Genomic DNA, 128,877 nt, shown 5'->3' with positions numbered 1-128,877 from the left:
GCAACGTCTTGGATCGGGACACCTTTTCACACTGATTGTAGTAGGGAGACACTGTATCTCCTTTCCAGCATTCCCCTTGCCCCCCACATCCACCCCCCCCCCCCCCCCCCCTTCCCCTCCTCCACACTGCAATCAGTCTGAAGAAGGGTCCTAATCCGAAACTTCACCTGCCCATTCCCTCCACAGATGCTGCCTGACTTGCTGAGTTACTCAAGCACTGTGTTTCACTGATTGCAAAACAGTTCAGGGTATCACAGAAGTGATTTTTTTTTTTTAAAGTCGTGTATCAATCTAAGCCTTTCCCATTCAGGATCTTGTGTGCCATTGTGTAGACATTTTGTGCTGTGGAGATGGGAAATAACAAATACACACAACTCTTGATCAGATACTCAACTAATTTTAATTTGTATTGGTTATAATTATAATGCAGAATCCTCCATTAATTTAAATATTGGTTCCATTGCCAACCTGTGAGCTTAGATATAATGTATAGGAAAGAACTGCCGTTGCTAGTTTAAATCGAAGGTAGACATAGAATGCTGGAGTAACTCAGCGGGTCAGGCAGCATCTCTGGAGAGAAGGAACGGGTGACGTTTTGGGTTGAGACCCTTCTTCAGTCTGAATTTTGAGACATAAAATGCTCCAATTTAGTGTCTCGCTTCGATATACTCTTCTGCAGCAGAACAATGTTGCAAGAGTTAAGCTTCAATCTGACGAAGGGTCCCGACCCTAAACGTCACTTATTCATTTGCTCCAAAAATGCTGAGTTACTGACCCGCTGAGTTACTCCAGCATTTTGTGTCTGTCTTTGATATCAACCAGCATCTGCAGTTCCTTGTTAAGGCAACGTTTTTGCGCTACGGCTTGCTGATCTGATTCAGCTCTCCATTTAATGTTCTGTTTTACCATCTAGCTAACTCAATTTGTATTTAAAAACATTGTCAAGCTGATGATTATTTGAAAGATTTACGTCAACCATTTTGATTTTGGAGAAGGTTGATAATGGGAGCAGCAGGCGAGTGTTTGAGTCCATTTTGTTCGTATTTGACTTTACATTTTCTGTTTGGCACTTTCCTGCAGATTAAACCTCTTAATTCAATATAATTGCATGAAGGATCTTCAGTGATGATGGTTCTAAAAAAGAACAAAATCTTTAACCTTCAGGACATTCCTTTAAAAAAAAATTCATCTGAATTTTGTAAATGCTGAGGTATTGTACAGTTACATAACTTGACTTTGATATGGTTTCTGGTTGAAGTTGAATACATGACACTTTGGCCTATTGTCCTGTGGTTTTTATGTATATATTACTGTGGCAAAAGCCAAGCCTGTTTGCAAATAATCATTCTTGTAGAAGCTAAATAGTTGACTCGTGTCAAAGTACTTTGTTCCAATTTTTTTAAAGAAAGCCTTATATATTCTTCTAGTGTTTCTGTACCATTCATATCTTTTAAAATCTGTATTTGTATGTAATCGCTCAATAAATTTTTCAATTCCGTTTCTAAAAAATAATAGTAGTGTTGGTTGTGTGCTGTGTTTGTGAGTCCTTGTTGTGTTTTGGAGGTGGGGTGGTGGAGGGAATGTTGTGCCACTTGGATTGCAAACAACAGTCATGTTTCCAATGGTAATAGTCCACAATGGAAGTAGGTGGATAGGTGACGTTTCAAGTCGAGACCTTTCTTCCGTCTGAAGAAGGGTCTGACCCTTTGATTCTTGATTAGTACAGGTGTCTGAGGTTATGGGGAGAAAGCAAGAGAATGGGGTTAGGAGAGATAGATCAGCCATGATTGAGTAGGCTTGATGGGCCGAATGGCCTGATTCCACTCCAATCACTTGTGATCCTAAATGTCACATGCTCCTTCCGCAGATGCTGCCTGACCCGCTGAGTTCCTCCAGCACTTGGGATTTCGCTCAAGATTCCAGCATCTGCATTTCCCTGCATCTCTAAGTTCTCCATGTTTGTCTTAATCGAAAATAGTTTTTCCAAGGAGTACGTTTCCATATTTTATCAATTAGCCCAACAAATTCAAATCCTGATAACATTGGGCCAAGCATGATTTTAGCAGGTGAAGCCGGCAGAACATAAGAATAAGGGGTAAGCTATTTAGAACGGAGATGAGGAAACACTTTTTCTCACAGAGAGCTGTGTCTGTGGAATTCTCTGCCTCAGAGGGCGGTGGAGGCCGGTTCTTTGGATAGTTTCAAGAGAGAGCTAGATAGGGCTCTTAAAGATAGCGGAGTCGGGGGATATGGGAAGAAGGCAGGAACGGGGTACTGATTGAGCATGATCACATTGAATGGCGGTGCAGCCTCGAAGGGCTGAATGGCCTACTCCTGCCCCTATTGTCTAAAACTTAAACCATGTAACATGGAATCACATTTATGGTGAAGAAGGATTTAATTTCTGGTCAATATTAGGAATATTTTGGTCGACAAAAATGCTGGTGAAACTCATCGGGTGAGGCAGCATCTATGGTGCGAAGGAAATGGGCAACGTTTCGGGTCAAAACCATTCTTCAGACTGAAGAAGGGTTTCGACCTGAAACGTTGCCTATTTCCTTCGCTCTATAGATGCTGCCTCATCCGCTGAGTTTCTCCAGCATTTTTGTTTACCTTCGATTTTCTAGCATCTGCAGTTCCTTCTTAAACATCAGTAATATGTTCATGTTTTAAAACTTGTTCCTCCAATTCCAAGGTGAAAAGGATGTCAGGCAATTAATTTGCATTCCAAATGATACTTCCAAGACCATATCTTCAATCAAAACTCCAGAGCATTGTGGTTTGTTTATTTGAAACTACAAATTTGCTTAAAGCAGCTTGAAGCTTGCATATTATCTTCATTTGCATTATTTAAAGCATTGTCCTTTTACGTGATTTAAAGCGTGCAATATATTTGCTGAATCTAGCACATTTTTAGCCTTTCGCCCTCCGAGAGCAATGTTTGTTTAAACTGCACACAAAAAGAAATCGGAGTAATATACAAGAGCGGCACGGTGGCGCAGCGGTAGAGTTACTGCCTTGCAGCACCAGAGACCCGGGTTCGATCCTGTCTGCACGGAGCTTGTACGTTCTCCCTGTGACTGCGTGAGTCTTCTCAGTTCTTCAGTTTACTCCCACACAGGTTTGTAGGTTAATTGGCTTGGGTTTGTATACTTGGTATAAGTGTAAATAGTCCCTCGCGTGTGTAGGATAGTGTCAATGTACGGGGATCGCTGGTCGGCGCAGACTCGGTGGGCCGAAGGGCCTGTTTCTGCGCTGTATCTCTAAACGAAACTAAAAAATAATATCTGTGCACATTGAACTTAGCAACATACTGTACTAATGTTATTCCCAGTGATTTTTATTGCAGATGTAAAGGTGCCTGTACACACAATTAATAAACATAAATGTTGCGGGGTCGGCTAACAAATTGTTGAACTATCCAGAGGTGCGTTGTGTACCATAGTGTTGCCTACCATCACAAAAATACCACTGGTGTGCCAACTGTTTCTCATTCAACCTCGCCAAGCTTCATCCTTCTGAATAACTTTTCCTCTGGTCTGCCTCTTCCATGCGCTCTCTTGCCATCCACAAACAGACATTCGTGAACCAAGATAAGATGATGAAAGGTCAGGCTACGTCTGTAGGAATAGTCGTGGAGTTATGCAGCACAGTTATCGGTCCCCAGCCCAACATGCCCACGCCAAACAAGATCCCTCCCCCGCCCCCCCCACGTTTGGCCCATATCCTTCTAAACTCTTCCATTCCATGTTCCTGTCCAAATGCCTTTTAAATGTTATACCACCTGTCTCAACTACCTCTGGCAGCACATTTCATATACCCACTGCCATTCAAAATCATGCTTCTCATATTAAAGTCGTTTGATAGCAGCCCTGCCATCCTGCCCGGTCAGAGTGAGCAGATTCTTGCATTAATGAACCACCTGGCTCACCTTGAGTCCACATGAGAGATGGCAGTTCCTTTAACTAGTTGTAAGATATGAAGTTAACCATTTAGTGGTGAAGCGATGACAGGAATTTGCAGCGTGGGAATGGGGAATTTTGTGATGTAGAAACAAGGAACTGGAGATGCTGGTTTACAAAAGAAGTCTACAAAGTAACTCAGCAAGTCAGACAGCATCTCTGATTGAATGAATTGGTTGAAAGATGCAGCGTGGAAAGCCCACTGAGTCCATGCTAACCATCAGTTCTATGTTATCCCACTTTCACATCCACTCCCCACACACTAGGGACAATTTACATCTTGGAAACAGCACACAGATACAGACAAAGGCTCGTCGGCGTAACGGAGGGAGCTGGAGACGTGGGACGTGAGGCGGATGAGCAAGGGCCAGCAGGAGGATGAACCGGGGTAATGCCACCAGGCAGCGCCTTCAAGGTCAGCTGCAGGAGGCACCCCTGAGGCACAAAGCTGGCCGGGCGAGCAGAGGAGAGGGACGTCGGTTTGCGGGAACTCCTTCAGTACATCGAGCGCACGGGCCAAGTGGACTTAGGACTCTGAATAATAACGCCTGCACAAGGTCATGAGTGATAGGAGTAGAATTAGGCCATTCGGCCCATCAAGTCTACTGCCATTCAGTCATGGCTGATCTATCCCTCCTAACCCCATTCTTCCATTAACCTACTAATCAAGAATCTATCTGCCTTAAAAATATCCACTGTCTTGGCCTCCTCACCCTTCTGTGGCAAAGAATTCCACAGATTCACCACCCTCTGACTAAAGACATTTCTCCTCATGTCCTTCCAATAGGAACGTACTTTAATCCTGAGGCTGCGACCTCTAGTCCTAGACTCTCCCACCTGTGGAAGCGTGTAATACATGCAAGAAGAATGTCAATGTCCAGTTGCACAGGTGACAAATAAATCACCGTAGCGCCAGTGAGAGATTGTGTCGGTTATCCCAGCTTCACGCTAATTCATTAAGATGCTTAAACGTACATGGAATAGGTCTGTAGAGTCCAGATGCATTCCAGTGTAAATCGGTTTGATTCTGCAATCTGCCACTTTGTAAAACCACTTCCCCAAAAAGTCGACTTAATTTAGCTTCATTAACCGTGTTGTAATGTTATGAATTATTTAGTGCCGGCTAAAAATAGACAGTTATACCAACCTGGATTATCATGGATAACTGAATATTAAAAGGATCTCGGGGTATTTTATTTATCTTGCAGCCTTTATAAAACGGGTAGTGCTATTGAGTCTAATCTTGTTGATCTATGTCCTCTCGCAGTGGGGACATTTACAGCAGCTGTATGAAAATCCTGCTCTTCGAAACATTCAGAAAGTTTAAGGTCCTGTCCCGTCCCGTCATGGTCGCAGCAGGTCGCCGAAACTTTTCAGAATGTTGAAAATCCAGCGGCGACTAGAGAAAGGTATAACCCTTTGGGCCACTAGCGGGAGGAAACCCACGTGGTCACAGGGAGAACGTGCAAACTCCACACAGGCAGCACGTAAAATCAGGATCAATAATCAAGACCATCGTCAAGAGAGAGGTCAGACAGCTAACTGCCCTCCTGACCCACAGAATATCTCTGGCACCTCAAGCGCTGTAAGGCAGCAACTCTACTGCTGCGCCAATGTACCACCCTTTATATTTTAAATGATTTAAATGGAAGTTGAAGCAGTGAAGACAGAGGCATCTCATTGCGTTAATACCAGCCTCCAACAGCAGAGGGCACCCTCTATCCAAAGCTTGGATTAAAGAACCAAACAGCTTCCACACGTCGGTTTAAGTTCATTATTGTCACGTATACAGTGAAAAGCTTTGCTTTGCATGCTAGCCGATCAAATCAGATAACACTCTAGATAAATCCAATCAAGTCAAGTACAATATGTAGAGCAAAGGGGAAGACACAGAGTCCAGAATATAGCTCTCGGCATTGTAGCACATCAGTTCCATAGACAATGTAGACACGAAATGCCGGAGTAACACAGCGGGTGAGGCAGCATCTCTGGAGAGAAGGAATGGACGACATTGGCGCTGTAAAGGGGCTGTCCCACTTGGGCGACCAAATCCGCGCGTTCTGGCAAGTTTGCCCTCGATTCATAATAATAATAATAATAATAATGGATGGGATTTATATAGCGCCTTTCTAATACTCAAGGCGCTTTACATCGCATTATTCATTCACTCCTCAGTCACACTCGGTGGTGGTAAGCTACTTCTGTAGCCACAGCTGCCCTGGGGCAGACTGACGGAAGCGTGGCTGCCAATCTGCGCCTACGGCCCCTCCGACCACCACCAATCACTCACACACATTCACACACAGGCAAAGGTGGGTGAAGTGTCTTGCCCAAGGACACAACGACAGTATGCACTCCAAGCGGGATTCGAACCGGCTACCTTCCGGTTGCCAGCCGAACACTTAGCCCATTGTGCCATCTTTCGTCCCAAACTCGCAACATGGTCGACACGAGGTCGTCGGAGGTCTTTGTAACTCTCCTTCATGCTCGAGAGTAGTCCCCGCGTACTCGAGGCCTCAGCTAGGTCACGGCGTATTTTTCAACATGTTGAAAAATGCCCGCGAGTAAAAAAGGTCGCCATGGAAAAAATCGATACTTTTTTTACTCGTAGGTTGAGTCGTAGTAGGTCGTAGTAGGTCGGCATGTTAGTCGTAGGTAATCGAGGGTAGTCGTAGATAGTCTTCATCATAGTCGAAGGGAGGTCGAAGGAGGTCGTCTTCACTCTCCACTATTCGGTGACCAATTTTCCCCGAAGTTAGTCGAAGCTGGTCTTCAACATAGTCGAAGGAGGTCTTCAACATGACATTTTTTCAAACTCTCCTAACTTCTAAACTTGCCAATTAGGTCGGCCAAGTGGGACAGCCCCTTAAGTCAGCAACTTTATCACTGCGCCACCGTGCTGCCCAAGAGTTTGGATAAAATACATTATAAGTTCTCACTATCAGAGAAGTGCATTTTTATAATATATTTTGTCATGTATTTTCAAATAGTTCTCATTATTGCAAAACACAAAGTGCTGGAGGAACTCAGCGGGTCAGGCAGCATCTGTGGAGGGAATGGGCAGGCGACGATTCGAGTTGGGACCCTTCCTCAAGAGACCAGCGTCTGAAGTTCCTTGTGTCTCATTACTACAATGTGGGAATGTCACGTTTCCTGATTTCCACTGCAAAACTTTGGTGTCGAGCTGGCCTGTTTGAAAGGAGTCAGGCACAATCAATGAAAAGTAGAGGTTTATTTTATATTTAAAACTACACAGAAATGCAAAGAGGAAGATATTTGTACCGAAGATAGACACAAAATGCTGGAGTATCTGTGGAGAGAAGGAATGGGTGACGTTTTGGGTCGAGACCTTCTTCCGACCTGACCCGAAACGTCTGACCTGACCTCTCTCCAGAGATGCTGCCTGTCCCACTGAGATAACTCCAGCATTTTGTGTCTAACTTCGGTTTAAAGCAGCATCTGCACAGTTCCTTGCTACAGGTTTATTCCCTTAATGGTTTCCTGTGGCTCTTCACCTTACTTTGTCCTCTGTCTGAATTGGAAATCTGAACTGTAGATCACCAGTCTGATGGTCTGTGTCTGTGTCTGTGTCTGCGTCTGCGTCTGCGTCTGCGTCTGTGTCTGTGTCTGTGTCTGTGTCTGTGTCTGCGTCTGCGTCTGTGTCTGTGTCTGTGTCTGTGTCTGTGTCTGTGTCTGCGTCTGTGTCTGTGTCTGTGACACTGTGTGTATTTCCCTTTCAAAGGTGTGAAGCAAATCGCATTAGATTCTTGGGTTATTTTTACACACAATCGTTTTTTTAGCTGCTGTATTTTGGAGAGCAGACAGTATGAAATGCAATTGAAAACACCTTGCGTGCAGAAACAGTACAAAGGAATTTAATAGCCATTTATAGATGGTTAATATTTAAACTGCGTCCGTTCAGTTCAGTTTAGTTTATTGTCACGTGTACCGAGGTGCAGTGAAAAGCCTTTGTTGTGTGCTAGTGAAAAGACAATACATGATTACAATCGAGTCATTTACTGTGTATAGATACATGATAAGGGAATAATGTTTAGAGCCCGTAAAGTCTGATCAAAGATAGTCCGTGGGAAACCAATGAGGTAGATAGTAGTTCAGCACTGCTCTCTGGTTGTGGTGGGATGATTCAGTTGCCTGATAACAGCTGGGAAGAAACGGCCCATCATGTTTGGCACAGGGATGTCTCAGGAATGAGTAGGTTAACCTGTGATGAGCGTTTGTCAGCACTGGGCCTGTACTCGCTGGAGTTTAGAAGAATGAGGGGGGACCCCATTGAAACGTACAGAATAGTGAAAGGTTTAGATAGAGCGGATGTGGAGAGGATGTTTCCACCAGTGGGAGAGGCTAGGACTAGAGGTCATAGCCCCAGAATTAAAGGATGTTCTTTTAGGAAGGAGATGAGGAGGAATTTATTTAGTCAGAGGGTGGTGAATCTGTGGAATTATTTGACACAGAAGGCTGTGGAGGCCAAGTCAATGGATATATTTAAGGCAGAGATAAATAGATTCTTGATTTGTACAAGTGTCAGAGGTTATGGAGAGAATGGGGTCAGGAGGGAGAGATAGATCAGCCATGATTGAATGGCAGAGTAGATGGGCTGAATGGCCTAATTCAACTCCTATTTGTTGTGACCTTATGACATTGTGGGCTGAAGGGCCTGTTCCTGTGCTGTACTGTCCCATGTTCTGTTAAATGACGTGTCCTTCCTGCTTGCAAGTGCAGGGTCAGGCGCACAAGACCGAGAGTGGGTGTGTGGTTGTGTGTGGGAATGAATGGGCATCGCACATTAGATATAATGTATAGGAAAGAACTGCCGTTGCTAGTTTAAATCGAAGGTAGACACAGAATGCTGGAGTAACTCAGCGGGTCAGGCAGCATCTCTGGAGAGAAGGAACGGGTGACGTTTTGGGTTGAGACCCTTCTTCAGTCTGAATTTTGAGACATAAAATGCTCCAATTTAGTGTCTCGCTTCGATATACTCTTCTGCAGCAGAACCATGTTGCAAGAATTAAGCTTCAATCTGACGAAGGGTCCCGACCCTAAACGTCACTTATTCATTTGCTCCAAAAATGCTGAGTTACTGACCCGCTGAGTTACTCCAGCATTTTGTGTCTGTCTTTGATATCAACCAGCATCTGCAGTTCCTTGTTAAGGCAACGTTTTTGCGCTACGGCTTGCTGATCTGATTCAGCTCTCCATTTAATGTTCTGTTTTACCATCTAGCAAACTCAATTTGTATTTAAAAACATTGTCAAGCTGATGATTATTTGAAAGATTTACGTCAACCATTTTGATTTTGGAGAAGGTTGATAATGGGAGCAGCATGCGAGTGTTTGAGTCCATTTTGTTCGTATTTGACTTTACATTTTCTGTTTGGCACTTTCCTGCAGAGTAAACCTCTTAATTCAATATAATTGCATGAAGGATCTTCAGTGATGATGGTTCTAAAAAAGAACAAAATCTTTAACCTTCAGGACATTCCTTTAAAAAAAAATTCATCTGAATTTTGTAAATGCTGAGGTATTGTACAGTTACATAACTTGACTTTGATATGGTTTCTGGTTGAAGTTGAATACATGACACTTTGGCCTATTGTCCTGTGGTTTTTATGTATATATTACTGTGGCAAAAGCCAAGCCTGTTTGCAAATAATGATTCTTGTAGAAGCTAAATAGTTGACTCGTGTCAAAGTACTTTGTTCCAATTTTTTTAAAGAAAGCCTTATATATTCTTCTAGTGTTTCTGTACCATTCATATCTTTTAAAATCTGTATTTGTATGTAATCGCTCAATAAATTTTTCAATTCCGTTTCTAAAAAATAATAGTAGTGTTGGTTGTGTGCTGTGTTTGTGAGTCCTTGTTGTGTTTTGGAGGTGGGGTGGTGGAGGGAATGTTGTGCCACCTGGATTGCAAACAACAGTCATGTTTCCAATGGTAATAGTCCACAATGGAAGTAGGAGTGGATAGGTGACGTTTCAAGTCGAGACCTTTCTTCCGTCTGAAGAAGGGTCTGACCCTTTGATTCTTGATTAGTACAGGTGTCTGAGGTTATGGGGAGAAAGCAAGAGAATGGGGTTAGGAGAGATAGATCAGCCATGATTGAGTAGGCTTGATGGGCCGAATGGCCTGATTCCACTCCAATCACTTGTGATCCTAAATGTCACACGCTCCTTCCGCAGATGCTGCCTGATCCGCTGAGTTCCTCCAGCACTTGGGATTTCGCTCAAGATTCCAGCATCTGCATTTCCCTGCGTCTCTAAGTTCTCCATGTTTGTCTTAATCGAAAATAGTTTTTCCAAGGAGTACGTTTCCATATTTTATCAATTAGCCCAATAAATTCAAATCCTGATAACATTGGGCCAAGCATGATTTTAGCAGGTGAAATCGGCAGAACATAAGAATAAGGGGTAAGCTATTTAGAACGGAGATGAGGAAACACTTTTTCTCACAGAGAGCTGTGTCTGTGGAATTCTCTGCCTCAGAGGGCGGTGGAGGCCGGTTCTTTGGATAGTTTCAAGAGAGAGCTAGATAGGGCTCTTAAAGATAGCGGAGTCGGGGGATATGGGAAGAAGGCAGGAACGGGGTACTGATTGAGCATGATCACATTGAATGGCGGTACGGCCTCGAAGGGCCGAATGGTCTACTCCTGCCCCTATTGTCTAAAACTTAAACCATGTAACACGGAATCACTGACATTTATGGTGAAGAAGGATTTAATTTCTGGTCAATATCAGGAATATTTTGGTCGACAAAAATGCTGGTGAAACTCAGCGGGTGAGGCAGCATCTATGGTGCGAAGGAAATGGGCAACGTTTCGGGTCAAAACCATTCTTCAGACTGAAGAAGGGTTTCGACCCGAAACGTTGCCTATTTCCTTCGCTCCATAGATGCTGCCTCATCCGCTGAGTTTCTCCAGCATTTTTGTTTACCTTCGATTTTCTAGCATCTGCAGTTCCTTCTTAAACATCAGTAATATGTTCATGTTTTAAAACTTGTTCCTCCAATTCCAAGGTGAAAAGGATGTCAGGCAATTAATTTGCATTCCAAATTATACTTCCAAGACCATATCTTCAATCAAAACTCCAGAGCATTGTGGTTTGTTTATTTGAAACTACAAATTTGCTTAAAGCAGCTTGAAGCTTGCATATTATCTTCATTTGCATTATTTAAAGCATTGTCCTTTTACGTGATTTAAAGCGTGCAATATAATTGCTGAATCTAGCACATTTTTAGCCTTTCGCCCTCCGAGAGCAATGTTTGTTTAAACTGCACACAAAAAGAAATCGGAGTAATATACAAGAGCGGCACGGTGGCGCAGCGGTAGAGTTACTGCCTTGCAGCACCAGAGACCCGGGTTCGATCCTGTCTGCACGGAGCTTGTATGTTCTCCCTGTGACTGCGTGAGTCTTCTCAGTTCTTCAGTTTGCTCCCACACAGGTTTGTAGGTTAATTGGCTTGGGTTTGTATACTTGGTATAAGTGTAAATAGTCCCTCGCGTGTGTAGGATAGTGTCAATGTACGGGGATCGCTGGTCGGCACAGACTCGGTGGGCCGAAGGGCCTGTTTCTGCGCTGTATCTCTAAACGAAACTAAAAAATAATATCTGTGCACATTGAACTTAGCAACATACTGTACTAATGTTATTCCCAGTGATTTTTATTGCAGATGTAAAGGTGCCTGTACACACAATTAATAAACATAAATGTTGCGGGGTCGGCTAACAAATTGTTGAACTATCCAGAGGTGCGTTGTGTACCATAGTGTTGCCTACCATCACAAAAATACCACTGGTGTGCCAACTGTTTCTCATTCAACCTCGCCAAGCTTCATCCTCCTGAATAACTTTTCCTCTGGTCTGCCTCTTCCATGCGCTCTCTTGCCATCCACAAACAGACATTCGTGAACCAAGATAAGATGATGAAAGGTCAGGCTACGTCTGTAGGAATAGTCGTGGAGTTATGCAGCACAGTTATCGGTCCCCAGCCCAACATGCCCACGCCAAACAAGATCCCTCCCCCCTCCCCCGCCCACGTTTGGCCCATATCCTTCTAAACTCTTCCATTCCATGTTCCTGTCCAAATGCCTTTTAAATGTTATACCACCTGTCTCAACTACCTCCTCTGGCAGCTCATTTCATATACCCACTGCCATTCAAAATCATGCTTCTCATATTAAAGTCGTTTGATAATGGCCCTGCCATCCTGCCCGGTCAGAGTGAGCAGATTCTTGCATTAATGAACCATCTGGCTCACCTTGAGTCCACATGAGAGATGGCAGTTCCTTTAACTAGTTGTAAGATATGAAGTTAACCATCTAGTGGTGAAGCGATGACAGGAATTTGCAGCATGGGAATGGGGAATTTTGTGATGTAGAAACAAGGAACTGGAGATGCTGGTTTACAAAAGAAGTCTACAAAGTAACTCAGCAAGTCAGACAGCATCTCTGATTGAATGAATTGGTTGAAAGATGCAGCGTGGAAAGCCCACTGAGTCCATGCTAACCATCAGTTCACATCAGTTCTATGTTATCCCACTTTCACATCCACTCCCCACACACTAGGGACAATTTACATCTTGGAAACAGCACACAGATACAGACAAAGGCTCGTCGGCGTAACGGAGGGAGCTGGAGACGTGGGACGTGAGGCGGATGAGCAAGGGCCAGCAGGAGGATGAACCGGGGTAATGCCACCAGGCAGCGCCTTCAAGGTCAGCTGCAGGAGGCACCCCTGAGGCACAAAGCTGGCCGGGCGAGCAGAGGAGAGGGACGTCGGTTTGCGGGAACTCCTTCAGTACATCGAGCGCACGGGCCGAGTGGACTTAGGACTCTGAATAATGACAAGGTCTGCACAAGGTCATGAGTGATAGGAGTAGAATTAGGCCATTCGGCCCAACAAGTCTACTGCCATTCAGTCATGGCTGATCTATCCCTCCTAACCCCATTCTCCCATTAACCTGACATCCATACTAATCAAGAATCTATATCTGCCTTAAAAATATCCACTGTCTTGGCCTCCTCACCCTTCTGTGGCAAAGAATTCCACAGATTCACCACCCTCTGACTAAAGAAATTTCTCCTCATGTCCTTCCAATAGGAACGTACTTTAATCCTGAGGCTGCGACCTCTAGTCCTAGACTCTCCCACCTGTGGAAGCGTGTAATACATGCAAGAAGAATGTCACTGTCCAGTTGCACAGGTGACAAATAAATCACCGTAGCGCCAGTGAGAGATTGTGTCGGTTATCCCAGCTTCACGCTAATTCATTAAGATGCTTAAACGTACATGGAATAGGTCTGTAGAGTCCAGATGCATTCCAGTGTAAATCAGTTTGATTCTGCAATCTGCCACTTTGTAAAACCACTTCCCCAAAAAGTCGACTTAATTTGGCTTCATTAACCGTGTTGTAATGTTATGAATTATTTAGTGCCGGCTAAAAATAGACAGTTATACCAACCTGGATTATCATGGATAACTGAATATTAAAAGGATCTCGGGGTATTTTATTTATCTTGCAGCCTTTATAAAACGGGTAGTGCTATTGAGTCTAATCTTGTTGATCTATGTTCTCTCGCAGTGGGGACATTTACAGCAGCTGTATGAAAATCCTGCTCTTCGAAACATTCAGAAAGTTTAAGGTCCCGTCCCGTCCCGTCATGGTCGCAGCAGGTCGCCGAAACTTTTCAGAATGTTGAAAATCCAGCGGCGACCAGAGAAAGGTATAACCCTTTGGGCCACTAGCGGGAGGAAACCCACGTGGTCACAGGGAGAACGTGCTAACTCCACACAGGCAGCACGTAAAATCAGGATCAATAATCAAGACCATCGTCAAGAGAGAGGTCAGACAGCTAACTGCCCTCCTGACCCACAGAATATCTCCGGCACCTCAAGCGCTGTAAGGCAGCAACTCTACTGCTGCCAATGTACCACCCTTTATATTTTAAATGATTTAAATGGAAGTTGAAGCAGTGAAGACAGAGGCATCTCATTGCGTTAATACCAGCCTCCAACAGCAGAGGGCACCCTCTATCCAAAGCTTGGATTAAAGAACCAAACAGCTTCCACACGTCGGTTTAAGTTCATTATTGTCACGTATACAGTGAAAAGCTTTGTTTTGCATGCTAGCCGATCAAATCAGATAACACTCTAGATAAATCCAATCAAGTCAAGTACAATATGTAGAGCAAAGGGGGAGACACAGAGTCCAGAATATAGCTCTCGGCATTGTAGCACATCAGTTCCATAGACAATGTAGACACAAAATGCCGGAGTAACACAGCGGGTGAGGCAGCATCTCTGGAGAGAAGGAATGGACGACGTTGGCGCAGTAAAGGGGCTGTCCCACTTGGGCGACCAAATCCGCGAGTTCTGGCAAGTTTGCCCTCGACTCATACTCGCAGCATGGTCGACACGAGGTCGTCGGAGGTCTTTGTAACTCGCCTTCATGCTCGAGAGTAGTCCCCGCGTACTCGAGGCCTCAGCTAGGTCGCGGCGTATTTTTCAACATGTTGAAAAATGCCCGCGAGTAAAAAAAGGTCGCCATGGAAAAAATCGATGCGTTTTTACTCGTAGGTTTAGTCGTAGTAGGTCGTAGTAGGTCGGCATATTAGTCGTAGGTAATCGAGGATAGTCGTAGATAGTCTTCATCATAGTCGAAGGGAGGTCGAAGGAGGTCGTCTTCACTCTCCACTATTCGGTGACCAATTTTCCCCGTAGCTAGTCGAAGCTGGTCTTCAACATAGTCGAAGGAGGTCTTCAACATGACATTTTTTCAAACTCTCCTAACTTCTAAACTTGCCAATTAGGTCGCCCAAGTGGGACAGCCCCTTAAGTCAGCAACTTTATCACTGCGCCACCGTGCTGCCCAAGAGTTTGGATAAAATACATTATAATTTCTCACTATCAGAGAAGTGCATTTTTATAATGTATTTTGTCATGTATTTTCAAATAGTTCTCATTATTGCAAAACACAAAGTGCTGGAGGAACTCAGCGGGTCAGGCAGCATCTGTGGAGGGAATGGGCAGGCGACGATTCGAGTTGGGACCCTTCCTCAAGAGACCAGTGTCTGAAGTTCCTTGTGTCTCATTACTACAATGTGGGAATGTCACGTTTCCTGATTTCCACTGCAAAACGTTGGTGTCGAGCTGGCCTGTTTGAAAGGAGTCAGGCACAATCAATGAAAAGTAGAGGTTTATTTTATATTTAAAACTACACAGAAATGCAAAGAGGAAGATATTTGTACCGAAGATAGACACAAAATGCTGGAGTATCTGTGGAGAGAAGGAATGGGTGACGTTTTGGGTCGAGACCTTCTTCCGACCTGACCCGAAACGTCTGACCTGACCTCTCTCCAGAGATGCTGCCTGTCCCACTGAGATAACTCCAGCATTTTGTGTCTATCTTCGGTTTAAAGCAGCATTTGCACAGTTCCTTGCTACAGGTGTATTCCCTTAATGGTTTCCTGTGGCTCGTCACCTTACTTTGTCCTCTGTCTGAATTGGAAATCTGAACTGTAGATCACCAGTCTGATGGTCTGTGTCTGTGTCTGTGTCTGTGTCTGCGTCTGTGTCTGTGTCTGTGTCTGTGTCTGTGTCTGTGTTTGTGTCTGCGTCTGCGTCTGCGTCTGTGTCTGCGTCTGTGTCTGTGTCTGTGTCTGTGTCTGCGTCTGTGTCTGCGTCTGCGTCTGCGTCTGCGTCTGTGTATGCGTCTGCGTCTGTGTCTGTGACACTGTATTTCCCTTTCAAAGGTGTGAAGCAAATCGCATTGGATTCTTGGGTTATTTTTACACACAATCGGTTTTTTAGCTGCTGTATTTTGGAGAGCAGACAGTATGAAATGCAATTGAAAACACCTTGCGTGCAGAAACAGTACAAAGGAATTTAATAGCCATTTATAGATGGTTAATATTTAAACTGCGTCCGTTCAGTTCAGTTTAGTTTATTGTCACGTGTACCGAGGTGCAGTGAAAAGCCTTTGTTGTGTGCTAGTGAAAAGACAATACATGATTACAATCGAGTCATTTACTGTGTATAGATACATGATAAGGGAATAATGTTTAGAGCCCGTAAAGTCTGATCAAAGATAGTCCGTGGGAAACCAATGAGGTAGATAGTAGTTCAGCACTGCTCTCTGGTTGTGGTGGGATGATTCAGTTGCATGATAACAGCTGGGAAGAAACGGCCCATCATGTTTGGCACAGGGATGTCTCAGGAATGAGTAGGTTAACCTGTGATGAGCGTTTGTCAGCAATGGGCCTGTACTCGCTGGAGTTTAGAAGAATGAGGGGGGACCCCATTGAAATGTACAGAATAGTGAAAGGTTTAGATAGAGCGGATGTGGAGAGGATGTTTCCACCAGTGGGAGAGACTAGGACTAGAGGTCACAGCCCCAGAATTAAAGGATGTTCTTTTAGGAAGGAGATGAGGAGGAATTTATTTAGTCAGAGGGTGGTGAATCTGTGGAATTATTTGACACAGAAGGCTGTGGAGGCCAAGTCAATGGATATATTTAAGGCAGAGATAGATAGATTCTTGATTTGTACAAGTGTCAGAGGTTATGGAGAGAATGGGGTCAGGAGGGAGAGATAGATCAGCCATGATTGAATGGCAGAGTAGATGGGCTGAATGGCCTAATTCAACTCCTATTTGTTGTGACCTTATGACATTGTGGGCTGAAGGGCCTGTTCCTGTGCTGTACTGTCCCATGTTCTGTTTAATGACGTGTCCTTCCTGCTTGCAAGTGCAGGGTCAGGCGCACAAGACCGAGAGTGGATGTATGGTTGTGTGTGGGAATGAATGGGCATCGCACAAGAATATAATTGTGTTCTAAAGGCACAGAGATAATGGTGCAACACGGTGGCGCAGCGGTAGAATTGCTGCCTTACAGCGCCAGAGACCCGGGTTCGATCCTGACCGCGGGTGCTGACTGTGCGGAGTTTGTACGTTCACCCCTTGATCTGCGTGGGTTTTCTCCAGGTGCTTCGGTTTCCTCCCACACTCCAAAGACGCACAGGATTGTCGGTTAATTGGCTTGGTGTAATAGTAAATTGGCCTTGGTGTGTGTAGGATAGTGTTAGTGTGCGGGGATCACTGGTTAGCACGGACACGGTGGGCCGAAGCAGGGGCGGAAATCCTGGGGGGGACAAGGGGGACACGCCCCCCCCCCACTGCTTTTAGAGATGGGGGACAATCCCCCCCATGTTTTGTAATCCGGACTTTATCAGACGCTTTCTAAGGGCTGAATCGGCCCGTTCGTGGGGCCTTTCAGTGCCTGGTGCAGCTTAAAATCAAACTGCTGCATCGAGGTGATCGAGGCTCCCGATGTTGAAGCCCCCGCCAGCCGATGAAAGACCCCGTGAACGGGCCGATTCAAGGCACACGATTCGGGGAGGACGAAGCTGGAGTTCGGAGTCGGTCACCAACAAGGTCAGCTCCCGATGTTACCGTCCACAGGGCCCACGGCCGAAGTCTCGCGTTTGTGCGCATGCGCGCGAGCGGCCACCAAGTAATTGTGTCCCCCCCACGTTTTACAGCGATTTCCGTGCCTGGGCCGAATGGCCTGTTTCAACGCTGCATCTCTAAACTAAACTAAACTAAACTAAATCACAGGTGAGAGCATCACTAAGATGACAAGTGATCATTCTGACAAGCTCAAAGAGCAACATCACAAATGTAACGACTGATGATAGAAAATAGAGGCTGATGTTCTTTGGCCAACAAAGAATCATTTTTCACAGAAGCTGATTTAATCTGAATTTATCAGGTTGAAAAGAGGTTTAAAGTGCATTGTGGCAACACCAGTTCGGTTTGGCATCAAAATCATTTATTATCAATTTACCAACATTTCCTTTTGAAGTAGAGCAAGAATCAGAATGGGGATTTAGATCTGAATATTAATGTTATTGTTTGTATTTTGCGGTAATGCATGTGAGATTGGAGTGCGTGCCTGTGCCTTGCAGGGAGAGAGTCGCTGCCAGTTCAGCAGATGGTCGTTAGTTGTTAATTATTGCCTTTCTGGATGAGTCAGTCCACCGCTCTGGAGAGCAGGGATAATCCACGGCTCGCCAGAGAGTCTTGCCGCTCGTGATGAGGAACGCAGGGGAGACAGCTCAGGGCTTGGGGCGGCCACTCGACAGATTGTACGGGCCTCGCTTGCTTGCGTGATCCGAGGCAGTTGCCGGGCTGCAGGGGATGTGGAATCTCATGTTGCTTTGCAATAAGAAGGGCTAAAGCCCTTCTGGTTCATTAATCAAGGTCTGGTTCATTAATCACCCCCCCTCCCCCCCCCCCCCCAACCCCCCACCCCGACTGCATTCACATTGCACGTGTGCGAGCGTCTGACAGGGTAGATGTTGCATGGCGCTGGGGGGAGATGGACAATGGGACTCTAGAACAGCGGTAGAGTTGCTGCCTCACAGCACCAGAGACCTGGGTTCGATCCTGACTACGGCTGCTGACCAAAGATCCTATAGCGAGCAAGATAGACCACTCGATGAAAAAGACGTAGTACGGTCATGGGCAGATCCATGGGTGATTTTTGGCCCCATTTCCGTAACCGGTTTCCGTCTCCGCACCAAAGATCCCGTAGCGGAGCAAAGACGGAGACGGAAGCCGGTTACGGAAACATCCTCGTAAAAATAAAAGTTATTTGGTAAATATCTTCTCCTCATTTTCAGAATTTAATTTATTAACACAAACTGTTCCCCCGCAACATTGATTACTCTGCGGGTCGGGTCGGGTTACTGAAATGGGTGAAAAAAAGGCCCACGTTCCGCTCCGTTGCGTACTACACGTCAGCCCATTGCATTTAGCAGGAGTGATCTCTCTTGCTTGCTATAGAATCTTTGCTGCTGACTACAATAGGGGGGTTGCACGTAAGGTCATCAGGTCAAAGGGCGTGACGCACGGAGTAGCTCAATCGTTCTGGAGTACAAAGCAGCTTCCGGCATACACTAGTAACACACGAAGCACGTACGTTCTTACCTGATAGAAACTGCCAAAGTGGTCCATTTTTGGGCTGTAAAAATTGTGGAAATTGGGGTAACCGTTAGAGAAAACCGCCAAAATCACTGCTGCTCACTGACTTGCCAAAGAGCAGCATGCCAGTGGATTGAGGGCAAGCCCCCGCCCACAACCGCCTGGGGCTGGAGGGTGACTGAGTGGTCTGAACCCGAGCACCAAGGTGTAAGCGGCCAAAGGTGCGCATCCCTCGGGACAGCCCCCACTCTCCCCCCAGTGGTCAGCACTGTCCGGCCACGGCCGCCCTCTGCCCCGTCCCCCCCTGTGCGGCCGCGCTGTGACGGGCTGTGGGTCGGCAGTGCCCACACACGCGGGGCAGCGACTCCGGGCAAAGGGGCCATAAACCCTGCAACGTCCACGTCAGCTGTAGCAGAATTGAGGACAGTCTGGTCCCTCCGCCCACCCAGAGTCACTGACCTGCGCTGCACTGGCACCAGACCCCGACCCACACACCGGGGTGATTCATCCCCCTGATTCACCCCGACCCCCACACGGGATGATTCACCCCCCCCCCCCCCCCCCCCCCCGGGTGCCGGGCGTTTCAGCTGCCAAACACCGGCCGCCGGATGCTGGGACAGAAGACGGGCCCACTATACAGGCAGCCATAGTAAGTGCTTACCTGACGTTCACCGCTTGTACTCCAGAAGGCGTTGCGTGGCAACAGTACGGGTCACGGGTAGCGACCTCGACTGCCGTGCAACCTCCCTATTCCTTGTATGTTTTTACTTACTTGGCTAATAAATGAATTACTTACTTACAGAGTTTGTAATCCACCCCATGGCCTGCATTGGGTTTTCTACAGGTGCTCCAGTTTTCTCTCACAATCCAAAGACGTACAAGTTTGTAAACTTGATCCTCGTGTGTGGAGGATAGTGCTAGTGTGCGGGGTGATCACTGGTCAGCGCGGGCTCAGTGGGCCGAAGGGCCTGTTTCCGCACTGTATCTCTAAAATCTAAAACATTAAATACATTCATAAGTTCTGCAATAGCTACATTCTGATTTAACTTCTAAATTAAAATAGTTAAAAATCAAACTTCTTGAAAGCTTAATAAAAGAGCTATTCGTGGAAAGGCCCTTCGGCCCATCGAGTCTGCGCCAGTCAGCAGACTAACACACTAACACAATCCTACACATGCCTGGGACAATTTACAATCTTTACCAACCTACAAACCTGCACGTCTTTGGAGTATGGGAGGAAACCGGAGCACCCGGAGAAAACCCACGCAGTCACAGGGAGAACGTACAAACTCCGTGCAGCCAGCATCCTTAGTCAGGATCGAACCCGGGACTCAGGCGCCGCAAGGCAGCAACTCTACCGCTGCACCACCGTGCCGACTTAAAGTTGCACGTCATTTGAATCCTTCTAATATTTTTTTTTAAATCTTAATTTTCCAGCATTTGCAATGTATTATTTTTGTACAATGTACTAATCCACTGGGGATGAATTCTGCACTGTACCCAGCTCCCCACAGGGCGAGACTGAACTTGCTGAAGTGTATTTAATGCTCCATCCCTGCCGGGCCCTGGCCTTTTTTTAATCACACTGATGTTAACTTTGGCCAAGGCACCCACCAGAGGCAATGGAGTTAATTGTCCTGGTGATCTGTTAATTGTTCTGCCTGGAACATTCACACAAGGTCCCTTGCCTTAACTGTTCTTTTTATATCTCTCCCGACACTCTTAGTCACGTATTAACAGAACAGTGCAAACCGCTCATACAATCTGTGAGTCAATGACGAAAATGGTCATCAGTGCCGGCTCCGATGTGTTATGAACCTTTTCATACCTCTAGTTTCACCCTTTCCTGACTCTCAGTCTGAAGAAGGGTCTCGACCCGAAACGTCACCCATTCCTTCTCTCCAGGGATGCTGCCTGTCCCGCTGAGTTACTCCAGCATTTTGTGTCTATCTTCGGTGTAGGCCCAGCACCTGCAGTTCCTTCCTACACAAAAAATAGTTGGGTTTATTGCCACGTGTACTGAGGTACAGTGAAAAGCCTTTGTTGCGTGCTAACCGGTCAGTTGAAAGACCATACATGATGGCAATCGAGCCGTTTACAGTGTACAGATACACGATCAAGGGAATGTAGACAAAATTGCTGGAGAAACTCAGCGGGTGCGGCAGCATCTATGGAGCGAAGGAAATAGGCAACGTTTCGGGCCAATTTTCCAGCAGCTGCAGTTCCTTCTTAAACAAAAACCTTATAAACCGGTCTTGGGAATGACATTTGAAATCGCATCCTTCAGATTCAGGCTTGGGAACGCAGCCAACTGAGAATCATAGGTAACACACAAATAATTCAGCATCATAAGCCTTTATTTGTCATTATTGATAACGTCATCAGCAGTAGGGGCATGCAGTCAATAAAACCATTGTCACACACACACGGATGTGTGTGGGAAGGAGCTGCAGATGCTGGAGTTTAAACCGAAGTTAGACACAAAATGCTGGAGTAACTCAGCGGGTCAGGCAGCATCTCTGGAGAGAAGGAATGGGTGACGTTTCGGGTCGAGACCCTTCTTCAGACTGATTTCTAGTGGGGCGAGAGAAAACTAGAACAGTTATGGGGGTGGGACAAAGCCTGGCAAGTGATAGGTGGGCGGCACGGTGGCGCAGCGGTAGAGTTGCTGCCTCACAGCGCCAGAGACCCGGGTACGATCCTGACCACAGGTGCTGTCTGTACGGAGTTTGTACGTTCTCCCCGTGACCTGCGTGGGGTTTTCTCCAAGACGTACCGGTTTGTAGGTAAATTGGCTTGGTTATAAATGTAAAATTGTACCTAGTGTGTGTCAGCACGGATTGGGTGGGCCGAATGGTCTGTTTCTGCCCTGTATCTCTAAGCTAAACTAAATCAAAGATCAGTTCCACCACTTTGAACAGCTGAGCCACACTGGGGAAGAGAAGGCTGGCGGTTTTCGTTTGCAAACCCAAGCACACGGTTTGCTTATTTCCCATGGAGTGTAACACGTCTCTGTCGGACCATGTTTTCACTCCTCACGCATGCACACACTTGCGCCATTTCCAACAGGAAGCACTAACGCTGCAACTAAAATAGAAAGAATCCCCAAGTTTATAGCGCCTTTCACATCCTTGTGATTTTCACAGCACTTAACAGCCATGAGTTGCCATGAAACGTATGCACTGCAGTTTAGTAGCCATCACCAATTAATGTGTGGCAGAATGTGTAAACGGAGGAGCTGTCTTGACCCCACAAAGGTGATCTTCAAATCTTACCAGAATGGTCCAGTTTAGAGATACAGCACGGAAACAGGCCCTTCGGCCCACCGAGTCCACACTGTCCCCACTCGTTCTATGTTATCCCACTTTCTCATCCACTCCCTACACACTAGAGACGATATACGACAGTCAATTAGCCTACACACCCATCTGTGGGGTTTGGGAGGGAACCAGAGCACCCAGAGAAAACCCACGTGGTCACAGGGAGAACATGCAAACTCCCCACAGACAACTTTACCGACTAAACCAACATTTAGACTTTGGACTTCAGAGACACAGCACGGAATCAGGCCCTTCGACCCACCAAATTAGCACCAATCAGTACACTAGTTCTATTATACTCACTACAGACCAGTTTTACAACTTACCATAGTAAATTAGCCCACAAACATGTATGTCTTTGGAATGTGGGAGGAATCCGGAGCTCCCGGAGAAAACACACGTGGTCACAGGAGAACGAATAAATTTGAGTGGTACCTTCTCCTGCCGTCTCCCCATAACCCCTGACACTTGCACTAATCAAGAATCTGTCAATCTCTGCCTCCACAGCCGTCTGCGGCAATGAATTCCACAGATTCATTAACCTCCGAGGATTGAAATTCCTCCTCTTCGCCTTTCTAAAGGTTGCCCTTTTATTCTGAGGCTGTGGCCTCTGGTCCTAGACCAGATTGTAATGTGGGATTCAGTATTGGGGGGGGCAGGGGGAGAAGGCAGGGGAACGGGGTTGAGAGGGAAAGATAGATCCGCCATGATTGAATGGCGGAGTGGACGATGCAGATGCTAGATGCAGGAAGATTGTTCCCGATGTTGGGGAAGTCCAGAACTAGGGGTCACAGTTTAAGGATAAGAGGGAAGTCTTTTAGGACCGAGATGAGAAAATCACTTTTCACACAGAGAGTGGTGAATCTGTGGAATTCTCTGCCACAGAAGGTAGTTGAGGCCAGTTCATTGGCTATATATAAGAGGGAGTTAGATGTGGCCCTTGTGGCTAAAGGGATCAGTGGTATGGAGAGAAGGCAGGGATGGGATACTGAGTTGGATGATCAGCCAGCCATGATCATATTGAATGGCGGTGCAGGCTCGAAGGGCCGAATGGCCTACTCCTGCACCTATTTTCTATGTTTCTATGATGGGCCAGACGGCATAATTTTCTCCTGGAACTTATGAACTTACGACAGGTCTGTCACCTTGTGATGCGGGGTGATACAGCTGATCGATGATAATTGAACAACAAGGACACAAGGCTCGATTCATCGTGTCTAAGGAGGGTTTCAGCATTGTAACGTGGCAGCTGCAAGCAAACAAACATCAACCTATTTTTCATCCCTAATTGGTTGAATCAGGACAATGTTCTGTTTGCATTTGGCACTGATTGAATATGATAATCCCCGGGCTGGAGATTAACATTTTGAAACTAATGTATGAACATCACATTTGCTTAGACTTTGGGATTTTGGTTATTTGGAAATTCTATAAACAACTGTGCCAGCCTCCAAGGGCGAGGTGGAGACAACGTCCAAATATGTTTGTGGGACAAACTGTGCTAAAAATAAACCCATGTTGGCCACTTATTAAAACACCTTTAATAATATTTGCAGTACCGACATCTGATTCGAGATGTCAGAGTAAATATACAAATCACTCAGCTGGTGTGCGGGCCTTTATAAAGTGCAATCTTTCTATTTTTTAGTGGGAGAAGGTGTGACCTGTAAATTTATAAACTGCCGATGTTCCCAGAATGAGGAGATATAAATGGGAATAATTGTTTTAATTGTTTTTTAAACTCCTCTCCCTCAGTGATTTCTCACATTTCCAACCTTAACGGTAAATAAATAAAATCCGCACACATCACCACCTCCAGATTCAGGGGCAGTTTCTTCCCAGCTGTTATCTGATGACTGAACCATCCCACCACAACCAGAGAGCAGTGCTGAACTACTACCTACCTCATTGGTGACCCTCGGACTATCCTTGATCGGACTTTGCTGGCTTTACCTTGCACTCAACGTAATTCCCTTATCGTGCATCTATACACTGTAAATGGCTCGAATGTAATCATGTTTTGTCTTTCAGGTTAGCACGCAACAAAAGCTTTTCACTGTACCTCGGTACACGTGACAATAAACTAAACTGAACTGAACACCAGTCTGAAGAAGGGTCTCGACCCGAAACATCACCCATTTCTTCTCTCCAGAGATGCTGCCTGTCCCGCTGAGTTACTCCAAAAAAATTTTTTTTACAGGCATCTTCGGTTAAAACCAGCATCTGCAGTTCCTTCCTAGCCATATCTGAAGATAGACACAAAGAGCTGGAGTAACTCAGCGGGACGGGCAGTATCTCTGGAGAGAAGGAATGGGAGACGTTTTGGGTCGAGACCCATCCTCAGTCTATATCCACTCAGTCTGAATCTAAATGTTTGAGAGGTCATTGATTTCCGGGTGCTGGCATTACCAACTCGCTCAGACATTAATACTGAAAATGAATCTTTCTTGGGTGAAACAGGAAGAACAAGGAAACAGATCAGCGTTCTCCTGATGTCACACTTTGATTTTCATTATCTTGAAATATACTCACAGTACAGACTTGCAAATCGCATCACCAGTCCATGCCTCAACACTGTAATATCTGGAGGAAAACATCACATGGAAATGTTAAAAACTCTGCTAGATTTCATTTTCAGATAAGCAGAAACATTAGGAATGAGAAGGTATGCTGTCCATTACATCAGTCTTCAGTCCATAGAAATATAGAAAATAGGTGCAGGAGGAGGCCATTCGGCCCGAGCTAGCACCACCATTCATTGTGATCACAGCTGATCGTCCCCTATCAATAACCCGTGCCTGCCTTCTCCCCATATCCCTTGACTCAACTAGCCCCTAGAGCTCTATCTAACTCTCACTTAAATCCATCCAGTGATTTGGCCTCCACTGCCCTCTGTGGCAGGGAATTCCATAAATTCACAACTCCCTGGGTGAAAAAGTTTTTTCTCACCTCAGTCTTAAATGACCTCCCCTTTATTCTAAGACTGTGGCCCCTGGTTCTGGACTCGCCCAACATTGGGAACAATTTTCCTGCATCTAGCTTGTCCAGTCCTTTTATAATTTTATATGTTTCTATCCAGTCCAGTTTATTGTCACGTGTACCGAGGTACAGTGAAAAGCTCTTGTTGCGTGCTAACGAAGCCAGCGCAAAGACAATACATGATTACAATCGAGCCATTCACTATGTACAGATACGTGATGAGGGAATAACGTTTAGTGCAAGGAAAGCCAGTAAAGCCCGATCAAAGATAGTCCTCGGGTCCTCGATGAGGTAGATAGTAGTTCACTGTCTGGTGAAGCAAACTTACTTCATTTGAGGGAACTGCAGATGCAGGTTGACAAAAAAAGGCATAAAGTACTGGAGTAATTCAACGAGTTAGGTAGCATCTCTGGAGAACTCTTGTTTGGTACGGGTGTCAGGGGTTATATATAATAGCCTCAGAATTAAAGGAGGTAACTTAAGAAAGGAGATGGGGAGAAATTTCTTTAGACAGAGGGTGGTGAATCTGTGGAATTCATTGCCGCAGACGGCTGTGGAGGCCAAGTCAATGGATAATTTCAAGGCGGAGATTGACAGATTCTTGATCAGTAATGGTGTCAGGGGTTATGGGGAGAAGGCAGGAGAATGGGGTTGATATAGGAAGGTAGATAATTGAATGGTAGAGTAGACTTGATGGGCCGAACGGCCTAATTCCGCTCCTGGAACTTATGAATATGAACAGGTGATGTTTCGGGTTGGGACTGAAGAAGGATCCCGACCTGAAGCATTGCCTACCCATGTTCTCTAGAGATGCAGCCTGACCCGCTGAGTTACACCAGCACGTTGTGCCTTATTTTCTTTACTTAATTGACTTGCAAGGTTCCTTATTTACTGAACAGCATATTACTCACACTCTGTTAAGCATCCGTTTGCATAAAGTGTGGCGCTCCTGGTATTTCAGTGAACTGTGCAACACAAAATGGTGCATAATGCATTCAGAGCAGAACTGCTAAGAGCTATTCTGACTGACAACACTGTTTGTCTTTTGTTACACATCTAATTTAGCAGTTTCACTCATTTCTCCCCCCCTCCCCGAGAACATAGACAGGGCTTTTAATCATTTAACCTCCTACAGAACAGTAGCAATGGTGAGGTGAAAACAAAATACTCAAAGTGCTGGAGCGGGTCAGGGAAGCATCTCTGAATAACATTGATAGCTGACGTTGTGTATACTGAATGTGTAGGAAGGAACTGCAGATGCTTGTTTAAACTGAAGTTTGACACAAAGTGCTGGAGTAACTCAGCGGGTCAGGCAGCATCTCTGGAGAGAGGGAATGGGTGACGTTTCAGGTTGAGACTCTTCTCCGAGCTACTTGTTGTTGTTTATTATGGTGTGTACAGAGTCTTACGTTTACATAGACTGAAGGAGGATAAATCCCCTGGGCCTGATGGATTACATCCAAGGGTCTTGAGGGAGATAGCGGTGGGGATTGTGGATGCATTGGTGATAATTTTCCAAAACTCCCTGGAGGCAGGAACGGTCCCAGTGGATTGGAAAATGGCCAATGTAACACCTATATTTAAAAAAGGAAGTAAACAGAAGGCGGGTAACTATAGACCGGTTAGTCTAACATCGGTGGTGGGTAAAATGTTAGAGACAATTATTAAAGAAACACTAACGGGGCACTTGGATAAACATGACTTCATCGGACAGAACCAGCATGGTTTTGTGAAGGGGAAGTCCTGTTTAACGAATCTGCTCGAATTCTTTGAGGAAGTAACAACCCGGGTGGATAAAGGGGAACCGGTGGATGTGGTATACTTGGACTTCCAAAAGGCTTTTGACAAGGTGCCACATAAGAGACTATTGCTAAAAATAAAAAATTATGGGATTGGGGGTAATATATTAGCATGGGTAGAGGATTGGCTAACAAATAGGAAGCAGAGAGTGGGGATAAATGGTTCATACTCGGGATGGCAACCGGTAACTAGCGGGGTTCCGCAAGGGTCGGTGCTGGGACCCCAGTTGTTCACAATTTATATAAATGATTTGGAGGAGGGAACCAAGTGTAATATTTCAAAATTTGCGGACGATACAAAAATGGGAGGAAAAGTAGGGGATGAGGAGGATAGGAAGAGTCTGCAAAAGGATATAGATAAGCTAGGTGAGTGGGCAACAACTTGGCAGATGAAATTTAATACTAATAAATGTGAAGTCATTCACTTTGGGAAAAAAAATGATAGGGCAAGTTATTTTCTAAATGAGGAGGAGCTGCGTTGTAATGCAACGCAAAGGGATCTAGGGGTATTAGTACATGAATCACTAAAAGTTAGTATGCAGGTGCAGCAAGCAATCAGGAAGGCCAATGGAGTTTTGGCCTTTATTGCTAGGGGGATTGAGTATAAAAACACGGAGGTCTTGCTGCAGCTGTACACAGTATTAGTGAGACCACATTTGGAATACTGTGTACAGTTCTGGGGTCCATACTTAAGAAAGGATGTACTAGCCCTGGAGGCAGTGCAGCGAAGGTTTACAAGATTAATTCCTGCAATGAGGGGATTGACATATGAGGAAAGGTTAAGTAGGCTGGAACTCTACTCTTTGGAGTTTAGAAGAATGAGAGGCGATCTCATTGAAACATATAAGATCGTGAGGGGCCTTGATCGGGTGGATGCACCGAGGATGTTCCCAATGATCGGGGAAACTAGAACTAGGGGACATAGTTGCAGAATAAGGGGGGGCTCTTTTAAAACTGAGATGAGGAAGAACTTCTTCACCCAGAGGGTGGTTAATTTATGGAATTCACTGCCCCAGGGAGCAGTGGAAGCAGAAACTTTAAATATATTTAAGACTAAAATAGATGTTTTTTTAGCTGCCAAGGGGATAAGGGGCTACGGGGAGAGGGCAGGGATATGGACCTAGGTATGGTTAGTATAGTAAGACCTGAGTGATCTCCTGGACAAGTGTCGATCGCCTGGATTGGGGTCGGAGAGGAATTTCCCGGATTTTTTTCCCGAATTGGACCTGGGTTTTTATCCGTTTTTTTGCCTCCCCCAGGAGATCACGAGGTTCTTGGGGTGGAGAGGGGTGATAGCGGTATAAAGGGGAGGGTAGTGTCTTGTGTTCTGTGTCTTGTGTCTACTGTTTGTGGGTAAGTGTGTCTGTTTAGTGTTCAGCCATGAGCGAATGGCGGTGCAGGCTCGACGGACCTGGTGGTCTACTCTCGCACCTACTTTCTATGTTTCTATGTCTATGTTTCTATATCTGTTGTGCTGCTGCAAATAATAATGTCATTGTTTGGTTTGGGGACATATGACAATGAAATACTCTTGACTCTATAAGATCACCCCTCATCCTCCTGCACTCCAAGGAACAAACTTGCCCAGTCGCCCTATCTCTCGCTATAGCTCAGACTCTCAAGTCCTGGCAACATCTTTGTAAATCTTACAGAGTCATACAGTGTGGAATCAGTTCCTTCGGCCCAACTTGCCCACTCTAACCAACATGCCCCATCTACACTAGTCCCACCTGCCTGGGTTTTGCCCATATCCCTCGAAACCTGCTCTTTCTGCCTACCATATGCCTACTGTATTCATGCCTACTATATTCTGTTGTGCTGAAGCAAAGCACGGATTTCATTATCCTATCTGGGACACATGACAATAAACTCTCTTGAATCTTTCTATGTATTTATCCAAATGTTTCTTAAATGTTGTGATAGTCCCAGCCTCAACTACCTCCTCTTGCAGCTTGTTCCATACACCTACCACCCTTTGTGTAAAAAAGAATTGCCCCTCAGGTCCCTATTAAATCTCCCCCCCCCCCCCCCCCTCTCCCTCTCCCCCCTCACTTAAACCTATGTCCTCTGGTCCTTGATTCCCCTACTCTGGGTAAACACAGTGTAAACCCTATCATGATATTACACACTTATAAATTGCTTTTAGTTCGCTCAAACAGCCTGTTCCATCCACTCGCCATCCTTTGTGTAAAAAAGTTCCCCCCCCCATTATCCCCCCCCCCCCCCCCTAAATCTCCCCTCTCTCCCCTCAATCTTCTCTGCACCCTCTCCAGTTTAAGGGGAATTAAATTAGTCCAACTGTATTCCTCGTGTAGACACAACAAGCTGGAGTAACTCAGCGGGACAGGCAGCAGCAGCAGCATCTTTGTGTAATTGACACTGGCATCGCTGTCAATTGTGGTGGAGCCTCTGTAGCTGCTGAAAGCGACCACGGTCCACAGGGGACACAATCAAGGCAGCGGATGCTGGCGAGAGGAGGTGGTTTAGCTATGATACCATGGACAAGTGGTCCACGCCACACCCAGGGAGGGAGGGCACAGCCTCCAACGAGACGGCATCCAGACACATCTCGGCTCCTTGCACAGTGCGGGCAGGCGGGAACAGCTCAGCTGTGCAAGTCCTCTCCCTCCATCTGAATGAATTGGCAGCTGCATTAATAGATTACACCACGGATTTGCATTTCCGAGAGGGGAGAGGATAAATAACATCTGTATATATATATATATTCCGTTCCCATCTCTCTGGGCGGCAGCAAGGAGTGGCTTGGCGGAGTCAGCGCCTCGCGTTGTGGTTCTGACAGCACACACTCTCACACACAGAGCGAGGTGAGTGAAAATATCCTTTTAAAACCAAGACCGATCTTGGCAATCTAAAGTGCTGAATATCCACGGGGGCCAAATTTTGACCCCAGGGTGGTGACGTTTGTCTCGGTGTTTTAAGATGGACACAGTGATTTTTTTTTTGTTTGTCCATCTTAAAATGCTGGACATTGGATAATAATAATAGACAACGAGTTCTATCAGGGTTTGCAGAGCCGTTGGAATAAATCCACATCACACCCACAGACTGCCGTGATATTTTGAGCCGGCGCTACTGGGCATTTTATATAAATGGAAGCGGATTTAACCTGCTATTTCGTTGTGTTCGGGGCCCTGGGTTGAACGAGGCATTGGAATCATTGCTTGAGTTTGAAGAGGGAGTCATGGACTCGGCGAAAACATGGACCCAGTATTTTTTTTTCTCTACTGCAGCGATTCGCCAATTGTGGCTGTTCAAATAGATGTGTTTAAGAAGGAACTGCAGATGCTGGAAAATCGAAGGTACACAAAAATGCTGGAGAAACTCAGCGGGTGCAGCAGCATCTATGGAGCGAAGGAAATAGGCAACGTTTTGGGACGAACCCCTTCTTCAGACCTAAGGAAATAGGCAACGTTTCGGGTCGAAACCCTTTGGGTTTCGTCCCGAAACGTTGCCTATTTCCTTCGCTCCATAGATGCTGCTGCACCCGCTGAGTTTCTCCAGCATTTTTGTGTACCTTGCTGTTCAAATAGACATCGGCGGCCAATTTCGCCCAGGCAGAAGAGGAGGCTGAGTTCACCTAGACAGATCCATGCGTTCCATAATACTATGGATGGGAACGATTTTAGTCATGATGTGATAACATTTTTTTTAAGGAGTGGTTACAGATAAAGGATTAAGAGGTGTGGTAAATGATGAGAGGTTTTGATGGAGATAAGGACTGGACACAGGACCAGCCCAACTTGGTCTGAAGAAGGGTCTCGAACCGAAACATCACCCATTCCTACTTCTCCAGAGATGCTGCCCGTCCCACTGAGTTACTCCAGCATTTTGTGTCCATCTTCCGCCCAACGTGGTTAGTGAACGTGTCGGCGGGGGGGGGGGGGGGGGGGGGTTATGGGGAGAAGGGGTTAGGAGGGAGAGATAGACCAGCCACGGTGGAGTAGACTAGATGGGCCGAATGGCCTAATACTACTTCTAGCATTTATGAACATGGACGTGATAGCTTGGTCGGGATGGGCAAGGTGGGCCGAAGGGCGTGTATCCTATCCCTCAATTCCCAACAATGTTGTCACTAAAATGGTTCCCGCAGTGTTGTTGGGAGTGACTTATCACCTGAAGGAAGGAAGGAACTGCAGATGCTGGTTTACACCGAAGACAGACACAAAATGCTGGAGTAACTCAGCGGGACAGGCAGCATCTCTTAAGAAAACATGGACAGCTGACGTTTCTGGTCGAGGCCCTTCAGACACTTCATCTGAAGAAGCCTCCGACTAGAAATATCACCTGTCCATGTTCTCTAGAGATGCTGCCCGGTCCACGGTGCTTTTCTTTGGTAAATCTGCATCTGCAGTTCCTTGTTTCTCCTTTGTATTCAGATGTTTATTTCTCTTTTATTTGAGTCCAGTCCTGAAGCTTCGACCTACTGAGTTCCTCCAGCACTTTGTGTTTTACTCAAATTCCACCATCTGCAGTTCCTTGTATCTTCCTTTTCATCTCTGCGGAGTGTAGATAAATTCATAAGATCTAGGAGCCATTCGCCCCCATCAAGTCTACTCCGCCATTCAATCATGGCTGATCTATCTTTCCCCATCTCATGCCTTCTCCCCATAACCCTCGACACCCGTACTAATCAAGAATCTATCAATCTCCTCCTTAAAGATATCCATTGACTTGGCCTCCACAGCCGTCTGTGGCAAAGAATTCCCCAGATTCACCTCCCTCTGGCTAAAGAAATCCCTCCCCATCTCCTTGCTTAAGTTACCTCCTTTAATTCTGAGGCGCTGGCCTCTGGTCCTAGACTCTCCCACTGGTGGAAACATCCTGTCCGCATTTACTCTACCAGGCCTTTCACTATTCGGCCAAATGTTATTTATGTCAATGGATTATCCAAATCTAACCATTATCCCTTAAAAATCATTTCACATCAAATCATCTGTAATATTCTGTTCAAGTTCCAGCATCTGTCGACTAAATAAAATGCAAAGCTGCCGGTTAATTATCTGTGATTTGATCCACATGATCCAAGGAAACCTTCCCCAGTTCACCTTTCCCACAACCAAATTAGGAAGCCGACACAAGGAACTGCAGGTGATGAAATTTCAGACAAAACACAAAGTGCTGGAGGAACAGGTTGCATCTGTGGCGGGGAATGGACAGGCGATGTTCCGGGACTGGACCCTTTCATCAGACTGATTAGGATGCATTGAAGGTAGAAGCAAAATGGTGGAGTAACTCAGCAGGTCAGGCAGCATCTCTGGATAAAAGGAATCAGAGATGTTTCGGGTCGAGGTCCTTCTTCAGACCCTGCACCCATTGTGATGCTGACATGCTCTCCATGTTGTCCATCCTGTAAGGGTACCATTGAGACTCGTTCAGAAGAACGTGGCTCTACTTGTGAAGGTACGAAGGTCTTGGTTACTGGCCGTTTAACTAGCTCTGATGCATTGGTAAATGGGGCCGATTCTCAAGAAAGATCACTGATGTGAAATGTTCACCCTCCCCCGTTTCAGTCGAGTGGCTAGTATTGTCGATAGTATTGTCCAGCTTCTTGTGTATATTCTGATGTAAACCAGCATCTGCAGTTCCTTCCTACACACTTTGTCAAAAGTGTTTAATTGTCACATGTACCGATAACAGAACAATGAAATTCTTGCAGCGGGTTAACAGGCATGTAAGCACAATACACACAGATAATATAATAAATAAAACAATCTATAAATAACCGGTGGCACAGCAGTAGAGTTGCTGCCGTACAGCGCCAGAGATCTGCGTTCGATCCTGACTACAGGTGTTGTCTGTACGGATTTTGTACATTCTCTCTGTGACCGCGTGGGATTTCTCCGGGTGCTCAGGTTTCATCTCACACTGCAAAAACGCACAGGTTTTTTAGGTTAATTGGCTTCTGTAAATTGTCCCGAGTGTGCCGGATAGAGCAAGTGTACAGGGATCGCTGGTCGGCCTGGACTCAGTGGGCTGAAGGGCCTGTTTCCGTGCTGTATCTCTAAACTAAACACTAATACTAGTGCAGAAAAATGCCCAAAGTTCTTAGTGCAACCGAAGAGAGGTCACAGTCCATGGTTGATAGCTAGTGTTCAAGCTATTCTTCCCAATAACCATCAGAATCAGTCTGAAGAAGAGTCCAGACCCAATTAACCCACATTGTATTAACCAACATTGACTAATTGTTCACAATTGCAATCAATAAGAATTATGTGCAGGTACATAAGAGTTGGCCTCAGCATCATGTTCAGCATATTGTAGACTGAAGGGTCTGCTCTTGTGCTGTACAGTTCTATGTCCCACTTATAAAATGCTCCTTAATACCCACCTCTCTGACAAAGCTTTTAGTCATTGGGCGAATCCTCTCAATCTGAAGAAGGGTCTAGACCCGAAACATCACCTATTCCTTTTCTCCAGAGATGCTGCCTGACCCGCTGAGTTACTCCAGCTTTTTGTATCTATCTATCTTTGGGTTAATCTCGCTTTTATCGGCACACAATCAAATTTGGTTTGTTATCATCCTGTGAAGTATTTGGTATCTTTAGAAATGCAAGTTATTGCTGTTGTTCTTGGTATGCCTGGATTCAGGAATCATCTAATGATCGTTCAGACAGAGGTTACAACATGAATTAATTGGCACATCTTTTTTTTCAGGTTGGGTCCGAGAGACGGATGCAATAATCCACTAGAACAAGGATTTATAATATTTTATTAAGGTGAGTATCTCTCAGAGTTCTCACTGCCAGTACTGGGGTGGCACGGTGGCGCAGCGGTGGAGCTGCTGTCTTACAGCGCCAGAGACCCGGGTTCCATCCTGACTAGGAGTACTTGTCTGTACGGAGTTTGTACATTCTCCCCGTGAGTTTTCTCCGAGATCTTCGGTTTCCTCCCACATTCCAAAGACGTGCAGTACAGGTTTGTGGGTTAATTGTCATAAGGAGTAGGAGTAGAATTAGGCCATTCGGCCCATCCGGTCTACTCCGCCATTCAATCATGGACAAGGGGTCACAGTTTAAGGATAAGGGGGAAATCTTTTAGGACCGAGATGAGGAAAACATTTTTCACAGAGAGTGGTGAATCTGTGGAATTCTCTCCCGCAGAAGGTAGTTGAGGCCAGTTCATTGGCTATATTTAAGAGGGAGTTAGATGTGGCCCTTGTGGCTAAAGGGATCAGGGGGTACGGAGAGAAGGCAGGTACAGGATACTGAGTTGGATGATCAGCCATGATCATATTGAATGGCGGTGCAGGCTCGAAGGGCCGAATGGCCTACTCCTGCACCTATTTTCTATGTTTCTATGGCTGATCTATCTCCCCCTCCTAACCCCATTCTCCCCACACCTTCTCCCCATAATTTCTGACACCTATACTAATCATGAATCTATCTATCTCTGCCAAAAAAAATATCCACTGACTTGGCCTCTGCAGCCTTCTGTGGCAAAGAATTCCACAGATTCACCGCCCTCTGACTAAATAAATTTCTCATCTCCTTCTTAAAAGAACATCCTTTAATTCTGAGACTATGACCTCTAGTTATGAACTCTCCTTTGGTAAACCAATTGGCTTGGTATAAATGTAAATTGTCCCTAGTGTGTGTAGTATAACATTAATGTGTGGGGATCGCTGGTCTGCACGGACTCGGTGGGCCGAAGGTCCTGTTTCTATGTAGTATCTCTAAACTAAACGTGTCCTACACCATACCGTCTTTTCAAATCAGTTGTTTTTACCATGCAGTGTTCTGTAATCATGTTCTATCTATACTTTCAGCGTTCACCCATATTTATTCAGTAGACCCCTGCAATAATTCAGAGCTTGCTCAGATCCTGAATCATCAAATGAAATATTGAAGAATTTCATTGTTCTGTTCCCAGAGCAAATGACATATAAACACCTTTGACACTTAAAGTTGAGTAAGATATTTTAAATAAGTGGGAAACATATGGAAAATTTCACAATCATATGTGATGACTGGATAAAAGCAATAACTTTTGAAATCAAGGGCAACAGTGATAATAATGATGGTAGACAAAATTGCTGGAGAAACTCAGCGGGTGCGGCAGCATCTATGGAGCGAAGGAAATAGGCAACGGAATAGGAAATAGGCAACGTTTCGGGCCGAAACCCTTCTGGGTTTCGGCCCGAAACGTTGCCTATTTCCTTCGCTCCATAGATGCTGCTGCACCCGCTGAGTTTCTCCAGCAATTTTGTCTACCTTCGATTCTCCAGCTTCTGCAGTTCCTTCTTGAACGTGATATTAATGATTCCTACTGACACATTTTCTGCTGAGATTGTAAGACAATTTTCTGCCCTAGGATAGACACAAAAAGCTGGAGTTACTCTGTGGGTCAGACAGCATCTCTGGAGAAAAGGTTTTGGTTCGAGACCCTTCTTCAGACTGAGAGCCTGGGTAGAGGGAAACAAGAGATATAGACAGCGATATAGAACAAATTAATGAAAGGTATGCAAAAACGTAACAAAGATAAAGGAAACAGGCCACTGTGGGCTGGGTGAAAATGAGTTGCAGACAATGAAACTCAACAAGATGACTGAAGCTAGTAGGAGTAATGGAGAGAGGGGGGATGCAAGGGTTACTTGAAGGTAGAGAAATCAATATCATACCTCTGGGTTATAAGCTGCCCAAGCGAAATATAAAGAGCTGTTCCTCCAATTTGTATTTGGCCTCACTCTGACAATGGAGGAGACCTAGGACTGAAAGGTCAGTATGGAAATGGGGAGGAGAATTAAAGTGTTTAGCAACCGGGGGATCAGGTAGGTCCAGGCGGGCTGAGCGAAGGTGTTCAGCGAAACGATCGCTCAGTCTACATTTGGTCTCGCCGATGTATAAGAGTCCGCACCATGAACAACAGTAGATGAGGTTGGAGGAGGTGCAAGGGAACTTCTGCCTTGCTTGAAAGGATTGTCAGGGTCCCTGGACAGAGTCGAGGGAGGAGGTACAGGGACAGATGATACAACTGATGACCGGATAAAAACAATGTCCTCCAAAATGAAAGGCAATAGTGACAATGACTCATTACTGAATCTCTACTGAGTCTGTAACACGGTCTTCTACCCTAGGAATTCCCTTTCCCTGTTTCTGCCTATCGCTCTTATCAGTGGGTTAGAAGGCTCACTTGGCTCCCACTCAAATTCCAGACAAGTTCTCATTCGGCAGGTCCAGATTCAGATTCAACTTTAATTGTCATTGTCAGTGTACAGTACAGAGACAACGAAATGCAGTTAGCATCTCTCTGGAAGAGCGACATAGAATATGAGCAATAAATAAATCTATTTACGTGCATACAGTCATAGTGTTTTTCCTGTAGGAGGAGTGTCCGGGGGGGGGGGGGGGGGTGATTGGCAATCACCGAGGTACATTGTTGAGTAGTGTGACAGCCGCAGGGAAGAAGCTGTTCCTGGACCAGCAGGTCCAGGCAACGGAGAGACCTGTAGCGCCTCCCGGATGGTAGGAGGGTAAACAGTCTATGGTTGGGGTGAGAGCAGTCCTTGGCAATGCTGAGCGCCCTTCGCAGACAACGCTTGCTTTGGACAGACTCAATGGAGGGGAGTGAGGAACCGGTGATGCGTTGGGCAATTTTCACCACCCTCTGCAGTGCTTTCCGGTCGGAGACAGAGCAGTTGCCATACCATACTGTGATACAGTTGGTAAGGAACAAAAGGTGTAAAGGACTTGATGTACGTATGTGCCTGTTCTTCTGATAGATTGATTGTAATGTTGGAAGTGGTTCCTCGTGAAGTGTTTCAGACTCAGCTAAAATATGAATACTGTTGAGAAACAGGAGTCAGAGGCAGGAGTTTGGAGCACGTGTGGGAACTAACCCAGCCATAGCTCCAGATTTACAGAGAATCCCATGCATTAATTTAAATTTATACGCAAAGCTGTTTAGCCGATTTCAGATGAAATGCCAAACCAATGCTCCATCTGCCGTGTCCGGTGGGGATGATAAATGCAGAAACATTATTGGCATTCCCTCTGCTTTCGTGGATGATATTTACCCTCCACGACTAAATTATTAGTCAGTAACACATTGCATTGCAAATCGGTTTCCCTGTGACCCATATTGCAATTAATGGATTAAAAGACACAGTAATGAAACAGGGCCTTCGGCCCATCGGGTCCATGCTGGCCATCGATCACCCGTTCTATGTTATTCCACATTCGAATCCACTCCTCACACGCTAGGGACAATTTACAGTGGCCAATTAATTAACAAGCCCGCACGTCTTTGGGATGTGGGAGGAAACCGGAGCAACCAGAAGAAACCCAGGCAGTCACAGGGAGAACGTGCAAACTCCACACACACAGTCCATGAGATCTCCGACACTGTGAGGTAGCAGCTCTACCCACTGCACCACGGTGCCGCCCTTAATTGTAATCTATCTATACATAACTAAAACTCTGATCTTGTTATCTTCCAGTTTGGCGGCCTTTCTATTTTCGCATAAACGGTTCGCGATAGGGCTACGATTTTTGCCAGTTCACTCACCGTTCTCCCATGTTGCGAGTGCACCAAGTTTCGTTCCGATCGGTTGAATGTCGTAAAAGTTAGCGAGGTTTAAAAATCTTTAAATCCGCTCGTGCGCAGATCGATCTTTTCTGCGAGTCAGCGCTGCGCGGATTAGTCTCTTCCCCGTCACTCCCCGGGACAGTCCACCCCTTCCTGCGCCATCGCGTCTTTACTGGAGCTGAGGATAGCTGGTGGAGGATTCCAACAGGACTTTCGGAGGGACCCAAAGCAGCCCAGCCCCGAGCAGCCCAGCCCAGCCCCTCTCCAAGCAGCCCAGCCCCAAGCAGCCCAGCGTCGGAGAGCCGACCCGACCCGACCCACCCCGCCTTGGAGACCAAGCCCAGAGTCGGAGCCCCAGCCCAGCGTCGGAGATGTCGCCAAACGGAAACTCTGATCCTGGTGGAGGAGAACGACCAGCGCCCGCTGTGAGTCCCCATCGCACCACCAATTCCAGCCACTACCCCTCTGGTCCCCCTCGCTGGCTCCTCCCCCGTGATGGCCCCTTCTCTCCCATGGCTCTTCCCCCGTCTTTTCTCTGAGCTCACTCCCCCTCCCCCCTCCCCCAGCCCACACAACCCCCCCTGCCCACACAGGCCTCCCTGTGTGACTGGGACCCAACGGGTCCCACTTAGTCCAGTGACATAATAGAAGTGCTTCATTAGTTTGAAAATTGTGGGTTGTGGAAGTACCTTAGATTATGCAAGTCTTTTCATCAGGTGGGGAATCAGATTAGCCCCAGCTATGATGCCTCTATCCCATACTATTAAATAGTTTATTAGTGCTCACTGGCCACAATAGTGGATTGTCTCTATCACAGAAAATGAGGTTTATATCCCGAGACGTGACATTCACCTGTCTTTATAGTTTGTAGGTGCTACGCAATGTTACTACTTTCCGCATTGTTTAGTTTAGTTTAGTTCAGAGATACAACGCGGAAACAGGCCCTTCAGCCCACCGAGACCACGCCGACCAGCGGTCACCCCGTACACTAACCTCCACACACTGGTGACAATTTGCATTTATACCAAACCAATTAACCTACAAACCTGTATGTCTTTGGAATGTGTGAGGAGAAAACCCACGTAGGTCACGGGGAGAAGGTACAAACTCTGTACAGACAGCACCCGTAGTCGGGATCGAACCTGGGTCTCTGGCACTGCAAGGCATCAACTCTACCGCTGTGTCAATGTGTCGCCAGCACTTTGTGTTTCGCTTGAGCTACTATTTATTCGCTGGGGTTTTTAATGCATTTTTTGAACTGCTGAGATTTGAATTTCTTTGCTTTTGACTTATTTCAGGCTTTTGTTTCCACTCAAAAAGAAAACACTTAAAATAACCCGTGGCCATGGAAGATTGGGATGCACCACAATTCAAGATGGAAGTCGATAGTCTGAAGTATCAACTGTCCTTCAAGAGGGAAATGTCTTCCAAAACTATCCCTGAGTAAGCTTTAACTTGTTTTTAAATTGTGATTAAGGTTCCAAAAGAGAACAGATTGCCCTCAGATATTGTAGAATAAAACTGTTCTCTTCAACTTGCAACTCCTTACCTTACTTGAGATCCTATAAAACCACATTCACATTAAAAGTAAAGATTCAGAATTCTAAAGGTTTAATAGGATAGAGGTTGAGCAAATATTATTAAGGGCGGCACAGCTGATTTAGCTGCTGCCTCACAGCACCAGAGACCCGGGTTCATTGCAGACCTTGGGTGTTGTCTGTGTGGGGTTTGCACGTTCTCCCCGGGTGCTCCGGTTTCTTCTCGCATCCCAAAGACATGTGGGTTTGTAGGATAATTGCCCCGAGTGTAGATCAATCACTATTGCTGATTTGAAGGTAGCCAAAAGAGCTGGAGAAACTCAGCGGGTGCAGCAGCATCTATGGAGCGAAGGAAATAGGCAACGTTTCAGGCCGAAACCCTTCTTCAGACTGATTGCTGATTTGATCCATGTCTTGTTTTACTATTGCTAACCCGATCCATATGCCATGCCGGGTTTCCACTATGCCATCTGGTGGTGTGCGATTAGCTAAAACCTGTTTTAATCTACGATGCTGTACCTTGCAGATGCCATTGTCATGGTCTCAGCATGTATTCTTAATAAAGTACCTTTTTATGAAGTTAAACAACTTAGTGTTACTTATACTTCTTACACCGAGGGTGTAGGGAGTGGAAGCAAAAGTGAAAAACCAAGAACTAGTGTGAACTAGATGGTCTGCATAGACCTGGTGGGCTGAGGGTCTTTTTCTATGCTGCACCTTTCAAATCAATGCAATGGTGATAACCCATACCAATGGCATCAATACAAGGCAAACGACTCTAACAAATCTACAAGCAACCGCCAGCGTTACAGAATTTGGAGTAACAGAAGTTTGACCTGACAGAATTAATAAATCACCAGCAAAGATTTGAGATACAGAATAAAAATTGGCTCTTATGGAATTTGTGTGAGAAAATAAACACAAAAATGCAAAAGAAAAAGCAAACTTGCGAATTTTTGTCAAGAGTTTGCTAGATACCCGGGATCGCCTCACAGCACCAGAGACCCGGGTTCGATCCTGACCCCGCGTGCTGTCTGTGTGGAGTGTGCATGTTCTCCTGGTGACCACATGGGTTTCCTCCAGTTTTCTCCCACATCCCGAAGACATGCAGGTTTGTAGATTAAATAGCCTCTATAAATTGTCCTTGGTGTGTGGGGAGCGGATGCTAAAAATGGGATAGCATTGTGAATGGGTGATATACCAGGCCAAAGAGGCTGTTTCCATGCTGTATCTCTAAACTAAACTAGTAAAAACAAGGAAGTGCAGATGCTGGATAATACACCAAAGAACACCAAATGCTGGAATAACTCAGCAGGTCAGGCAGCATCTCTGGAGAACATGGATAGATGACGTTTTGGGATCGGGATCCTTCTGCAGACTGTGTTCGATTCAGAGCAGAGGGTTTTGTGCTTTCGACAAGGGGGAGTCTAGAACTAGATGGCATAGGCTCAGAATAAAAGGACGTACCTTTAGAAAGGAGATGAGGAGTAATATTTTTAGTCAGAGGGTGGTGAAACTGTGGAATTCATTCTCACAGACGGCTGTGGAGGCTAAGTCTTTGGGTAGCTTTAAGGCGGAGATTGACAGATTCTTGGTTAGCAATGGTGTCAAGGATTGAGAGGGAAATATAGATCAGCCATGATTGAATAGTGGAGTAGACTGAATGGCCTAATTCTGCTCCAATGACTTATGATCTTTGGCTGTCACGTATCAGTACTGAACATGGAAAATACAATCATTAGCTTTGTGTATTCTCCTTACAGAGAATGAGAATTGTTTCAGCATTTGTGCTGGATTGCATGCATAAAAAGAACTAAACCAGTCAACATAATAAAACAAACTCAATTCATGAAAAATATTTATTAACAGTTCAAATTGGTAAATTTGTCAATAATTGTATTATATACTTCACGTTTATATCCCATTCCCTTGTAGGGGAACACAGGGCAAGGATGAGGCTGGTTCAGACCAATGCTTATTCAATCACCTAGGTCTCAGCTGATGGCTTCATGATTTGACCTTATCCCAAACACACAACTAACAAACTCCAATCACACAAGTGTGCACAGTGATGCAGCGGAGAGAGTTGCTGCCTCACAGCGCCAGTGCCCCGAGTTTCATACTGACCTCGGGTGCTGGCTGTGTGGAGTTTGCACGATTTTCCTGTGACCGCCTGGGTTTTCTCTGGTGGCTCCAGTTCCATCCCAAAGACATATGGGTTTGGAGTCATTATTAACCTCTGTAAAATTGCCCCTAGTGTGTAGGGAGTGGATGAGAAAGTGGGATGACATGGAACTAGTGCGAAAGGGCATTCGATAATCGGTGTAGGCTCAGTGGGCTGAAGGGCCTGTTTCCATGCTGTATCTCTAAAGTAAACTCGCAGAAATAAGGAAGTGCAGATGCTGGTTAATACATTAAAGGACATCAAGTGCTAGAGTAACTCAGATTGTCAGGTAGCATCTCTGGAGAACACGGATTGCTGATATTTCAAGCAGGACCCTTCTTCAGACTAATATGCTCGATTCAGAGCAGAGGGTGATGCGCTGACTACATAGGGGTCGAGGATAACTTTTAGCTACATTATTGTTTTCCTCATTGATGAGAAAGCATGATCTCATAGAACTAACGTGAAAGGGCAATCGATGGTCGGCATGGACTCGGTGGGCGGAAGGGCCTGTTTCCATGCCATATCTCTAAATGAAACTAAAGCAATGGGGCCAGGGAGAGATGCATGATAATTTTCTAATGCGTTCTGCTGTTGAGAAGGAGTGTTAAGTATTTTCCTCAGCAATCGTCATGAAATTTGCAGCAACATCTTGCGACTGGGATAAAAGCACAATCAATAGTTGGGCGAGCCAATTAGTCGGGCTCTTGCATAATGGACAGGTCTTTCTGGGAAATGATTTTAGGAAATAAAACTCTAGAAGAGGCAATCAGGCTTACTCTAAATAGAAAAGGTCAAACTGGGATATTAGAAACAGGAGGTACACAAAATTGCTGGGGAAACTCAGCGGGTGCAGCAGCATCTATGGAGCGAAGGAAATAGGCGACGTTTCGGGCCGAAACGTCGCCTATTTCCTTCGCTCCATAGATGCTGCTGCACCCGCTGAGTTTCCCCAGCAATTTTGTGTACCTTCGATATTCCAGCATCTGCAGTTCCTTTTTGAACATTATTAGAAACAGGACGTTGTTTATGCTCTCAAATTCCACCAATCGTGATAAAATACTACGAGAGAGGTTTCTCAAAAATCCAGGTGTCTGGGGTTATGGGGAGAAGGCAGAAGAATGGGATTGAGGGGGAAAGACATCAGTCATGATTGAATGGTAGAGTAGACTTGATGGGCTGAATGGCCTAATTCTGCTCCGATAACTTATGAAACGAGGCAATGTTACAATTATCCGCACAGGCAGTGAAGCCATTAAACTCAGAGTTCTTCCTCGTATGATTTACGAGTTCAGGGTAAACTTAATGTGAAGGTAGACTGGAGTAACTCAGCGGGTCACTGCAGCATCTCTGGAGAAAAGGAATAGGTGATGTTTTGGGTTGAGACCCGTCTTCAGACTGAGAGCCAGGGGAGGAGCCACTTAATTAATTAAATTTAATTTGACATCGACTGCTTTCATTTACTGTTTCCACGAACGTGAATTGTGCTACTAATCACCTCTCCTTTCTATTCCATCTCGCTCGGAAGCTTTGTGAAGTGGATAGAAGAAGGAGTTCCAAACGACCCATTCCTCAACCCAGAACTAATGAAGAGCAACCCGTGGGTAGAGAAAGGCAAATGTGCTATACTTTGACGTCTTCAAACTGCTCCTTGTGTAAGAAAATTGATTTGTAAAGAGAGAGACTCTCTAGGAGAATTTTGTTGGCAATGTCTTTTAAATTCTTAAACACATGCATCACGTTTTTTGTACATTTTATGGTAATTCCAAGCAAAGTCATTGTATGATTGATAATTAACTTCTTTGTACAAATAGAAAGAAGCAATGTAGATGACAAATAAAGCAATAATGAATGATACAAGCCTTCATGTCATGTCTGTCAAGGCTGGAAGCAAACACCAAGAGTTCAGATCAAAACCAGTTGTTCGATTGAATTGATTGAAAGATGCAGCATAGAAACAGGCCCTTCTGCCCACCGAATCCGCGCCGATCATCGATCACCCGTCCACGTTAGATTTACTTTACCACACTTTTGTGATCCACTCCTTACACACGAGGGGCAATTTACAGAGGGCCAATTAACCTACAAACTAACACGTTTTTGGGATGTGGGAGGAATCCGGAATACATGAAGGGAACCCATGAGGTCACAGGGAGGACGTGTATACTCCACACAGACAGCACCCGAGGTCAGGATCTGTCATTGTGAGGCAGCGACTCTACCTGCTGCTGCCACTATGCCACATAGCCAAGGTTTTCAATACTGTAGATCTACAATTGGAGGTAGGCTGCTGGCAAATGGCATATTATACACATGTTATACATTATAGACGCGCACCTGGGCACCAATAAGCAACATTCAGCATGGATAGCCGCTTTTTTAGTAGAACAATAGATTCCAAACCTATGCATTGTTGAATCAGACTGGTCTCTTGATCATGCTCACACCACAGCATTAGTTGCACAGGTTGATGTTCAATATTACTGCCATTTGACGGGAACTTACGTCCCACAAGAAAAGGCAGTGGAACGCTTATCTTCAGACCCGTGTGAGCTCAGGCACAAGTGAGTTCTGTTCGGTACAAGCACACGCAAACTTCTAAATGACCGCTGCTCGTTATCTCAGCAACCTGCGGCACTCTCAGAGCAGATCCTTTATATAAACATTGCGCCTTACTGCGTTGGACATCCCTTCGTTGAATCGGAACCAGACGTCGCTTTTTCCAACTGCTTTTCCAATAAATTTCTCGGCTGATTCCACCACAGGTTCAGCATTTCCAGTCACTGAGTGGCAGTGGGGGAAGAGAGAGACAAAATCAACATGTTAATCACTGTGGAAAGCGCTTATTTTAATCAGACAGCTAAATTTGTCAACGAGTATCGATAAAGTACGTTATAAACACAGAGGCAAAATGCAAAGTGCTGGAGGAACTCAGCGGGTCAGGCAACATCTGTGGAGGGAATGGACAGGCGATGTTTTGGGTCAGGACCCTTCTTCAGGCCGAAGAACTACAAAGGATGCAGTCATAGGGGGCCTACGAGAACGAAGGGGGTCTCGGTGGGTGGGCAGTGAAGTGGGGGTTGATGCCACATGCAGCGGCAGGCTGTAGGTAGGACTGTACGGTGAACCTTCGTAACTTTGTCACCGCCAAATGTGGCCACACTTGTGTGAGGTCTTCTACGTGAGGTCTTCTACATGACTTTAACTGGATTGTATGCAAAACAAGCACTTCACTGTACCTGGGTACATGTGACAATAACGTATCAAGCATCCCATATTTTCTCTGGTCAAAATTCTCTTCAAGGGCTTCCACAATTGGCCACTGGCAACTTGAGGACATGATTATTTAGGAAGAGCTTTCATGATCTGAATAGAATTGAAATGAATTGAGAATACAACATGTGGAACAAGCCCTTCAGCCCACCGAGTCCACGCTGACCATCGATCAACCATTCACACTAGTCCACTTTTGCAAGCACCGCCTACACACCAGGGACAATCTTACAAATCAATAAATAAATAGAGGCTGGAAGATGCTGAATGTAGGAGTAAAAACATTAGGTTCTTTGGGTTTTGGGAGTTCCAGTGTTGGGCTCCTGTGAATGGGGAAGATGGATGCCTTGAATTCAGGGAGGTCACAGTGAAGGCAGAGCCTCGGACCAAATTTGATTTTCAGGATGAACACTCAGCAATGATCGAATGGCAGAGCAGACTTAATCGACTGAATGGCCTAATTCTGCTATGTCTGAGCCAGGATCTAACCCGTGTCTCCAGCGCTGTGAGGCAGCAACTCTACCGCTGCGCCACCGTGCCGCCCCTTGTAACGGGCTTGTTAATGTATGGAGAAGTCTTGAGACCAGACTGCTTTTGACCATAAGTCATTGATCATGACTACGGGGGCTGTCTGTACGGAGTTTGTAGGTACTCCCTGTGACCTGCGTGGGTTTTCTCCGGGATCTTGGGTTTCCCCCTACACTCCAAAGACGTACAGGTATGTAGGTTAATTGGCTTAGTATAACTGTCGCTGTGCAGGAAAGAACTGCAGATGCCGGCTTAAATCAAAGGTAGACACAAAATGCTGGAGTAACTCAGTGGCACTCGACCAGAAACGTCACCCATTCCTTCTCTCCAAAGATGCTGCCTGTCCCGCTGAGTTACTCCCGCATTTTGTGTAAACTGTCTCTGATGTGTGTAGGATAGTGTAGTCTACGAGCTGATCGCTGGTCGGTGCGGGCTTTGGTGGGATGAAGGGCCTGTTTCCACTCAGTATCTCTAAACTAAACAAAAAATTCCAGCCTGTAAAAGACAAATAAATCCTTCAAAATACATTTTTCTTTCAAGAGGCTTTATCTCAGCTAAACTCAGAACAGGAACAAGATACTCACTAGCTTTGAATAATCACAGCCATTTATAACTATAAACTGAAAGATAGGAATATACTGCTCTGAGAAAGATGTTTGGGAAACGTCATCCAAGCGACACGAATCAGCTCTGGTAATGCAGTAAATTAAACAGCAAAAGTCCGCCTGTGTTTGATATTTCTGTAAACCTTCGATTGAACCATCAATCTCTCACAATATCAGAGACTTCATTTTGGCACGTCACCATGGAAACCAAGTCAGACGGCGAGAGGAAGGCACTGCTCTGAACAACTGCTACAGGAGCACTTAAATACGCTGACCAACATGGCCCCACTGCATAGAGCAGTGGTGGAGACAGGAGTCCTCACCAGAACCTGCTGGAAAGATTCCAGTCTGGGGCCACTTCATTTCAGTGACAGATGCGAGGATAGGATATTTTCTAAAATGCTGGATTTAAAAGAATTTCAACATTTTGACTGCATAGAGGAGGAGCTTGCAGATGGACAGATTAGCAAATGAATTGGAAGTATATTTTTACAGTGGGTTACAATTTGGAAAAGGATGGAGATCCACATTCAATAATAATGCTCAGCAGGTAATTGGATCTATAATTGCAAAGGAAACATGTCCAAGGCTGGTTAAAATGGATAGGGGAGATAGACTGATAGGGTAGGTCTACTAGGTTTAGTTTAGTTTATTATTGTCATGTGTACACAGGTACAGCGAAAAAGCCGTATTGTCTCGTGCTACCCAGCCAACGAGAAGACTATACATGATTACAATAAAGCCGGCCACAGTGTACAGGTACAGGACAACGGGCACATTATTTAGTGCAAAATGGCAAACACAGCCATTGAATGTCTGAAGAAGGGTCCCGACCCGAAATGTCACCTATCCACGTTCTCCAGAGATGCTGCCTGACCTGCTGAGTTACGCCAGCACTTTGTGTTCCAGTATTTTAAAATGCAATTTTGTTTGGTCATTTATTGCAACGGGGTGATGAGGAATTAATACAGCTGCAGCAACACAGTGCGCTGGGGGGCAGTGTAGAGAGTCATGGTCTTATATAATCAAACTCCTTTGTCCAAATTCCTTGCTGACTGAACATATCATAAAAGAGGAAGCATATCAGCAACAGGGTCACCAACCCAGGTTGAACAAATTCCCAGAGATTTCCACCCTTGCCTCTTGTCTTACCCTAAAGTGCTTGTGCAAACCAAGTGCTTTTAGTCTTAACATGCATGTCTAGTTTAGTTTAGAGAAACAGCAAGGAAACAGACCCTTCGGCCCACTGATACAGCGCCGACCATCCATCACCTGTTACACTTCTGAAGGGTCTCGACTCGAAACATCACCCATTCCTTCTCTCCAGAGATGCTGCCGGTCCCGCTGAGTTACTCCAGCATTTTGTGTCTACCTTCGATTTAAACCAGCATCTGCAGTTCTTTCCTACACAACTGTTCACACTTGTTCTATGTTATCCCACTTTCTCATCCACTTCCTACCCACTGGGTGCAATTTATAGAAGCCAATCAACCTACAAACCCGCGTGTGTTTGGGATGTGAGAGGAAACCGGGGCACCCTTCTGGTCACAGGGAGAACGAGCAAACTCCACACGGACAGCACCCGAGGCCAGGATCGCACCCGAGGCTTTGGGACTGTGAGGCAGCAACTTTACCGCAGCGTCACCGTGCTACCACAATCTTTCTTGGGGCGGGGAAAATAAGTCCATATGTCAAATAACTAATAAATAATGTTAAAAAAAATTAATCCAGCACACATCCTGTTCTGATTATTTGACTGGATTTGAGATAGCAACATCAGTGTTTAACAACCAACTCCTGGGAGGCTGCAGCACGATTCTGGAGGATTGGGAATGCAGTCAAACAGCGCGGTGCTTCATTATACGGCAGAGGGCTGTTTGTTTCTGATCATGGAGACTTTTGGCTGCTGCTCATGAGGAGAAGGGTAATTAAGTGAGCAAGTACCTGCGGAGGTTGAAACTATATTCTTTCTGTCCATTCGTCGTCCAAAGAAGTCTCGTTCAGTCTGAAAAATAATGTACAAATCACGCTTGAATACTTTTGAAGGAGTAGGTGTAGAAAATGTGAAAGAAAGGCATTAGTTTATCAATAAATAAACGACTATTGCAGCACCAAACAAGCCAAGTTGCAGAACACTGTGCCACTGGCAACGGGTTATAATGTCAATGATGTCCCTAGACTAAGGTGCAAAATGGGAGATCCTCTTCAGACCTCAGACTGCACTTGTTATGCGGACAGTGCACCCCATGTCAGGGGGAAAGGGGAACAGTTTGTCTAGTTTAGTTTAGAGCTACATTGTGGAAACAGGCCCACCAAGTCCGCGCCAACTAGCGATCACCCCGTACACCAACATTATCCAACACATACTGGGTACAATTTATAATGTTTTACCAAAGCCAATTAACGTACAAACCTGTAGGTCTTTGAAATGTGGGAGGAAATCGGAGAAAATCCACGCAGGTCACGGGGAGAATGTACAACCTCTGCATAGACAGCACCTGTGGTCATAACCGAACTCGGGCCTCAGGTGCTATAAGGCAGCAACTCTACCGCTGTGCCACCCAAAAGAGGAGCACTCTCTCACTGATCCATCGCTGCCTTCATGGATAGAAAATTATCTTAAGTGGTTTAAACATAACCTAGTCCGAGCTACAGAGGCACAAGGAACTGCAGGTTCTGGAATTTTGCAGAAAACACGAGGAAAGTCCAGACCGAAAATGTCACCGCCCGTGTCATAAGATCACAAGACACAGGAGCAGAATTAGGCCATTTGGCCCACTATTATACGCCGCCATTCGATCACAGCTGATTTGTTTTTTCCTCTCAATCCCATTCTCCTGCCTTCTCCCCATAACCCCTGACTTCCTTATTAATCAAGAGCCTATCAATCTCAATTTAAAAATACCCAATGACTTGGCCTCCCCAGCTGTTGAATCACACAGATTCACCACTTCCTGGCTTAAGAAATTCCTCCTCATCTCCGTTCTAAAGGTAATTTTTATTCTGAGGCTGTGCCCTCTGGTCCTCGACTCTTCCGATACTGGAAACATCCTCTCCACGTCCACTCTATCTAAGCTCTCCACAGATGCTGTCTGACCTGCTGAGTTACTCCAGCACATTCTATTCCAAGCTGTCCCTCTATGCTCCTCAATCACCCCTCAGCCTCCTGCACTCCATTGGATAAAGTCCTAGGCTGCCCAACCTCTCCCTGTAGCTCAATTCCTCGAGTACTGGCCACATCCCCTTTCCAGCTTAATAACATCCTTCCCATCACAGGATGACCAAAACTGAACTCCAAATCCGGCCTCACCAACCACTCATACAACCTGTTTTTGTAGAATCCTGCTTATAGTATTAAATGAATATTTTTAAAATTAGTTAATATTAAAACGAGGAGCGCAGAGTGAAAAGTGAACAGTTATACCAAGGGGACAACATGTGTAGGAGGGAACTGCAGATGCTGGTTTACACCGAAGATAGACACAAAATGCTCAAGTAACTCAGCGGGTCAAGCAGCATCTCTGGAGAAACGGAATAGGTGACGTTTCAGGTTGAAAGCCTTCTTCAGATTGCAGTCTGACTGACTACAAGACCTACACCAAACCCAAACCAATTAGGAGCAGACGAGGGCATTCGATCCAATTTGTGATCCCAGCTACAAAGACAGATGTATACAGCAATTCGTTCTTCCTCCGCACAATTAAAGCATGGAATAATCTCCACCCTACTATAGTTACCCAAACAGATGCAACTAAATTTAAAGTAGCTCTTTCTTCCCAATAACCATTTCTGGCCTAAGCCCTCCCTTCACCACCTCCAGTTTAAACTCCATTTGGAATATTTTGGAGGACCAAGAAACCAAGAACCAAGAATATTCCTTTTTTCCAGGGAGGCTGCTGAGTTACTCCAGCATTTTGTCTCTATACCATGGGTGTCTGAGATTATGGGGAAAGGCTGGAGAATGGGGTTAGGAGGGAGAGATAGATCAGCCATGATTGAATGGCAGAGTAGGCCGAATGGCCTAATTCTGCTCCTATAACTGAGAGATAATTATAAAACCAGCTGCTTTTAAATGTTGTTTGCTATGATGAGAGAGCAGGGTATCTGGAGAGGAGAGAGGTACCCCAGTGATCTTAGCATCCTCTCCTTCCCGTGAAGTTTAAATTGTGAGGCAGCACAGTCTCCCCAGGGCAAGACTGGCAGCCAGGCTCCTTTGCACCAACGCGCTGATATCCTGCTCAACAAGCTGCAGCTTGCTCCAATTAGTTGTTTATTTCCAGACAGTGCATCAGGCAGCAATCAAACATCCCAGAACATGTTTTAATGACAGGACTTGCACAGAGTTGAAGCAGGACAAGCGGTAAAGATTCTCAGCAGACACATCAGAGTATCATGACGTGTAAAGAAACGGACAATCTTAGGGTTACATTTTTCCGAAAAGGATTATCTCCAAAGATTAATTCTCCTCCCACATATATCATAACTGGTGGAGTTGCTGTCTCACAGCGCCAGAATCTCAGCGACCCGACCTCAGGAACGGTCCGCGCAGAGTTGGTCCACTTCTCTCCCAGTGATCGTATGGGTTTCCTCCGGGTGCTCCGGATTCCTCCCACATCCCAAAGACGCACGGGTTTGTAGGTTAATCGGCCTATGTAAATTTTCCTTAGTGTGCAGAGAGTAGATAAGAAAATGGGACAACGTGGAACAAGTGTGAATGTGTGACCAATGGGCTAGGTGGGCCAAAGGGCCCCTTTTCCACGCTGTGTCTCTAAACTAAAGATGCGATTGTCGAAGTACATCAGGAGTCCTCCAATATGGTGGTCATGGCCATCATTGGTCCTTCACACCAAGCCATTATAAAAATACTCCTGATCATTAATCATACTTGGCTGTGGGATCTGACTGGGCACGCAGGTTACATCCAAAACTAAATTAAAACAAAACCGTCATTTCTAATATTATAAATGGAATCCCAAAGTGCTTTATTTTGCCTATTTCCTTCGCTCCATAGATGCTGCCTCACCCGCTGAGTTTCTCCAGCATTTTTGTCTACCTTCAAGGAACTGCAGATGCTGGTTTACAAAGAAAAAACACAAAGTGCTGGAGTAACTCAGCGGGTGAGGCATCTCTGGAGAACATGGATAGGTGACGTTTCGGATCGGGAACCTTCTTCAGACTGTTTGTGGGGGCGGGGGGGAAGCTGGAAGGGAGGAGGGGGCAGGGCAAAGCCTACCAAGTGATAGGTGGAATACAGGTGAGTTGGGGGTTATTTGGCAGATGGGTGGACAAAAGCCAGAGACGGGAGCACGACAAGAGGCTGTGAGATTTTTTCCTGCGTTCCTGTGATACGTCGTCTTCAAAGGTTTCCATCAATTTACCCCTTCAAATACAAAGGTTTTGAAACGTTTGCTGTGCATGGAGGCTCCTGCCTCAGTATTTTGAGGATTAAGGATTTTCATTCTTGATCGGAAACAGAGCGCCAATCAACTAAGACCATCATGAGTCTCAGCTGCAATGTTTCCTCAGCCCATCAACCTACTAATGGTAGATGAGAATAAGCACTTAGATGATGTAGAAAGGCTCAGAGACTGAGCTCAGTATGAATCGAGAGCAGAGTACATAGAACAAAACATCACAACACAGAAAAATCCCCTTTGACCCACAGTGCTTGTGCCAAACATGATGCCAAGTTGAACCAATCTCATTTGCCTGCATATAATCCAAATCCCTCTATCCCCTGCACTTCCATGTGCCTATCTAAAAGCCTCTCAAACATCATTATTGTATCTGTTTCCACCACTGCTCCTGGCAATGCATTCCAGGCCCCCCACCACGCTCTGTGTAAAAAAACCCGCCCCGCACATCTCCATTCAACTTTCCCCCTCTCACCTTATAGCTTTGCCCTCTAGTGTTGGACATTTCCACCCCGGGAAAAAGGTTCTGATTGGCTACCCTATTTATGCCTCATAATTTTATATACTTCTATCAAGTCTCCCCTCAACTTCTGATGTTCCAGGGAAACATCTTCTGGAGTGAGGAGCTTGAGGACCATGAAACAATTATATCCTTTGCATAAAACATGTAATGCTCAAAACATACGATGAGTGTTTGATAGCCGTGGGCCTGCACTCGCTGGAGTTTAGAAGAATGAGGGGGGACCTCTTTGAAACATACAGAATAGTGAAGGGCTTGGTTAGAGTTGATGTGGAGAGGATGTTTCCACAAGTGGGAGAGTCTATAACTAGAGGTCGCAGCCTCAGAATTAAAGGACGTTCTTTTAGGAAGGAGATGAGGAGGAATTTCTATAGTCAGAGGGCGATGAATCTGTGGAATTCTTTGCCACAGAAGGCTGTGGAGGTCGTCAGTGGATATATTTAAGGCAGAGATAGATAGGATTCTTGATTAGTACGGGTGTCAGAGGTTATGGGGAGAAGGCAGGAGAATGGAGTTACGAGAGATAGATCAGCCATGATTGAATCGCGGAGTAGACAATGGGCTAAATGGCCTAATTCTGCTCCTATCACTTATGACCTTGTAAACGGGCTAGGTAAAGGAAAGAGCAAAGGAAGTGATGGGGTAATTGTGGATGGGAAGGCGATAAGGTTTCAGAAGCGAGGGGCAAAATGGTGCAAAGATTTGAGGGAAGAAAGGGAAGTGGGTGGAAATTATTCAAGTGTAAAATATAAATGACTATATTTATCTTAAGGCTGTAATTTAGTTCAATCAAGGGTTTCACATTACCAAAAGCTTTGGGTAAGACTTATGAGCAACAGTGGCTTTTGAACACATTCTCACCAAATGCTCGCTAAGTAAAGAGACTGTAGTTGAACTATGGTTTAGTAATTTAATAGCAGAGATTGAAAAATAGGAAAATCCACAGATGTTGTAACAAAAGATCGCTGACTGAGGGGAGGGTCAACTGACATCCACAGGAGAGAATGGAACGCAATAAATAAATCTGGGGTTTTGCACTACTGATTGATATAAGGAGTAGAATTTCCAACTTACATACAAGGAAGCTCCAAAAAAAAGAGGCTTATAACTACATTTGCCAGATCAAATCTGATTGATTAGAACGGGTGTCAAGGGTTATGGGCAGAAGGCTGGAGAATGGGGTTGAGAGGAAAAGATAGATCCTCCATGATTGAATGGCGGAGTAGACCCGATGGGCCAAATGGCCTAATTCTGCTCCTATGAATTATGAACTTACCAAGGCCCACACCTTTTGAGAGATGGCTTCATGCATACACTTGCCATCTCAAATGAATGGAAAGGTGATTGAGGTTAGGGTGTTTGAGATAGTGATTGAGTGGGGGAAGTGAAAACAGGCAGTCATCAGGGTTCAGTTTGCTAGAGTGACTCAGGGTGTTGGGACAGCATCTCTGGAGGGGCTCATGCTGTCGACCTCCACGTGGTGAGCCCTGACAACTGGCCTCAGTCAGGCGAACGACAACAAACAGAGACAGCAGGAGTGCTGCAGCTTGGCGCCAACCCGGAGCATGCGCCTTTTTTAGGGCGGGCACCAACACGGATGTCGAACCAGATAGCATCACCCTGCTGCAGACCTCCGCTGACTCAAACACAAGTAGAAGCATCTCTGGAGAAAATGGGTAGCTGACATTTTAGGTTGGGACCCTTCTGGATTTCTAAATCACTATGGACAAGCATTACCTCGTCTCTCACGGTTGCCGGCTTGAGAACCTTCTCCAGGCTTTGTTTGTGGGTTTTTTTGCTCTCGGTTGTTTTTTTGTTGACGTCTCCAGTTTCCTGAAAAACAACATCAAATAAAATCAGCTGCCTTTACTGCCCATTGTAAGTGAAGGCTTGAAGCAGCGCCCACGGCACGCGAGTTGAACATAGTTACGCGTATTACATGTACTACGGATGAAAGGCACGGGAGAATTATGCCTACCTAAGATCGATAATTAAAATAATAACCATTTAATAATAAATACTGAATTTAGTAAATGAGTTGGAAATCTTTACTATTTATATTTAATAATTACCTTTTTAGAATTCTAGTCAGGGTAGGCACAGGTACATGGAGCGGAAAGGTTTAGAGCGATATGAGCCCAATGCAGGCAGGTGGGACTAGTGTAGATGGAGAATCTTGGTTGGCAAGTGGGCCAAAGGGCCTGTTTCCATGCTGTACGACACCATGACCCTGAGTTTAAATATTTAAAGTTTTGATCCTGTCCATGTTTAGTTGGAATAATATAGGTACTTGAACTACCCCCAGATATGGTGTGTATAGTTTATCATGATTGCAATTGCCGGCTAATTAATGGGATTTGTTTTTCCTGTATCTACACAAACAAGTATTCTCCAGGGACACAATTCACCTTCTAACTCTGAATCCACACTTTGTGGCTTGAGGTACCAATCTCTAAAGGCCTCATTAATCTGGCACAACACATCTGGGACAAAACTGCACGTCAAAAGAGAATTAATTCTGTGCTGAGTAGAAGGTTGACCCTGAACGCGACAAGTTTTGAAAGCTTTACAACATCAGCACAACAAATGAAAACTATTTTTAATTGCACTGGTAATATAATCATGCCTATGTAAGAACATATATTACACCAGATATTACTCACGTGGTCACAGGGAGACCATGCAGACTCCAGACAGACCAATGTCAGGATCGAACCTGGGTCTCTGGCGTCGTGAGGCAGCACCTCTACCCGCTGCGCCACCCGTATATTTGGGTTTCCTTTTCTGTGCAGGGTATGGCACCAAATCCCAAATCCCAAACATGCCAGACAGGGTTCAAGCTGAACTACTATCATTTCCCTGCAAAATCTGCACCTCTGATCCCTCAAAGCCAACAGGATCAATCTGATGAGCTCTTACCTTCTTGTCTGTGTTGCGTGCCTTCAACAAGGCTTCCACACGCCTCATCTTTTCCAGCTCAATCTCCCGCGCAATCAGCTGCTTGGCCTGGTAGGTCATCGGTCGCCGTGCAGGAAGGTCAGGGAATCGACAAACGTCTTCCACGTTACTGAGAAACAAAGTTAGATCAGTTTAGTTTCGTGCTATGCTTTCCCAGTTTTGCATCCTACACACCAAGGATAATTTACAAAGGCCAATTAACCTACAAATCTGCATTTCTTTGGAATATAGGAGGAATTCAGAGCACCTGGGGAAAACCCATGCAGTCACAGGGAGAACTTACAAACCCAATACAGACAGCACCTGTAGTCAGGATTGAACCCGGGTCTCTGGCGCTGTAAGGCAGCTATGTCACTGTGCCACTCTAATCAGGTTAATAACATAATCAATAAACTTGATGTACCATGATAGTTATTCATCTTGCCAGGGTACATTTCTATGCATCCATGTCTGTGCTGAACATGATGCCAAATTAAGCTAATCCCTTCTGCCCGCACATAATGCATATCGCTCCATTAAACGCCTCCGGAACGCCACCATTATATCTAAATCCACCACCATTCCTGTCAGCACGTTCCAGGCGCCAGCCACAGCTTAGGTAAAAGATCTTGCCCTAATTATCTCTTTTAAACTCTTCCAAGTCAGGATTGTGTGCAACTGGGAGCAAACATGCAGATATCGTTGTTACCATGCTCTTGCTGCCATTTTGGCCTTCTTGGTTGCAGAGGTCACAGTTTGGGACGTAGTGTTGGAGGAGCGTGGGCGAGCTACTCCAGTATATTTTACAGAGGGTATACACTGCAACCATTGTGCACCACTGGTGGAGATAATGAATGTCCAGGTTTGATTAGATGCTGATCGTGTGAAACTGATGGATAACCTTCTTCATGGTGTGGGCAATCGCTCAGCTCACCACTGGAATACGGCTCTTTGGTCCATTTTAAGACCAAAGACTGTGCTGAAATCCAGAACCAAGTGGTCATGGTGAAATCCAAGACACTACACACATGAGAAACTGCAGGTTCCCGGAATTTTGAGCAAAAAAAACAAACTGCTGGAGGAACTCAGCGGGTCAAGCAGCATCTGAAGAGGGAACGGACAAGCAATGTTTTGTGTCACCACCCTTCTTCAATCTGATAGAGTAGGGTGGAAAAGCTGGGAGAGAAAGGTGCGGGGGGGGGCAGTAATAGATGGATACAGGTGAGGGGGAGGTGGTCAATTGGCAGATGGATAAAAATAGTGAAAAAGGCAAGAAGTGGAAAAGGAGAGAAAATGGTCTTAGATCGGGAGAGGAGTGAAATGTAAATCCAGGATCTGCATATGGGGGGGAGGAACAAAAGGGGAACTTTGTCAGTGCCGTAGGTGACTGCTATTTGTATACATTGTGTGTGCAAGCAAAGAATCTCACAATGCCTAGTCACACATGACAGCAGGACGACAGCGTACTCCGGGCACTCACCACACTCTGTGTAAAAAAAAAAAACTTGCTCCCCACACCTCTTTTAATCTTTGCCCTTCTCGCCCTAAAGCTATCCCCTGTAGTAATTGATTTTTCCATCCTGGGAAAAAACTATCTAAGTGCAGATGGGGTAGGACTTCAAATCCAGTGGGTATTTTGTCAGAAGTAACAGGGTTACATGAATGCTGTTTTCTGATCCTGTACAACAATGAGTGGAAAAATCACAGGCAAAGCTCTTCAAGATTTTGTGATGGTTGCAAGCTCTTCATGTGAACCTGGTGGATTTGTGGGGTGACATGGCATATTTCAGATTGTTTATAACGGCAGTTTTGCATGAATTGCCAGAAGCACCCTCCATTTTGTGCTTTTACATCAGAACATTATATTGAAGATGTAACTCATTTATTTTGGCCATAATATAACACCTCCACAGCACCACACAGGCCTCTGCCATATCTAATACTGATCCAAATTGTTCAGACATGAGTCAGTTCTTATTAATTATTTTATATTCTGTTGGGAAATTAAATAAAAATGAATAAAAAGTTTTATAAAAATCAACTTTATAGATATTGGGAATATTAAACATTCTTTTTTGAAAGATAATAGAATCTACTGCACAAAGAGCTTTTTCACTCAGAGGGTAATAGATATATGGAACGAGCTGTCAATGGTGGCAGTTGAGGCAGGCACAGTTTTAGGGCGAGAGGGGCAAAGTTCGAAGGGCAGCATGGTGGCACAGCAGCAGAGTTGATGCAACGGCACCAGAGACCCGGGTTCCCTCCTGACTATGGGTGGTGTCTGTACTTTCTCCCTGTGACCACGTGGGTTTCCTCCAGATGCTCCGGTTTCCTCCCACACCCCAAGGACATACAGGTTTGCAGGTAAATTTGGGGTTAATAAAAACCTAAATTGTCCATAGTGTCCATGAAAGTGGTAGTGCATGAGGATCGCTAGTCAGCACAGACTCAGCGGGCCAAAGAGCCTGTTTCCGTGCTGCATCTCTAAACTAAATCAAATGCATGGTAATTTTTATTTTAAAACAGAAGAAAAAGAATTGTCGTGGCAGAATTTTGAAAAGGAACTTGACAAATTAGATGACTAAAGGATAACTATCAGTCATGGAGTCTTAATGCGTGGAAACAGGCCCTTCGGCCTAACTTGCCCACACCGGCCATCTACACTAGTCTCACCTACCTGCGTTTGGCCCATATCCCTTTAAACCTGTCCTATCCACGTACCTGTCTAATGTTTCTAAAAATGTTGCGATAGCCCTTGCCTTAATTACATCCTCTGGCAGCTCGTTCCATACACTCACAACCCTTTGCGTGAAAGTTACCCCTCAGATTCCTATTAAAATCTTCCTCCCCTCACTTTAAACCTGTATCATGTAGTGATTAAAGTTGTGAGTGTCCTAGAGACCGAAATTAGAGGAGATCAGACCCTTCAGAGGTTACAAGGCTGGAGGAAATTACAAAAGCATGGAAGGCAAACACACGCAGGGATGTGAAAAAGGGTGAGAATTTTAAACCAAGGTGCTGCTCGACTGAGAGTCTGTGCAGGTCAGGAATTGCAGGAATGATGTTTAATATTAATTTGACCCTTCTGCTGGATGAAACAAGCAATATTGAGGTCACATACAAACCCATTCACTCACTGGTGCACAGTAATTCTCTAAACAAAAAAAACAGGGTGGATGATTGGATGGTTTTCGGCAGATTATAAAATGCCAATGATAAATATGGGAATCAGTTTAATGCTCTGTAAGGGATGACTAAATAAGACATTACATATTCACAAACATCAGTGTACTAAATTGACATTTGCTGGATTAGAAAGTAGTGGAAGGAATAAAATCCAGTCTCAGAGGTGACGTGAAGGGCATTGTCAAGGAAATCCTATTTTTTCCACAGATTTCTGTGCATCAGGGAGGTAGAAAATAAATGCAAAATTACAATTGTTAATGACTGCTTTTGTGTTAATTAATTGTGACCTTGCTTTATATTTGGGCCTTGGGCTCGCAATAAGAGGAGTAAATCGGTTCAGATAGATTCAATCATAACATAATAGATGGGAATATAGAAGGTGAATGCACAGACTTTTACCCAGCGTAGGAGAGTCAAAAATAAGAGGGCATATGTTTAAAGTGAGAGGGATAAGAATTAAGGGCACAAATTATAATTTAGGGACCGTTATACCAAAAATTCAACAGAAAGCACAATATTGATTAGTTTCTTTAGTACGGTACCAGATTTCCTTCCTCTGCCCTGAAATTTCTAAGCTTTTTCACAAGTACGTTTGAGCCCAAATATTGATCATGGGGAATTTTGCCCACATACAGGACATTTTAGTTTAGTTAATTGTCAGGTGTACAGAGGTACGGTGAAAAGCTTTTATGTCACGTGCTATCTGGACAGTAGAAAGACTATACATGATTATAATCAAGCCGTCCACAGTGTACAGATACAGGATAAAGGGAATAACGTTTAGTGAGCATAGTTAGAGTAGGAGATAGTGAACATGGAAATGGCAAAGGCATTAAACGAGTATTTTGTATCAGTCTTCACCATAGAAGACACAAAAAATATTCCAACGCTGGATAAACAGGGGGCGGTAGGAATGGAGGAGCTAAATACTATTAAGATCACCAAGGAGGTGGTATTAGGGAAATTAATGAGACTGAAGGAGGATAAATCCCCTGGGCCTGATGGATTACATCCAAGGGTCTTGAGGGAGATAGCGGTGGGGATTGTGGATGCATTGGTGATAATTTTCCAAAACTCCCTGGAGGCAGGAACGGTCCCAGTGGATTGGAAAATGGCCAATGTAACACCTATATTTAAAAAAGGAAGTAAACAGAAGGCGGGTAACTATAGACCGGTTAGTCTAACATCGGTGGTGGGTAAAATGTTAGAGACAATTATTAAAGAAACACTAACGGGGCACTTGGATAAACATGACTTCATCGGACAGAACCAGCATGGTTTTGTGAAGGGGAAGTCCTGTTTAACGAATCTGCTCGAATTCTTTGAGGAAGTAACAACCCGGGTGGATAAAGGGGAACCGGTGGATGTGGTATACTTGGACTTCCAAAAGGCTTTTGACAAGGTGCCACATAAGAGACTATTGCTAAAAATAAAAAATTATGGGATTGGGGGTAATATATTAGCATGGGTAGAGGATTGGCTAACAAATAGGAAGCAGAGAGTGGGGATAAATGGTTCATACTCGGGATGGCAACCGGTAACTAGCGGGGTTCCGCAAGGGTCGGTGCTGGGACCCCAGTTGTTCACAATTTATATAAATGATTTGGAGGAGGGAACCAAGTGTAATATATCAAAATTTGCGGACGATACAAAAATGGGAGGAAAAGTAGGGGATGAGGAGGATAGGAAGAGTCTGCAAAAGGATATAGATAAGCTAGGTGAGTGGGCAACAACTTGGCAGATGAAATTTAATACTAATAAATGTGAAGTCATTCACTTTGGGAAAAAAAATGATAGGGCAAGTTATTTTCTAAATGAGGAGGAGCTGCGTTGTAATGCAACGCAAAGGGATCTAGGGGTCTTAGTACATGAATCACTAAAAGTTAGTATGCAGGTGCAGCAAGCAATCAGGAAGGCCAATGGAGTTTTGGCCTTTATTGCTAGGGGGATTGAGTATAAAAACACGGAGGTCTTGCTGCAGCTGTACACAGTATTAGTGAGACCACATTTGGAATACTGTGTACAGTTCTGGGGTCCATACTTAAGAAAGGATGTACTAGCCCTGGAGGCAGTGCAGCGAAGGTTTACAAGATTAATTCCTGCAATGAGGGGATTGACATATGAGGAAAGGTTAAGTAGGCTGGAACTCTACTCTTTGGAGTTTAGAAGAATGAGAGGCGATCTCATTGAAACATATAAGATCGTGAGGGGCCTTGATCGGGGGGATGCACCGAGGATGTTCCCAATGATCGGGGAAACTAGAACTAGGGGACATAGTTGCAGAATAAGGGGGGGCTCTTTTAAAACTGAGATGAGGAAGAACTTCTTCACCCAGAGGGTGGTTAATTTATGGAATTCACTGCCCCAGGGAGCAGTGGAAGCAGAAACTTTAAATATATTTAAGACTAAAATAGATGGTTTTTTAGCTGCCAAGGGGATAAGGGGCTACGGGGAGAGGGCAGGGATATGGACCTAGGTATGGTTAGTATAGTAAGACCTGAGTGATCTCCTGGACAAGTGTCGATCGCCTGGATTGGGGTCGGAGAGGAATTTCCCGGATTTTTTTCCCGAATTGGACCTGGGTTTTTATCCGTTTTTTTGCCTCCCCCAGGAGATCACGAGGTTCTTGGGGTGGAGAGTGGTGATAGCGGTATAAAGGGGAGGGTAGTGTCTTGTGTTCTGTGTCTTGTGTCTACTGTTTGTGGGTAAGTGTGTCTGTTTAGTGTTCAGCCATGAGCGAATGGCGGTGCGGGCTCGACGGACCTGGTGGTCTACTCTCGCACCTACTTTCTATGTTTCTATGTTTCTATGTAGGAGGTGCTGCTGTTGGAGTAGAGGTTTAAAAGATTGGAATGAATGATTGCAGAGCCACTTCTGGGACAAACACAGAGCGTTGCCTTTGTTCACAAATGTCTATTGTTTGCAAACTGGGAAACACTGCTGATTCCACAAGGACTCTGAAGCAGCAGTCAGCACTGTTTGCTTTAGCCAGAGTAGCTAACAACAAAAGGCAAAAGAAAACTCTGTTAGTATTGATTTATTATTGTCACGTGTACCGAGATACAGTGAAAAGCATTTGTTTGCGGGATATCTAACCAATTCAGGTAATACTGTACATGAAAATAATCTAGCCTTGCACAAGTACAACAGGTAGAGCAAAGAGAAAAGTAGAAGATTGCAGAATATAATTTCTCAGCATTATGATGTTGCAGTTCCCGATCATATGTCCAATGTCCACAATGAGATAGGCTGGAAAAGCAGATAGTATCCTAGATCCCAGTTTCCTAGACTATGAAAGGACCATTCGGAAGTCTGATAACAGAGGGGAAGAAGCTGTTTCTGAGTCTGGTGGCAACTAGCATGACACAAATAACGAACTTGCATTTTATACAGCAACATATTGACCATGGGACTTTCCAAGTTGTGCCCTTTAAGAACTTTCATTCAAGAACCAATTTTGGCGCAATTAATAGTGGTAAGAAAAGGTAGACAGAAATATCAGGATGGCTTCCTGTTAATTGGGGTCTTTAACAACTTCAAGAGGCAGAGGCTTCATCTGAAAGGCAGACGCTCAGAGTGCAACAGTCCTATCTTGTCTGCACTAGGGCATCAGTTTAAAGCGTAAGCTTTGAGCCAATTGTTAGCTGAAATCTAAGGGCTTTAGACTGTGTAGATACTTTAGACTAGAGAGAGCATGGGAATAGTCCTTCAGCCCACTGTGTCCGTGCCAACCAGCGATCCCCGTATATTAGCTCTACACGAGGAGCATTTTACAATTTTTAACAAAGCAAATTATCCTACAAACTTATACGTCTTTGGAGTGTGGGGGAAACCGGAGCACCTGGAAAATCCCAAGCGGTCACAGGGAGAACGAGCAAACTCCAGACAGACAGCACCTGTAGTCAGGCTTCTGACAAGAACTTCCACAACTTAATCAAGGAGGTTATTAAATACATCACATATTCCACAAATGGTAGAAGTTTCAGAATCCCAACAGAAAATGCTGATTTTCTTTGAAGAACATTTTAAGTTTAAATCATTACAAATTAATTTATGACAATTTTTTAAAGGATTTCAGCAAACTTGTAGATAAGGACATACACCACAAGAGGCAAGTTTTCTGAGAACCATCTTTTGATCCTCAGGTGGTCTATGTATACAAATTCAGTTTTTACATTTTATCCCCTCTTTTCACCCTGCTTGATTCAACTCAGGTATACACTGTGAGACAGCTAACAAAAGAAGAAAATCACAATACCAATGCAAGAAAAAGTAGATGCCTTAACATAATAGATGGCAGCTTCAAACAATGCAAGATCGAAATGAAAACTCTAAGCTGCCACTAATTTTTTAAACACAATTCCATCAGTGCATGCTACTGACTCCTTCTCTCAGCTGCTTTCAATGGTTCTTTATTGTCATTTGTACCGAGCTACAGTGAAATATTTTTTTTGTGCATACAATTCAGCAAAGTTTTACCATACATCAGCACAATCTTAGAATAAGTACAAAGAGTACAGAAATAGTCGAGAGACAACATACAAGAGTCGCCGGGTTTTGGTGCTATTTTCTACGTCCAAGTTGCTCTAAGAGCAGGAAGGAACTGCAGATGCTGATTTAAACCGAAGATAAACACAAAATGCTGGAGTAACTCACCAGGACAGGCAGCATCTCTGGCAGGAAGGAATGGGTGACAGTTAGGGTCTTCAGTCTGCAGGGTCTCAACTTGAAACATCACCCATTCCTTCTCTCCAGAGATGCTGCCTGTCCTGCTGAGTTACTCTAGCAATTTGTGTCCAACTTTGTTTTAAGAGCACATGGCCATAAAGATCCTGGCGGCGTTGCAGGGTCGGCCTGGCTAGGTGAAGTTGTAGGTGAACTCCACCGCTCTGTGCTACTGCAGGCTGCTTCCAGTCCACGCACTCGGTCTCTTGGAGTGGTACCCGATCCAGTGATTTAGTTCCATCTTCTGTTGAAATCGAACTTGTGAACGGTGCAAACTTCTATTGTCAATAATTTCCAAACACTAGTTAGCTGGAGGAGATTACCACTCTTGTCTCTCCTCGCCTCAAGGAGAAGGTTGAACAGGTTGGAATCAGCAATATCAAATCAGCACCGCATATGTCAGCATCCGAGGCTTCGTTGCGCCATTGAAGTAGTCGCCGTGACCCCAATGGTCCCTCTTACCATCCACTCCCCTTGCTTCCCTGGGACTTTTCAACTGCTAATTTGAGTTGAGGTGACCAGCGTGTCCATAATCGAGATCCTGCGAGAGATTTCTCAGTGCGTTCTCCACCATCGACCGATGCGCCATGGCTGGCAGGTAGATGAAGGTGTAAGTAAGCCAGAGTAAGAAGAGAGCCACGGCCAGGGGCAGACCCCAGTTGGTGATCAGGATCGTCTCGTCACACCGCGCCTGGAATGTAAGCTGGTGAACGGGAACTGACAAGTGGTCAGTCTGAGACTGTGCTGCTGAGGAACACATTCCCCCTCACTCCGGCTGACTCACTCTGTGCAGAACCTGTCAGCGAGCTGACCCCCAAAGACAGGACAGAGGAGAGTTGAGGGCGAGCTGCCCGCGGAACTGATTAAACAAGTGTTTATTTTTGTCTTCCAGATGCCATGCGACTCTTCCGTCGGCTGTGAGTCGATCAAGAATAGCTCACCGCACGCCAGGTTGAGAGCACGGCCAGAAGGGAGGATTTTCTCTTCAGTTCTTGGAGAATCGGAGATTTGTGAATGTAAAAGGAAACGAGTGCAGAAATGCAACATCACTAAGCCATAAGCTGAAGGGAGGGATTTTCAGATATTAGCAGATAAATTTGACCTTTGGAGTAAACAACTTCCAGAACGGCACGTAATGAAATCACATGAATGCTACTGTAAAAACCTACATTACAGAAATTAAAAAAACTAGAAATCCGACCAGCCTGGTGTTGATTTTCTTGTGCCAAGGGATTCAATGGGGTGAATAGCTCATGGGCTCAACGTCAGACAGTGTGTTCTTTGCATCTTTCCCTCTGAGGGTAGCATTTGCACCTCTGATTTACAGGCTTGTGGGGCCCCATTCCAGTTAAGGGACGTTAACACGACATTCAGGCTGACTTGTTGATGCAGTATTATCTGTGCAAGGGCTGCACTGTGACACTAGAGCTGCTGCCTCGGAGGCCAGCGTTCAATTCTGAGTACGGGTGCCCTCTGTGTGGAGTTTGCATGTTCCCCCTGTGAACAAGTGGGTTTCTTCCAGGTGCTCCGGCTTCCTACCACATTCCAAAGACGTGCAGGTTTGTAGGTTAATTGACTTTTGTAAATTGTTCCCTACTGTGTAGAACGCGAGTTAATGTAGAACTAGTACGGGTGATAGATAGTTGCAGCGGACTCAGTGGGCCGAAGGGCCTGTTTTCACGCTGTATCTCAAAACTAAAATTAAGGAAGCAACATTGTTTGGCTGACATATTAAACTGCGGGTAGACACAAAATGCTGGAGTAACTCAGCGGGCCAGGCAGCATCTCTGGAGAGAAGGAATGGGTGACGTTTCGGGTCGAGACCCTTCGTCACACTGATATTAAACTGTGGCTCCAACTACTTTATCTGGTAGCACAAAAGATCCCCGGATAATATCATGAGGAAAAGCATTGGAGTCTTGTACAATACGTATCCAACTAACAGACTAAAAATGATTATCGGTGGCTGCCGAGTTCCTCCAGCATTTTGATGTTTGCTCAAGATTTCAGCATCTGTAATTTCTTTTGTCTCCATGAAATAATTGGGCCAAATGAGCCTCTTCAATGCTGTATATTTTAGTTTATTGTTGCGAATACTGAGGTACAGTGTAAAGCTTTGGTTGCGTGCTAACCAATCAGAGGAAAGACAATACATGATAACAATCGAGCATTCCACCGTGAACAAATGTAGGATAAAGGGAATAACGTTTAGTGCAAGATAAAGCTCAGTAAAGACTGATTAAAGATAGTCCGGAGATCTCCAATGAGGTAGATAGTAGCTCAGGACTGCTCACTAGTTGTTGATAGGATGGTTCAATGCTTGGTCGCAGCTGGTAAGAAACTGTCCCTGAATCTGGAAGTGTGCGATTTCACCTCTTTCCTGATGGGAAGGGGGAGCAGAGGGAGTGATCGGAGTGTGACTTGTCCTTGATTATGCTGGTGGCCTTGCCGAGGCAGCATGAGGTGTCAATAGATGCAGTGTTTTGTAGTGATTTAATTAAATTAGTGAGAGAATGTAGCCTTCCTTTAAGTTTATTCAAACCTTAAAGAAGTTGATCATTTTTAGTACAAAGTGGTGTGAATAGAAACAAGTGTTTCAATCTCCTTTCTAAAATGCAATTAGTTCTTGAATGAGCTTGGGACACCACAGGAAGTAAGTACTTTGTACTAAAAATAATCAACTCCTTTAAGGTTTGAATAAACTTAAAAGAAGGCTACATTCTCTCACTACTTTAAATAAATCACTACAAAACACTGCATCTAATGGGACCTCCTCCTTCAATTTAATTAGCAGAAAAGCCACATAAGTGGCACAGCAGTACAGTTGTTGCCTTACTGCGCCAGAGACCCGGGTTTGATCCTGACTACGGGTGCTGTCTGTGCGGAGTTTGTACGTTCTCCCCGTGATCTGCCTGGCTTTTCACTGGGATCTCCGGTATCCTCCCACGCTCCAAAGACGTACAGGTTTGTAGGTTAATTGTTTTGGTATAATTGTCCCTAGTGTGTGGGATAGTGTTAGTGTGTGGCGATCGCTGGTCAGTGCAGACTCGATGGGCTGAAGGGCTGAAGTCACCCATTCCTTCTCTCCAGAGATGTTGCTGATCCTGCTGAGTTACTCCAGCATTTTGTGTCTATAGTCGTTACACTGACTGGCTAGCACACAACAAAAGCTTTTCACTGTACCGGTACACGTGACAATAAACTAAACAACTAATACTGCAAGGCTCATAAAAATGAAAAATCTAGGCCACATAAAGTTCTGTGAATCTTCAAATCTGAATCATTCCAAGCTGGATAAATCCCACATGCCTCAATATAACTTTTATTTTATTACTTTTGTACAGAATCCCTCCCAAGCCATTCACGTGAGAAGCAATTACATCTAGTCTTCAAATGTTTTCAAGTTTAAAGATTTGACTTTGTAAAAGGCAAGTAGAAATATTTAAACTGATTGCAACTGTTTATCTCATAACCATACAAATTAAAGGGTGTTTGAGAAAGTAGAGACAATGCTTACGGATCTAATAAGTAGATGTACTGGCCCTCAAGAGTCCTCTCCTGGTGATAGGTAAGGTTATAAGACAGCATGGCTCCGATCAGGTCAGCTAGCTGTTGCTTTTCCCGAGCACTATATAGCTGGGTATTAACCTGAAACAAAATGTTTTACGTGTTACATACAAGTTGCATAAAACTATCTCCCTTTTAAACATCCATGTTGGTTGCTTTTGAATGTAGCTAGGTAATTCAGTACATCTTTTTATAAAAACTACCGTCATGGAACATGGAAGTAGTACTCTGGATATCAAAACTGAATCAGGATTTTTTTTGTGCGATTGGTTTATTATTGTCACGTATACTGAGGAACAGTGTAAATCTTTGGAAAGCATGCTATCCAGTCAAATCAGATAAAACTGTACATACAATCAAGCTATACTGCAGTAGAATAAAGTGAAGGGAAAAATACAGAGTGCAGAATATAGATCCCAGCATGGGTTAAATCCCACTTATCAAAATGAGTTTAATAAGATGGTAACACCTGTCTCTGCAGTTAAAATGTCACCTGACATTAGCATCAACCTCACCAAATTGCAATATTAATGACAAAAACAAAATAGATTATAGCAAAGTTGTTTAATTACAATGTTTAGGTTCGCTTCTTGTGTCCAACATTTTGCATTCAATCAGTAATAGAAATACCTTCATCTTGCCATAGTTTAACTGCCCTTCCTCCTAAATAATTTTCAGCTCGCATGTTTAGATAGTGTTTTAGCTTGGTCTGGAGCAAAACACAAAGTACTGGAGGAGCTCAGTGGACCAGGCAGCACCTGTGGAGAGAATTGATGGATGCTTTGGGTCAGGACTCTTCTTCAGACTTGATCCATCAGTCTGAAGGAGAATCTTGACCTGAAACATTGTCCTCAGTCTAAGGATGAGGAGCCCCCACCTCAGTCTGAATAAGAATGCCAACCCAAATGCTCATTAACCATATAACAATTATATCATTGTGCATTCAATGAGGATGGTGAATCTGTGGAATTCATTGTCACAGAAGACTGTGGAGGCCAAGTCAATAGATATTTTTAAGGCATAAATAGATATTCTTGATTAGTACGGGTGTTAGGGGTTATGGGGAGAAGTCAGGTGAACGGGGTTAGGAGGGAGATTCATCAGCCATGATTGAATGGCGGCGCAGACTTGATGGGCCGAATGGCCTAATTTTGCTTCTATCACTTATGAAATTTTGTCATGTCTACCTAGGTACAGGGAAATGCTTTGTTTTACATACAACCCAGTAAAATCACGTAGCAGACCTTATCTAGGCAGGACACCACATTTTGGCAGGTCACTCCACAGATGCTGCCTGGCCCGCTGAGTTCCTCCAGCTCTGTGTTTTGCTCAAGATTTCAGCTACTGCAGTTTCTTGAGTCTAATTATGGTCTGATTATTTCAGAGAATTCTAATTGTTGTTTCAATAGGTTGTTTATGGGTTCAGTGGGCTCCAAAATGCTGTTGAGGAAACAACAATTCCAAGAAAGAGCAGATTCACTTTTATGGAAAATCCTGTAGGACAAGCAATGATTCTTTTGCTATTTTCCATTTTAATTATGTTTTGTATTATTTAATGTACCCAGAGAATACACTGGACTCATTTCCACATTAATTCTGCATGACAATTTTAGTTGAACATTCTGTCTCTGCAATTTCCCAACCTAGAACTGACTTGCACAAATGTAGAAGAAAGAACTGCAGATGCTGGAAAAATCGAAGGGAGACAAAAAAATGCTGGAGAAACTCAGCGGGTGTGGCAGCATCTATGGAGAGAAGGAATTGGCGAAGTTTTGGGTCTCTTGACACTCCCGCCTCAGCCGCTGAGTTTCTCCAGCATTTTTTGTCTACCTGCACAAATGTAGGTTTTCCAGAGTGAAGGGCAATTTGTACGAGTACATATAACAATGTTAATGCAATGAGCATCAGGAGGGCTTGTGTTTTATCATTCACAACATTGCTATTATAAGAATCTTAAATTCTAAAAGGTCTGAAGAAGGGTTCCGATCTGAAAGGTCATTAATCCATGTTAGAACAGAACAGTACAGCACAGGAATGGGCACATCAGCCCACAATGTTTGTGCCAAACATGATGCCAAGATAAATTCATCTCATTTGCCTGTACAGGACCCATATCCCACTATTCCCTAAACTTCCATGTGCCTACCTAATGCCTCTTCAATGCTACTATCGTATCTGCTTCCACCACCACCCCTGGCAGCATGTTCTAGGCAACCAAACTATTATGTGTGACTTTCCCCGCATATCTCCTTTAAACTTTCTACCTCTCATCTAGGTGGGCAAAAAAAAATCTAGGTTTTCATCGGAAATTATCCATACTTGCCGTGGAAGAGATAAGGGCTTTTCTAAAGAGTTTCAGTCTCAATAACACTAATCTCATCCCAATGCGGGGAAAGTCACACATAATAGTTTGGTTGCCTAGAACATGCTCCAGCACACTTGATGTTGGACATTTATCAAATTGCTGGGCATTCCATCAAGAACAAACTATTTGGAGGATATCAGAATAAGGACATATTAAATTAAAAATATGACAAAGAGAGGTTAATGCAAGAAGGAGATATGGCATAACTTCATACAGAGAAAAGGCAAAAGAAAAATCTAATGAGATCAAGTTTAAAAATACATGCTAAGCCCATAGAAGGGTGGCACAGTTGCTACCTCCAGCACCAGGGATTGGGGTTCAACCCTGATCTCAGGTGCTGTCTGTGTGGAGTTTGCATGTCCGCTCTGTAACTGCGCGGGTTTCCTCTGGGTTCCTCCCACATCAAAGACGTATGGGGTCGTAGGTTAATTGGTCCCAGTGTGCGGGGTATGGTTGAGAAAGTGGGGATAACATAGAATTCAGTGTGAACGGGTGATCAATGGTCGGCATGGACAGTGGGGCAGAAGGGCCTGTTTCAGTGCTGCTCTATCACTAAACTAAATATAAGGAGAATGGTCTCGACCCGAAACATCACCAATTCCTTCTCTCCAGAGATTCTGCCTGTCCCGCTGAGTTACTTCAGCTTTTTATGTCTATCTTCGGTTCAAACCAGCATCTGCAGTTCCTTCTTACACATAAGGAAAAGGAAGACAGGTGCAAACACAAACAATTCAGGCAAAGTATAAATATTTACAGCAAGAAACATGCATTTACATTTCAGTGGTTTACTGTTAACGTGAACCCGTGGAACATGATCCAAATCAGGAACTCAGCTGTGGGAATCCTGCCAGGCGCAGCTTTATCCATTTTAGATTTATTTAATGAGTTCATTTCCTGAATTCAATTTTATCGTTTCTTGGCTACTTCACATTACCGACAAAATCAATTTTGTGACCCAGTTCTGGGATATTTTGATAATGCTCCCGGAAAACCTCACAACTACTTTTGGCGCAATGTCATAGCATCCATGTTCCTCTCTCACAGTGTTAGGGTGAGAGGGACAAAGTTTGGAGGAGGTGTGTGGGGTTTGTGTTTTTTTTTAAATACACAGATGGTGGTGAATGTCTGGAACATGCTGTCAATAGACAATAGGTGCAGGAGCAGGCCATTTGGCCCTTCGAGCCAGCACCGCCATTCAATGTGATCATGGCTGATCATCCCCAATCAGTAACCCGTACCTGCCTTCTCCCCATATCCCCTGACCGCTATCTTTAAGAGGGTGGTAGTTGAGGCAGATATAATAGTGGCATTTAAGAGACTTGTGGATAAACACATGAATGTGCAGGGAATGGAGGGATATGGAGTACGTGCAGGCAGATAAGAGATGATCTTGGCATCATGTTTGTCACAGTCACTGAATGAATGAATGAATGAATGAAAACTTTATTGTCATTCAGATATACACCTAGACACAGTGCACCTTGAACGAAATTTCGTTGCATTTGACTCTCCAATCAGGTAAATAGTAAAAGTAAAAGTGCTAGGTGCGTCCATAAAAATGCCTCATGTGCATGGTTCTGTAAAATAAATATATATAAAAAGTTTTTAAAAAGTGTCGATATTTAAAAAGTTCTAGCCTCGGTTTTGTTGATTGTTCAGTAATCTTATGGCCTGGGGGATGAAGCTGTTGCAGAACCTGGTTGTCCCGCTCTTCATGCTGCGGTACCTCCTCCCAGAGTTAAGCAGTATAAACAGTCCAAATTGTGGGTGTGTGGGGGCTCTGGTAATGCCCTTAGCACTAATCAGACAGCGCTTGTACCCCATGTCCATGATGGAAGGAAGAGAAGTCCCAATGATTTTTTCCGCTGTCCTCACCACTCTCTGAAGGCACTTCCAGTCCGCAGCTGTACAGCTGCCACACCACGTAGAGATGCAGCTGGTCATGACCGACTCAATTGTGCTTCTGTAGAAAGTGGCGAGGATGGGAGGGTGGAGGTGTAAACTTCTCAACCTGCGGAGGAAGTACAACCGCTGCTGTGCCCGTTTTGCCAGAGATGTAATGTTTGTGGACCAGTTTAAGGTGTCCGTTATATGCACCCCCAGGAACTTGATCCTTTTCACCTGCTCCACTGCTGAGTTGTTGATGCAAAGTGGAGTGTGACTGGGCTGAATTTTCCTTCTGAAATCGACGACAATCTCCTTGGTTTTGTTCACATTTAGGAGAAGGTTGTTCCTGCTGCACCAGCTCACGAGCTGTTCCACCTCCTCTCTATATGCCTGGTCGTCGTTATTGCGGATGAGGCCCACTACTGTTGTGTCATCCGCGTATTTGATGATATGGTTAGTAGTGGACCTGGCGACACAGTCATGTGTCATCAATGTGAAGAGCAGCGGACTCAGGACACAGCCCTGAGGGGATCCGGTGCTCAGTGTGATGACCGAGGAGGTGTTCTTCCCCACCCGCACAGACTGGGGTCTTTCAGAAACGAAATCCAGGATCCAGTTGCATAGTATGGTATTGAAACCTAGGGGTGCCAGTTTGCTCACCAGATGCTGGGGGATTATCGTGTTAAATGCTGAGCTGAAATCAACAAACAGCATCCGCACGTGGGTGTTCCTCTCCTCCAGGTGTTGTAGGCTCAGGTGGACTACAGAGGAAATAGCATCCTCTGTGGAGCGGTTCGGGCGATAAGCAAACTGGAACGGGTCAAAACTGGAGGGGAGTTTAGAGACCATGTGCTGCTTAATAAGCCTCTCAAAGCACTTCATTATTATTGGTGTGAGTGCTACGGGGCGGTAATCATTCAGGCAGGTTATTGTAGACTTTTTGGGAACTGGTATGATGGTGGCTGTCTTGAAACATGATGGAACAATGGCCTGGTTCAGGGAGATGTTAAAAATGTCTGTCAGAACCAGAGCCAGCTGGTCGGCACATCCCCTAAGCAGACGCCCCGGTATGTTATCCGGTCCAGCTGCCTTTCGCTGGTCAATACCCTCCAGGATTTTGCGGACTTCAGCAGTTTCAAAAGACAGTGTCTGTTCTCCTGGTTGAGGCTCTAATTTCCTCATTGTAGTGGTGTTCAGTGCCTCAAACCTGTCGAAATGATTATTTAGTTCATTTAGAAAGTCTGTGTCATCCTTACAAGACATCTGAGGGGCCTTGTAGTTTGTTATGGCCCGGATGCCTTCTCACATGTTCCTGGTGTTGGTATCATCCTGGAAGAAACCCTGGATTTTCTGTCCGTGGGCGCACTTTGCTTTCCTAATCTCGCGGTTAAGGTTGGCTCTCGCTGTTCTCAGAGCTCCCAAATCACCAGATTTAAAAGCCGCATTTCGTGCTTTCAGCATGGCACGCACCTCTGCAGTAATCCAAGGTTTGTGGTTGGCCCGGGTTGTGATGTTCCTGATGACAGTGACGTCCTCCATGCACTTCTGTATGTATCCCGACACTGACATGGCATACTCATCCACATTGATGTTTTCGTTATGAGTGGCTGCTGTCCTGAACATGTCCCAGTCCGTGCACTCAAAGCAGTCCTGGAGTGCTTCTGTAGCTCCCTCAGACCAGACTCTAACCTGCTTCACAGTGGGTTTCTCTCTGATCAGAAGGGGCTTATAGGCTGGGATGAGCATTACAGAGAGGTGGTCAGAGGAGCCGAGGTGAGGCCGGGGTACTGCTCTGAAAGCCTGCTTGATGTTACTGTAGACCCGGTCCAGCGTATTCTCTCCACGTGTAGCAAAGTCCACATATTGATGGAAATGAGGGAGGACAGTCTTCATGTTGGCCTGGTTAAAGTCCCCAGCAACAATGACAACGCCCTCTGGATGATTTCTTTGCAGCTCACTGATGGAACGGTAGAGAATACGCAGAGCCTCCTTAGTGTTGGCTGCGGGGGGGATGTATACAGCAGTAATGCTAACCACAGTAAACTCCCGTGGCAGATAGAATGGCCTGCATTTCACAGTCAAAAACTCTATGTCCGGAGAGCAGTGGCTGGAAACAGCGGTAGCATTATTACACCAGCTGTTGTTTGTGTAGATGCACACACCCCCACCCCGGGATTTACCAGTCAAACAGTGTCCCTGTCGAGCCGGAAAGTTGTTAGCCCCCCTAAGCTAACAGCCGCATCAGGTACAGATGAGTTTAGCCATGTCTCTGTCAGAACTATAGCGCAGCAGTCTCTCACCTCCCTTTTTATTGTGAGATCCAGATGTAGATAATCCATTTTATTTTCCAGAGAGCGGACATTCGACAGGAGAACGTGGGCTGTGGGCTGAAAGGCCAATTCTTGGGTTGTAATGTTTTATATTCGCTAGCATTAACCTACTTTTCATCTGCCATGAAGCCTCTGGGAAGTTTATGGTATGGATAGCTAAATAAACAGTAGGGGGGAAGGTTATCATGCGTTTCAATAGGAAGGTCTCTAATGGAACAGCCATTCTGCCTGGGCTAGGATAGCCACTGTACTACTCAGCAAGGGCAGGAAAAAGCTAAATAGATTTGGGACTTGATCCATTATCAGGAATAATGACGACGATGACCCCTGCTTGATAAATACACAAATAATCTGTACACTGAATGGCTTGATTATAATCATGTATTATCTTTCCATTGACTGATTAGCACACAACAAAAGCTTTTCACTGTACCTCAGGTACACATGACAATAAACTAAACTAACTAAACACGCACCTACTGTTAGAGTGCAGTTAAACAAAAACAAACACTTTCATGCTTAGGGATGGAACGGCAGGTGCTCTGTTGACACCACACAGAGCTGAGATTGAACGTGGTACCTCAAGGTTCAGAGGGCTGAACAGAATATCCACAAGCAGCTGATAAAGCCATCTTCGGAGCAGAAGGTTGAACTTTTAAAGATTGCAAAATTATTCACAAGTTTCAATGATTAGGCTCAGATCAGTTTTAAATATCTCATTCAATAATCCTCTGGATAGAGTTTTTGTTGACGACAAGGCGGGTAAAGCAAATCCCAAAAGCTAGTTGTGATACATCTCAAGAGTAGCAAATACCAAAAATGTATAACTCAAGTTGATAAATTCCACATGAATAATTTAGAATGAATCAGAATAATGAAGGGAACTATCATACTGTTAATCAACATGCCACACACATTACTATGAGCTTGTGTGAGCTGCTATCATCTCGTGTACATGTACTACTTAACTCAACCATATGCACAGTGCATGCAAAAAAAAAGATGAAGAGAGGCAGCCACATTAGTAATATGGACTGTGCAAATGGCAGGAGCAAAATCTGATTTGTTATTTCACGCTTTTGCAGCACGTCACTAGGGTGTTAATGAAGTGTGGTCACGAGTAGCAAAACCTTACATTGTCTATTTAAATTTTACTGCACAATTTAGTTTTAGCTTCAGAGATGTACCATGGAAACAGGGCCTTCAACCCACTGAGTCCATGCTGACCACTGATCACCCATTCACATTAGTTTCACATTGTGGCACCACGGTGGCACAGTGGTAGAGTTGCTGCCTTACAGTGCCAGAGCCCCGGGTTCCATCCTGACTGCGGGTGCTGTCCGCATGAAGTTTGTACGTTCTCCCCGTGACTGCGTAGGTTTTCCCCGTTTCCTCCCAGTCTAGAGACGTACTGGTTTGTAGGTTAATTGACTTTGGTAAATATTGTAAATTGTATCCTGTGCTAGTTTATGGCGATCACTGGTCAGCGCGGACTCGATTGGCCGAGGGAGCTGTATCTCTGAACTAAACTATTGTCCTCTGCTGGGAGCATAGTAACAACTCAAAGTGTTCAGTGTTTATTGTGATGCTAGAAAATAGGATTAATTTCACCTTTACACTCACTGGCTTCATTCTGGGTTGGATAGTAATAGGCATTTATTCATACAAAGTCGAGGCAGCATTACTAAAGTGCATTGCAAACTGCAGCTCAGTCCCGATGGGATTGTGAGATTCATTGGCTCCTTAGAGCAAAGATCCATTAGTATGGATATGATGAAGGCAGCAGACAGTTATCCTCATTGGAATCTTTCTTTATTAGGTAGAATGCCCAAACTGCACGACCTGCAGGATTTAGAGTGCAGTACCAAGGGCCAGATAAACAATCAAATTATTTTTGGAAATGATGTTCACATACTGAGTAAAAGTCAGGCAACCTTGGTCTAATAATCCCTTCCGCCAACAAATTATTTTCCTGGCCCAAATTATATTTCCGTCTTCCCCATTTCTTGTGAATGATAGTTTCTTGCTGGGATCCATATTTACAGGAGGCACACACCCTCATCCATTCAGACAGCCTTAGTGTTAACAACTTACTCAGCTTCGGTTCTGACCTTCATGTTTTGTTCTGTACACGGGGCGGCATAGTGTCGCAGCTGGTAGAGCCGCTGCCTCACAGCGCCAGAGAACTGGGTTCTATCCTGACTGTGAGTGCTGACTGTGTGGAGTTTGCACATTCTCCCTGTGACCGCATGTGTTTTCTCTGGGTGCTCCTCCCACATCCCAAAGACGGGCGGGTTTGTAGGTTAATTGGCCTCTAAATTGCCCCCAGTGTGCAGAGTGGATTGTGTAAACGATGGTTGGCATGGACACAGGCAACTTCTTTGCTTTCAGTTTGAAAACCCTCATCACTTTTCTAAAACATTTTGATATTCAATTTGTAACTGTTAATGCAAAGAAATCGGTCTCAAAAATTGGAACAGCGTCCTTCAGGGTTCTTTTCGCAGACACATTGCTTGATTTTTTATTGCTCACGAAAAATAACGGGAAACACAGAGTTGCATAATTGAGGACTGATCTAATGTAGGTTGTTACTGAAAAGGAATTAATTCAAAATGACCTTGTTCCATCAAGCATATTAACCAATGACAGGCACAAAATGCTGGAGTAACTCAGCGGGTCAGGCAGAATCTCTGGAAAAAAAGGATGGGTAATGTTTCGGGTCGGGACCCAACTTCAGACACGAAGAAGTCCCGACCCAAAACGTCACCCATCCTTTTTCTCCAGAGATGCAGCCTGACCCATTGAGTTACTCCCGCACTTTGTGTCCAGCTTTGATATAAACCAGCATCTGCAGTTCTTTGTTTCTATATTAACCAATGAGCCAGACATCATTTATTTTCTCCTGTAACTCCCTGTAAGGGATGGGTGTTGTGGACAACAAGTTGTTTATTTTTGCCTGAACTTGGCTGCCCCAGGTAGATGGTGAAATTGGTGCACATTACAGAGGGAAATTCGGCATTCGCCAACCATTTTGGTGTGAGGTTGGATTTGCCAAAATAAGCTTTGAGGAATGAAAATCCAATCGGTTTTATTTAAATTTGTTTACCTCTTACTACAACTTTACTTCTTCATTAATTACTTTGCCTCCAGAAATTATGGCAAGTTTCCATTGCTGAATTAGGAGCTAGTTACATTTTTTATGACAATGTTATTATAAACAGCCCTCGATTTCCCAGCATATTTTAAAACCAAATTCCCACAATGGAATTTGAACCCATGCTCTTCCTTTTATTAGCCCAAGATGAATGATCCTGCAGCAAAGCCTTTATATTTCTTCAGCACAAGCATGACAATTACAGGCAGCCCATGTGAAATACATATCTTGGGGCAGCCCCGTGGTGCCGCAGTAGAGTTGCTGCCTTACAGCGCCAGAGACCAAGGTTTGATCCTGACTACGGGTGCTGTCTGTATGGGGTTTCAATGTTCTCCCTGTGACGGCATGGGTTTTCTCTGGGTACTCTGATTTCCTCCCACATTCCAAAATGTTTTCGGTTAATTAGCTTCAGTAAGTTGTAAAATTGTCCCTGATGTGTCGAATAGTGTTAGTGTACGGGGTGATCGCTGGTCGGCAGGGACTCAGTGGGCCAAAGGGTCTGTTTCTACTTAATTATCAACCACAGACACTGTTCTTTATAGAACCTCCTTAAGAACTTCCTGAAGGGTTACAACCCGAAACGGCGCCTATTAACTGCCTGCACAAATGCTGCCTGACAAGCTCTGTTTTACTCAAGGTTCCAGCACCTGCAGTTCCTTGTATCTCCTTGATATAATTTCTCCGTCATGTTTATTTAGCTTGTCTCATAATGCAAGTGTATAAGTCACCTCATTTAATGTACTTGTCACATACTGGCCACTCTGGAGAGAAGTTTCTCCAGAATGCCCATTGGATATATTTGTGAGCATCGTTCATTAGTGTCTATTAACATTAGATGACGTAAACTATCATCATTTGCGTTTACACAAACAAACCTTTGATTAAGTCATCCCTCAACCTTCTCTTTGCTGAATAATTTGACAGAAGATTCTCGTACAATCAAACATCAACGAACACTCAAAAACATACTATTATTTAACAAAAGGACAATACGTTACGTCAGCTAAAAAAGATAAATCTGCCCTATTTTTTTCCTGTAGTAAGTATTTCAAATCAGCAGGGAAACAATTGATAAGTGGGCCTGTCAGTCGCTGCCCCAAATCTATCATGTTTCGGAAAATGTAAAGCAGAATAACCGTATTTATAACCAAGGTTGCTTTCAACCAAAGTTGAAGAATTATGCCATTAATCCATTAAGGCCTAAGAGTTGGTTTAATTGGGAACCATCATCAAATGGTTATTTATGCTTGTCTAAATGGTTACAAGCTATTTAGACAAGCATGGTGACGCGATGTCGGTGTCAAAGGAGATCAGAAAATGCATGACGTTTAAAACTCAGTTCTAGTTTTATTTAGAAGATAGACACAAAAAGCTGGAGTACCTCAGCGGGTCAGGCAGTATCCTTGGATAAAAGGAATAGGTGACGTTTCAGGTCGAGACCCTTCTTCAGACAGATTCGGGGAGAGGGAAACGAGATATATGAAAAGGTACATAGAACAAATTAATGAAAGATATGCAAAAAGACTGAATAAAGCCATAAATTATGTCCAAGGAGGAGCCCACTATGGTCCATTGTTGGCTGTAGGAAAGGTAGGGGATGCAAGGGTTACTTGAGCTCAGAGAAATCAATATTCATACTGCTGGGTTGTAAGCTTTCCAAGGAAAAAATAGTTTAAAATAGTCATGCAGCATGCAAGTTGCCCTTTTGGTCCATCATCACTGAACCAGCCTTTCCAGAGCTATTACCATTGTAAGGGTCCAAGCGAATGGAAAGGTTAAAAGCCCTGTCCCACTGTACGAGTTCATTCAAGAGCTCTCCCGAGTTTAAAAAAATCAAATTCGTGGTAAGCACGTAGAATATACGTAGCGGGTACGTCGGAGCTCGGGGACGTCTCTTAACGGCTCGTAACGCTAATGGCAGGTACTCGGGAAATGCGGTAAGCTCGGGAAGACTCGTGAAGATTTTTCAACATGTTGAAAAATGTCCACGAGAGCACCGAGAATCTCCGAGTTTGAATCAGGGCCAAACTCGTGGAGAACTCTTGAATGAACTCGTACAGTGGGACGGACTAGGCAAGACTAGGACTATCACTTGGAGCTCTTAGCTGGATCTTAGGATCTTATACACATCAGGTGATCTTGGATGTTTATAAAATCATGAGAGGAATAGATAGGGCGAATGCACAGTCTTTTACCCAGGGTAAGGAAATCAAGAACCAGAGGACATGTTTAAGGTGAGAGGGGAAAGATGTAATGCAAATCTGAGGGTCAACTTTTTCCACTCAGAGGGCGGTGAGTATATGGGAAGGAAGTTAAGGCAGATAGTATAAAATAATTTAAGACACTTGGACAGGTACATGGATAGGAAAGATTTGAGAAGGATATTTATCAAATGCGGGCCAATGGGTCCAGCTTAGATGGGGCATCTTGGTCGGCATGGACATTTCCGTGCTGTATGATTCTAATATGAACGTTAGATCTCCCTGCATGACATGTAAATTCAAATGGCCAGAAAACTTAGCCCAACAGGAGACTGAAAACGCGCTGTCACCATTGCCGAAGGTCTGAATCGCCGAACTACATCTCAAGACTCACCGGTCGCAATTTTGGAGAGAGGATATCGAGCATAAGGCAAAGGATCTCTGAGACAAGCGCCTTCAGTGTGAGGCGACTGCGGATGGCAGGGCTGATCTCTCCGACCATGGACATCAGCAGGTTCTGCATCTGACCCTGTTTAGCCTGAGCCTGTGGAAGCAGAAGGAAAACGGTGCTTCATTAAAACCAACTAAGTCACTGTGAACTAAATCATTCTGTCAATAGAAACATAGAAAATAGGTGCAGGAGTAGGCCATTCGGTCCTTCGAGCCAGCACCACCATTCAATATGATCATGGCTAATCATCCAAAATCAGTACCTCGTTCTGCTTTCTCCCCATATTCCTTGATTCCGTTAGCCCTACGAGCTAAATCTAACTCTCTTTTGAAAACATCTAGTGAATTGGCCTCCACTGCCTTTTGTGGCAGAGAATTCCACAGATTCACAACTCCCTGGGTGAAAAGGTTTTTCCTCATCTCAGTCCTAAATGGCCTCCCCCTTATTCTTAAACTGTGACACCCAAGGTCTGGACTCCCCCAACATCGGGAACATTTTTCCTGCATCTAGCCTGTCCAATCCCTTAAGAATTTGATATGTTTCTATAAGATGCCCTCTCATCCTTCTAAATTCTGAATACAACACATTCTTTTATCATTCTTTCATCACGGTGCTTCGTGAATGAACAGAAACTGGTGCCGTTTCTGCTAATGATCTATGACAGGAACATAAAAGGTATTCAATGGAGTGGTGAGGCACCTTCTGCGGTGCAGTGACGCACTTTGTTGTTGACCTGGGTTGAAAGTTGACCTCAGGTGCTGTCTGAGTGGAGTTTGCATGCTCTCCTTGTGACTTCCTCAGCCTTCCTTACACAATCCAAATAAACAATACGGTAGATAAATTAGCCACTGTAAATTGACCTAAGTGTGTAAACAAATGGCCGAATTCCATGGGGGAGTTGGTGGTGATGTGGGAAATTGTTTTTTTGAAGATTGGACTGGGCTGCATTCACAACTCTGCAATTGTTTGCAGTCTTGGGCAGAGCAGATGCCAAGCAATAAACCATTCCGTTAAAAATTTGGGATTGGTAGGATGTGTGACGATTATCGTACATTCACCAAGCAGATCTTATCTAGTTTAGTTTAGAGATACAGAGTGGAAACAGGCCCTTCAGCCCACCAAGTCCGGCCGAACAGCGATCACCCTGTACACAGACCTACACACACTAGGGGAAATTTTAGAACTTACTGAAGCCAATTAACCTGAAAACCCATACGTCTTTGGAATGTTGGAGAAAACTGGAGCACCAAGAGAAAACCCATGCAGTAACAGGGAGAACATACATGCAGTAACATGGAGAACTCCCTACAGACAGCACCCATGGTCAGGATCAAACCTGGGTCTCTGGCGCTGTAAGGCAGCAACTCTACCATACCGCCACTGTGCCCCCATTCTACCACTGCGCCACCCCAAATACATCGGTTTTCTTAGTCTAGATTAGTATCAAAAAAATCCATAAATTATTGAGTAAGGACACAGAGACACCCCTCACCTCATAGTGGCTGTTTGGATAGGAAATCCTGGCAACGTTGGTGGCAGCGAAGAGCATGTGAAAGGCGACGGGAAGGAATGGAAGATACCGCATCAGCTGGAAGTTCTGCACGCTCATCATTTTCTCGTTCAGGATGTCTGTAAACTCCAGCCACTCCAAAGCCAGACAGACTCCACTGAACGAGGGGTCCTTAAACCTCATGCTCAGGAAATTGTCATACAAACCCTGTGACACAAGCAAGGTAGCGATTTATTACAGAAAAATTTAACACATCCGACACAAAGGAGAACACACACATCAGAAGTTCATAAGTGATAGGAGCAGAATTAGGCTATTCGGCCGATCAAGTCTACCCCACCATTCAATCATGGCTGATCTCTTGACCTCTCAACCCCATTCTCCATGGACCCCATGGACAAGATTGCCATCTCTGGAGAACATGGTCAGGTGACGTTTCAGGTCGGGACGCACCTTCACACCGAATACATATTAGAGAATATTCATCGGGATTTTCTCCCCCCTCAGCACCAAAATAATAAATGTTTCCAATTACAGGAAAAGTTGTTTACCCGAGTGATCTTCTCGTGCTCTCCTGTGGAGGTGGAGAGATGAAGGATGTGATTAAATCTTTGTGCTGCTGCGCTGATTGGAGTTCTTGCAGCAGTGTTGAGAGGGTCTTGGTCACCATCGGTCCACATTTCACTCCGTGAGCTACCTTCCTGACTGATCCGCGCCCTAATAGCAGAAAAACCCAAGCACAAGTTCACTCAGATCCACCATCCCTAGTCAGAGCTGGCACCTGTCACAACACCAATACAAATTATGTCACCTCCCAGCTATTCTGTTACCTTTGATGTTTTGGGAGTTGAAAGATTTCTTGCCAGACGGAGAATAGGCTTTTGTTCTGGTCTTTGAGTCCTATCGTAGTGGTCCGAATCATCTTCATACTCAGTTCTTTCATCCCTCTTCCATGGAGGAACTACAAATGCAAAGCAGCAATACAAGCAATAACATTGACAGCATGAGATAATACATAATTTAAAAAAAAAACAAAGATCTGGAGGTGTTGGGGTAACTCAGCTGGTCAGGCAACATCTCGGGGGAAAAAAGGAAGAGGTGAGGTTCCGGGTTGAGACCATTCTTCAGACTGAGAGTCAGGGGAAAGGGAAACGAGAGACATCTCGTCCGATATCTCTTGTTTCCCTTTCTCCTGACTCTCAGTCTGAAAAAGGGTCTCAATCCGAAACATCACCCACTCTTCTCCAGAGATGCTGCCTGGCTAGTTAACTCCAGCTTTTTGCATCTATCCCTAGTTGTAATTTAAGTTTATTATTGCTATGTGCTATTTAATGAAATCAGATAATACTACATGTATATACAATTAAGCCAAACTCAAGTAGAATAGGTAGAATGTAAGGAACAATAGAGTGCAGAATCTATATTTCTCTGGACTGAACCATGACAGTTCCTGAAACAATGTCCAAAGTCCACAATGAGGTAGAGGAAAATCAGAGTATACAATTGGGATTAGAATAGATGGGTAAAGACTTCAACATGGACGTGGTGGGCCAAAGGGCCTGTTTCTGTGCTGTATCACCACGATTTAATAATTTGCCTGTAAAGATTATTTTAATGCAAGGCCAAAAAATTAAAATAATGGAGGTCAGATAGCAACAAAGAGCGAGAAACAGCATTTCAGGGGCCAGGATACAGTGGATGTGGAGAGGACGTTTCCACTAGTGGGAGAGTCTAGGACCAGAGGCTGTAGCCTCAGAATAAAAGGTCGTACCTTTAGAAAGGATGGAGGACTTAGAGGGCGATTAATCTGCAGAATTCATTGCCACAGAAGGCTGTGAAGGCCATCATTGGATATTTTTTAAGATGGAGATTGATAGGTTCTTGGTTGGTAAGGGTGTCTGGGGTTATGGGGATAAAGCAGGGGAATAGGGTTGAGAGGGAAAGATAGATCAGCCATGATTGAATGGCAGAGTAGACTTGAAGGGCCAAATGGCCCAATTCTGCTCCTAGAACAAGATCTTTCATTAGAACTCGATTTATGACATTTTCAGCATCCATATATGTTTGCTTTTTGTTCCCATATAAAGGCAAGTTATTTCTCCCAATGCTAACAATCTGACAACCTGGCAGGTGCAGTTTCTGAAGAAAATTAGTGCAAAGCAAGAAATGGACTGGGAACTGAGAACTCAGGGTTGAAGTTCCAGGAATCGGTTAAGTGAAATCGTTTTCCTTCTGCAAAGTTTATTCGATTGATCATTTGAAGAATCATAGACAGACCTTGCCCAAAGTGGATAGCATCAGCCTTTGGACCGCACTCACAGGGTTTATGCACAGCACTTATTTGCTTTTTAAAATATTAATTTGATGTACAGATCAATGAGGGATGCTTCCTCTGCTTGTTCCCAGGCTTCTAATACTGCAGTGGGAGGCACAACCTCTGGAATCAAACAGCAAAGGAAACAGTTTGCTAATTGTACCACGGCACCACTCAGTAACCAGGAAGACATCTGGTCCCAAATGTGAAGAAACCACAAACAAGTGGGCCCATTAACCAGTCATAGCGTCATACAGTGTGGAAACAGGCCCTTTGGTCCAAACTAGCCCACACTGACCAACATATCCCATCTACACTAGTCCCATCTGCCTGCGTTTGCCTCATATCCCTCTAAACCTGTCCTATCCTTGTACCTATCTAATCGCTTCTTGAACGTTGCAATAGTCCCTGCCTCAACTACCATCTCTGGCAGTTCGTTCCATACACCCACCACCCTTAGTGTGAAAAAGTTTCCCCTCAGATTCCTATTGAATCTTTCCCCTTCCACCTGTGGTTCTCGATTCCCCCACCCTGTGCATTTATCTGATCTATTCCTCTCATGATTTTATAAAATCACCCCTCATCCTCCTGCACTCCAGGGATCAGAACCCCAACCTGCTCAACCTCTCCCTTTAGCTTAGACTGAGACCCAGCAACATCCTGGGTCATGTTACAATGACAATAAAGAAACTATATTCTATATTCTTGTAAATCTTCTCAGTACCCTTTCCAACTTGGTGACATCTTTTCTATCAGTCAAATAGGAATCACCAAAGAGGAAAAGGTCAAGAAATTGTACTGATCAGAACAATAAATGGCATCAATCAGAAGGTACAGTTAATAACTATTTGCGGCAAAATAAATTCTGCCATTCAGTCAGATGCTTGTCAAACAATCAATTCAGCATTATACCTGTAATGTGTTCACACACGAACGTATGTCATTTTCAGCTTTGTCACACAGACTCATGAGAATTCCTAGGTCTGCCTTCATTCCTTTTTTATTGGCAATCTATCATGAGGAAGACAGTAAAAAAGTGCAATTATTCTTTAAAAAAAAGGCAAACTTATAAACAGCGGTAAAGTTGCTGCCTTACAGCGAATGCAGCGCCGGAGACCCGGGTTCGATCTCGACAACAGGTGCTGTCTGTACGGAGTTTGTACGTTCTCCCCGTGACCTGCGTGGGATTTCTCCGAGATCTTCGATTTCCTCCCACACTCCAAAGACATACAGGTTTGTAGGTTAATTGGCTTGGTTAACGTAGAAATCATCTCTAGTGGGTGTAGGATGGTGTTAATGTGCGGCGATGGCTGGTCGGCACAGATCCGGTGGGCCGCAGGGCCTGTTTCCGCGCTGTATCTCTAAACTGACACTGCCCAGCAGCCAGCTAGATTTAATGGTGAGCAGAGCTCAGAGCTCAGATAACGCATCAGCTGAATAGACAGGAGCGACCTGATCCGGAACCTCTCTCAGCACTCAAAATATAGAAACAAGGGACTGCAGATGCTGGTTTACCAAGCAAAGACACAAAGTGCTGGAGTAACTCAGCGGGTCAGGCAGCATCCTTGGAGAACATGGATAGGCGATGTTTCTGGTCGGGACGAGAAAGGGTTCATCAAGCTTGAAAGGGTGCAGGGAAAATATACGAGGATGTTACCAGGACTCAAGAGACTGAGCTATAGGGAGAGGCTGAGTAGGCTGGGACACTATTCCTTGGAGTGCAGGAGGATGTGGGGTGATCTTATGGAGTGGTACAAAATCATGGAGGAATAGATCGGGTAAACGCACCGAATCATTTGCCCAGAGTAGGGGAATTGAGAAGCAGAGGACATAGGTTTAAGGTGAGGGGGGAAAAGATTTAATGGGAACCCGAGGGGTAACTTTTTTTTTTACACAAAGAAGGGAGTGTATGGAACAAGCTGCCAAAGGTAGTTAAGGTAGATACTATTGCAAAGTTTAAGAAACATTTAGACAGGCTTAGAGGAATATGAACCAAAAGCATGTTGGCCGGTGAGGGTAAGTTGGGCCAAAGGGCCCGTTTCCACTTTGTATCAGTCTATGACCCGCTGAGTTACTCCAGCATTTTGTCTCTCCCCAGCACTCCTGGGTCTCTGAGTGTCGCCCCTTCGTTGCCAGCATTACTTCCCTCCCCCTCCCCTCCAAACTATCCAGATCTCCTGCCTCCTCCTCCCCCATCACTTCAGCCCTTTCAAATCATAATCTCCGCCAACCACTGCCAGTCCTGTGAGATTCCAGCCCATCTTCCCATTAAAAAAAGAAAAGATTTGCTGCAAGATTTGACAAGATCCCCACATTACCCCTCTTGGCCGACCACTCTGCAAATACTGGGTGCACTGTTTGCCACTCTCAGTAAACAAGAGACATTCCTGATCCATGCCCATGCATCAAAATGTGAGTTTACGTGGCCCAGTTTTGTCCGCTCTATATTCTAAGCCAATTAAGGACAGAGATGACAACCAATTCCATTTTAGCGCCTCCAAATATACTTACTCTTCAGAAGATCATAAATTCTTGGAGCAGAATTAGGCCATTCCTGCTCATTGAGTCTGCTCTGCCATTCGATCATGGCTGATCTATCTTTCCCTCTCAACCCCAGTCTCCTGCCTTCTCCTTATATCCCCAGACATCTTTACTAATCACACCTCTTAACAAATGGAAACACAGAAAAACCATTAACTTATTCATCCTATTGACATAAACAGTCAGAACCTTTTTCCCCAGCGTGGAAATATCAAAGACTCGATGCCATAGCTTTAAGGTGAGAGGGCAAAGTTTAAAGGATATCTGCGGGCAATTTTCTTTTTAACTGAGGGTGTGGTGGGTGCCTGAAACACACTGTCGGGGGTGGTGATGGAGGCAGATGAGATAGTGGTGTTTAAGAGGCTTTCGGATAGGTACATGGATATGCAGGGAACGAAAGGGTGTAGACCATATGTGGGATGAGAAGATTAGTTCATCTTGGCATAATGTCGCCGTAGGCATTGTGGCCTGATCCTGTGATGTACTGATCAATATCCCATTTCCGCATTCTTTATCCATTCTTAAAAGGCCGGTTTAAGTGAGCACTGCATTTCCCAATTACTCTGACCCTTTGGCCTAGTACTAACCTCATTCAGCCTTTGTACGAGCCTGGAGGGAAGAGTTGGAGGGAAGACCAACGTGAAAGCTTGCTGCCTCAGCTGTCTCAGAGAAGGTACATACCTGTCAGGAAAGAACATCGGACAATTACATTCATCAGAGTGATCCAGGTAAGTGCATAGTGGTATCACATTTTTTTTTAAAGCAAACTGCAATAAGGAACAGCACTGCTTTCTCCTCTTAAAAAAAGGTAAAAAATGTATTTACTCAATGCTTTTGGTAACAGTAGGACTGTCCAGAAGTCAATAGACAATGGATTAGACTCGGGAAGTGCTGCAAGTACAAAGCAACACAATAATAACTAGACAATATGCTATGCTACCATGATCTGAGAATGACTATTGGACATTTTGCTGAAGAGAGCTTCACCTTTCCTCTATAATTACTGCCATGGGTTCATTTACATCTTCCAAGAGGTATTAGGATCTCTCTGGAGCATCTCAAGAACAGTCTAGCTTCTGCAGGGTGTTAAGTTGGTGCAGCTGGTAGTGCTGCCGCTGCACAGCTCCAGAGACCCAGGTTCTATCCTGACTTTGGGTGCTGACTGTTCGAAATTTGTATTTTCTCCCTGTGATAGTGTGGGTTTCCTCCGGGTGTTCTGGTTACCTGCGGGTGCTCCAGTTTCCTCCCACACCCCTAAGACGTGCGGCTTTGTAGGTTAACCAGCATCTGTAAATTGCCCCTAGTGTGAAAGGAGTGGATGAGAGGTAGGATAACATATAACTATTGTGAATGGATGATAATGGTCAGCATGGAATCGGTGGGCCGAAAGGCCTGTATCCAAGCTGTATCTCTAAACTAAACCAACAATGGAGTGGCACTCACTTAGTATTTACTGGAACATTGGCCTAGATTGTCAGTGCAAGTCCCAGGAGTGAGACTTATTAACAAAACCTTCTGACTCATGAGAATTCTATCGCAAATAAGGTCATACAAGGCAATCATACCATTTTCACATAATAATCATAGCTATACATATTTAGACTGCAATCTCACACAAACACATGCCTGTTATACTTTGAGCTGTACCAACCACACCATTCCCAAATAAGGTCATACAAGGCAATCATACCATTTCACATAATAATCATAGCTATACATATTTAGACTACAATCTCACGCGTTATACTTTGAGCTGTACCAACCATACCATTCCCAAAATGGGTTGAATGGAAAAGGCAGCGATAGACAAAATTCTTGATTAGAATGGGCATCAAGGGTTATGGGGGGGGGGGGTAGTAAAGACAGGAAAATGAGATTAGGTGGAGAAATCAGCCATGATTGAATGGCAGAGTATAATCTACTATAACGGTTTACAAAGGTTTACCAGACAAATGAAATGCCTGCTGGCTTGAAGTGTAAATTTTCCACATTATAGCATCAGAAAGCTGTGTGCAGAAATCTGGTCATGAACAGCTATACTAACTGATCATTGCAGATACAGATGATTGGCCTCCGTAAAATTCCTCCCTCTTTTTTCTTCTTCGTCCCTGCACCCACGGGCGTTTTAGCCTCCTTCCCGTCTTTACGGTTAACGAGACTCAGGAGAGTGTTGATTGCAGCCTGGCAAAGAAAAGTAAGAATTCAACTCCAGACTTTCCAGCCAGGAGACCTGGAGGTTGCATGGGGATCAGCTCTGACCTTGAGCAGGGGCACAAGCAGGTTCCGCTGCAATACAATAACCCCAAAAGATCTCTCAAAACCAACAAATTTGCTTAAGAGGGTTTTTAGTAAATGTACTAATTCACAGGATCTGATCACTGCCGGCAGTGCCAGCCTTTATTGTGCACTACTATCTTTACTGAATCCAGTGATTTATCGAACACAACACTTTCTGTCCCCTTAACTGAGGTTCTAAAAAATTTTCAACCCCATTTAGAATTTAGTCTTTACACTTGAGTTCCAGTGCGCCAACAAGCAATCACCCCGTACACTGGCACTATCCCACACACTAGTGACAATTTACACAAGTCAATTAACCTAGAAACCTGCACGTCTTTGGAGTGTGGGAGGAAACAGGAGCCCCCAGAGAAAACCCATGCGGTCAGAGGAAAAACGTACCAACTCCGTACAAACAGCACCCCTAATCATTATCGAACCCGAGTCTTTGGTGCTGTACAGCAGCAACTATACCGTTGCGCAACGGTGCCGCACTTTAACTATCCTAGAACAGCGACTTACAGTGGGAGCTCCATCAATTTCATCAATGATCAGGCAGTTTGGCTTTTCGTTTGCTCCGAGCACAGATTTCATTTGGGTGGCACTTTCAATCCTGGTTTTGAATATCTCAGGACTTCGGTCATCACTGTAGAAGACATAAGTACATTTACTGCATGACAAAATGTAAATAACTTGATATGAAACTCGGCTCACCATTTCATTCCGCGAATTGGCCTCCTCACAATCCGCGAATTGGCCTCCTCGCCTCTTAGGTTTAGCTTTACTATTGTTACAAGGTAGTGAAAGTTTTGTTTTTATGTTACCCTAATTGATTAGATATACCAAACACAAATACAATCAATGTAGAAACAAGGAACTGCAGATGCTGGTTTCACAAGGAAAGACACAAACTGCTGGAGTAACTCAGCTGGTCAGGCAGCATCCCTGGAGAACATGGATAGGTGATGTTGGGTCGGGACCCTGCTTCAAAAGAAGAGTTCCGACCCAAAACCGGAATAGGAAAAATTGCACTCACTAAGTCACCACACCCAATAGAAAACATTTCTTTGCTATTAATCCACCATGAGGAGTTTGCAATGGAGAAACAATGAACAAAACGTCAGGAATGAGACAAACATGAAGGAGTAACAGGTGTCGGAAGAAGCTGCAGATACTGGGTTACACCGAAGGTATACACAAAACAGCGATTGAAAGTAAGCATGCAGGCACAGCAGGCAGTGAAGAAAGCTAATGGCATGTTGGCCTTCATAACAAGAGGAGTTGAGTATAGGAGTAAAGAGGTCCTTCAGCAGTTGTACAGGGCCCTGGTGAGACCACACCTGGAGTATTGTGTGCAGTTTTTGTCTCCAAATTTGAGGAAGGACATTCTTGTGATTGAGGGAGTACAGCGTAGGTTCACCAGGTTAATTCCCGGGATGACGGGACCATCATGTTGATAGAATGGAGCGGCTGGGCTTGTACACTCTGGAATTTAGAAGGACGAGAGGGAATCTTATTGAAACATAAGATTAATAAGGGTTTGGACACGCTAGAAGCAGGAAACATGTTCCCGATGTTGAGGGAGTCCAGAACCAGGAGCCACAGTTTAAGAATAAGGGGTAAACCATTTACCGGCGAGAAGGCAGGAACGGGGTACTGATTGTGGATGATCAGCCATGATCATATTGAATGGCAGTGCTGGCTCGAAGAGCCGAATGACCTACTCCTGCACCTATTGTCTAAAATGCTGGAGTAACTCAGAGGGACAGGCAGCATCTATCAATAACAGGCAGTTGAGGAAATCGCTCATCTTATTTGCAAATAGAATTTCTATAATTCAGATTCAGATTCAATTTTAATTGTCATTGTCAGTGTACAGTACAGAGACAACGAAATGCATTTAGCATCTCCCTGGAAGAGCGACATAGCAAATGATTTGAATAAATAATAATAAGTGTCCGGGGGGGGGGGGGGGGGGGGGGGGGTGATTGGCAGTCACCGAGGTACGTTGTTGAGTAGAGTGACAGCCGCCGGGAAGAAGCTGTTCCTGGACCTGCTGGTTCGGCAACGGAGAGACCTGTAGCGCCTCCCGGATGGTAGGAGGGTAAACAGTCCATGGTTGGGGTGAGAGCAGTCCTTGGCGATGCTGAGCGCCCTCCGCAGACAACGCTTGCTTTGGACAGACTCAATGGAGGGGAGCGAGGAACCGGTGATGCGTTGGGCAATTTTCACCACCCTCTGCAATGCCTTCCGGTCGGAGACAGAGCAGTTGCCATACCATACTGTGATGCAGTTGGTAAGGATGCTCTCGATGGTGCAGCGGTAGAAGTTCACCAGGATCTGAGGAGACAGATGGACCTTCTTCAGTCTCCTCAGGAAGAAGAGACGCTGGTGAGCCTTCTTGATCAGAGTTGAGGTATTGTGGGTCCAAGAGAGGTCATCGGAGATGTTGACTCCCAGGAACCTGAAGCTAGAAACACGTTCCACCTCCGTCCCGTTAATGTGGATGGGGGTGTGCGTGCCGCCCCTGGACTTCCTGAAGTCTACAATGAGCTCCTTGGTCTTCTTGGAGTTAAGGGCCAGGTTGTTGTCAGCGCACCATGCTGCTAAGTGCTGGACCTCCTCCCTGTAGGCCGACTCATCGTTGTTGCTGATGAGGCCAATCACCGTTGTATCATCTGCATACTTGATGATGGTGTTAGTACCATGTACAGGTGTGCAGTCATAGGTGAAGAGGGAGTAGAGGAGGGGGCTCAGCACACAGCCCTGTGGAACGCCCGTGTTCAGGGTGAGGGTTGAAGAGGTGTGCTTGTCTAACCTAACAGACTGGGGTCTGTTGGTTAGAAAGTCCAGTATCCAGTTGCAGAGGGAGGGATCGATGCCCAGGTTACTGAGTTTGGTGATCAGTTTTGATGGTATAATGGTGTTGAATGCTGAGCTGTAATCGATGAACAGCATTCTTACGTAAGTGTCTCTGTTGTCGAGGTGGGAGAGGGCGGAGTGAAGTGCCGTTGAGATGGCATCCTCCGTACTCCTGTTCTTGCGGTAGGCAAACTGATAGGGATCCAGTGTGGGGGGTAGGCAGCTTTTGAGGTGTGCCAGGACCAGCCTCTCGAAGCACTTGGTGATGATGGGGGTAAGTGCAACTGGGCGGAAGTCGTTGAGGCTTGCCGCAGTGGAGTGTTTTGGCACTGGCACGATGGAGGTGGTTTTAAGGCACGTGGGGACAACTGCTTGGGCAAGTGACAGGTTGAAGATGTCAGTCCAGACGTCTGTCAGCTGCGCAGCACAGGCCCTTGCTAGTATTTCCACTACAGTTCGAAAGTAACTTTTTACAGCACCATAGCACAAAATGCAGGAAGAACTCAGCAGTTCAGGCAGCATCGTCAGCGCTTTCTGGACCCGGTGTGGGAGGACCGCCATGAAGGAGGGGGGAGAACAAAGGGGGACCATGTGTGCGGGTACTTTATAACTTTGTAAGCCCCCTTTACAGGAGACAATTTGCATACCTTGGGTATGCAAGCAAAAAATATCACTGTGACTTGAATAATAAATTATTCAATTCAAGTCTGCTTATGATTCCTCCATTCACAGCTCCCTGCGTCTCCATTTTACAGTAATGTGTTAAATTCCTCATTCTCACCTTGCGTTCATCTCCACCACATTGTACCCAGCGTGGCTTGCAATGACATGAGCCAATGTTGTTTTCCCCAGACCTGGAGGCCCACTCAACAGTGCTACCTAGAGGCAGGAAAAGGACCAACTGATAAAACTTTTTTGACGCGAGTGAAATAGATGAACAATAAGCGAAAATCCATTGATCATATCCATAATATGTTGCAAAACTTCACGAAATAGGAGAAAAATCAGGCCATTTTGCCCATCGAGTCTACTCTGCCATTCAATCATGGTTGATCACTTCTCTCAGCCCCTTTTCCTGTCTTCTCCCCGTAACCTTTGACAACCTTACGAATCAAGAACCTGTTAATCTCTGCTTCAAAAATACCCAATGATTTGGCCTTTACTGCAGTCTGTGGCAATGAATTCCACAGATCACACCCTTTCCCGAAAGCAATGATGTCCTTGTATTCTGAGACTGTGCCCCTGGTCAAAGAAACGTAGAAAATAGGTGCAGGAGGAGGCCATTTGGCCCTTCGAGCCAGCACCGCCATTCATTGTGATCATGGCTGATTGTCTACAATCAATAACCCGTGCCTGCCTTCACCCCACATCCCTTGATTCCACTAGCCTCTAGAGCTCTATCTAACTCTCTCTTAAATCCATCCAGTCCCTCCTTCCCTTCATCCTTCTAAACTCCAGAGCCGCCAAACGTTCATCATATATTAACGTAATCGTCCCTGAGATCGTTCTCGTAAACCTCCTCTGGACTCTCTCCAACGCCAGCACATCCCTCCTCAGATATGGGGTCCCAAACTGCTCACAATATTCCAAATGCAGTCTGACCAGTTCTTTATAAAGCCTCAGCTTTACATCCCCATTTTTACATTCTAGTCCTCTCGGTACTTCTGTATTTAACACTTCAATACTAAAAATCTGTGCCCCTGGTTCATATAAGGCGAGCAGATAAAATGAAAGGACTTGTACCTGTGTTGCACCATTTACAAGCCTAGATCATCACAAGAGAAGTTACTCATTTATGTACGTCTTGTTTTTAAGATAACAGACAATACTAGCAGAATGCACAAATCCATTTAAAAATTCATGTTTATTCCAAAGAAGCATCACATTTTCTGGCAACAAGCACCTACACTACACACTTGTTAAAAAAAATTTCAATGGCTTAGTACTTGATGTCCAGTTACCTTGCACTTTGGCCTGTTGTGTGCATCTAGTTCAGCATCCAGCATCTCCTCAGTAATCTGTGCCTTGGTTTTCCATTTGTTCTGCTGCTGCTGCTGCTGACGTTGCGGGTATGACTGATTCAGAGACGAATGCTTGTCCATCACCGGTTTGCTTTTCCTCACAATCTTTTCTCGGCCGAAGACCACAGTATCCCACAATTTCAACCACTTCAGCAGGCAGCGATTGGTGTACTGCAATGACAAACAGGCCCTTAGAACTTGAAGTAAAGGTCAGTTTGATAAACTTAGCTCCACACAGGTATATGAACAAATGAATCAAATTGCTGCTAAAGAATGTCATTAAATCGTGCCACACGGAAACAGGCCCTTCAACCCAACTTCCTCATGCTAACCAAAGATGACCCTGCCACACTAGTCTAATCTGCCTGTAATTGGGTCGATATCCCTCTAAACCTTTCTTATCCATGTACCTGTCCATACTTTCACTATACTACACTACACATATGCTCAGTTGAGGTTCTGTGAATGGTGCTTTTGGCCTTGTTAAATATTACAGGCCGAGATATGAGATATGTGAGGCAATTCTTTTTTTAAAACACAGAACACAGTTCTCTGTTAACCTTACCGAAAACCCGATAGCTTAATCTGGATTGACACATCAGTACACTTCCAAGGCACAGGATGGTCAAATCCTGGAACTTTAAGCGTAAGAAAAAAAAAGTCCCTTGGCATTAATTTATGCCGAAGAGCTCTCCCAGCAATCCTAGTTTCGTACAACTACCATCACAGAAGGATTAGCTGAGGCTCTGCAACATTACTTACATCATCACTGAGCAGCTCTGTGTATTGCCTTGGAGTGAATCTATCTACCCACAGAGAGCTGGAATGAATTTCATCAACTGCTTCATCTTCACCTGCAGCAGTTTCTTCTTCACCTGCAGCAGTTTCTTCCTCTTCACCAAACTCCTTGTCAATCTGACTTTACGAATAAAACAAAAATCAAGAGAACAGAGAGAGAAAGGAATTATTTAACGGGGTTCGGTTGCGAAACAGATGTATTTATAACTCGTTATCACCTAGCCCACCGTCAACAATGGACCATTTCCTTGATCATCGTTACTTTTTTGCATCTTTCATGCATTTGTTCTATTTCTCTCTATATCACCATCTATATCTCTTGTTTCCCTTTCCTCTGACTTTCAGTCTGAAGAAGGGTCTCAACCAGAGACGTCACCCATTCCTTTTCTCCACAGATGCTGCCTGACCAGTGAGTTACTCCAGCTTTTTGTGTCTATCTTCTATTTTGTAGGTATTCACTTTGACTGATGCATATTCCAAAAGTCAGCACAAAGTTTTATTAGTGAATTAATTAAGTTGCTGGTCTATCTTGTGCTGTCTCTTTCAATGAGTAAACCTGGGATGACGCAGTTGGTCGAGCTTCTGTCTCACAGCGCCAGAAACCCGGGAACGATCCTGACCACGGGTGCTGTCTGTGTGGAGTTTGCACGTTAAGGATAAGGGGGAAATCCTTTAAAACCGAGATGAGAAGAACTTTTTTCACACAGAGAGTGGTGAATCTCTGGAACTCCCTGCCACAGAGGGTAGTCGAGGCCAGTTCATTGGCTATATTTAAGAGGGAGTTAGATGTGGCCCTTGTGGCTAAGGGGATCAGAGGGTATGGAGAGAAGGCAGGTACGGGATACTGAGTTGGATGATCAGCCATGATCATATTGAATGGCGGTGCAGGCTCGAAGGGCCGAATGGCCTACTCCTGCACCTAATTTCTATGTTTCTATGTTTCTATGTTCTCCCTGTGACAGCATGGGCTGCTTCCGGATGCTCCCGTTTCCTCCCATATTCCAAAGACGTGCAGGTTTGTAGATTATTTTTGCCTCTGCAAATTGTCCATGTGTTCGGAGGGGATGTAAAAGTGATACAACACAGAACTAGTGTGAACAGGTGATCGAAGGTCAGCATGGAAGTGGTGGACTGAAGAGTCTGTTTCCAAGCTTTCAACCAAAGTCCTGTGTTGTTTATCAACCATTTCCACCAAGTGTGGCACTTCAGCAATGGGTTCTCGCATTTTCATTATTATTTATCTAATGCCCGCTGCACTATTTCCCCACTTCTCCGGATTTGTTGCTATTTCTTATAGAGTGCTTATATGCATGTAACAAATAGCTTAGGGAAAGTACATCTAAAATGCTTGTTTTTTGTCATGGTACCCAGACTTACCTACTCAGCATCTCACTCAGCCTCTGCGATTCCTCTATCACCCGTCGACGGTGCTAGATAAACACAAAGATTAACAAGGAAACGTTCAGCCATGAGGAATCATGCATTGAGAAATACTTGTTCATATGTCTAACTAACTAAACTCCCAAACACAATTGAACAGACACAGCGAGATACAAGGAACTGCAGATGTTGGTTTACAAAAAAAACCTCACAATGTGCTGGAGTAACTCAGTGGGTGAAGCAGCATCTCTTGAGGACATGGATAGGTGACATTCAGACTATCCAGAGTCTGATAGGTGACATTCAGACTATCCAGAGTCTGAAGAAGGGTTCACATGCAAAACGTCACCCATACATGTCTGAATTCCACAGATGCTATTTGACCTGCTGAGTTGCTCCAGCACGTTGAATTTGTGTAAAGTAGAAACTTCATTGGGTGCAAAAATGAAATTAACCAGAAAACAAATATCCTAAATGAAAAATTGTAGTTAACAATTCAAAAGGTAACAGTAAGTTTTAAATTGTCCTTTAATATCTTATTTCAACTTCAGAGGGCGTTGATGGAGGAGGAGGGTGGGAAATGATGGATCAAAATTGAAGGTCAGGGAAAGATATTAGAAGAGGGGAATTTTGGAGAGGGGCGAAGGGACCATCACTGGGAGGCTGAAGAAGGGTCCCGACCTAAAACCTCACCATGGACAATTTCTTCCCAGCTCTTACCAGGCAACTGAACCATCCTATCACCAACTAGAGAGCGGCCCTGGCCTACATCTACCTTATTGGAGACCCTTGGACTATCTTTAATCAGACTTTGTTGGACTTTATCTTGCACTAAATGTTATTCCCTTTATCCTGTATCTGAACACTGTGGATGGCTTAATTGTAACCATGTATAGTTTTATCGCTGACTGCATAGCATGCAACAAAAAGCTTTTCACTGTACCTTGGTACATGTGTCAATAATAAACAAAAATGAATGTTCTTCAGAGATGCTGTCTGACCCGCTAACAGCTCTGTGTCCTTGCATGGAAATAGTTAAATGGCTGCAATGGCAGTGTGGAACTTGCAAACACAATGCTGTATGACTTTACTTAAATGCCTTCAACACTGACACCTGGAGGCATGATCGGTGGAAGCAAGGACTTCTGAACAGATTTTGCCAAAAATCAACCAAACGAGGAGATTTCTGAAGATAGACAAAATGCTGGAGTAACTCAGCGGGTCATCTCTGGAGAAAAGGTATAAGTGACGTTTCGAGTCAACACCCGTTTTCAGACTTTCCTGCATTTGGTAATTATTTTGTAAAGAATACGCAGTACATTCATTACAAAGCACATCAGCGCCTCTACTTCCTGAGAAGATTACGGAGAGTCGGTATGTCAAGGAGGACTCTCTCGAACTTCTACAGGTGCACAGTAGAGAGCATGCTGACTAGTTCGTGGCTTGGTTCGGCAATTTGAGCGTCCAGAAGTGGAAAAGGCTACAAAAAGTTGTAAACACTGTCCAGGCCATCACCAACTCTGACCTCCCCACCATCGAGAGGATCTATCGCAGTCGCTGCCTCAAAAAGGCTGGCAGCATCATCAAGGACCCACACCATCCTGGCCACACACTCATCTCTCCGCTGCCATCAGGTAGAATGTACAGGAGCCTGAAATCTGCAACATCCAGGTTCAGAAACAGCTGCTTCCCCATAGCCATCAGACTATTAAAAATAACTTCAAACAAACGCTGAACTCTACCAGCCTATTACACTTTATCTGTTTAATTATGTGTATATATATGGTCTATGGTATATAAACACACAGATCTGTTCTTAGGCTGTGGGCCGAGGAGCATTATTATGCAGTTTCGTGACCCAAGTCACCAAACTACATAAAATTTTCACATATTGTGTAAAAATATTTATATAAATCACTTCTGAAACTCGATATGAAGAAGACTTGCACATTTTTATTAAATTAGAGAAAAACCGGAAAAATGTCGGGAATTTTTTAGTCCTATCAAAGCACATTTAACATTGAGTTGTCTGCCAGTGGGCCAATCACGCGCTTTGTTTCAGGCTAGCACACAAAATGGCTGAGGCTAAATGATTCCCGACATTTTTCCGGCTTTTCTCTAATTTAATAAAAATGTGCAAGTCTTCTTCATATCGAGTTTCAGGGGTGATTTATATAAAATATTTTACACAATATGTTAAAATTTCATGTAGTTTGGTGACGGGTCACAAAATCCTATTTCTAGACACATTTTTGATGCTCGGCCCACAGCCTATCTGTATTTATGCCTACAATATTCTGTTGTGCTGCAGCAAGCAAGAATTTCATTGTCCTATCTGGGACACATGACAATAAAACTCTCTTGACTCTTGACGTTGCTTTTTAAGATGTTTTATCTGACACTGACCCCCCTCGCCTGTGTTCGCCTAATACCTACCACACTTTGCTCTGCCCCTTCTCTCTTCCAGCTATTCGCCCCTCCACACAATCAGACTGAAGAAGCATCCCAACCTGAAACGTCACCCATTTATGTTCTCCAGTTACACTGTATGACCCACTGAGTCACTCCTGCACTTTATGCTTTTTTTGTAAACCAGCATCTGCAGTTCCAAATTTAACTGATGCATTGTTAGCGTGTGGTCCAATGTATGCCAGCTTGCAAAATGCATTGGGTGAGTAGATGATACAGAATAGGGATTAGCAGCGGAGTCTGGAAGAGGCATTTACCACAGAGGTTTACTCAGGAAAGCAATGAATCATCTTTGTGCGGAGCGGACAAAAACATGTTACAGAGATGTAAATACATCTGATGGAGTGGATATGGTTATAGCCACAGATTACTATCAAATAGATTGCCACAACACACTTGTCACCCATTAAAATAAATCTGTACCAATAGCTCCTCAAAACTATGTAACATTATCCAGCAGAAATTCCTATTTTTTTTTCCAAAGATATTTAAGCAAAATGATCACAAAAGCTAAGCTGGCAATTTGTATCAGTACTTGTCACCTTCTCAGTTCAGGCCATTTCTGCCAACAGAGAATTGCAGCAAAAAGAGTAAGACATGTGCTCACCTTAGTTTCCCCAATCTATTACGCAAAATTTGGGAGCCACGGGTAATGAGTGGAGAAGTCCACAGGATTTATTGCAGGCTGTAGTGCTGCATTAGATCGCTATCTTTACTTTAGACTTTAGTTATATGGGAGAAAACCCATGGGAGAACGCATAAACTCTGTACAGACAGCACTCTTAGTCAGGTCTCTGGCACTGTAAGGCAGCAGCTCTACCGCTGCGCCACTTTTCCACCCCCTCGGTTAACAGGGTCTGCTCCCAAATGGCTCAAACCAGAAGCCACCAGTTCATCATTTCACTCTACACAAGCAATTATGAAATTTACCAGTGGATTCATTACCTCTTCAGCAACTTGTTCCTTCAGATAGAAGAAAGGTACTCCCAGCAAGTGCAGCTGCCTCTGTCCACTCCAGCGATGAGTATTGATCGACTAAGATGAAACATTACATTATGAGCGCAGCAAGTCAAAGTATCATTGTTGCTACTTATTCCTCCAAATGTATAAATGTATGAAGTTCACGACAGCTCTTGAATGGATGAACAATGGGCAGAAGAAGGAGATAGGGGAAAGGGGCAAGGGGACATTTTGAAACGAAGTGTATCCCCCCCCCCCCCCACAGTAGTCACGCTGATGAAAATGGATGAATAACTAGGTGAAGTAGCAAACTCACTGCATGTGCAATCTTGTCCTTGTATTGGCAGCTGGTTTTAAAATGTCCGCTTGCCCTTTGTCATCATCACCCTACCAGTGCTCCACGCCTTCAAGAGCTGTCTACAACTTCAAACATTCTACATCTGGAGGAATGTAGCCAACACTACAAAGATTACTCGGCAATTACTTGGGACTCATTTCAAAAAGTGTCCCAGCTCTGTCTTTGCAGCATCAGTGGATTTATAGTCTTCAATAATTAGTTTAAGGCCACCTGAGCAACATCCAAGCCAGCACTGAATTGTAAATACTAAATACTTTTACTGGGTTGATACTATAAGAACGCAGACGCTGTTTCTTTTTAGTCACCTTACCAAATTCTGAGGCATCAGCTTAAACAGAATTCCTTCCAAACTACTCAAGGTTACATCCGTTTTACATTAAATTTACATTAAAAAATTGAGCTCTTCTTCATTACATTAATAGTGCCCCTGAGAATCTGCATGAATAAATCCAACATGTAATTTAATTGTAGACTACTAATATGAAAATACACGTTTTGAAACGCACACGCCCATCAAAGCTTTCACCTTCTGCCCTGCGTCTTCATCTTCTAAGACCAAGTAAACCCTTGTTCCATCAGTCGATGTCACTTTGATGTAATCTTCCATAACCGGAGGGCGTTTCAGAACCCGCTTCTGCACCTTAACAGGAAATTCTTCCATGGGGACCACATCACTGATACCAAGGATGTCCTGAGCAGATGTCTTTGGACAGCTTGAAACAAAAAAAAACAAGCAATTAATACATTTTGAACAATTTAGAATGAAATATTTGCATATGCAACGTTTCTTGCGTCATAATAATCCTAAATCATAACATATCAATCACACAATAAATTCACATATGAATTATTATAATTGTTGACTTGGCAACGGTAGCAGGCATTTGAGGCCAGCAAAATCTCAAAATGTAAACTGTAGGAGATATTAAATACATTTTGGAAGCACTAAGTGCAAAAGTGATTTCCTGGATTAACAGAACACCCCATTGGATTGGGACTCCTCTCCATATTTTTTACTCACAATCCAGCATCTCCAGCACAAGTGAATTGTTTTAATTATTCACACATAACCTGAAAGATTTTGTTTATTGCTACACGTCAGAACACAAGCTAAAACTTCAATGGTAACAACCTTGTTTTACAACTGTACATGAAGTTGGTGAGATCACATTTGGAGTATTGGTCTTGGTCATCGTACTTAAATTGGAGTGAGTGCAGAAAATATTCACAATGATGTTGCTGGGACTGGAGGATAATTATAAAGTGGCTGGGCCCAATTCATGTAAACATCGAAAATAGGTGCAGGAGTAGGCCATTCAGCCCTTCGAGCCAGCACCGCCATTCAATATGATCATGGCTGATCATCCAAAATCAGTAACTCGTTCTAGCTTTCTTCCCATATCTCTTGATTTCGTTAGCCCTAAGAGCTATATCTAACACGGTTTAATGCATCATGTTGAAGTTGCCACCTCTGCTTTTTGCTCCGTCACGTCTGCTCTATAACGCACAGGGAAATTGCACCTCAATGATAGAGTGATGAGTGGGCTGGAAGTAGAACTGGTCTGACCCTTAGCATCAACTCGATGGCTGGTAAAATGGGCGGCCAAAGGCATAATTAAGAAAGTTAGCAGGCTTCCAAAGTGCCATGCTCCATTTGATTACGGGCTTGGTGATGAAAGCTGAATAATGAATCAATAAGCTGAAGAAATCATTTTTTTCCCAGGAGCAAAGGAGGATGAGAGGTGACAGTTTAGATGTTTGTAAAATCATAAGGAGCATGGACAAGGTGAATGGTCACCGTCTTTTTCCCAGCATGTCAAAGTCTAAAGTCAGAGGTCATACGTTTAAGGGGAGAGAAAGATTTGAAGAGAACCTGAAGGGCAATTTCTTCCACAGAGGGCAATAGGACAATGGAGGAAGCTGCCAGAGGAAATATTAGAAGAACATACAATTACAGTGTTTGAGGTATTTGGCCAAGTGCATGGATATGATGCCAAAAAGTCAAATCATATAAGGAAGGTTCAAAACCCCCTGATCTGGTTTCTGAGAGTTAGAAACATGATACAGCTTACTCAAGATGACGGAGAAAAGAGCATATAATTAACAAGTCACAGGGAAGGTTTACAGGGTTGACATTCATTAGAAAGCACGATGCCAAGTCTTGTCACTATTAGTTCTGAGGAACTGGGCTGGATATGGCAGCTTGAATGCAAGGACAAAATATGGATTGTTGCTAGTCCACTCTCGAGAGATGGCTGAATGAACAGAAGCAACTACAGCATAAATGACAACGCTAGAAGGGACCCAACCCCAAAACATTACCTATCTATGTCCTCCACAGATGCTGCCTGACCGCTGAGTTACTCCAGCACTATATATTTTTTGCAAACCAGTATCTGCATTTCCTTGTGTCTCTCAACCTACCTGGGGTGTTGGATCTGGGGCAAGTCATCTGGTGATGATGGTGGCGTAATCTCATCATCTGATGGGTGAAGTTCAGGTGGGCTGACTAGTGACTCAAATTCCAGTCTCTTCACAGCATCCAACCTTGGTTTCTTGTGCTTGGGAGCTGCAGCAATTAAATAAACCACTCTAGTAAAACCATTTGACGTATTAAAAGAGATATAAGCAATGCAAATAATTTATTCCCGAAAGAGGAAGTAATCATTGAATGTGCAAATGAGGATGAAACCATGAGGGAAAAAGCACAAGGAGCTGGAGGACCTCAGGTGGTCAGGCAGCATCTGTTCAGGGAATGGATAAGCGATGTTTCGAGTCGGGACTCTATTTCAGTCAGGCTGAAGAATGGTCCTGACCCGAAATGTCACCTGTCCATTCACTCCGCAGATGCTGCCTGACCCACTGAGCTCATCCAAAATGGTGTCAAATTCAAGACTGCACCATCTGCAGTTCCTTGTGTCTCCTAACAATTAAGGCATGTAGCTTCAGAGAGATAAGCACCGAGAGCAATCCTTGTAGTGACCCACTAACACAGAAGACGACATTTTCCACTTTTCCACCACCTCCCTCTTATTCTGTAAGACTATGTTTTGGGTTGACAATAGAGATAAACAATCACGCTGAGAGTTCAGGCAGAGGACAGTACAAAAAAAAAATCATCTGAGTCCCTTTGTCTCTTGCTCCTAAACTCCTGAATTGCATTTCCGATGTGCATAATTCAATATTAGCAAATATTTTGGAAAGGCCTCCTACACATTTCAGCACTTACTGACTTGGATTCAATCCAGTTCAACACTAAGCTCTGTAACTGAACATTTCCAAAGAGATTCCAGTGCGAAAGAAAAACTGCAGAAGAAATTGAACATCCGTGACCACATTGTGGTTCACTGATTGTTTACGTACTCAGTCCTTGCTCTTCATCCTGCTGCAGTAGATTGTCGTGCAGTTCCTCTTCCCGAGGCAAGTGGAGGACATCACGATTTCGTTTGTGAGGGACAGGGTCTCTGGTGCTGTCCTGCAGCTCGTTGTGCTCCTGGACCAGGATCCTACCACTTGGCTCGTTCCTGCTAACGACATCGCCTGATGCAATGGCTTCTTCGAAGGTCTGTTTGTCCTGTCGAAACTTAGACTCCTTAAGTGTTTTGCTGGGTTTGTCATCTGAGGGGAAAAGTTAAAACAACGTTAAAAAAAATTCTCAAACCTTCATGACTTTAAACAAGTTTCATATTTTGAGGCATTATGGTCACAGGAATTTAAGATATCAAATTATTTTGGTGGGTGGGTAAATATCAGATTCTACTCCAAGATTTGCCTGCTGTTATCAGACTAATGAATGATCCTCCCAGGACCTGGTGACTAGTCCCGATCTTCCTACCTATCTCATTGCACTTTTTCTCTGTAACTGTAACATTTTAGTGCTGTGACAATATATCCTGCACTTTGTTTTTATTCCCTTTGCACTAACTGGGCAGCACGATGGCACAGCAGTAGAGTTCTGCCTTACAGCGCCAGAGACCCGGGTTAGATCCTGGACAGACAGCGTGAATTATTCAAATTAATCGCACTTAAACCGAGATTTTTGTTACTGCTACATGTCAGCATAAAAGTTAAAACTTCAATGGTAAGGACATTATTTTATAGCTGTGCATGAAGTTTGTGAGATCACTTTTGGAGTATTGGTCTTGGTCACCATACCTAAGCTGGAGTGAGTGCAGAAAAGATTTACAAGGATGTTGCTGGGACTGGAGGACAATTAGAAAGAGACTGGGCCCATTTCCTAGCAGCAAAGGAGGCTGAGGAATGACCATTCAAAAGTTTGTAAAATCATATGGAGCATTGACAAGGTGAATGGTCACAGCCTTTTTACCAGGGTATGAAAGTCCAAAACAAGAGGCTATAGGTTTAAGGGGAGAGGAGAAAGATTTACAGAAAACATGTGGGGCAATCGGAATATGGAAGACTTTGAGGGGCAGCTGGGTCTCTGGTGCTGCCCTGCAGCTCTTTGTGCTCCTGGACCTGGATCCTACCACTTGGCTCATTCTTGCTTAAGATATCACCTGATGCAATGGCTTCTTTGAAGGTCTGTGTGCCCTGTCAAAACTTAAACTCCTTAAGTGTTTGGTGGGTTTATCATCTAAAGGGAAAGTTAACAAAGTTATTGGGACAATTATAACTTGGGAAGGCACAGTGGCAGAGTTGCAGCCTTACAGCACCATAGACCCGGATTCGACCCGGACTACGAGTGCTTGTCTGAACAGAGTTTGTATGTTCTCCTCATAACCTGCTTGGGTTTTCTACTGGGGACTCCAGTTTCCTCCTACATGCCAAAGACGTTGGAATGGTTAATTTGGCTGGGTATAATTGTAAATTGTTCGTAGTGTGTGTAGGATAGTTACCATGCACGGATCGGTCTTCGGCGCGGACTCGGTGGGCTGAAAGTCCTGTTTCTGCGCTGTATCTCTAAACTAAACTGTTGTGCATGTGTTCGGCTTGATTGTACTCCTGCATAGCATGATTCGACTGAATAACATGCAAACAAAAGCTTTTCACTGTATCTCAGTACAATAATAAACTAATATCCATTTGGATGGGAGCAAGCATCCTGTGGATTAAACGGGCAAAACTGAGGACCAACGAGCAGAAATGATGCCCTGTTTCACAACTTATTTGCAGGAATATAATTGTCAAACCTTTATTGCTTTGGGAGGATAATTAACTTTGAAATACATAACAAATTGAGCAGATTTGTAAACATGTGTGCTTGTTTACAGACCAAGATAAAGGTTTCAGTTTAATTATAGTTTTAAGGAGCTGTCCCACTTGGGTGACCTAATTGGCGAGTTTAGAAGAGTTTGAAAAAATGATATGTTGAAGACCTCCTTCGATTATGTTGAAGACCAGCTACGACTAACTTCGGGAAAATTGGACACCAAATAGTGGAGAGTGAAGACGACCTCCTTCGACTATGATGAAGACTATCTACGACTACCTTCAACTAACTTCGACTACCCTCGATTACCTACGACTAACATGCCGACCTACTGCGACTAAACCTACGAGTAAACAAAGTATCGATTTTTTCCATGGCGACCTATTTTTACTCGCGGGGATTTTTTAACATATTGAAAAAAACGCCACGACCTAGCTGAGGCCTCGAGTACGCGGAGACCACTCTCGAGCATGGAGAGTTACGAAGACCTCCTACGACCTTGTGTCAATCATACTGCGGGTATGAGTCGAGGGCAAACTCGCCAGAATTCGCGGATTAGGTCGCCCAAGTGGGACAGGCCCTTTAGAAATACAGCACAGAAACAGGCCCTTCGGGCCGCATAGACCAGTGATCCCTGTATACTAGCACTATTATACAAACTTGGCCAATTTTTACAATTCTTTCCGAAGCCAATCAACCTACAAGCCTGTGCGAGTTGAGTGTGGGAAGAAACCAGAACACCCGGAGAAAATCCACCTGGACGGTGAGAGAGAGAGTGACAGAGAGAGAGGGACAGAGAGAGAGAGAGTGAGACAGAGACAGAGAGAGAGAGGGGGACAGAGAGAGAGGGGGACACAGAGAGAGAGAGAGAGAGGGGGGGCAGAGAGAGAGAGGGGGGCAGAGAGAGAGAGGGGGACAGAGAGAGAGAGGGGGACAGAGAGAGAGAGATGGGGACAGAGAGAGAGAGATGGGGACAGAGAGAGAGAGATGGGGACAGAGAGAGAGATGGGGACAGAGAGAGAGATGGGGACAGAGAGAGAGATGGGGACAGAGAGAGAGATGGGGGGAGGGACACCCAGACGTAGATGAAGCTGTGATCTGCCCCCTACATTCAGTAGATGACTGCAAGGTATCCCTTTACCATGGGTCGGCACGTTTAATTCAGACAGAACATCCAGCTCGTCGGCAAACTGGCTCTCGAACTCATCCTCCACGCCGTAGAGGTGCCAGTCGTCCTCCATGTCCCGCTGGCCCGGACCTGCCGTTCCACACAAAGATCCTACAGCTATAGGATCTTTGGTTCCACACACACACTCAGAGAGAGACGCCTCAGACAAACCTCCCGCCCGCCGCGCCGTCCACTTCCGGCCCAGCCGCCCAACGCCCGCCTCCCCTCGCTCCCGATTGGCCCGCGGACAGTCCATCACGCGGCATCGCCCCCCGCCCATTGGCCGGGGCGGCTGTCCGTCACGGTAGTGAAGGCGTTGCTTCCTGTCGCGGGCGGCGCGTGCGCCCGGCGGCTCAGCAGGACGACCGTTGGTTGACAAGTTGACGGGAGGCCGGGCCCGCGCTGGCGCTCGCGGGGGGAGAGAGCGAGAGACTCGGACAACGGTGAAGCCCGCGCCCGCCCGCCCGCGCCGAGGAGGGGCCCTCACGGCCGGTAACCAAGGCGGGGAGGTAGCTAGCGAGGTGTTAAGGAAGTTTACATGAGGAGATTAAGGGAATAGAGGGATGGGGGAGAAAGCCGGAACGGGGAACTGATTCTGGGTGATCACTTTTTGATGGCGGTGCTGGCTCGAAGGGCCGAATGGCCTACTCCTGCACCTATTTTCTACGTGATAAGTCCAGGAGACGAGTCTTGGGTGACTGAGGCATCTCAAGAGTCAAGAGTGTTTTATTGTCATGAGGAATAGTAGTGGAATTAGGCCATTCGTAGCCACTCTCAGGCTGAAGAATGGTCTCGACCCGAAACTTCAACCATTTCCTCCCTCCAGAGAAGAGATACTGCCAGTCCCGCTGAGTAACTCCAACATGTTGTGTATATCTCCGATTTAAACCAGCACCTGCTGTTCTTTCCTATACATTTTATGTATGTATGTGTTCATATTTTTTACTTTGCAGTATTGTCTGTCTGTTTGTTTACTTAATAAAGTAAACAGACTGACAATTATATATATAATATCAGTGTTTGAAAACACAATACTGCAATGTATTCAGTATATACATGTAGTGTGTATGTATGTGTATATATATATATATATGTGCACACCCGAGACATCACCTATTCCTTTCCCCCAGAGATGCTGTCTGACCCGCTGTTACTCCAGCTTTTTGGGTTTCTTATATTAGCAATGTTACAAAATTTTGAGATTTTAAAAATCAAGTCCGCAATTTATCCCATCAGATAAAGCATAAAAAGAAGTTTAATTTGACACCTAATTCACTTTCATATCTCAAGTATTTAAAAAGGTATGGCCATTTTCATACTCGGAAATTAGCATCTTGTTCCCTATTGATTTTCTATGGACATAACAAAAAAGCTGTGATCGTGGACAGTCAAAAGCCCATAACTTTCTTAAAAATTAAGAGAACTGAATGAAATTTTCAGTTATCATAGATTGAAGCATTCTGAAACAAATATAAAATAATCTTACTTGGATGACCTGAAATTAAAGCATATAATTAGTTAGTTACCCAATTGTAGCTAATTTCAAACTTCAATTACTAGATCTAAACATCTATCCATTTCTTAAGAAATTATTAACATTTTTAAATAGCCTAAGTGTCCAAATAATATTCACAAATAATTCACAACAAAACATGATCTTTAAATCTCATTTACATTAATTTATAGGCCAAATGGAAGGAATTTAGTGTTCAATTGCTGTAAATTAAAATCCATTTAAATCAGCTTTCCAGTGGGATCCTGTGAATGCGCTGGTTTAGAACGTTCACATTGCGGTAGATTTGTGCCCTCAAATGCCCAGAAAAATACTGCGGGATATAATGGGGCCCAAATTAGCTACTCGCAACATTAAACTTTGTATAAAGGGATCTTAAGAAGCCCTTTTTTACGTAAAAATAAACAGCCTACCTTCCGTTTCCCCCTGTATGAGATCCGACCCGTTGTCGGCGGTCGCGGGTTTAGAGGTTAATTTTTTAACCTACTATAACAAGTAAATAAAGCCCTTAAAACTAAAAATAGCTCCAGCTACGGAATCTTCCAGCGATTTTTCGTTAATAATTAACTAGGCTGAAAAACCTCGATTTGAACAGCCTAGGGAAAATCGCGTTTTAAACCCGCCCCCCTCTAAACGACGCCAAAGTCGCGCACACGGGCTGGGACAGATTTTCAACGACCTTCAGGTAGGCTTTGCAACATACCTACTTATATTATTTTTCACTGCAGTAATTGTCTGTCTGTTTACTGTATTAAGTAAACAAACAGACAGACATTACTGCAAAGTCAAAAATATTAACACACATATTCAGTGTGTGCATATATATATGAAAAACAAAAATACTGCAAAGTCAATATTTATATTTTGTTTTACACACACACACACACACATATTATACTAGACCAAGTGGGACCCGTTGGGTCCCGTTGAGGGGGGGGGGCGGCCTGCGGGGCAGAGAGAGAGAGAGAGGCAGAGAGAGAGAGAGGGGTGGAAAGAAAAGAGGGGGGAGAGGGGAGGAAGGGGAGAGGATAAAGGCAGCGGGGTACGCGTCAACCAGTGTTCAACGGCTTCAATCCAGAGCCCGGGGGTACGGGTCGCCATAGAGGAGGGCTGGTTCCCGAACGCTCCCGTTTGCGGCTTCAGGCCCCGAGTACGGGGTGGGGCAGGGGGGGCGACGTCACTCACAGCGCGTGGGAATACAGCAGAGCAGAACCATTGTGATGTCCCCATCTTGTTTATTTTCAAAGATTTGTGAACATTTTCATAAATAACTCAAGAAATAAAACGCAAAATTTTCAGGTAAGCCGATTTTTGACTTAACTGGATAAATCTCTACAGGAATATGTAACAATTTTACCGTCATGGCGTCGTTTTTTTCGAGCAGTATGAACACAGACACACACACACGTTTTATAAGTATAGAGATATACTGAATATGTATGTATTATTAAATAAACAATATCACTGAAAAGTCAAAAATATGAGATAGTTCGGAGCCTTTTACGAGGTCTATTTTTGATCTCTGGTGATTAATTGTCACCTGTGTGAAGTGCAAACACACAGTAAGATTGTTTTCTTACAAATAGTCCAGTAAGTATTGCCATACCATCCCCAATTAGCAAATGTATGGAAATAGGGTGATTTCACGAAAGGTCACTGGAGCGTAGATCCGCACCCACGTGACCGAAAATTTTAACTGGGGGACAATTGTGAATGGGAAAACACGCACTTTCACACCCGTTAAAAACATCGAAAACGGCCCGTTTTTGAGCTGCAATTTACTGTACTAGTCGGGGTGACCGTGAGGAACAGCTACCTAAATTTACAGTCCAAAAAAAAGATAGAAACTAAGGTAAATTCAAGAGGGAGCTGAAGGTGTAAATACAGCGGAAGTGCTAGCGGACATTTGCCGTGGAGATTTAAAGATCGAAAATATCGGGAATTATCGCGTTTGCTCGCTGCATTTCATCAAAAGTAAGGCATTATTGACTTTTTATCTTTATTCATTTGTTATATGAAAAGTTTTAAAAGTGAAAAATCCGTCAGTAAAATTGCAAAATCGCCCATGGTTCTCAGGTGGGTTTTAACATGCAAAATGAAAACGCTTCTGAATGGTAAATGGAGCTTCAGAAGCGTTTTCATTTTGCATGTTAAAACCCACCTGAGAACCATGGGCGATTTTGCAATTTTACTGACGGATTTTAAACTTTTAATACTTTTCATATAACAAATGAATAAAGATAAAAAGTCAATAATGCCTTACTTTTGATGAAATGCAGCAAGCAAACGCGATAATTCCCGATATTTTCGATCTTTAAATCTCCACGGCAAATGTCCGATAACAACTTCCGCTGTATTTACACCTTCAGCTCCCTCTTGAATTTACCTTAGTTTCTATCTTTTTTTTGGACTGTAAATTTAGGTAGCTGTTCCTCACGGTCACCCCGACTGGTACAGTAAATTGCAGCTCAAAAACGGGCCGTTTTCGATGTTTTTAACGGGTGTGAAAGTGCGTGTTTTCCCATTCACTAACATGTACCGGAAGTGACGCTTGTCCCCCAGTTAAAATTTTCGGTCACGTGGGTGCGGATCTACGCTCCAGTGACCTTTCGTGAAATCACCCTATAGTCTACTGAGCCTGCATGCAAGAGGCGCCATGTTTTGGCGCCATCTGACAAGTCCAATTATGAGCGGTGCCCGATTTAGGCAAACCCCCAGTCTGCTGCTGGCCTCCAGCCATTGGTCTGGGCGTCCTTGGTCCACTGATGAATCGATGGGATGTGTCAATAGCAGCACTGAAGGAGTGGGGGAATCAAGGACCAGAAGGCGTAGACTCAGAATAACAGGATGTAGCTTTACCATGGAAATTAGGAATTTCTTCAGCCAGAGGGTGGAATTCATTGCCATAGACGGCAGTGGAGGTCGTTATTGGGTATTTTTAAAGAGGAGATTGATAGGTTCCTGACCTCCCATGTATCATTGTCACAGTCTGTGGTGGAGGTCGTGTCATAGGATATTTTTAAAGCGGAGATTAACAGATTCTCGATTCTGGGCGTCAAAGGTTGCGGGGAGAAGGCAGGAGAGTGGGGTTGAGAGGGAAAAATGGATTGACTATGATTGAATTGCGGAGCAGACTCGATGGGTAGAATAGCCTAATTCTGCTGCTATGTCTCATGGTCTTCAATGGTGCTTTATTTATCACGTGCAACTGCCAGCGAAATTCTGTTCGCATATTTACACATGCAGCTGCCACCATGTGTTACCGCCCTTTCCAAATCCAGTCTGCCCGCGAGCTCGGTCTACTGGAGCAGTTTCTGACTTATTTGTCCTGAAAGTAGTCGAGCTAAATGGTAATCTTCAAGTTCTTCATTTTCACTCAGGGCTACTTTCTGTACGTGGTCTGGATATGGAGCCTGCCAGCATTGGGAACCTGTGTACTTTGTACCAAAGCTCCGATTTCCTGGTGGTGAATAAACACTGGGATGTCCGCATTGACAGTAAGATGTGGTATGAAAAGCTGACTGTCCAGTCTCAACTGAAGCACCAGTTTCCTGAGCTTGCAGACCCAAACACGTACTACGGGTTTAGGTGAGTACTTTAAAAAATCTGTTTCACAATATTTGCATGTTAAAGATGGTCGTACTTTAAATTTAGCTCATCTGCACTGTTGGAATTTAAAGAAGGTAAATAAACTCCATTTTATTGCATCAAGTTCTATGTCCGCAGCGGTCAAGTTGCTGCCTTACAGCGCCAGATACCCGGGGTTGATCCTGATTACAGGTGCCGTCTGTACGGTGTTTGTAAGTTCTTTCTGTGGATTTTCTTTGGGTGCTCTAATGTCATACCACATTCTTAACAACATGCAGCTTTGAAGGCTAATTGGCAAATTTACCAATTTTCCCTTATGTGTAGGATTGTGCTAGTTAGTGTATGGGGTGATCGCTGGTCGGCGTGGACTCAGTGGGCTGAAAAGCCTGTTTCTACGCTGTATCTTTAAAGTAAAGTCTAAAGAGTGGGCTGAGTGGTTCATCAAGAGCAGGACTAGGCGCAGGTAGACACTCAGAACCTTTTTCTCCAGGGTGAAATGTGAAAGACGAGAGGAACTAGCGTTAAAATGAGTGCGGTAAGGTTTAAAAAAGGTATGCGGGGCAAACTTTTTTCCACAGAAAGTGGTGGGTTCCAAGAACGTGTCACCACAGGTGATGTTGGAGGCAGATGCGATAGTGGCGTTTGAGAGGTTTTAAGATAGGCGCTTGGATATGCAGGGAATAGTGCAGACATTGTGGGCCAAAGAGCTGTTCATGTGTTGTCCTGTTCTACGTTCTTTATGATTTTAGAATATCCCACTCCATGCTGCAGGTAATTAAGTGTTTTTATTGTTACCGGGAATCAATTTAGGTGTGGATACAGTCTGCTCACAAGGCTCCTTGTTATTTTTGAGTTGGGATGTGACCTTCTTGACTCCTTGTTGGTTAGAAGGGGTGGAAAGGTTAGCCTGAGTGGGCTGTAATGTGAAGGGGTCAAAGGTGTTCGGGTTAAAGACGGGGTCATGGTTGAAATCTTCAAAGTATTCCTTTCAATTGGTATCACCTGTCCCTCTCACTCTCTCCCAGATGAACATTGTGTGTCGAAGATCTTTTCCTGTGCTGCACTGTTCAATGTATTACATTTTATTTTTGTGTTTCTGGGCAGATTTTGTCATCAGCTGGATTTCTCAACAAGTGGGGCGCTGTGCATTGCTCTTAATAAGATGGCAGCTGCCAAGGCCTATCGGTGTTTCCGAGATCGTCTGGTAACCAAGATATACCTGGCTCTGGTACGCTATTTAGATGGCTGCACACATTTTCACTTTAACACGATGGTTCATAAGCACATCTTCCTGTTCTAAAGGCTTTAACAACAGAATACTGCACTAGGTTGAAATATATAAGTACACGATTCATTCATTCTCCCTTTCCCATTCGTAGACAGAAGGAACTGCAGATGCTGGTTTACAAAAAAAGACACAAAGTGCTGAAGTAACTCAGCCGGTCCCGATCCAAAATGTCGCCTATCAATGTTCTTTGGAAATGCTGACTGACCCAATGAGTTACTCCAGCACTTCGTGACTTTTTTGACTTCCATTTGTACCGGAAGTGTTGCATTAACGTTTGCTGCCACCAGGTGGCCTTGTCACAGCAGAGAATAATTACTCTGCCAGCTACAATAATCAAGAACAGAGCAACAGTGAACACCTGAGGTTATCTTGGCTCTGCTGAATAATTGGTTTGATTTGCAAGTTTCCACATTTTTCTCCTTTGCTTAGTCGAGTGCCTGACCACAGAGAAAGTCAAGCTTCTGTGCCTAATGTTGAGAAATCTATAAAGGTGCAAAACACAAAGTGCTGGAGGAACTCAGACAGCATCTATGGAGGGAATAGACAGGCAACGTTTCTAATTGGGACCCTTCTTCAGACTGATAGTAGAGGGGGGAGGAATCTGGAAAAGAGCGGGTGGGGCAGGGCAGAGCCGGGCAAGTGACAGGTAAATTGAGAGTTAGGGATGGTGACTTTTCAAGAGGCAGGCTTAGAGGACGTGTAGTCAAGATAACTGGGAGTCGGTGGGTTTGTGGTAGTTGAATTGACGTCAGTTGATAGTTTGTCCCGTGATGGAGGCAGCAAGATCAAAAAAGCGGAGAGGTGTCAGAGAGAGACCAAGTGGTTTTTGAGGACAGGATGGAAATTAGTGGTAAAGTTCAGTTTAGCTATATCATGTGGAAACAGGCACTTTGGCCCACCGAGTCTGCACCAACCAGCGATCTCCACGCACCAACACTATCCTACACACACTAGCGGCAATTTATTATTATACCAAGCCAATTAACCTACAATCATCACCCACACCAAATCCTGGCATCACATCACTCCAGTCCTCAAACAACTTCACTGGCTTCCCATCTCCCACCGGATCACCTACAAAATCCTGGTCCTCACCTACATAGCCCTCCACCATCTGGCCCCCCCATATCTCACTGACCTCCTCTCCCCCTACCAACCCTCACGGTCCCTCAGATCCACATCAGCCGGTCTCCTCTCCATCCACAAGTCCAACCTCCGCAGTTTTGGGGACAGAGCCTTCTCCAGGGCAGCTCCCAGGCTCTGGAACTCCCTCCCCCAACTGATCCGCAATTCCGTGTCCCTCACCATCTTCCAGTCCCGCCTCAAGACCCATCTCTTCACCTCTGCCTATCCTTAGCCCCACGTCCCCGTCCCTTTTCATCTATGCATTAATTGCCTCATACTGTGTTTTGTATTGAATTCTGTCTTTACTTTGTGTACTAGTCATGTCTCTACTATTTATTTCATTCCCCTTACATGTTTTTCCTCTACATGCTCAATTTTTGTAAGGTGTCCTTGAGACTCTTGAAAGGCGCCCATAAATAAAATGTATTATTATTATTATTAAACCTGTATGTCTTTTGAGTGTAGGAGGAAACCAGAGATCTTGGAGGAATTCCACATAGGTCACGGGGAGAACATACAAACCCCATACAGACCGCGCACGATTAGGATTGAACATGGGTCTCTGACGCTGCAGGGCAGCAATTCTACCGCTGCGCCACCGTGTCGCCCCACAGTTGATCAAATTAGGAGGCAGCCCTGATGCAGTTGTCGATGTAAAGCAGAAAGAATTGGGGAATGGTGCTGGGCTACCTGTGGAAGAAGGACTGTTTAACGTAACCAATAAACATAGAAACATAGAAACATAGAAATTAGGTGCAGGAGTAGGCCATTCGGCCCTTCGAGCCTGCACCGCCATTCAATATGATCATGGCTGATCATCCAACTCAGTATCCCGTACCTGCCTTCTCTCCATACCCTCTGATCAGCCACAAGGGCCACATCTAACTCCCTCTTAAATATAGCCAATGAACTGGCCTCGACTACCCTCTGTGGCAGGGAGTTCCAGAGATTCACCACTCTCTGTGTGAAAAAGGTTCTTCTCATCTCGGTTTTAAAGGATTTCCCCCTTATCCTTAAGCTGTGACCCCTTGTCCTGGACTTCCCCAACATCGGGAGCAATCTTCCTGCATCTAGCCTGTCCAACCCCTTAAGAATTTTGTAAGTTTCTATAAGATCCCCTCTCAATCTCCTAAATTCTAGAGAGTATAAACCAAGTCTATCCAGTCTTTCTTCATAAGACAGTCCTGACATCCCAGGAATCAGTCTGGTGAACCTTCTCTGCACTCCCTCTATGGCAATAATGTCCTTCCTCAGATTTGGAGACCAAAACTGTACGCAATACTCCAGGTGTGGTCTCACCAAGACCCTGTACAACTGCAGTAGAACCTCCCTGCTCCTATACTCAAATCCTTTTGCTATGAAAGCTAACATACCATTCGCTTTCTTCACTGCCTGCTGCACCTGCATGCCCACTTTCAATGACTGGTGTACCATGACACCCAGGTCTCGCTGCATCTCCCCTTTTCCTAGTCGGCCACCATTTAGATAATAGTCTGCTTTCCTGTTTTTGCCACCAAAATGGATAACCTCACATTTATCCACATTATACTGCATCTGCCAAACATTTGCCCACTCACCCAGCCTATCCAAGTCACCTTGCAGTCTCCTAGCATCCTCCTCACAGCTAACACTGCCCCCCAGCTTAGTGTCATCCGCAAACTTGGAGATATTGCCTTCAATTCCCTCATCCAGATCATTAATATATATTGTAAATAGCTGGGGTCCCAGCACTGAGCCTTGCGGTACCCCACTAGTCACTGCCTGCCATTGTGAAAAGGACCCGTTTACTCCTACTCTTTGCTTCCTGTTTGCCAGCCAGTTCTCTATCCACATCAATACTGAACCCCCAATGCCGTGTGCTTTAAGTTTGTAAACTAATCTCTTATGTGGGACCTTGTCGAAAGCCTTCTGGAAGTCCAGATACACCACATCCACTGGTTCTCCCCTATCCACGCTACTAGTTACATCCTCGAAAAATTCTATAAGATTCGTCAGACATGATTTACCTTTTGTAAATCCATGCTGACTTTGTCCAATGATTTCACCACTTTCCAAATGTGCAGCTATCCCATCTTTAATAACTGATTCTAGCAGTTTCCCCACTACCGATGTTAGACTAACTGGTCTGTAATTCCCCGTTTTCTCTCTCCCTCCCTTCTTAAAAAGTGGGGTTACGTTTGCTACCCGCCAATCCTCAGGAACTACTCCAGAATCTAAAGAGTTTTGAAAGATTATTACTAATGCATCCACTATTTCTGGAGCTACTTCCTTAAGTACTCTGGGATGCAGCCTATCTGGCCCTGGGGATTTATCGGCCTTTAATCCATTTAATTTACCCAACACCACTTCCCGGCTAACCTGGATTTCACTCAATTCCTCCAACTCCTTTGACCCGCGGTCCCCTGCTATTTCCGGCAGATTATTTATGTCTTCCTTAGTGAAGACGGAACCAAAGTAGTTATTCAATTGGTCCGCCATATCCTTGTTCCCCATGATCAACTCACCCGTTTCTGACTGCAAGGGACCTACATTTGTTTTAACTAATCTCTTTCTTTTCACATATCTATAAAAACTTTTGCAGTCAGTTTTTATGTTCCCTGCCAGTTTTCTTTCATAATCTATTTTTCCTTTCCTAATTAAGCCCTTTGTCCTCCTCTGCTGGTCTCTGAATTTCTCCCAGTCCTCCGGTATGCTGCTTTTTCTGGCTAATTTGTACGCATCATCCTTCGCTTTGATACTATCCCTGATTTCCCTTGTTATCCACGGATGCACTACCTTCCCTGATTTATTCTTTTGCCAAACTGGGATGAACAATTTTTGTAGTTCATCCATGCAGTCTTTAAATGTCTTCCATTGCATATCCACCGTCAACCCTTTTAGAATTAATTGCCAGTCAATCTTGGCCAATTCACGTCTCATACCCTCAAAGTTACCTTTCTTTAAGTTCAGAACCATTGTTTCTGAATTAACAATGTCACTCTCCATCCTAATGAAGAACTCAACCATATTATGGTCACTCTTGTCCAAGGGGGCACGTACAACAAGACTGCTAACTAACCCTTCCTCATTACTCAATACCCAGTCTAAAATAGCCTGCTCTCTCGTTGGTTCCTCTACATGTTGATTTAGATAACTATCCCGCATACATTCCAAAAAATCCTCTTCCTCAGCACCCCTGCCAATTTGATTCACCCAATCTATATGTAGATTGAAGTCACCCATTATAACGGTTTTGCCTTTGTCGCACTCATTTCTAATTTCCTGTTTGATACCATCTCCAACTTCACTACTACTGTTAGGTGGCCTGTACATAACACCCACCAGCGTTTTCTGCCCCTTAGTGTTTCGCAGCTCTACCCATACCGATTCCACAACCTGCAAACTAATGTCCTTCCTTTCCATTGCGTTAATCTCCTCTCTAATCAGCAACGCTACCCCACCTCCTTTTCCTTTCTCTCTATTCCTCCTGAATATTGAATATCCCTGGATGTTCAGCTCCCAGCCTTGGTCACCCTGGAGCCATGTCTCCGTGATCCCAACAATATCATAGTCATTAATAGCTATCTGCACATTCAACTCATCCACCTTATTACGAATGCTCCTTGCATTGAGACACAAAGCCTTCAGGCTTGTTTTTACAACACTCTTACCCCTTATACAATTTTGTTGAAAAGTGGCCCTTTTTGATTTTTGCCCTGGATTTTCCGGCCTGCCACTTTTACTTTTCACCTTGCTACCTATTGCTTCTACCCTCATTTTACACCCCTCTGTCTCTACGCTCACACATTTAAGAAACCCTTTCCCTTTAACTCCATCCTCCACTAGCCCATTCGACACCCCACCCCCCTTATTCAGTTTAAAACCACCCGTGTAGCAGTGGCAAACCTGCCTGCCAGAATGCTGGTCCCACACCTGTTAAGATGCAATCCGTCCCTTTTGTACAGTTCCCCCTTACCCCAAAACAGATCCCAGTGATCTAAGAATCTAAATCCCTGCCCCGTGCACCAGTTCCTCAGCCACACGTTCAGGTCCCGTATCTCCCTGTTCCTGCTCTCGCCAGCACGAGGAACTGGAAGCAAACCGGAGATAACAACCCTGGAGGTCCTGCTTTTCAGCATTTTTCCGAGCTCTCTAAAGTCACGCTGCAGAATATTCATCCCCTTCTTTCCGACATCGTTTGTGCCGACATGCACTACCACTTCCGGATGTTCACCTTCGCCCTTGAGGATTTTCTGCACTCTGTCCGTGACATCCTGGATCCTGGCACCAGGAAGGCAGCACACCATCCTCGCATCCCGTCTGTTGCCGCAGAAACCCCTGTCCGTACCTCTCACAATGGAGTCTCCTACTACAATGGCGTTGCCTGCCTTAGGCCTTTTTGGTTTTGGCTCAACAGCCCTATTCGCATCACAAGCCAGTCCGCCGCCCAGTGTAAACACCTCTTCTGTCCCGACAGCTTCTAAGTGGGTGAACCTGTTCACAAGAGGTACAACACCCGGGGACGTTGGCATTCCATGCTGCCCTCCCGTTCTCACTGTCTCCCACCTTCTCTCTTCCAGTACCTTTGGTGTAACAATCGTACTGTAAGACTTGTCAAGGAACGACTCCGTTTCTCGGACGAACCGGAGGTCATCCACTTGCTTCTCCAGTTCCCCAACACGGCCCTTCAGGAGCTCTACCTGGATGCACTTTTCGCATTTGTAGCAGCCAGAGGCACCAGCGGTGTCCTTGACCTCCCACATACTGCAAGCATCACACTGAATCAGCTTGCCTGACATCTCCTTCTTTCGTCTCTCCCTCTGCAGTGTTTTGCGTAGTCTCCTCTCCTCAGCCTCCTCTCCGAAGACTCTTGAGCCAAAGACTAACACTTTTCTCACAGGGCACTTCACTCACAAGGCTGCTCACTCACTGCTGCTCCCTAAGAGCAGTCTTACTTAAATTGACTGATAAATTGCCTGATTTACCAATTTACAAACCAAATTCCTCAGTTTTCAGCTGTTTTCCCAGCACTGACTCACTTCTCTCCTCCCACTTGGGCTAGAGCCAATCAGTCGTATCTCTTGCTAATCTCCTCCTGCTGCTGCTGCTGTTGTTGCTCCCAAAGCTACAGCAGAAACAGGCATAGCTTGAACACATTATAGATGGTGCCTTTATCGGTGACGTGAACAAAGATTGAGGGCAAACACTAATCCCTGTCGCCCACCACTGAGCACACAGTTGGCTAACCTAAAACTGAGCTATTCAGAACTTTTTTTTAATGATTGTTAATCAAAGTTTCTCCAATGTTAATATATTATCTTAAAACTCATAGCTTGTACATAACTCATAGTTTTAACCTGGTACCTTACTGAATGTCTTTTGGAAATCCCAATATACTATATTGATTGGTTACTCTATCAATCCTAGTGACATCTGCAAAAGGATCTAATAAATTTGATACATGTGTCAAGTTTAGTTTATTATTGTCACCTGTACAGTGAAAAGCTTTTTTGGTGTGTGCTATCCGGTCAACAAAAAGACTTTACATGATTACAATCAAGCCGTCCACAGTGTACAGATACAGGATAAAGAGAATAACATTTAGTGCAAGAAAGCCCAGTAAAGTCCAATACAAGATAGTCCGAGGGTCTCCAATGAGATGGATAGTTGATTATTATTTTGTCCAGAAGTTTTTCACACGCGTGACCTTTCATTAGAACTGAGCAAACTTCTTTACAAAATAAGTTTTTTTTAAATGACACTAAGTGCTACTCAGTGGGTAACATGGATTGGTAACGTTTCAGGTTGGGACCCTTCATCAGACTGATTGTAGAAGAGGGAAGCTGGAAGACAGGTGGGGCTGGACAAAGCCTGGCAAGTGATAGGTGGATATTGGTGTGATGGGGATAGGTTTTTCCATTGCAAGATATTTGGACCACGGCCAGAGTTGAAAAGACAAAAGACGAGGAGAGATTAGAACAGGAGAGATGAGATGAAGCATGAAATATAAAAATGTTTTAAATTGTCACTGACTCACCCAACCACCCACCCGTTAATGCCATAAACAGCACAATCACTTTGGCAACTTTGGACTCGCCCTATCAGAGATATTCCCTTTGACATATCCACCATCCATCCCCACCCTCTCCACAATTGAAAACTAACCTGTATTCTCTCTTTCCAGATGTCTTTACTTACTCACGGGACTTTCTGAATGTTTGCAGCATTTCCGTTGTTAGAATTCTTTTTATGTCTGCATTTTTTACATGGACCCTAGCTGTTTGTATGGGGTTAGGCAGAGCATTTTCTCCTTGGCTTCAACAACAAATTTCTATGTGCATTAGTTTCCTAATTTTGAAACTGCAGTCCTTTTAATTCACTGCAATTGTCATCAATGGTTCGAAGTACAGAAAAAGGGAAACAAGCATAATTGTCATGCATTTGTAAAGTGTGTCTTGGAAAAAGGATTGTTGTGTACGTAATCTAACACTGTCATCTTTTCCACAGGTCAGAGGTCACGTCTCTTTGGGCAGAATGGCCATCAATCATGCAATTGGCAAAAGTACAACAGTGGGAATGACCCACATGATGTGTACTGTTGGAATGCACGGTAAGATTGATGGGTACCGCGGCCCCAGGAAGAATTGCTTGATTGAAACTTTATTCTCACATGTGCCGGCAGATGATCTCGGGATGGGTGGAGCCCATATTGGCCTTCTCCAGCCAACATTGGGCCATTATGAGCTCCACCATTCCTGTCACTCATTTCAGTCTGAAGACGGGTTCCGACCTGAAACATCGCCTATTCCTTTTCTCCAGAGATGTTGTCTGGCCCACTGAGTTACTCCAGCTTTTTGCGTCTATCTTGGGCCAAACCTGCGCAGGAGGGACTGGTGTAGATGGGGGCGTCTTGGTCGGTATGGGCAAGTTGGGCCAAAGGGCCTGTTTCCATGCTCCATGACTATTTGCTTTATTCTAGACCTCTCGCATCCCCCCCCCCCCCCCCCCACCCCCTTGTTTGTCTTCGCCACCAGGTACTTATTTTCATCCATAGTAGGAAGTTAGCATCTTGAAAGAACAAGTGGAAATAATGATTTGTCAATCTGACCTTGGGTTTTAGAACCGTGAGGGAACATAGAGAGATTGAGCAGTAATTGGAGAAGGTGCACTGTCTCAATTTTAACAGAGATGGTGTGTAAAAGTATAGGTTAGAATAGGAAGAAGAGGCTGAAGGGAAGACTTTTTTTACACACCATACACAAAGTGTGCAAAGCGTCACCTACAAAGTAGTTCCCAATAGTCTCGGTTTGATCACTCGGCGGCCTCCACGCCAGGTCCCTTTTTGTTCTCTCGGCGGCATGTCCTTGACCAACCTTCAACACCCACCGCCAGCCCATCCGGCACTCATTGCACGCCCGTACTTGGCCGATGGCACAGGGTCCTCTCTTGGATGGCTCCACGGCGCTCACCGGGTGCTCCCGACACGCCCCCCCCCCCCCCCCCTGCACTCCAGCCGCCCTCGCTCTTGCCGGTTGCTCGCGGGTCCCTCCTCACTCTCTCGGAGCGGGTCCCGTTGACGTCCATGGCCGCGAGCTCGGCCTATTGGAGTGTTCGACCCCAGTTGGAAATTGATAAAACTCGAAACATGCTAAATGGACGGGGTTGCAGAGGTTTTAAAATATTATCTTTTATTTAACACTTTAATCAGAATAGCTTTATACATGGGGTGATGAGTGCCAGGAACGTGCTGCCGGGGTGGTGGAGGCAGATACGATTTGCGGCTTTTCGATAGGTACATGGATATGTAAAGAATGGAGGGATACGGAATATGTGCAAGCGGATATGTATTGGTCTTGGCATTGTGTTTGGCACGGACATTGTGGGCCGAAGGACCTGTTCTTATGCTGTACTCTTGTATATTCCAGTGAATTTCATAATGTGAATAGTAAGAGCTGCCCACTCACCCAACCTGTCCTCACCCTGCATCTTCATAGCATCCTCCTCACAGTTCACACTGCCACCCAGCTTTGTGTGATCTGCAAATTTGCTAATGTTACTTTGAATCCCTTCATCTAAATCATTGATGTATTTTGTAAATAGCTGCGTTCCCAGCACTGAGCCTTGTGGTACCCCACTAGTCACTGCCTGCTATTCTGAAAGGGACCCGTTAATCCCTTCTCTTTGTTTCCTGTCTGCCAACCAATTTTCTATCCATGTCAGCACTCTATCCCCAATAACATGTGCCCTAATTTTGCCTACTATCTCCTATGTGTGAACTTATCAAATGCTTTCTGAAAGTCCAAGTAAACTACATCCACTGGCTCTCCCTTGTCCATTTTCCCTGTTACATCCTCAAAAAATTCCAGAAGATTAGTCAAGCATGATTTCCCCTTTGTAAATCCATGCTGACTCAGACCGATCCTGTTACTGCTATCCAAATGTGCCGCTATTTCATCTTTTATTATTGACTCCAGCATCTTCCCCACCACCGACACCAGAATAACTGGTCTATAATTCCCTGTTTTCTCTCTCCCGCCATCCTTAAAAAGTGGGATAACATTGCTGTACGTTGTATGTTCCAGTGAATTTCACAATGTGAATAATAAGAAAAATGCATTTAAGCACTGTTCGGGCTAGGAGTTTTAACTTCCTGGATAAATCATACAAGTAACTTGTTTGAGTTTTATCTGTTTGAGGTTTTAAGGAAGACAAATCTGATCTTTAAATTAGTTATTTTTGTGTAATTATACAAAGGTTGTCAAAATCCCAAGCCATGCCAGACTGAACTGACTGTTTTGGAAAGAGGTTTCTACAGTGGAGATCCAGTTACAAAAGTACTCCTCCAACCTTTAACAGGTTAGTAATCCTGCTCAAAACTTTACCTGCATCTTGCATACATAGGTAACTGTGGTCCTAGCCCCGAGCCTTGCGGTACCCCATTAGTCACTGCCTGCCATTTTGAAAGGGACCCGTTAACCCCTACTCTTTGTTTCCTGTCTGCCAACCAATTTTCTATCCATGTCAGCACTCTACCCCCAAATGGTGTATAATTCAATGTTCCCGGTGATAGGTCCGTGCTCTGCATCTACTCAGCCAGGCACTGGCTGGATATATATAGACACTATGTGCTGGAGTAACTCAGTGGGTCAGGCAGTTTCACTGGGAAAAAGGAATAGGTGATGTTCTCACCTGATGAAACATCACCCTGTTCCTTTTCTCCAGAGATGCTGTCCATACCTGCTGAGTTACTGCAGCATTTGTGTCTACCTGAGGTATAAATCAGCATCTGCGGTTCCTTCTTACACACTTGTTGAATGTGTGGAGGCAGTAAGTTCCAGACCCCTGCAATTGATTCAATAATTTCCATCTCAAAGCTCCTCCAATCATTCTGCTAAATCATTTAAAGTTAAGCTGTACTGTTACTGACAAATCTGCAAAGGGAAATACGATACGATAAACTTTATTCATCCACGGAAATTGGTCTGCCAATAGTCACCACACAACAAGGTATACGAAAACTTGAATTTGAAAGAGAAAACAAAAAGAAAAAGACAAGGGACTGTTGGCTGGCTGCCGTGTGTACAGCGCCTTAACCGGAATGGACAAACAAACGAACGCAGGCTTATCCGCTGGGCAGAGGATTCTAAACTAGAGTGCCTCCCCCACAACGGGTCCCCCTTTTGTTCTGTCACGGCGGTCCCCTCATGCCGGGTCCTCCATTGTCTTCCCCTCCCGCCCCCCTCATGTTCATCGACCGCTGATCGCGAGTCGATTGCGAGGCCCCACCATCACCGAGGCCCCACCATCACCGAGGCTCCCGCTGCCACCGAGAATTGGAAGGCAACAACTTGGAAGGAAATAAATGAAAGAACAGGATTGATTGGATGAGATTTGGCATAGGATTGATGGGACTGGCCTGAGTGGAAAGAAAAATGCAATTTGTCAATTTCAATGCCGTGACAATTTCAATGCCGTGTCAAATTCAATGTATTCCATTAAATTATGGGTAGTGTTAAGGAAATTGGTCAATGAATTAGAACAAGTGTTTATAGAGTGATACAATATGGGTATCTATAGAAAATGGATGCTTCTGACCGATGGAGAAATCGTGTAAGGGACAATTCTCAGGAATGGAACTCTTACCCAAGGTCTGCCTGTATTTTCTTCCAGAGTTCCGCAGAGGTAACATTTCAACGTGTCTTGCTCTCCTTTGTTTAGGTCGGACGCATCAGCTGAGGGTTCATTGCAGTTCCATCGGGCATCCTATTGTGGGTGACTTCACCTACAGCTTGAAGACAGATAACGACCCTTATCGCATGATGCTTCATGCCTATCACCTGCAGATCCCTGTGGAAGGAGAGCCGATAGAAGTGACCACACCCGACCCATTCATGCGCACGGTGGACAACAACTGGGAGATGGGCACGCATGTCAATAACCTGCACAATATCATCGGGGAACTCAAAGAGAAATACATAACAGAACAATGTGAGAGGAGCAGTACTCTTGAAGTTCAGGCTGAAAAAATACCAGTGAAAAAGCCTCGTGAAGAGACAAAAGAAGAAAGGGAAAAGTGTTTGCAGTGGTTAAATGAGTGGGCGGTGAGCTAATGTTTATGACCTTTCGTGAATGGGGAGTTGCCATGAAGTTTTCAACAGTGGTTGTTGGCAAGATGGATAGATGCCACAGGACCACCACATTATTGGAAATAACCAGATTTGCTGTGTGCTGATGTTGCTTTACTGGTATTGTCCAAATTCACACCTTTTGTGTCAAGTATTTATTGGGCTTAACATACTTGGTGACACCTTTGAGAGTTGTTCTTCCTCCATGTTGTTCCAAATACCCCTGCACCACAGAAATGTACTGTTGAACAGACTATATAATTTAGTTTTCAAAAGGGAACTGCAGATGCTGGAATATCGAAGGTACACAAAATTGCTGGAGGAACTCAGCGGGTGCAGCAGCATCTATGGAGCGAAGGAAATAGGCGACGTTTCGGGCCGAAACCCTTCTTCAGACTGATAGGGGGTGGGGAAAGAAAGAAGGACAAAGGGAGGAGGAGGAGGAGCCCGAGGGCGGGCGGATGGGAGGAGACAGCTAGAGGGTGAAGGAAGGGGAGGGGGGGAGGGGACAGCACGGGCTAGCCAAATTGGGAGAATTCAATGTTGATGCCAAGGGGACGCAAGGACCCCAGACGGAATATGAGGTGCTGTTCCTCCAATTTCCGCTGTTGCTCACTCTGGCAATGGAGGAGACCCAGGACAGAGAGGTCGGATTGGGAATGGGAGGGGGAGTTGAAGTATATATGAAGATATAATTTAGTTTAGTTTCTCTCAAAGATACAGCGTGGAAACAGGCCCCTCAGCCTAACAAGTCCGCACCGACCAGCGATCCCCGCACATTAACAATACCCTATGCACACTAGGGACAATTTACATTTTATACCAAGCCAATTAACATACAGAAAAAAATATTTGGAGTGTGGGAGGAAACCGAAGATCTTGGAGAAAATTCAAGCAGGTCACGGGGAGAAAATACAAACTCCGTACAGACAAGCACTCATAGTCAGGATCGAACCCGGGTCTCTGGCGCTGTAAGTCAGTGACTCAACTGCTGTGCTACCATGCCTTCCTTATGTCATACATGTTATTGACATACCGCCGTTCTTATAATTATTTTTAGAAAAATATATACTCCTGAAGTGAAAAACTTATTTTTGACTGAACCACCAGCAAAGTACAGAAATAGAATAGAATAGAATGCCATTTTATTGTCACTATACACATGTACAATGAGATTAAAAGCAGCTCGTACTCAGTGCAGACATGTAATTAGTTCAAAAAACAAAAAACAAAACAAAAGGGGGGGGGGGGGGGGGGGATAAGATGCACAGTTCTGCGGCACTATATACATATCTATAAAAAGACAATGGGTGAATAGAGTGAATAAATAGGATTCCTATATACAGTATGGGTTATTGCACATATTAAAAATTACAGTTACAGTACAAATTACAGTAGGTGGATAGATGGAAGTCCGGGTGTTAGGCTGTGAAGTCAGTGCATGTGTGAGTTCAGAGAGGTTATGGCTTTTGGAAAGCAACTGTTCTTAAGTCTATTTGTCCTTGTTCTGATGCACCTATAGCGCCTCTCTGAGGGCAGCAGGTCGAACAGGCCAAACGCAGGATGGGAGCTGTCCTTGATGATGTTCTTCACCCTGCTGAGGCAGCGGGAGGTGTAAATGTCCATCAGGGAGGGGAGAGGGCAGCCAATGATCTTCTGTGCTGCCCTAACTACCCTCTGAAGCCTCTCCCTGTCTGCCATGGTGCACCTGCCGTACCATGCTGTAATGCAGTATGTCAGCAGGCTCTCAATGGACGAGTGGTAGAAGGTCAGCAGCAGGTTGGAGTCCAGGTTGTGCTTCCTGAGGACCCTCAGGAAGTGCAGCCACTGCTGAGCCTTCTTGATGACCGCTGTGATGTTGTCTGTCCAGGAGATGTCAGCGGAGATGAGGATGCCGAGAAACCAGAAGGTGTAGACCCTCTCCACACACTCGCCGTTGATGTATAGGGGGGCTAAGTCAGTGCTGTGCCTCCTGAAGTCGACAATGAGCTCTTTTGTTTTCTTGGTGTTCAGAGCCAAGTTGTTTTCTGAGCACCAGGCTGTCAACTTCAGGACTTCCTCTCTATAGGCTGCCTCGTCTCCCCTTGAGATGAGTCCGACTACTGTAGTGTCGTCAGCAAACTTGACGATGCGATTGTTGTTGTGGGCCGGACTACAGTCGTGGGTGTAGAGACAGCATAGGAGGGGGCTTAGCACACAGCCCTGTGGGGAGCTGGTACTCAACATGCGAGTGGAGGAGAGGTGGGGGCCGAGTCTCACAGTCTGGGGCCGGTTGGTGAGGAAGTCCTTTATCCAGGCACATGTGAGAGTGGGGAGGCCGAGAGTGACCAGTTTGTCGATGAGAATGTCCGGAATGATAGTATTGAAAGCTGAGCTGTAATCCACAAAGAGCATCCGGACGTAGCTCTGCCCCTGCTCCAGGTGGCTCAGCACAGAGTGGAGAGCTACGGTGATGGCGTCTTCTGTGGATCTGTTTGGGTGATAGGCGAATTGGTGGGGGTCGAAGTCTGGAGGGAGATAGTCCTTGATGTGCTGGAGGACCAATCTCTCGAAGCACTTCGTGATTACCGGAGTGAGGGCCACGGGACGGTAATCATTTAGGCTGGTGATGGGAGACTTCTTCGGCACTGGGACGATTGTGGCTGATTTTAGGCAGGACGGGATAACTGCCTGGTCCAGGGAGAGGTTGAAGATTCTGGTGAAGATGCCGGTGAGCTGGTGGGCACACACTTTAAGCACCCTACCAGGCACTCCATCCGGGCCAGCAGCCTTCTTGGGGTTCACTGCCAGGAGCACCCGTCTGACATCGTTCTCCCTTACAGTGAGTGGAGTAGTACAGGAGCCAGGTGAGGGTGGGAGCAGGGCTGTAGCAGATGGGTGCTGCTGTTGTGATGTTTCAAAGCGGGAAAAGAAGCAATTTAGCTTCTCTGCCAGCGGCGCACTCAGGTCTTCTGTCGTTGTGGCACAGCCTCTGTAGTTTGTAATGTCTTGTATGCCCCACCATACCTCCCGTGTATTATTGCTGGACAGGTGGGACTCTATGCTCCTCTTATGGTCCGCCTTGGCTTTTTTAATTCCACTTTTCAGATCGGCTCGAGCAGCCCTGTACAGAGCTCTGTCACCTGACCTGAAGGCAGCATCTGAGGAGTGTGCGGACCTGGCTGGACATCCAGGGTTTCTGGTTTGGGAAAACCCAAATGTTTTTGTCCACAGTCACGTTTCCGATGCAGAACTTGATATAGTCCAGTACCGTTCCTGTGAAAGTTTCCAGATCCTGGTGTTCGAATATGTCCCAGTTTGTCTGTATAAAGCAGTCCTGTAGTTTGGAGAGTGCATTTTCCGGCCAGGTTATAACAGACTTTATGGTGGGCCTGGCACTGCGTCTGATGGGGGTGTATGCTGGGGAGAGCAGGAGGGAGAGATGATCTGACTGACCGAGTTGGGGGAGGGGAATGGCTCTATACGCGTGCTTGATATTGGTGTAGACATGATCCAGCGTGTTCTCCCCCCTAGTAGAACACTTGACATGTTGATAAAATTTCGGCAGTACAGTCTTTAAGTTGGCCTTATTAAAGTCCCCTGCGATTATGTGAACACCTTCGGGGTGGGCCCGCTGCTGTTCGGTAATGGTGTTCAGCAGGAGAGAGAGCGCCGTGTTTACATTGGCGTCGGGTGGAATATACACAGCCGTGACAATCACTACTGTTAGTTCTCTCGGTAGAAAAAAAGGCCAGCATCTTACAGACATGTACTCAAGGTCAGGGGAACAATGTTTGTCTATGATTGTCCCGTTGTTGCACCAGTTCTCATGCACGTAGATACAGAGGCCCCCTCCCCTGCTCTTACCGGAGTCCATAGTCCTGTCCCCGCGGAGCAGAAAGCGTCCTGCTAGCTGCATGCTAGCATCAGGTATCCCCGGGTGAAGCCAGGTTTCGGTGATAATCAAAACACAGCAGTCACGAACATATCGATTTCCAGCGAGTTGTAATTCGAGATCATCCATTTTATGAACCAGGGATCTGGCATTGGAGAGATACAGGCTCGGTAGAGGTGGCTTATGTGGTTGTTTTCTTAGCCTTAGCAAAACACCGGACCTGCGGCCTCGCTTCTGCTTCCTCTCCCTCCTCCGTCTGCGCCGCCTCCTACACCCGACAACAATCCACGGGGAGCCCGATGGTCTCGCTATGTCGTCTGGAGTGTTATGCGTGTGATGAAAGACATTCGAAACAGATGTCTGATGCTGGTCACCGATGTCCATGAGGTTCTGGCGGGTGTAGCGGGTGTAGCGGATGTTCGCAGAACCGATAGTGAAGACGTACACGGACAATAAAACGTACACAAACAACAAGAAAGAGCACCGAGATGGAGAGCCGTGAGCTGTTGCGACCGTGCGCGCCGCCATCTTGCCACCATCTAAAAAGTAATTACATTTGGATATTCAATTTATACACACAATGTACGTGGACCAGTTTTCTCTTTAACCGGTGGGGGAGGGATGGAGAGAGGGAATGTCAGGGTTACTTGAAGTTAGAGAAATCAATATTCATACCACTGGGTTGTAAGATGTTCTGGATTACTAGCAATGACTTGGTTTACGTGGTTTTCAGCTTTCTGCGATGGTACAGCAGCTGTGATGTTTAGGAAAGTGTTAGTGTGCAGGGATCGTTGGTCGGCGTGGAATCGGTAGGCCTATTTCCGCATTGTATCTCTAAACTAAATGAATTAATTTATGATTATTAACTCCACTGGAATTCCACCATTGATGCATCTTCAACTCCGATATTAACATTCTGAAAGGACTGTTCCCTCCAAGTCTCCCTGTACTCTATACCATCTCCACCGACTGTTCCCTTTTGTGGTACTATCCCATTCAACCATGAGAGATGCAAGACATTGCTCTTTTAATTCCTTTATGTAGGAAGGAACTGCAGATGCTGGTTTACACCGAATATAGACACAAAATGCTGGAATAACAGCCGGGCAGGCAGCATCAGAAGGAATGGGTGACTTTTCAGTCTGAAGAAGGTGGAGACCCTTCTTCAGACTGGAACATCACCTATTCCATCTGATGCTGCCTGTTCCACTGAGTTACTCCAGCTTTTTGTGACTATCTTTTAACTCCTTGTTGGGCAACACGGAAAGAATTATGTTGATATTTTGGACACAAATGTTCTAAACAATAGGAATCATCAAAAAAAACTTCAGTCGCCAGAGATCGAGAACAGAGAGAGCGGTGTCAGAATGGTAGGCAGCGTGAATTTGAGGGGTGAGGAAGGGTGCAACGTGAAACACACCCTCCAGAGATGCTGCCAGACCTGCCGAGTTACTTTAGAACGAGCACTTTGTGATTTGTTCTAAACGGTCATGGCATGAAAAGTAAATCTGTGGAACTAAGGAGGGTGTGCCTTTTATACCTGGTTAAATAGTTGATAAGGGAGGAGGGTACAGTGCCATTTACAGAAAATAATAACAACACTATAGCTTACAACACAACGTCCCCCTCCCCTTCCACCTATATTCCTCATTCTGGCTTCATCTTTCACGTCTCTTCTATCCTTATCTCACATTTTTTGTTTTTCATCTTTCAAATTTGTTGAAGCATCTGCCAATCAAATTACCCGCCCACCTGTATACATCTAACACATCTATCCACCTATCACTTACCAGGCTTTTCCTGCCCCACCTCTCTTCCAGCTTTCTTACCCCCTCCCCCACTACAATCCGTCTGAAGAAGGGTCCCGACCTGAAACGTCGACTGTCCATCTTCTCCAAAAATGCTGGTTGGCCCGCTGACTTGATCCAGCATTTTGTGTCTTTTTCAACGGGTTGTTTAGGAGCAATAGAGAAGCAGTTAATGTTTGAGATAAATATCCTTTCTGCAGAAGAGGTTACTGAAGAGCATTCATCCCGTGTTGCTCTCTCCACAAGTGGTGCTTCCCAACCTGCTGAGTATTTTTGACATGTTTTTTTTTAAGGTTTCCAACTATACTGCTAGGTTTTGGGGGGAAAACAAACTCAGTAATCATAGAGTCATACAGCGTGGAAGCAGGCCCTACGGCCCAACTTGCCCATGCCGATCACCATGCCCCATCTACACGAGTCCCACCTACCAGTGCTACGTCCATATCCCTTTAAAGCTATCCTATCCATTTACGTGTCCAAATGTTTGTAAACGTTGTGATGGTACCTGCCTCAACTACCTCCTCTGGTACCTCATTCCATATATATACACCGCCTTTTGTGTTTAATAATAAAAAGTGTAAAGTTCCCCTCAGGTTCCTAATAAATCTATCCCCTCTCATCTAAAACCAACGTCCCCTGCTTCTTGATTCCCATTCCCTGGGTAAAAGTCTCAGTGCATCTACCCTATCTATTTCTCTCATGACCTTCTGCACCTCTATAAGATCACCTCTCATCTTCCTGTGCCCCAACGAATAAAGTCCTAGCTTGCTCAACCTCTCTCAAAAGCTCAGGTCATCGAGTCCTGGCA

The 128,877-nt window shown here is 44.8% G+C and overlaps 3 protein-coding genes and 1 long non-coding RNA gene across 8 annotated transcripts; 2 read left to right on the top strand and 2 right to left on the bottom strand.

Annotated features, from left to right (window-relative positions):
- Positions 1 to 29,576: 29,576 nt before the first annotated feature.
- On the top strand, positions 29,577 to 43,155 carry gng13 (G protein subunit gamma 13). Of its 2 annotated transcripts, XM_033041079.1 has the most exons (4): positions 29,577 to 29,876; positions 33,727 to 33,788; positions 38,895 to 39,039; positions 42,827 to 43,155. In XM_033041079.1, exons 3-4 carry the CDS (start codon positions 38,942 to 38,944, stop codon positions 42,930 to 42,932), a joined length of 204 nt encoding a protein of 67 aa, XP_032896970.1. In that variant the 5' UTR covers positions 29,577 to 29,876; positions 33,727 to 33,788; positions 38,895 to 38,941; the 3' UTR covers positions 42,933 to 43,155. The 2 variants fall into 2 exon arrangements, with proteins under 2 accessions (XP_032896970.1, XP_032896971.1); XM_033041080.1 differs by lacking the exon at positions 33,727 to 33,788.
- On the bottom strand, positions 40,980 to 41,884 carry LOC116985949. Its single transcript, XR_004415376.1, has 2 exons — positions 41,792 to 41,884; positions 40,980 to 41,463 (listed from the first exon to the last, which is right to left on the bottom strand). It is a non-coding gene; the product is annotated as an uncharacterized LOC116985949 (long non-coding RNA).
- chtf18 (chromosome transmission fidelity factor 18) lies at positions 43,152 to 104,458 on the bottom strand. The gene is made up of 22 exons (XM_033041078.1): positions 104,243 to 104,458; positions 101,295 to 101,549; positions 100,356 to 100,500; positions 98,458 to 98,644; positions 97,559 to 97,648; positions 94,142 to 94,194; positions 92,729 to 92,885; positions 91,907 to 92,137; positions 90,727 to 90,824; positions 87,606 to 87,729; positions 86,851 to 86,987; positions 85,394 to 85,487; positions 83,178 to 83,276; positions 80,782 to 80,912; positions 80,503 to 80,668; positions 79,934 to 80,158; positions 78,385 to 78,534; positions 66,004 to 66,134; positions 54,558 to 54,705; positions 53,376 to 53,471; positions 47,649 to 47,709; positions 43,152 to 44,081 (listed from the first exon to the last, which is right to left on the bottom strand). Exons 1-22 carry the CDS (start codon positions 104,340 to 104,342, stop codon positions 43,939 to 43,941), a joined length of 3,021 nt encoding a protein of 1,006 aa, XP_032896969.1. The 5' UTR covers positions 104,343 to 104,458; the 3' UTR covers positions 43,152 to 43,938.
- Positions 104,459 to 104,624: 166 nt separating this feature from the next.
- Positions 104,625 to 122,650, top strand: rpusd1 (RNA pseudouridine synthase domain containing 1). 4 transcript variants are annotated; one of them, XM_033041074.1, is made up of 6 exons: positions 104,625 to 104,797; positions 109,163 to 109,370; positions 110,475 to 110,598; positions 118,270 to 118,372; positions 120,517 to 120,618; positions 121,981 to 122,650. In XM_033041074.1, exons 2-6 carry the CDS (start codon positions 109,189 to 109,191, stop codon positions 122,370 to 122,372), a joined length of 903 nt encoding a protein of 300 aa, XP_032896965.1. In that variant the 5' UTR covers positions 104,625 to 104,797; positions 109,163 to 109,188; the 3' UTR covers positions 122,373 to 122,650. The 4 variants fall into 4 exon arrangements, with proteins under 4 accessions (XP_032896965.1, XP_032896968.1, XP_032896966.1 ...); XM_033041077.1 differs by having other exon boundaries at positions 104,635 to 104,712; XM_033041075.1 differs by having other exon boundaries at positions 104,635 to 104,761.
- Positions 122,651 to 128,877: the final 6,227 nt, after the last annotated feature.

Source organism: Amblyraja radiata, chromosome 22 (assembly GCF_010909765.2).
Source record: "Amblyraja radiata isolate CabotCenter1 chromosome 22, sAmbRad1.1.pri, whole genome shotgun sequence".
NCBI lineage: Eukaryota > Metazoa > Chordata > Chondrichthyes > Rajiformes > Rajidae > Amblyraja > Amblyraja radiata.
This window is presented reverse-complemented; position numbering and strand designations above follow the sequence as displayed.

What these genes read in the sequence shown, in the direction of transcription:
- rpusd1 (XM_033041074.1), top strand. Translation starts at nt 109,189, where the DNA reads ATGGAGCCTGCCAGCATTGGGAACCTGTGTACTTTGTACCAAAGCTCC. An exon ending in CCAAGATATACCTGGCTCTG is followed by an intron (nt 110,599 to 118,269) that starts GTACGCTATTTA and finishes TCTTTTCCACAG; the next exon opens with GTCAGAGGTCACGTCTCTTT. An exon ending in ACTCCTCCAACCTTTAACAG is followed by an intron (nt 120,619 to 121,980) that starts GTTAGTAATCCT and finishes TCCTTTGTTTAG; the next exon opens with GTCGGACGCATCAGCTGAGG.
- chtf18 (XM_033041078.1), bottom strand. Translation starts at nt 104,342, where the DNA reads ATGGAGGACGACTGGCACCTCTACGGCGTGGAGGATGAGTTCGAGAGC. An exon ending in CAACTCCCAAAACATCAAAG is followed by an intron (nt 80,669 to 80,781) that starts GTAACAGAATAG and finishes TTCTGCTATTAG; the next exon opens with GGCGCGGATCAGTCAGGAAG. An exon ending in AGCACGAGAAGATCACTCGG is followed by an intron (nt 80,159 to 80,502) that starts GTAAACAACTTT and finishes CTTGTGTCACAG; the next exon opens with GGTTTGTATGACAATTTCCT.
- gng13 (XM_033041080.1), top strand. Translation starts at nt 38,942, where the DNA reads ATGGAAGATTGGGATGCACCACAATTCAAGATGGAAGTCGATAGTCTG. An exon ending in TCTTCCAAAACTATCCCTGA is followed by an intron (nt 39,040 to 42,826) that starts GTAAGCTTTAAC and finishes CTCGCTCGGAAG; the next exon opens with CTTTGTGAAGTGGATAGAAG.